The 141432-nt window shown below is 40.5% G+C and overlaps 12 protein-coding genes across 13 annotated transcripts; 4 read left to right on the top strand and 8 right to left on the bottom strand.

Moving 5' to 3' along the window:
* Positions 1-6832: 6832 nt before the first annotated feature.
* On the top strand, positions 6833-34465 carry mtus2a (microtubule associated tumor suppressor candidate 2a). Of its 2 annotated transcripts, none has more exons than XM_085363793.1 (15): positions 6833-8845; positions 9755-10013; positions 13059-13304; positions 24948-25112; positions 27881-27979; positions 30213-30376; positions 30448-30573; positions 32247-32313; positions 32616-32830; positions 32924-33029; positions 33139-33212; positions 33312-33410; positions 33543-33662; positions 33800-33900; positions 34033-34465. In XM_085363793.1, exons 1-15 carry the CDS (start codon positions 6833-6835, stop codon positions 34463-34465), a joined length of 4287 nt encoding a protein of 1428 aa, XP_085219919.1. The 2 variants fall into 2 exon arrangements, with proteins under 2 accessions (XP_085219919.1, XP_085219920.1); XM_085363794.1 differs by having other exon boundaries at positions 30219-30376.
* A 4150-nt stretch (positions 34466-38615) lies between these two features.
* stoml3b (stomatin (EPB72)-like 3b) lies at positions 38616-42758 on the bottom strand. The gene is made up of 7 exons (XM_085363795.1): positions 42664-42758; positions 39978-40081; positions 39803-39875; positions 39640-39722; positions 39341-39544; positions 38978-39112; positions 38616-38857 (listed from the first exon to the last, which is right to left on the bottom strand). The coding sequence occupies exons 1-7, from the start codon at positions 42725-42727 to the stop codon at positions 38669-38671; spliced, it is 852 nt and encodes a 283-aa protein (XP_085219921.1). The 5' UTR covers positions 42728-42758; the 3' UTR covers positions 38616-38668.
* A 2619-nt stretch (positions 42759-45377) lies between these two features.
* Positions 45378-52417, bottom strand: proser1 (proline and serine rich 1). Its single transcript, XM_085363796.1, has 12 exons — positions 52373-52417; positions 52220-52285; positions 51815-51883; positions 51004-51098; positions 50769-50862; positions 50461-50571; positions 49864-49965; positions 49587-49665; positions 49235-49327; positions 46833-48144; positions 45850-45991; positions 45378-45738 (listed from the first exon to the last, which is right to left on the bottom strand). Exons 1-12 carry the CDS (start codon positions 52415-52417, stop codon positions 45613-45615), a joined length of 2334 nt encoding a protein of 777 aa, XP_085219922.1. The 3' UTR covers positions 45378-45612.
* Positions 52418-53190: 773 nt separating this feature from the next.
* Positions 53191-60232, top strand: vps36 (vacuolar protein sorting 36 homolog). The gene is made up of 14 exons (XM_085363797.1): positions 53191-53344; positions 53550-53618; positions 53715-53785; positions 54905-55019; positions 55115-55204; positions 55789-55875; positions 56461-56493; positions 56670-56747; positions 56981-57115; positions 57269-57334; positions 57431-57495; positions 57885-57969; positions 59640-59716; positions 59862-60232. The coding sequence occupies exons 1-14, from the start codon at positions 53249-53251 to the stop codon at positions 59941-59943; spliced, it is 1149 nt and encodes a 382-aa protein (XP_085219923.1). The 5' UTR covers positions 53191-53248; the 3' UTR covers positions 59944-60232.
* Positions 60233-63627: 3395 nt separating this feature from the next.
* Positions 63628-67065, top strand: thsd1 (thrombospondin, type I, domain containing 1). The gene is made up of 7 exons (XM_085363420.1): positions 63628-63631; positions 63696-64090; positions 64178-64778; positions 64908-65069; positions 65176-65596; positions 65701-66241; positions 66359-67065. Exons 1-7 carry the CDS (start codon positions 63628-63630, stop codon positions 66989-66991), a joined length of 2757 nt encoding a protein of 918 aa, XP_085219546.1. The 3' UTR covers positions 66992-67065.
* A 1270-nt stretch (positions 67066-68335) lies between these two features.
* Positions 68336-70523, bottom strand: fgl1b (fibrinogen like 1B). Its single transcript, XM_085363421.1, has 9 exons — positions 70518-70523; positions 70319-70405; positions 69863-70136; positions 69526-69685; positions 69297-69394; positions 69060-69148; positions 68848-68973; positions 68658-68722; positions 68336-68516 (listed from the first exon to the last, which is right to left on the bottom strand). The coding sequence occupies exons 1-9, from the start codon at positions 70521-70523 to the stop codon at positions 68336-68338; spliced, it is 1086 nt and encodes a 361-aa protein (XP_085219547.1).
* Positions 70524-71692: 1169 nt separating this feature from the next.
* tpte (transmembrane phosphatase with tensin homology) lies at positions 71693-77027 on the top strand. Its single transcript, XM_085363798.1, has 19 exons — positions 71693-71707; positions 72130-72220; positions 72312-72392; positions 72472-72519; positions 72621-72782; positions 73310-73429; positions 74010-74109; positions 74201-74264; positions 74370-74434; positions 74575-74635; positions 74721-74802; positions 75006-75094; positions 75192-75253; positions 75349-75429; positions 76191-76296; positions 76395-76492; positions 76574-76669; positions 76755-76825; positions 76922-77027. The coding sequence occupies exons 2-19, from the start codon at positions 72174-72176 to the stop codon at positions 77025-77027; spliced, it is 1539 nt and encodes a 512-aa protein (XP_085219924.1). The 5' UTR covers positions 71693-71707; positions 72130-72173.
* A 1758-nt stretch (positions 77028-78785) lies between these two features.
* smpd1 (sphingomyelin phosphodiesterase 1) lies at positions 78786-84147 on the bottom strand. Its single transcript, XM_085363799.1, has 9 exons — positions 83990-84147; positions 83504-83765; positions 82079-82399; positions 81498-81778; positions 81071-81244; positions 80100-80271; positions 79901-79977; positions 79389-79534; positions 78786-79307 (listed from the first exon to the last, which is right to left on the bottom strand). The coding sequence occupies exons 2-9, from the start codon at positions 83720-83722 to the stop codon at positions 78889-78891; spliced, it is 1809 nt and encodes a 602-aa protein (XP_085219925.1). The 5' UTR covers positions 83723-83765; positions 83990-84147; the 3' UTR covers positions 78786-78888.
* Positions 84148-85602: 1455 nt separating this feature from the next.
* On the bottom strand, positions 85603-92464 carry ilk (integrin-linked kinase). The gene is made up of 13 exons (XM_085363800.1): positions 92396-92464; positions 91874-92008; positions 89867-90032; positions 89488-89583; positions 89226-89322; positions 89042-89125; positions 88868-88953; positions 88676-88785; positions 87052-87179; positions 86626-86747; positions 86439-86538; positions 86083-86213; positions 85603-85988 (listed from the first exon to the last, which is right to left on the bottom strand). The coding sequence occupies exons 2-13, from the start codon at positions 91960-91962 to the stop codon at positions 85839-85841; spliced, it is 1359 nt and encodes a 452-aa protein (XP_085219926.1). The 5' UTR covers positions 91963-92008; positions 92396-92464; the 3' UTR covers positions 85603-85838.
* A 3818-nt stretch (positions 92465-96282) lies between these two features.
* On the bottom strand, positions 96283-98075 carry timm10b (translocase of inner mitochondrial membrane 10 homolog B (yeast)). Its single transcript, XM_085363801.1, has 3 exons — positions 97825-98075; positions 97651-97746; positions 96283-96947 (listed from the first exon to the last, which is right to left on the bottom strand). The coding sequence occupies exons 1-3, from the start codon at positions 97852-97854 to the stop codon at positions 96462-96464; spliced, it is 612 nt and encodes a 203-aa protein (XP_085219927.1). The 5' UTR covers positions 97855-98075; the 3' UTR covers positions 96283-96461.
* A 3890-nt stretch (positions 98076-101965) lies between these two features.
* LOC146624243 (uncharacterized) lies at positions 101966-105680 on the bottom strand. The gene is given in 8 exon segments (XM_085363422.1): positions 101966-102451; positions 103747-103805; positions 104297-104421; positions 104620-104662; positions 104753-104857; positions 105159-105172; positions 105612-105643; positions 105645-105680. Coding segments are annotated over 8 exon segments (900 nt in total).
* A 1365-nt stretch (positions 105681-107045) lies between these two features.
* On the bottom strand, positions 107046-111466 carry LOC146624244 (uncharacterized). Its single transcript, XM_085363802.1, has 7 exons — positions 111385-111466; positions 110810-111157; positions 110253-110362; positions 110014-110158; positions 108122-108571; positions 107449-107551; positions 107046-107175 (listed from the first exon to the last, which is right to left on the bottom strand). Exons 1-7 carry the CDS (start codon positions 111464-111466, stop codon positions 107046-107048), a joined length of 1368 nt encoding a protein of 455 aa, XP_085219928.1.
* Between the last annotated feature and the right edge of the window lie 29966 nt (positions 111467-141432).

Below are 141432 nucleotides of genomic sequence, written 5' to 3' on the forward strand. Positions count from 1 at the left end.
GAGCCCAGTGAAAAATATCACAAATACAAGTGTCATTCTCCAAATTTAAGCACTGCCAAGATATCCCCATATCACAGCCCACGCTCCCATCACTTAAGCTATGCACCTTTCCACCTTTTTGCAGGGATATGATTGCTCCTTCGCTCATTTATGTTTAGTACTGTGTGTATTTTGTACGCGCTGTGCGTGCTTGTGGCTGAGTGCGCCTCTAACAACAGTTGCGTGTAGGTGTGAGTTTACATGTGAAATTGATGCACAGTAGAATGCATAGGAATGTAAAAGCATAAAAGTGACCTTCAGATCTTTATTGTATGACTGACCTTTTTCACTTGTGGTAAATTCGAGCATGAGGAAATGTATTATCTGCATCCGATAACAGCTTTGTTGGGTTATGCCTACATCTATTATTTCCCAGATGAGCTCAGTCTGAATACTTAACTCAACATGTACATGTACAGTTAGGTGAAACAAAGCCTGCCTTTCTTCTTAACACCTAAATCTGAATGATGTGGCACAGATTACAATATTATCCTCAAGCAGCTTATGCTATTTATTCAATTTGGATAAAAGGAAAATAAATGTTAAAAAATACTATAGCATATATTTGTTCCCTAACTCCCTAACAATCTGGAAACTTACTATATAAACCTTTTATGATACCTGGATTGACTATATATATATATATATATATATATATATATATATATATATATATATATATATATATATATATATATACTTATGATATATCCAGGTATCATAAGTTTGTGATTCAATTTGGGTCACTCAAATCATTACAAATGAAATTTATATTATGTGTAGAGCTTATCAATGGCAATCTAACGTGTACGTTACATGTAAGTTGTCGCCTTTACATACGTTACCTGTACAATATTTTTGTAAATACATTTTTCTAAATAACGTTTACTGCAGTGTCGCTTTTACAAATGTAAAAATAGGTGTTCATCAAACACTGACATTAATAGCGCTTGTAATGAATTACTTTGTCTTCTACAATGAGTATGTAGCTTCAAATAGGCAGAATGAATATATGTTTGTATTCATTTGTTTGGTCTTTCTGAACAGCAATTTTTGCCATTTCACTGTATATGAAGATAAAGGGAATAACATTATAAATGAACATGCATGTATGTGTTTTTATATATACGTGTGGCGAGCAAGTGCAGACAGGCTTGGCTTGTATAATGTAAATAAGGGTTTGGCTGTGCCAGGAGTGCTTGTGGCAACTGTGCGTTTATAACTCATAACTACTCTTATATAATGCATAGTACCCTGTCCACTTAGTTTTTCATATTTGCAGTTTTTCCTTTGCTCCGAGCTGGGTGATCAAAGAGATTTTTCATATTTGTTAGATTTTGTAATTGCATAATTCATATTCCTGCCAACCGACACGCCTTCAACCAACACTCCCTCGCATGTGATCTTCTTTACTTAGAGGATCTGAGCGTGTGTGAAATCAAAATAGCCTAATAACGAGGAAAGGCAGCTGAGGGTTTTTTTTCTTTTCATGTTTCAGATTTTTTTCTTTTTGTTTTACTATCATCCACCAGTTTCTACTATTCTTTTTGATTCTATTATTTTTCATGTTATGATTAGAGTTTTGCTGGATTGTTTTCTGTTTTGGATTTTCTCAGTTAGGTGAAATGCAGCTTATTCTGGTTCAGCCACTGTGACCGAGCTCAGCATCCAGCCTCCCGAGAGTGCTGTCATCAGCACAAGCTGCAGCACTACATCAGTGCCAAAATTGATCTGCCACACATGTCTTCTCAGGGAATTCTCTCACCCTGTAGCACAGCTCTCTGCCACTTTCCTTCCCTCCTATCGGTCTCTGTCCCCGCCTCTGTGTGAGCAATTAGCTAATTATTTGATTGTTTGCGCCAATCAAGGGTAAATATGAGCAGGGTACACACAGGCAGAGGGGAGCAGACATTGTGTGGATTATCCTCCATGTTCTGTTTGTCAGGCACAGTGAATTTCCATGTGTTCCCATTGTGTGTGTGTGTGTGTGTGGGGGGGATGTTTACTTTACCACAATCTCAATAAAAGACTTGGGTTTTTAGATTTTATAACTGAAATTCTTTTAAAAAATGACCTCATTTTAGTTTGCTAAAGCCAACTTTTATTGCTTTTATTTATTTATGCTTTAAAAAAAAATAGAATATTAGGTTAACTTTGATGGTATCTCCAAATTACTTCTAAGAAAACCTGTAGGAAATTGAACTTCCATGTGAATCTTTCCCCTGTCCTTTACATTTAGAGAGAATTTAGCTCTCTAGGTTTTGTGGAATATCAAACGTGCCACAGGCAGTGAGAGCTGTCACGGGGCACGTGGAAAAGCCACTCGCTAATGAGAACAGACACCCCTGCTGCACATATAATTAGAAGGTGGGAGAGCTATTCATACTTTGCTACTCAAACATTCAGTGTGATGGTTTAAGACATATTTTACTTCATTCTTTGACTGCACAGACAGATGAATTGATCCAGACAGTTTTGACGGCAATTGATTGAAATCTGACGCTTGTTTTGTATGAATTTTCTCTATGATGCAGGAAACAGGCCTACAGAACAAGTGAGCAAAAGATGCTCTCCCTGAAGGGCAAAGGAGCTGAAACCATTAATATTCAATGGTTTTAATGCTTCTGGTTCAAGGCAGAAAGAGAATTCCTCGTAGAGCTCTCGTATAATTATGGAGAAATTTAAGGAGACAGCCGGAAGTGTTTATTTCGAGAGCGTTTGAGTGTGCGTGTTTTATACCGCATGTTTAACTCATCTCGTAATATGATATGTAGTAATATGTTTCAGCTCTACGGCCTCATTTGTGCATTAAAGGCTAACGCAAGTATTTAAAACACAGTTTTAGAGACTGCAGATTTTAAATGCAGCAGGACATGCCGTTGTTGTGTACAGTCCAATCATGCCATTAACTACATCCACCCGCTACAGAAAACATGCTGAGAGGAGAGTGGAAACCCTCCTGTAGTGATCAGACATACCGCATGGATTTATCCCTTCTGAACTGCTCTTTCTGGTCCTCGCCATTAACGACCCCTGCACCTAATTTTCATCTTTTTCATGTTAGGATGATGCCTGCCTTTGAACATATTGGAGACACTGCTTGCTTGTGTTATATGTTCTATAAAAACTTAATGATCGGAAAAGCTTTTATTACAAGTCTTTTCACCCAGTTCTCATCTTGCTTTCTATTTCACATTGTCTCTTGAGGAAAAAAAAGCTCATTACAAATCACTTCTCACCCTTTCCGCCTTCCTCTTACTTGCCTTCATCAACCATCCCCAGGGTGACTCCTTCACTTACATGCAAACACGCTGTACTTCTCTCTTCACATATCTCTCACGACTAAAGTGAACATCTACAGTAACTGTCCCTGTACTCGTGCTGATCACAGTAAGAACATTGCTATTACCTCAGTGATGCGCTTTATGGATGCTGTTTTGCATAAAATAACTGGTTTTCAAAATAGTGAAACAAAGATTTTGGTGCTCAATTCAGTGAAACAGGCAATGTTTAGCCTCAAAATACACATAAAATGCATAATGTAAAAGACCCATTATACAGAATTATTTAAATTTTATGTAAATTACCGATTCAAAATGCATCTGTCGCTTCAGTGTCGCAGGTGGATATTGATTTTAACTAATTATACATAGCTGGGTAGTGTTATCTGTTAGCTCATTGTTGAGCTGAAATATAATTATTTCAGCATATTAGAAAATAGAGTACAAAATGCAACACTTGCATCCAAAAGATACTGGCGTAGCAGCCCTAGACAAATGAACGTAACACTGTTCTTAGGTGAAGTACTTACTTAGTTTCACCACCTCTGGACATGTCTCTGCTCTCTCTCTCTTGTAGGGCAGCCGCCCCCAACCTTTTTTGGGCCACGGACCGGTTTATGTCCGACAATATTTTCACGGACTGGCCTTTAACGTGACTTAGATCACTTGGCTGTTTGTAGGTTCCAAATTGCTGCAACAGGGGAGTTGCAGGGTGCCCTGTGGAGAACAAACCGTGCAATGTCAGCACAATAACATGGTTGAACGGTGTTTCTCCTGCGTCTTCTTTACTTTTTACATTTTCATTTATTGCCTATTTTAAAAACCGACTCCAATAAACTGGAGCTGCCAGTATGTCGCGCTTTACTTACAAAGAACCTAATTTTGCCAATATCAAGTGCACCAGTTTCCAAGTGATTCGCTTATAAGGAGGAGACATGGCACTCCCAGAAATTCAAGGGTGAATTTGCTGGTAGAAGTTTAGCTACTGGGACAAAATGTCCATTGAAACCATTGAACTTAAAGATAATTTGGATAATGTTTTAAAATAAGTATCTGGAGGCATTTCAAGATGGCTGCCAAGTGGCCAGACTTGTGTCTAGAATGACTTTGATGATGCCTGAAATTAAAATGAACATTATTACTTAGAGAACTAATATCTAATTCTCATAAAAATGATAAGTTAAAACCTCCAAGTTCTTTTTGAACACACAATAAAACTTGCAAACTGCTGTAATTGTGTGCATGTTACAGTGGGGCAAAAAAGTATTTAGTCAGCCACCGATTGTGCAAGTTCCCCCACCTAAAATGATGACAGAGGTCAGTAATTTGCACCAGAGGTACACTTCAACTGTGAGACACAGAATGTGAAAAAAAAATCCATGAATCCACATGGTAGGATTTGTAAAGAATTTATTCGTAAATCAGGGTGGAAAATAAGTATTTGGTCAATAACAAAAATACAACTCCATACTTTGTAACATAACCTTTGTTGGCAATAACAGAGGTCAAACGTTTACTATAGGTCTTTACCAGGTTTGCACACACAGTAGCAGGTATTTTGGCCCATTCCTCCATGCAGATCTTCTCGAGAGCAGTGATGTTTTGGGGCTGTCGCCGAGCAACACGGACTTTCAACTCCCGCCACAGATTTTCTATGGGGTTGAGGTCTGGAGACTGGCTAGGCCACTCCAGGACTTTCAAATGCTTCTTACGGAGCCACTCCTTTGTTGCCCGGGCGGTGTGTTTTGGATCATTGTCATGTTGGAAGACCCAGCCTCGTTTCATCTTCAAAGTTCTCACTGATGGAAGGAGGTTTTGGCTCAAAATCTCACGATACATGGCCCCATTCATTCTGTCCTTAACACGGATCAGTCGTCCTGTCCCCTTGGCAGAAAAACAGCCCCGTAGCATGATGTTTCCACCCCCATGCTTCACAGTAGGTATGGTGTTCTTGGGATGCAACTCAGTATTCTTCTTCCTCCAAACACGACGAGTTGAGTTTATACCAAAAAGTTCTACTTTGGTTTCATCTGACCACATGACATTCTCCCAATCCTCTGCTGTATCATCCATGTGCTCTCTGGCAAACTTCAGACGGGCCTGGACATGCACTGGCTTCAGCAGCGGAACACGTCTGGCACTGCGGGATTTGATTCCCTGCCGTTGTAGTGTGTTACTGATGGTGACCTTTGTTACTTTGGTCCCAGCTCTCTGCAGGTCATTCACCAGGTCCCCCCGTGTGGTTCTGGGATCTTTGCTCACCGTTCTCATGATCATTTTGACCCCACGGGATGAGATCTTGCGTGGAGCCCCAGATCGAGGGAGATTATCAGTGGTCTTGTATGTCTTCCATTTTCTGATGATTGCTCCCACAGTTGATTTTTTCACACCAAGCTGCTTGCCTATTGTAGATTCACTCTTCCCAGTCTGGTGCAGGTCTACAATACTTTTCCTGGTGTCCTTCGAAAGCTCTTTGGTCTTGGCCATGGCGGAGTTTGGAGTCTGACTGTTTGAGGCTGTGGACAGGTGTCTTTTATACAGATGATGAGTTCAAACAGGTGCCATTCATACAGGTAACGAGTGGGGGACAGAAAAGCTTCTTACAGAAGACGTTACAGGTCTGTGAGGGCAAGAGATTTTCCTTGTTTGAGGTGACCAAATACTTATTTTCCACCCTAATTTACGAATAAATTCTTTACAAATCCTACCATGTGGATTCATGGATTTTTTTTTCACATTCTGTCTCTCACAGTTGAAGTGTACCTCTGGTGCAAATTACTGACCTCTGTCATCATTTTAAGTGGGGGAACTTGCACAATCGGTGGCTGACTAAATACTTTTTTGCCCCACTGTACATGGCACCAGCTCCATAGGCCCCATTTATGCTAAACTGCCTTGCAACCACCCACTATAACACAAGAAATCTCTAAGTGGGAGTCAAGAGTTCTCCTCTACTTGTAAAGTCTCTGATGCCTCTGAAATAGAAACAAGGTAGTATTAAAACTGTAATTTTCTTGTTATACTTCCAGTGATTCTTCTCTCATAGGCAACCAGTTTTTTTTTCAAATGGCTATCCACTGATATGAGTCATACATTAAGAGCAGAAAATGGTTCGCCGTACACAGCTGATTTCATAATTGCTGCTACCCAGAGCAGGCTGAATATTAAAAAAAATTAAGTGACTCTGTGGGGGAACTGCAGAATGGCTGCTTATTAAGTTTACTTGATGCTTTTTTTTCTGACAGTTCCCTTTGTTGTCTTTTATTTCAGATTGAAAGACCTTCATCGTGGTGAAAAACCATCAGAGACCACTTTTTAACTCGCCGTAAATGCAAAATAAGAAAGGTGAAGTGAGAAAGGTTTCATGAGATGACATTTTGTCCCTGGCTTATTCAAAAGAGCCGTCATCAGACCCTGAAGAGAAAAGGCAGTGAGGGAAGTAACTTTTGTAGCTCCATAAATGGCCTCAGTACCCTGCAGGTGTCTTTGAGTGTGACAAAAATCAATTCAACATGAGCAATCCAACTAGTATCCAAGGCCTGAGGGTCAGTGTTGACAGAGGAGAAAAGATTGGAAATAAAACCCAGATCCAGTTCACTCAGTCTGGAGATGACAACGCCAATCAGTTATCCTCAATCAGTGATCAAGAAAGAAGAGGTTTGTATGAGGACACGGGATACGGCACAAGCTCTATTCCTCCCTTGGTCTCTCAGAGCGACTCCCCAGAAAAGTTAGAGTTTTGGGGATCAGAGCAGCAATGCGTGGAGTCTGACTATGAACTTTTGGCACGTCAGGAGATACATACTTACCTGGGAAGCAGGAAGCAGGAGGAGAATGAGGAGGAGGACGATTGTGGAAGCATGAAAGATGGAAAAGATGAAGGTGCCATGTCAATATCATCGAGTTCAACAGCCAGCTCTGCTTCTACCGGCGTGAGGAGAAATGACAATGACAGCAACAGAGTGGAGAGTAAAATTCAGAGAGGCAAAGAGGTTCAGAAAAGGATCGCCTGTCATAGCACTGAGGAGCTAGACGCATGTGTGACAGCAGAGAAACAGGACACCAGGTCAGGCAGAGAAAGATGGAAGGGAGGTCTGAAGGAGTCTAAGTCTGAGACGAATGTGTTTGTCTCCAGCCTGTCAGCTGTTTCCCTCAGTGGAAGCCTGTCTAGTGCTCTGGATGGTGATGGAGAAACTTCTCTCGCCTCTCTGTCGAAGACCAACCCTTATCACAATGCCCAAAACACTACCTCAGCCCAGAACAGAAGAAGGGCAGCCCCTGTAGATGCCAATCAGAACTCCCCACCGATGCATCCTCAGGAGACCCTTAACCCAGCATTCTCATACCAGGATCAGAGAAAAGATGAGAGAAGTCATAGAAATGGCTTGTCCTCTGATGGAGGGCTAGGCCAAAGGAGAAAGGCTGGATTTGAGGAGAGGGTGCTGCCACCACGGCGCCAACAGCTTGTGAGGCCCCTCTGTCAGACGGAGATGGGAAGAGCGAGGAGTGCAGACTCCAACACTCGGCAAACTGAGACAGGGCAACCGTCTCCTCTTAACCTCTCTGCAGATCCACACAGTAATGGGTCAAACAGAAAGTTTACAAAAACATCTTTACGTGAACCATCTGATTTCTCCCACCTGTACAACACATCTGTAGTCTCCCAGCTGAGGCAACCCAGCCAGACATCCCAAAGGGAGACTCCACCAGCGGAAAAACAGCCAGCTACAAGTGCACGCCACAGTTCCAATCCCTCAAACCCTTCCACCTTAGAGAAGAGACCCCAGACTCAGCTTACATACAGAAGGAATTGCTCTAGTCCCAACAGAACTGGGGTTGAATCCAGGTCATCAACCCCTCCACACTCCCCTCTCAGGACACCCCAGGGCTCACCATGCAGGCAACCCTCCATGTACCTCGTTTCTAGGAATGTCTCTGGAGTGGTTAGACATATCCCTGCTGTATCAACATCAGCTCAGGGCTATGGCAACAGTTGCTTGAGAGCACCAGTCAAAACTAATATAAGCACAAGTGGAATCCCCAAAGCGCCTCTTAACAACCAGCAAAGCTCCCCCAGCTCTAACAACAACAACTCCCCCAAAGACAGCTCGCCATCACCTAAACTGAAACCTAAAGGAGTTCGCCCCAAAATCATTACCTACGTCCGAAAGAATCCTCAGTTTAAGCCTCAGGCTTCTGATGGACCGTATCAGGTATCCTCGCTACCATCCAGGCTGTCCGCATGCACCCACAGCCAAACACCCACATCTTTTAAAGACACACCTAAAGAGCCCCCAAGGCCTGATCCGGAAACCCGAGGAGCCCCAGTTCTTTGTGCCTCCAATCTGCTTTATGATAAGTACCGCCAGGAGATGCAGACAAACATTTTTCCATCAGGAATACTGAATAGGAGTATAAGGGCTCCTGGACACACAAACACTGTTCCACCCGTACACGCCCATAGCCACACAGCACCTCCAAAACTGGGCAGCAAGGCAGACAACTTCTATGGGACACCATCAGAGGTGAGTCCTGTTTACTGTAGAGATGTGATTTTAAGTCTTTCTTTGATTATGAGTCTTACGCACAGTTTATTGACTAAGCATGTTAATGCTTCCATCATGCTGATAGGCCTAGTAAACCATGTATAATTGATAACAGGCCTTTTGCATTTTATGATCACTCTCAGAGGACCTTCATTATTGCTTCTAAACCTATTTCTTATTGATACTGATTCAATAAATTCATTTTGCATTCATACTTATATACGCAGTCAAACACGAACATGGGGAAATAAATATTTAATGCTTGTTGAAGTGCAAAGTCCGCGGGGGACGAGTTAGTTTTCAGTGCTTCACATGACAATGTATGTGTGTTAGCATTTTGCCTAGAACACAGTAACACTGTTGAGAGTGTCAACATTTCAAATTTATTCCGCAGCTTCCAGTTTCCCTGCAGGACTCTGTTACATTTTCATTTAGAGTTAATAACATCTGATTTGCTGGGTTCCATTTTTCATCAGATTTAATTGCTTCTACTCACAATATAAGAAAAAGAAGCATGCAGCAGAGTTCCAAACTGAGGATAGAAATACTTTTTTTTTCAATAATCAGCATCATGCTGCTATTAGATTACAGGGTGCGTTGCATTTTTGCACAAAATTAAAGCTGCTACAGTATCCAGACATTGTTGCTAACAAACGTGGGTGAAAGTCTGAAGGGGGTTTTAAAGCAAACACACACAAATGTTAAAAAAACAAAAGAAAACGCTGTTATTATCTTAGTCATGAATTTAAGTGTGGCCCATACTTGAAATGCTGCAATGAAAAATGGAAAGCTCTTATGTGATTTAACTGCACAGAAATGGCTTCAGAAAACACAGCATGTCAGTTATTTTGATGGCATTTGACTCCATTTGGTGATTTTGATTTCTAGGTTGGAAGATCCGTCAGCTTGAAAGGCTGCTCCGCTGAGGACGCTCTGCAGAGCAGGACGGCTGCTCAGGCAGGAGGGAGTGGCAGTCTCCTGCGGTCTGGCAGAGGTCTGCGTCTGGGACTGGGAGCTGTCACCAGAACGGCTACGATCGCGGCCAAGGGCAGAGGACCTAGTCAAGGTCAGAGGTCAACACAAGTCTTCAGCCAGCCGGTCCAACCTGTCACCCCAGCAACTAATCAGAAAGACCCGGATAATACAGGTAAATTAAACATTTGACCAGATCTGAATTTTCCACACAGAAAGCAGCAAGGATAGCAACTGTAAATGACCTCTTTTGAGTCATCTGAGCTCATGTCAGATTCTATTTCAGCAACCCAAAATTTATGCTGCGTTACCTTTCTTCTCCTCTGCCGCACCAAGCAGTTTTGAGACCCTTTCCTCCCCTTATCAACTTGGCCCGAGATGAAGGCAGCTCATTAAAATGCGTTCTCTGAGATTAATTTTGATCTGATTGGGAATCTTTTAGAGACACTCTGAGGGGACTCGTTCCACACCAGTACGCTGCCATCACCAAAATCAAATAAATAAATAACTACTTGCTCACATTTTCCTCTTCGCGCACAAAAAATTTCCAATTCTGAGGGTTCAGATAGCATCTCTGGCTGCCGAACTCAGATTTAAGTCACAGCTCAACTGATAATGCAATATTGGAGTCTAAAATTTTCTCATCATCCTGCACACTGCTGGCAGGCTGTGTCATTTATCACTCCCATGCATGTTTGATTTGCTGTGTAGCTGAGGGTGCCAACGCAGACACAAACTGATAACATCCGGAGAGATTTTGTACATCTACATGTGTACTTTAATATATACATATATACACAAAATACATACATACATACCCAAAACTGAACATGCACAGTTGATCAGCATAGTTTCATGATGTGCTGGGCTTCCTTATCATAATCCTTATTAATACATATGCATAGCAACTACATGCCGCTTGGCCCTCTGGGAACTAAAGCCTTTGAAGTACAAAGCAATTAACACTTAAGTGATGTCACTATCTTCCTTCTGGAATCCTCCATGCCCTTTGCATGGTTGGATAAACGGCACCTGAAATGCTGAAATTATTTGAGTTTTTCATTTTTTCTCATCAGTCTCCTGGGAAAACACTAACTAGAACCCCCCACCCTACCCCCCACCCCTTTATTTCATTCATCGCTGTGAATAACAACATGTGAGAGAAGAGGAAATCTCTCTGTGTCACACAGATTATAGTAGTTATGCTATAAAGTTATTGTGTAGCTGTCAAGCTACTCAAACTACTTACTTAATTACTATATAGATACGTCTAAATACTGTATTGTTTTTATAATAAGGACCTTCTTCTCATATGTGTTGTAGCAACCACAGCTTCTTCGTGCTGACACTCTCATCTACTCTAAAAGCAGTGATCCTGATGCTTTGTGCATGTTCTGCTGCAGAGGTTGTAATAAACTCAGGTGTTACATTTACATGGAATTTCAGACTCAGTGGAGGTAATCGGTGCAGGTTTTTGTGTCTCACCTTGACCTGACTCTAAAAGACTGGCGATTGTTGCACCTTTCCCAGCTGCCTATCCCATTGAATTTTTCTGGCCTAAATTACTTAATGTCCTTGCTTTCATTCAAAGGCAGTGGACGGAAATATGGTTTTGCTCACGTCTTTAGCATTGGCAAAACTCTTAGGGTTTTCTAAGGGAAAACAATTATAGCCTAAAGGACCTTTATATATAAGCTTTTTGATGGTGACTTTATCACAGAGAACTTTGAGATGTGTGGAATAAAGACACCGGTTACTGCTTTCTATATTCACAAGCAGTCTGCGGCTGTGGTATTTAGGCTATAGTTGATGATTGCCAAGCTCACTTCTCTCCGTTGTCTCTCAGAGTGAATGAGTACAGAGGAGTGGGGGTTGGGAGGATAGAATAGAAATGAGACCATTTATCTTGAATGATCCTGACCTTCTCACTCTAGAGGAGCAAGCTCCAACCTAATGAACAGACCGCATGGCACACAGACGGGCGCTAAGGATCGAGGGAGGACATGACAAGTGTGAGCAGCAGCATTGATGATGCTGGAAGGGAGCTAGACTGGAAGCTTTTTTAATTTTTCTCCCAGGTTTTCCCCTCTCTGTTCCAACAGAGTTTTATTTCTCCTTCACAAAGTTTTTCTTTCTTTCTCTTGTCCTCACGATGTGGTTGCCCCCATAGCATGCACTGGCACATGCAGCTGTGCCAAATGGAGAGGAAATGAGGGCTGCCTACCTTATCTCTGTAGCCAGCAGGGGATAAAGCTCCTCTTCCACCCAGGATCTAGACCTTGTTCTGCAGGCTAGTGCAGCCAAGATGGAGCTTTTATCCATGGCCTGGGGATTTGCCCACTGCCCATTGTGTGTATATTTGTGTGTAGCCTTTGTTGTTCATGCCTTCACATTTCATCTGTATTGCCATTGGAAACCATAGATTACAGCAAAGAGAGGATTTCTCACAATCGTTCCCTGACAATAGCTTCCTATATGAGGCTGTGATTACCTTTTTAACCTCAATTTCTCTCCTTGATTCCAAACATTTTCCTTTTGTCCTTCAATAACAATAGTTTCTCTTTTTTAAAATTTACCTTCCATACCTTTCAAGTTTGGAAACGACTGCTTTTAGTCTTCGAGATAACTTTGAAGGGTTACTGATAATAAGGCAGTAAGGTTATGGGTTAGATAGATATATTAACAATGACCTAATCTGTGAGTGTCACATTGAATACCATGATAGCGCTGACATTTGAGAAACCGCTGGCCAGTAGCCCAGTCTGCAATCACCAGCAGAGCCAAACACAGCTGTTCACAGGTTGTTGTGTGTATACTTATTATATTTACTTGGCGCAGCAGTCATAGTCATAGAATGATGAACTTCCTGGTGCCCACTGAGAGCTTAGTCAACACAGGATAATGAATGGTTCACAGGGGGATAAACATCACAACTGTTGAGCTTCTTGTATATATTTTGCCTAATGAGTTTAGTCAATAAGTACTAACACACACACATACATGCACACACACAGACATCTGTACACAAAATCACTTTCCCTGTATATCAGGATTCATTTGTTGCAACTTAGATAAAAGGAGCATAAATGCAGTAGAGCCAGATATGATGAAATGCAGTGAAGTAGTTCTTTTTTTCTCAGTTCATTGCGCATGTCTTGATTCGTTTTTTAGAATTCTCAGTAATACACATGAGATAACATGATTTATGCTTGATTCTCAGATGACCAGGCTGCCACCCCACCCGCTACTACGACAGCAGCAGCCCAGCCCCAGGCTGCAGCGGCCTGCAGGTCTCTGCTTCCCAAAGCAAGTCAGTCGGGTCTTCGCCCCCCAGGTTTCAGCTCCAGCCGCCTGCCCGCGGGCCGCCTGGCGGCATTTGGCTTCGTCCGGAGCTCCAGCGTGTCCTCTGTCTCCTCGGCCCATTCTGCTGACAGCACACAGAGTGACCCCTGCAGAACAGCTCACCGTGAGTCAGCTCAAATCTGTTGACACCACCATTACCACGCGTCAGATAGAGGCCCTTCCATGCACGCGTCTGCTTTTCTATGATGCCACGTTCACGTCACGCGAATGCCTGCCTGTTAACTTTAATGCCGACTTTATCACCACATTATGATACATTAAGAGTGATAAGCACTTAAGCGCTTTTGTTGCCTTCCACTGTGTTTTCCCTGATGAATATAGTTTGCATAAACAGCCCCCACCCACATGCATTATGTTAGGGTTTGCTTTCTCTTTGAGTTCCACCCCTCCTGCAATTTATCCTTCACTCTGAATTTTCACACACAATATCAACGTAATTATCGTGTGCAGAGACACAGATTCAAGAAGCACATCTTCCATAACACACGAGGACACCAAAGAAAAATCAGATTATAGTCACTAGCAGTGCAGTGTGTAGCTGTCAATTCGCATTAGTGTTTTATCATCAATAGGTTTGTGCACAGGCCACGTTGGTCTTTCCATTCTTACGCTTAGAGGTTTGTCAAAACGACACAGCACACATCATCGTTACCCAGACTTACCAGTAATTTTACAGGCTCTTACTGTAACTGGGTCTGTGCTGCAGATTCTGTCAGCATTAGCAGAGATAACAGCAATGCTTGTGTGAATAGTTTTCATTTTCACAGTAGCAGGGGCCTGGAAGAATTTACAGTTGTGATCCCAGTGCTGCTTGGCAGACTGGTTAGATAATTGGCTGAATTTTGTGATGGCTGCATGTGTATTTAATGTGACCTACATAGGAAATGCTTGCTCTTCCTCTCCCAGTTACAGTTGACGTAAGCGCCTCGCTCTCACGCACATCAGGCCCCCTGTTATGTCATCGCTCCTTTCCCTCATTTCCCCCCTTGTGCTCATCCTTTTTTTTTATCCTTGTCTTTTCTTTGCCATTGGTTAAAAAGTGAACACAAACTGTGCAGTACTGAGGGAACGGCTCTCTGCAGTGCAACAGGGAAAAGAGGAATCCCTCTGGGTTTCCAAAGCAGAATGTGTTTATCTTTTTCTTCTTTTTTTTTAAACAAAGCTGCATAAATAGGGAGGTTTTACTTTTTGAAAAGCCTATGTGCTTCAGGAGAAAAAAAATGTTTTTATTGTTTTAAACTTTGTACGTATTGATGAAGGAAATAGCACTATTACTGACTAAGAGTGGGGGCACGTGTATGTGTGTCAAGCTGAAATCAGTGATTTTAAGAATCCTTTATTCATGAATATTTATTGTCTTTTGGAGCTATTTCTAAGCAACTATACATCTCAGCATCCTCAATTTAAACAACTGCAAGTACAACTTATGTGGATATGTCACCACTTGGCAAAGGTCTGGGAGAACACCCAAACTGTCACCCGTAGATGGGAGAAAACTGGTTAGGATGTTCAGTAACAACCATGGAAACTGCTGATTCATCAGCATCACTTTCCACAGTGAACAAATAATGGGTTGTTTTCTCGCCGTGGCACTGGTGCATTGCACAAAGTGGATGGAACAGTGAATTAGGACTACCTCCAAATCCTTCACCTCAAATCAACACCTAGATGGTAAAATTTGTTCATAATTAAGTGCTCTAATAGGATAATGACCAAAAGTAATCAATTTACATTCTTCATTTTATATAAAACCTTCATTTCTACAGTTTTTTTCTTAAAATAAAATATTTCAAATAATGTCACACATAAGTGAAATTTGATTTAAGATATTTCTGCTGAGCAAACATTCATTAATTACATCAGGACACACTGCAGCTCTTCACATACTGTAATGACACACTTGTACTACTAAATCAGAGAAGAACAAACACAATGTGACATGATCTTTCTTGCTGGCACATTGTCTATTTAAAAAGCTCTCGGTATTAATGTGCAGTAGCCAATCACCTGTCGGTCAAAACTCCTTAGGCAGTTAAACCTTTATACATCAAATATACTCAGAAAGTGTAGCAGCACCTGCCAGGACAACAGAGAAGACTAGAAATTGTTAAAAGTAGTGCCTGCAGCAGAATATTCCTCTTCCTGCTGTTGAACGGCTGCAGTGTAAGGTGAAGCTAAAATGGAATAGAGGATGATAGACGTGAGAGGAGGAAGATTAAGGTCCTTTGATGTTAAGTTTTATGTGTGTGTCTGTTGGTGTGTTTGTACGTGGCATGCAGTGCGGGAGACAGAAGGGGAGAGCAGAAACATTTATTTCCACTTTTGACTCTGCGTGGTGCTTGTGGCCTTTATCAGTGAAGTATTTGAACTCTGGGCCCTTTTTGAACCCCCGACTGCAGATCCTCCTTTTTCTTTCCTGCTGTGTGAGCACTTGATGAGCTTCAAGCACAAGGTTGTCTGATGTCTTTTTGTCTTACTTTACTTTACTTTCTTGGGGGGATAAGTTTAACAGTCATACTAGCTCTTCTCTTTGCGAGATTAGGGTGAGTTTTTTTTTGTTTTTTTTTTTTGTTTTTTTTCGCCTGTCCCATTTGGTTCTTTAGCCATCAGAATTGTTGTCTGAAGACCAACAAGGATACCCAATGGATTTACTTTGCCAAATGGATCATCGTGGCATTGCCGTATTGGTCCATTTGGTCGATCTTTGTTTTTATTATTTATTATATTTTATTTTCAGATGTTACAGACGGGACAGACATGAGTGAGAGATAGGAAAGGGAGAAAGAAAGAGGAAGGAAAGGAAAAACAGAAGGGGAGAGGGACAGTGAGAAAGGGGGGGAGAAAAAAAAAAAAATCTCCTGGATCACCTGTTGAGAGAAGAATAGAAAACAAGCAAAAAAAGACAAAAAAAACAAAAAACAAAGCAACATACTAAACACAACACCATCGCATTAATCTAGCTAAGTGTAAACAGCAGTAAATACTAAATATTCAATGTTGTTGTGCAGCACGCAGGACAGATGTGCTTCGAAGTAGCAGCCAAGAAAGGTGTAATTTGGGTCTACGAGCAGTGAACACCCGTGTGCATACCTGTGTGGATCAGCGCGCTTGTATTCCAAAGGTTTCTCCATGTAACGATCTGCTAGGGAGTGTGGGGGGGCCACAGCCCCGTCCTCCAGGGTGTGAAGCAGGTATGGAGGAGATCAAAACTCCAGACATCCAGAGGCCCCCAGAACACAAGAAACCATGGAAGACCAACAGAGGGGCAGCCGCGCCACTGTTCCAGTAAGAGCTGAGGAGAGTCCCAGATGAGGGTTCACTCAGCAGCCGCGGAGCAGAAGCCAGGGGGAGTTGCAGTGACGCGCCCGTGAGCTCCGCCGGCCGCCAGCTGTGCCTGAGTGACCGAGCCCCAGGCCGAGAGGCCGGGGGCACCCCACCCCCGAAGGGGCCCGAGCGAGCCCCAGGCTCCAGGCCCCGATAAGCGGCCGCCAAGGAGTGAGCCGGTGTGTACCTGGACGCCCACCCCCAGACACAAAGAACCACCAACGCACCGACACCTGAGGGAGTCCGCCACCGGCAGGGGAAGTGGTGGTAGGTGGAGATAGGCCTCCAAACCTTGGAGGGCCTGAGGTGTCCCCAGAGAGGTGGCGTCTGATACCCAACCTGACATATAGACACAGAAATACAGGCACACACAGACACAAACATCCATTCCCACCCTCATGCTCTCATATGCACTCACTCCACACTCAACCAACGTGGAGACAGACATAAAGAGACGCTGTACACACGATCACACTCCCCAAGCGTACTCTACAAACCGGGTCTAGGTACCCTTGCTCCTGGAGGGGGGAACTGCACCCAGACCCAGGTGGTGTTACCCTTTTCCCTGCGGTGGGGAGAGGCAGACCACCCCGACTCCGTAGCAGCAGGGAGGCCCCACACTCCAGACCGCAGTCGGACGGCCAACTCCACCTAGCCCTCCCGCTCCAGCAGGCCGCAGAGAATGGGGGTGGGAGAAGACTCCAAACCTCCCTCCACCCGCTCATTGTAGTGTTGATGCATGTGTGTTCTAAGGTGCAATTAAAACCCAGGAGGGCATGGAGCTACCTGCCAAGGAGCAGCAGGTAAGTGCATAGTCCCTCCTGATAGCCCTCAATGTCTAAGTGTATTTAAAATTGAGAGGTGGGCAACGACGCCAGGGGTGAGGTGTACACCCTGATGGTAATTTGGACTCCGTGATTGTGCCCACCCCCAAGATCCTATATGTATGTGTAATGAGAGTGTGAATAATGTGAATGTCTAAGTTGTGGGATAAGAAGAAGAAAAAAAAAGAAAAAAAAAAAAGAGATTAGGGTGAGTTGCCATACATTTATATGTATAATGAGTTTAAAACCACAACAATAAATGTATTTAGGAGTTTCTCTAATCCACATGACAGTTCTTAGATTTGAATGCCTCACTTTTGTCCTTCAAACATACCTTCTAGTTCTTGTAAATAAATAGCTTAATCTTTGTCTCCTCTGGCCATAAAACCGTTCTCCAGCATTTGGTTTGTTTATGTGGGCAGCTACAAACTTCAGTTGGGTTCAGTTGTCCATGGCAATGTAAAACTTGCTTTACTGTGTAAAGGAATGTAGGTGTTGCAGCATTTCCCAGTTCATTGCAGACTTCAGCCTTGTCAGTTTCTGGGTTGCTCCCAAACATCCTAAGCACTTCTTCTGTCAAAATACAGGAAGACTGACGTTTCATTTAAACCGAAGCCTTTCCTCAATTTGAATTTTAAATATTGTCAGTTTTACCCCCCAAAAAACGCCTTTAGAAATCTTTATATAGCTCACGGCACTTTCTGAGAGACTGGTCCGTGTTTCTGCACAAACTCATTTGTAGAGAGAGATTTGCAATACCTGATTTTCCTCCTCTGCTCTGGGATCTTTGCCCCATCTCACCACGCTCCAGCTTCGATCAAAGAACAGAAAGACTGACAGATGCATTCTCACATCCTTCTGTCAAGGATGTCAGAGGAGCTCCAGCAACCTAGTACCTACTTGTGCAGAGAGAAGCATTCCCCATTGATCAACGAGCAAAACGGACTCCATTAGTGCTCTGGATGGTACTGATAGAAGAAATCATTAAGGAGTAACGCGTTTGGGAAAAGATTGCAGGGCACTAGTAAAGTGGGTTAGAGGAATGTCCCTGGAGTTTATACTTCCCACTGTTGTAGTTCATCCTCCAGCTCAGTGGGTTGTGTGTGTGTGTGTGTGTGTGTGTGTGTGTGTGTGTGTGTGTGTGTGTGTGTGTGTGTGTACGGTGCAGGACTAGCGTAGATAGTAGCTTCAGTAAAAATAGCTGATGGCTTGTTCAACTATAAGCCATTCAACTTTATTATTACAGTGGGATGAAAAAAAGAGTCATACAGCATCAGGAAACTGGGGAAATTAATGAAAATTATTTGCAATTATTTGATACTATTAGAGCTAATTGGAATTAGGGCATTTTTCTGCATAGGAACACATAACATTCACACACTAAGCTAATACTAGGCTAAACTGCTTTGACCATAATTGATTCTTATCAGCAGTTTGTATATAAGTATACATGGAAATATGTATGAGTTAGTCTAGAGGCTAGAGTAGAGTATCTAGAGGCACATAGCTTACTCTACATGGCATTGATTAGCCATTAATTCAATCCATGCTTTAGCCCAGTGGCTGACATCTCCCAAGATGTTTCATGTGTGTGTGTGTGGATGTCTGCGTGCTTTTGCACTGAAGACACCCCTCTTGCATCCGCACATGAAAGAGGGGTGTGTGCTGTTAATTCCTCTGTGATTGACAGACTCTGTTTCATAGCTGAGAGAAGATTCCAGCAGAAGACAGTTGATTAAGCCTGTGCCTTTGAGCAACACCGACTCCATGACAGAAACTCAATCGCCAAAACAAACTGTGTATTATCAGCTCTATTTGTCTTGTCTTGCGATAATAAAATATTGTAAGAAATCAAACGAAGGGCGGGCTGGAGCGAGCAGGGAGCTGAGGGGAGAAGAAGAGCTGAAGGGAGATGCAGCGGTGAAAGCAAATTCAATGAGTCAAAATGAGCTAAGGGGAGAGAGGAAGGAAGACGGGGGAAAAAGGAGCGGAAAGCGAGGCATGCGGAGAGCTGCATAGAGAGGAGAGTGAATGCCGTACCCCAGATGCCATGGCTCAGATCTAGTCTCTGACTCATGCTCGCTCACTGTGAACAGATGGTTTCTGTGGTGCATGTGCGCACACACTTATAAGCATACACACACACACACGCTGGTGGAGGAGAACATTAGATGGGCCAATTAGATATGGCTGGCATTCTGTGGTAGAGGAGAGAAAAAACTAACATGGCAGAGGCTTATTGAAGCGGCAGTGCTCTAGCGGTGAGGATGGGCTCGACGGGGCTGTTTATTAACTGCTAAACTCCCACTCTATTTCAACCAGCTCTGTGTTAATCGAGCTTTATGAGCTTAAAAGATGCTTTAGACTGACAAAGATGCATGCATATTAGTCAAGAGGCAGCACCCCTGTCCTTCGTTCTCTCCCCGCTGAGGAGCTCTTATTGCTATTTTAGTTTTTCACTGATGCATCTCTTAGAAGAAGCAAATAACTCCAGGAAATATCTTTTTTAATGAGATAATTGCAGGAAGTCAAACATTTTTGAAAAGATTTTGGAATAACAAAATAGCTGCTAACACAAGTTAAGTTTTGTTTGAGTTTTATTAGAAAGTTTCATGTTGTCAGCCAGTATCGTTTCTTTTCCTGTTTTTTATTTACTAGTTTTTGCCTTTTTATTATATTTTTTATTTCACAGCCTCAAAGGCAACCTCTTTTATAGACACATAAATAATGTCGTCACACTTGTTATATGTAATTTCATGGCTGAAAAATGTAAGCTTGTAAAATTAATAAATGAATATTTATTTTTTTGCTTTGTTCTTTCAGAAACCTAAACAGGGAGCTTGATATTATCCCAAAAAGTGTCAATAACTAACAGGCGGGTGTAGCAGCACCATGGTGGTAAATGCATTTTCATTAACTTATTCTGTAAAAGGCTTAGTGCCTGGAGACAGAGTCTGAATACTGCTGAAATAGTGCTGACTGCCTGTGCTCACTTCTCGTGATGTTGCCTCAGTGAGTGAAATGACTGTTTTTGTCCAAGCTTGTGACCAGAAGCTGAAAGAAATGCAGAGCAAATGGCTCGGCTTAAGAACACTTCAGCAGGGATGATTCTGGCTGTCACTTTGGACCCAGACTGTGGTTAACAGATGGTCTCCTTCTACTGCCTCCTCTCTCCATCCTAAATCTTTCGCTTATTCTCTCCTGCTTTGAATGTTCAGAAATCTACTTTCTTCAAGACTGATCAAGAGCCTAACAGCAGTGTTATATTTAACCTTCTAGGACCCTGCGTCCACATATGTGGACATCACATTTTATTTAGACCAAAATACTCACTTATGCTCTACAAGGGCCTGATATCCACTTACGAGGACATTATACTGCCACTGTTCTATCAAAATTCTAACAAATATCTTCATTTGTGGCTCTCATTTTTCTTAGAAACAAAAAGCAGGTAAAAAAAAACAAACATTTGATAATTCTTTGTTTTTACATTCATCGGGCCCCAATATGCCCAAATGTCAAAGAGAAATTAAAAATGCATCCTCTGGAAGAGTTCGGGTCTTAGGAGGTTAATCAAGAGAAAATGCTTTTCCTCCAGTCTAACTCTGAGATCATTTCTTAAGACTGAACTTTAAATTACCATTTGACTGCTTTCAGTCAGTGCTCCTTATCATAGAGGAGCATCTCTCTCTTGTTGACCATGAGAGGAGAAACGCTGTCCTTTTAGCTGGAATGAACTTTTAATCTCTTGGCATCTGTGTCCTAAGAGAGGAAAGGAGGCCCGAGGCTGCTGCCGTCAGCTCCTGTGTTATCATTTAATTCGACTGTCTACAACCCATGCCTTTGCTCTGTGGGGTTATTAATTTGATATTTATATATTCAGATATAACCTTACCATGACTTTCAAGAACATCACACATGATTGTAGCGTTTTATTCCCTGATATAAAACTGAGAATTGTGGGATGTACAATTCCGTGCGTTTGCAAACTGTTTTTTAGTTACCATGAGAAGACATTTGGTGACAATCTTAACTTAAAGTTTTAAGTTAATGTAGCTTGAGATAAATTTCAGTTTGGAGCATATTTAAAGCCACACTTTCTAATTTTGAACCAATCAACCTCCTTTGTCAATTCCAGGTTGCACTTTCAATTAAAACGATTAATGTAACCTGAATATTGAATATCAAATCTGTATCTTATTCTATGTTTTATTCATCTTACTCTGTTAGCATGCTTTGGAAACCCAGTATTCAAGTTAATCTGTTTGTTGACCAGTTTTTAATATTTAATATTATTAATGTGATTTTATTTAGATAGCTTTTCTTCCAAATATTCTTTTACTGGTTCATCTACAAATACTGGATAGAGTCGATGGAGTCAAATTCCCTTCCTTATGTGGCTAGATTTTTTTTTTCTTTTGACAGTTGTTCTGAATTTCATTTATTCCACCTTTAAAACCAGCTGAAGGAAGGAATCAGCAGGAAGCCATTAATAAGCAGAACAAATTATGGCCTCTGATGAATATGAGTTTCAAGCTTCATTACACACGCTGTCTTTCGCACTGAACAGTGTTAAAGGAAACTGACATCTGTCTGTGAGAACATGTGGTCTAATTAAAAAAAAGTTTAAAAAGTTAATATTAGGGTTAGGCTTAAAAGTTGGTGTATAAATGGAAAAAATTTTCAGTAGGTTTACACACTGACTTACATTACTCATCACTTATAGTTTGTTTTAAATCACACTACAAAAGCAGCGTGCAAGCAAACCTGGATCTGTTACTTTTAACTTTGTGAATTAATTTCTTGCTGTTTGTTTTTCTGATTATTTCTTCTAATTATTATTAAAAATAAAATAAAAATATTATTTAATTATTATTTCTTTTAATGACTTAAACTCAGTCATTTTAAGGCGCAAGGTGTAATCTCTGTCTTAAGGTATTTGTACTTTTGTTGTTAAACAAAAAAAAGTGAGATAAAATAAAGGAATGGATTTATTGATTAAAACGCAAAGAAAGCGCATTAATTAACATTAACTTAAAGTTAAACATAATAATATTAACAGGGAAACGATGATATCTGTTCATTGTGTCAACATGAATACTTTTTGTACTTCTTTTGTTCTTCAAGTACAAGTTTGAGTGTAGTGATCAGTAGGTATTAACGAGAAATGCTCACAAACCACAACTTAAAACATCTATACTCTTCCACTTGTTCTTATCAGGGTCGCAGGAGCCTATCCCAGTTAACATGTGATGAACGGCAGAGTACACCCTGGACAGGTCGCCAGTCTGTTGCAGGGCTAACGCAGAGAGACAGACAACAATATGCTCTCACATTCACACCTATGACAATTTAGAATCAGCAGTTAACCTAACCCAACTAGGTTATTTGTCTTTGGGAGAGAGCTGGTGAAGGAAAGGACATGAAGGAAATATGGTGAAATCAAAGTCACGATGTTCTTGGTGTGAGGCAACAGTGCTAACCACCACCGTGCTGCCCTGACTTAAAACAGGACCAATGTAACCCCTTTACCTGCTTCATTAGTTATCTTACAAATATCTCAAAGAATCTGTTACCGCATGGTTCTTCTTTTCATATAATACATAATACATCATTCGCCTTTTTGTTGGGTGGTAGGTGTTTTTCAGGAAAAAAAGGGGGGCTATTGATTTGCCATGTCAGCACTGCAAGCTGCACTGCAAGCTCCTACATCAGCGCCTGCGTATGCATGTTTGCACCTGGATGCATTCCCCCTGGGTTACTTTCAACGTGAATGGGCTTGATCAGTTCCGTGCTATAAATGTGAATGTGAAAAACACCAAAAGAGTTCATGTCGCAGTGAGAACGAAGCATTTGACTATTTCACTTTCAAATTAAAATGTCGTTTTTGCCAGTGAATACCAGTGAAAACCAAAAAGCCAGGTCAGTTCTGCTGGTCTTGGTTTAGCTATGAGGAACAAACCCATCCAATAAAATGGCCTCCCGCTGAGAACAAAAGCCTGCTGTCTTTTGTTCCCAGCTGTTTCCTCTTATTCATGGTCCCTTTTTCATTTCTTTGCTATTTTTCATCCGTCTCTGTAAAATACTAAGCTTGCTGCCGGCTCCATTGCAGCACCAATTATTGCTCCTTGTAGGTCTTTTTATATCCTTTTGTTGCCTTCCTCCTAATTCCATGCATCCAGCCTTTTCCCTCTTTCTTTCTCTGTTATCCATCATCAGCTGGCAATTAGCCAATAAGTGATGCATATCAGCTTGATAATGAAATGCATCCCCCCTTTTCTCCTTCTCTAAGCCCTCAAAATAGTCGCCATCTTCTCTTTCACAGCATTCCCCAGTTTTGTATTCCCCACATCATCGTTTTCTCTTCCTCTCTGTGCTCCGGGAGTTCATTTGTCCATATTTGACCTCTGACGAATGAGCTCATCTCTGTTTATATCAGCCAGCCAACTGATCTATGTCAATTCAGTTTAAATGTTCTAGGCTAGGTTTTCATCTTTTAAACCTCTAATATAAAGGATGCTGACAGGTTGAGCCACAGAGCTCTGTGAACGTAGTCCACTCCTCTCTCCAAGATTAGATTTGAATGAGATAAACTGACCATATCTTCAGCTGGTTAATGAGAAAGAAATGCTGTCAGACTGTCAGCAGCCTTAGTAATGAACTCCCAGAGGAGCTCTGGGATAATATGGAAGCTTGGGGAATGCAACATATGTCAACTGTGTGCTGACAAATCAGTGAACAATAAGACATGCTAGTAAGGTTAACTGGTGACTCTAAATTGGCTGTAGGGGTGGATGTGAGAGTTTGCAGTGATGGACTGGTGACCTGTCCAGGTTGTTTCCTGCTTCTGGAATATTACATATAATATTGCTGTTTTTATATTTGCACAATATTCATGCATCAAAGAGCAAAGTAAGTTTGCAGTCACTATGGGCTTGCGGCTGGTCAAAGGAAAGTATTGATAGATACATTCAAACAGGATTTTTTTCCTGTGTTGTTAAGCAACCAACTTGCGTTACAGTGAGGTACAAGTTGTGCTAAATGGCTTAATGATAATTTCATAGCTTCTTTCGATCAGTTTTAAAACCAATTCTTAATCCCTGTTTGATGGAAAAATTTTGAAGCTTGAGAAATGCCGGTAATCTCTTGTGTCACTATTGATCAGGAACGGGGAGATGAGCAGGATTTATGCCGTGCGAGAGAGAGTGTGTAAACTATCTGTCAGTTTTTCAATAGATTAGAGCTCCATTAAGAGTCAGGAAGAGCAGTAATCACTGCAAGTATACATGTTCCAAGTATTGTATGCCTGTCGATGTTTCCCTGTGTAAACAAATCCCTGTATGTGTGTGTGTTTGAGATTGTGTGGGTATATGAAAGACAAGTGTATGTCCCAGGTTAACGGACAAGAAATTGGGGGCAGCAGCAGTGAGACCCTGAGGTTAGAAACCATTTCCCGGTCCAGTGACCCTAAATTCAGTCAGAATATAACCCTGTCCAGTTATAGGAATAATATGTGATCGCAAGAGATGTGAAATACAGAAAATAGGGCAGAAAACTCTGAAGGTAATGAGTTGGTTTTTGTTTTTTTTGTATTCTAGGTCTGAGTGTGAGTGAGGAGCCTCCTCTTCATAGAGTGACAACTGGCACTGCGTCAACAGATCACCAGAGAGGGGCACAATGTCGCAGCAACAGCCTCCAGCCCCCCTCCACTCCGGCACTGCCCCGACGCTACCTGCCACCCCAGTCAAGAAGCTCCCCTGGAGGTCAGTAGTTTTCCTGGAACAGCGCACAGAGTCTTGGTTTGATAAAACTGAAAGCATTTTTTTGTTTTTTCTGTGATTTGGCACAGCTAACATTTCTGCACTACCACACATCAGTCGAAACCCATAAGCTCTGTGTAGTAAATGTAGGAAATATATATTTTACATGCACATTTGTTCTCTATGGATGTGTGCAAAAGAGAGAGATGCATGTTTCCAGTAACAGATTGTGTCCTATTGTCTCACGCTGTCGTCACATATGTGGTTTACAGGCACGTATTGTGCACATATGTTAAAATAATTAAAAATATCATGAGAAATCCACATTAGAGGAGGCACACTATGCAGCATATCCAATCGAGTGCCACCAGGAATAAGAGGATGGAATTGACAGCAGCAATATTCTTTTTCAAATGCATTTGTATTATCATACATGAAGTAACACCAGGCGCTCCATAGTATCGCACTTCACTCTGCCACATTTATATGATGTTATAAAAATGTCCTGCTTCTGCTTGAATAGATGACACAGAGCTACATGTTCTCTTCTGTGACATAAGCGAAATACATTTGAGACAAAACAATGCAGACATCGCTATTGTTGCCAACAGGTTCTTATCAGGGATGCAGACGGTGTTGTGGGGATGAGAAAATATCCTTCACCCTGTGTGCCCTGAGCTGATACAGAGTGTGTTATGAATTATTGATGTAGAAAGTTCCTGGCAACCTGACTCATACCCTTTTTTTATATTAGCGTTGCATTAAGGCTTTTTTTGGCTCTCTATAGGGTTGTACAGACTCATATGTACAGTCATGGCAATAAAACAGAAGGTACACCATCTTTGAATTCTAAGGTTTTATGCATCAGGTCCCACAATGAGGTAAATAGAACCTCAGATGAGCACCAACACATGCAGTGTTTCATTATTTATTATTTATTTACCAAAAATCAAGCCGAAATTGTCACGGTCTGGCTGGCAGACCGTGGGGATGTAGGGAGTGAGGACCCAAGCGCGGAGCTCTGTGTGTAGACTGTGTGTTTATTTACAGTGCGGTAAATACTGATGCACAATTAATCCCCGTGCTCCCCAAGACTCCCGCGTGTGTCTTCCAGTGGCGTCCGTGTTCGTGCGCCCCGCTGTCGTGACTGTGCACACCCTGTGCGTGCTGTCCTTCCTCTCCATGCTCCTCCTGCAGGGAAAACAATGGAAGCAGCCGTTAGACACTGACCCCCGCGGGCAAACACGATCAGTACTTCCTGGAGTAACACTGACTTGGGAGTCTAACTCAATGATCCCACATCGGTGGGAGCTCCAAGACTCTCCTAAGTAGCTCCCCCGACGAGCCGTGATCAGCAGCAGGTGTGTGGCTTGGGTGTGGCCAGTCCCCTAGCAGGGCCACACCCACCAGGCCTGAAGGCGCCTGTAAACAAGTGTTCAGACACACCTGCACCCATACACACACCCACACACACACTCATATCTACAAACATGGAGAAGAGGGGCAGCAACACCGAAAATACATATAATATCACAAGTCCATGACTGCCCAGGGATCCTGGGTCGCTCAGACCCAGGACCCTGACAGAAATGCAGAAACTGTATGTGGAAAAACTAAATACACCCCCATGATTAAGTAACTTGTAGAAACACTTTTAGCAGCAAAAAAACTGAAGTAACATGTCATGAGCACGTGTATTTCTGCTTCAGCCTGTAAAAAATAACAACAGTTATTTCATGTAAAAAATATCTGTATCGTCATCTGAACATGTTCTACTTGTTTGGAAAAGGTGCTCATACAAGCATGGTGTTCCGTGTAGGCAATGGGAAATGTAGCTGTGCTATCCTAAACAGCTTCACATCACAAGCATCTGCTGACCTTTTATTTTCAAGTAGCCCATCCAGATTTAAATTCAGATTCTACAAAGCCTCACTGTGTGTTCGAGTCAGTACGGTGATGTGATGTGACAGTGTGTGGCAATAAAGATTCCCTCTGAGAGCCACATTTGCATGATTTTACCAAAACATGCACACTGAACACCGCACACACAGTGTTGCTGCAGAGCAAAAGAAACCTCCAGGGTTATATGGGGATTTGTTCAGGATCAGAGGCTTCTTTCCCGTAACAGGTCTAATTAGTTTCTTTTCAAGGTCTCGCTCCCACTCTCCTGCCTTCTTCACACCAGTCTCCCTGCTAACCTCTTGAAACTTCCTTCCTTCCTACTTCTTTATTTGCGTCACCTCTTTTTTCTCCTCCACTTAGAATTTTTCGCCCCAATTTTCTACATTTCGAGCTCCCGTGTACTTGTTTCAAATCCAGCCACTTGTTCTTACATTCACTATTCTGCAAAAGATTCAATGTGAAACGCAGGAGAATGTTTTTGAGGGTTGAAATAATATTAATAAATCATTGGGAGTTCCTAATTGTTTCCTGTCTTGACTACAAAGTGCAATAGTGTCACATAGACGAAGGAGGATTTTTAGCACATCTGCTCAGCTTCTTTTTGACCCGCAATCCTGTGGGACATAGTTATACTACACAGCAGGGGGGATGTAGCTGGAGATGAAAGCAGAAGGGGTAACTGGAAAGATTGGAAAAAAGTTAGGAGAGGAGGAAAATCAGCCAAGAAATGGAAAAAAGTACAATAAAAAAAGATTGAGGCAGGCAGGCAAAGTCGATTTGACACTCATGTGTGTATATCTGACATGCTGTACTAGCCAAATGTCACTGTGTGATATTCGGAGCCTAATCAACACCTTGTGTTGTGACAGTGAGCAGGAAGGAGTTTCAGCGGAGTTCAGAAGTCACACGTTCTCTCCCGTCCTCTCCAAAAAGGCTGGCTGTGGTTCCTCCCAAACCTCAGTCTCCAGGTAAGTTTTTCCTCTTTGTTATTATGCAAAGTGTAGATATATGGAATAGTGGTTTTCTTTGTCTACAATACAAAACAGAGGTGCTAGAAATCGAACAGTTTGACTCGCACACAGGGGCAGAAAACTATTGATGGTAATATAGACACCTGTGCTTGTCCTACGATGGCAAGTCAAATTGTATGTAATTAAAAAAGCCTGTGCCAGAATCCCGGTGGCTGACTAATTGTACACTATTCATCCTGATCAATAAGACACGTATTGTATAGCTCCACCTCACTCTGCTCTGGGGTGTCCCGCCCCCCAAATATTTCTAATACCCAGATGTGGTTCTAAACAGTTTGAGGTGGAAATTTGTGATATTTAACAATTTCTTCTATGTTGTGGTTTCATCCATGTGGTCTGGAAAGAGCAGAGTAATTTTCTTTTGGGATTGCGGAGAGAATCCAGATGTTTCCTAGCAGAGTCAAACACATCTCCTCAGGCCACTTATTTTCTCACTTTGGTGCTGCTGTTCACCTTTGTCTTTACTGCTACTTTCTCGGACCTCGTCTACTCCTACACGGTCCCAAAATGAAAGCATTTTTCTTCTTTCAAATTCCCAGCATCATTGATTTTGCTCTTGTTTACTGAAATTTGCACACTGTTGTTCCACCTTGAAGTTGCTCTGGACACGATCCCAGCAAGATGCTAGCGAGAGAAAGTGAAACTGATATTCACCTCGTGAATATCTCGGCCTTGATATCTTTAAGAACACCCTAAAAACACACAGACAAACACTTCCATCTAAGCTCTCCGCAAGATTTGCCATTACCTTTTCTCATTGTTTCTTGCATCGTTATTTCTCATCCATCCACCTCTCCGCTCTCATCTGCATGCTGCCTTCACACTCATCCATATAGGCTCATTTAGTATTCAGTATCCTCTCTCTAACCTTTCAACTAGAACCTGCACATGTCTAGGTGTGTGCACATGCATGCTTGTGCACATGTGCCTGAAAAAGAGGCAGAGAGCATTTGCTGAAAATAAGGGAAAGGGATTCCTAATAAGGCTTCAAGGCAAAGAAAGGACATTGAGATAGATGGAGCTCTGGAACAATTGCTGACGCTTGCATTTTTTTAACAGATGACATCAAAACATCTCTGCAGTTTTTTACCTTTTGGTCTTTATTTCTGTCATTTTTTCAGAGAGCTACTCCTACTAATGTGTTACATTTCTACCCAAAGCCCTTTGGTTATATTTGGTTAAACGGGTTATAGACATCAATCACCAAGACAGTTATTCAGTTCATCTGCAGCTATTCCGCTCTATCCGTTCGTTGCTCTTTTTTTCTTTCTTTTTTTTTGTATTTTACCCTCCGCACCCCCACCTCCCTCCAAACAATTTTGCACTCATTACCTGGGACCCTGCTCCCCAAGCCCAGCCTCGTGTTGCCATGGAGACCACTCCCCATGCTCCAGCAGGCCTGAATTATAACGTTGAGGCAGGTGATTTGGTGTTCTGCTGTGATTTTATTTTGTGTGCAAGCACATTTCCACCTACAGGCTGGTTTGTGAGTCTGTTGCTAATATAGAGTAAATTTTATGGTATACACACACTCGCACTGTAACAAGGTGGCGCAAGGGTTAATCGCCTTGCTTGTGTGTCAGCTATGATTTAATGATTGTGCCCCTTCAGACACCGTTACTTTGATGTGCCCAAATGTTTCTTTACATATGCATGTTGTAAATAAAACACCCACGTTAGCATAATCGTGGTGTTAAATCGTTATATGAGAGAAGTTTACACATTTATCATGAGTTTAAATGGTTCATTATGAGAAACTACCTGAAGACTGTATTAAAAAATAGATTTAATTAAATTACTACCATTTATCCTGAAAATGCGATCACTGATTCACCAGTTGAATTTTGATGTTTAAAATTGCCAGATTCCATTAAGGATATTTTTTTGGTTTCATGTATTTACTTCCTGTTTGTTACCTCTTTATGCTGGGAAACTACTGAACTGTTTTAAAAGTGCCTCTCCTTTTTGTCACTGTCATTCAACACTAAAACTGATGTGACAGAACAGATAAACTTCGGTATATATGTTTAATTGGCTGATGTTCAGTTGATACATTTGTGAGTCCCTAATGTCTTGTTAGTTTCCTTAAAACACACACACACACACACACACACATACACACACACACACGCTCATTCTAACCTTATTTGATTGTCTTTGTTGCGTGCAGCAGCAGTCCGGGGCTCAGCTCCCTCTGGTTCCCCTCGCCGCGTGGCCCCCCTGAGGCTACAGCAAGAACAGCAGGAGAACCTGCAGAGAGAGAAAGAGGAGGCTCAACAGAAAGAGAAACAGAGGCAAGCGGAGGAGAGAGAAAAAGAAAAGCAAAGAGAAGAGGTGGGTAACTGAGAAACTCTGCAGCACCGTTTGGGCTGTTCATTCTGGTATTATTCTGTGTCGCTTTTCAGGTTCAGAGGCTGCAGGGACGCTGCGAACAGCAGGAGAGGCAGCTGAAAGCTCTTAGAGATGAACTGAAGAAGACTTCGCTGGGTCTAGAAGCTTTCATAGTCACCACTCAGCATTATTGCCTCAAGGTAGCGAACTGGAATGATACTGTGCACAGTATTACTGTAATCACCATATTAAGGCTTAAAGGTTCACCTGCCATCCCATGCAGATTTACAACATAATACCGCAGTCTTAGTGTTTACACCAAGCCTAATATGTATGACACACGTGCACACAGTGCACACGCGTGAATTTAAGGGCACATGCAGTATTTAACAGCATGAAGTGTTCACAGCATGGTCAATGACATGCTGGATGACAAACAGTTTGAACAGTGTGACTGTGGAAAGGGTCTACCAGAGTTCAGTGTGTCACTGATCTGGTTTCATCCAGTTCTCTGTCTAATGGGATGATTTCACCTCTGAGGTGCTGTGGTAGTAATACCAGTGCCAGACTGTCGGGGGACTGTCTGACTTCTTTATGGTCATTGTCTGAGTGCTGCAATCACAGGTCCACACTGCAGATATTCAAGACAGGGAAAGTACAAGTGTGACTTTTGAGTGGATTTGAGCTCCCTCTGCTGGCATCAGTCAAAAACTACAGCTAGAGCATTGTATATAATACTGTGTAAACAGTTCTGTATAAGCCAGACTTTCTTGTACTTTTTTAAAGTGGTGTTAAGCGGTAGGTAGGGTTTCTGAAGGTCTTTGGCATCATTGGCTGCTTTTTCACTCATTTTCAGTCCTGTACGTGAACCCGACCATTTTCTGATGAATGGCCTTTTGTTTAAGACACTTAACATTAACCTATGAATCATTCACACACAAAAAAACACCTAAACTAGTGTGGTGTCTAAACATAATACACAACTTAGCAAAAAAACTATTTGAAATTGCGTCTTTGGGCACTTTGTTATGTGTCACAAACGCACATATGTTTCCCTTTTCTCAAGCAGAGCCTACCAAAATTACTAAAGACAACATAATCTGACATAAAAGAGTATTTTTGCACCAACAAGAAAATGCAAATTTGAAACTTTTGGTTTGAATCATCGTCATCATGTATGAGAGAAGTAAAGTGAATGTCTACAGCCATCTGTGAACCACAGTCAGGGCTCTGATATGGTTTGAGGCTTTAATCAGTGCAATAACATCTGGAAAGCTTCTGATTAGCAACAGAATTTTTTTTCTGGCAGTAAAAAAAAATCCCTTACTGCTATTTAAGGTAAAGATTAAGAGCTGTTTGTGGCAGTGTGGATTTTTGGGTACATTTCAAATCAAAGCATGCTGTCCACTACGTTGGTTAATGAATGAAAAACGCATCTGTTAATATACCCATCAACCTTACCTGTAGCCTCACAAATAACATCCTAGTAAGTGAATTGTACAAAGCAGTAATACTCAATTTAGGGCATGAGCTAGACTTTTTTCTACTTTACTAAATTCAGATTATTTAACAGGTTCTTACAATGTTTATTTTTCTGTCAAATCTTTTAAATGTCACTAAAGCAGTCAGTACTGCAGCTAAAATGCCAAACAAACCCAGTGTCAACAAGTTTTTTGTAGTTAAAAGGCCAGTAAATCCATAATTAAATCATTTCAAAGATAGACTATTGGCCTTCTGTTCATTATTTAAACTTTTATTATTCTCTTTGGCCAAATTCAAGGCCAGTCTGAGGTCATTTGAGTTTAAGAATTCCAGTTGATTTGTACTTGGGCTGTGCACTGTGTCAACAATGACGTTCATTTTTGTTTTTCAGAATGAAACCGCAGAAGAAAATCAAAGGAAGTTGTCTTTGGAAATGCAAAAGATCAGAGAGGAAATGGGTAAAAATCAAATCACTTAAAGTAATGTACGGCTGTTACATTAACTAAAGCACAGTTAATGTATTCTAGTTAGAATCACTAGACCATTATAACTACCTATTATTCACACCTGGGCTGTTCATACAGTGAATTGTAAAGGTGTAATCAGTGTAAAAGGCAGATATTTTTATTTTTACATTTTATATTTCAACATAAAACGACTTGCATTAATGATTTCCAAATAGAAATGTTGGTTTTAAGCTTTCTATAGCTGCTAGTGTCCTCATCGCATAACTAGATGACTAGATGTACTTCATGCACAGCCTCAAACTCAGTGCGCTGGGAGAGACTCCAGAGAGAGAAGGCAGCGCTGGAGGTGGCGTTTGAGCGAGAGCTGCAGGAGCTGCAGCTGCAACAGGAGGCAGAGCTGGCTGCTGTGGAGGAAGGACTCAGGAAGTGTCACTCAGCAGAGGCGGAGCACCTGAAGGCGGAGCATCGGTCAGAGATGGAGGAGTGTAGGACTCAACAGCAGGAGCAGGTAGGAGAAAGGCATCGGTGGGAGGTGACTGGTTTGTTTCTGTTATTAGCTGGCTTTAACGTGCACGTGTACACGTGTGTGGCTGTGCGTTAGATCGAAGAGATGACAGTCAGCCATCAGGCAGCCATTCAGGAACTCAGAGACATGCACAACATCACCATGGCAACACTCCATGAAGAGCATGCCCGTACTATGAGAGGTATGAATGTGGGGTTTGTTTAATAAAAAAAAAAACACAATATGATGCAAGCACTGCAGGGAGTCACACCAGCTCTCTTCTTTTATCATCCTTCTAAATCTGCACATAGACTTAAGGAAAGCTCACGAGCAACAGAAGATCCTTCTAGAGGAGGACTTTGAGAAGCTTAGACTTTCTCTACAGGTATGATACTGAAAAGAAGATCTTTTTTTTAGGTTTAAACATAGACGTCTGTACTGGTACAGTGTGTAATCTTGTATTTTTGTGTGTGCATTTTCTCAGGATCAAGTGGATACGCTCACCTTTCAAAACCAGAGTCTGAGGGACAAGGCCAAACGCTTTGAGGAGGCTTTGAGGAGGAGCACAGATGAACAGATAGTGGTGAGTAAATACCCTGCATATATATACAAAGAGCACAAACAGAAACTTGGCATACTTCTGAGACGCTGGGTGCCTTTTATTCAAACACTCCCTTTCATTCATTTATTTTTAAATGCGCTTATTTTTTGGCAGGATGCTTTAGCGCCATATCAACACATCGAGCAAGACCTCAAGAGTTTGAAGGAGGTCGTGGAAATGAAGAACCAGCAGATACACCAGCAGGAGAAGAAGATCTCTGACCTGGAGAAAGTGGTAGGCTCAAATAAGCCACCGTAACCAGCATCTTCTACACTGCCTTTTCCACAAATTCGCACTATTTTGAATAGACAGAAAGGTCAGTGTGGTCTGTATAATGATAGATTGCGGTATGGTTGTTTTCTGCTTTTGAGCAGGCCCAAAAGAACGTGTTCCTCGAGGAAAAAGTGCAGGTTCTGCAACAGCAGAATGAAGATCTTAAAGCTCGCATTGAAAAGAACCTAGCCCTGTCCAGGTAAGAGGCATCATCATTAACATTAATGCTCAGCATTCACTACTTCATGCCTACCTCTCCTGTAGGTACATCCAGAGTCAACCTTTGAGGTGAAAGTTAACTTTACCTCCCTTTTTGTCTTTTTCCCTGCAGACAACTGTCTGAGGAGAACGCAAACCTCCACGAGTCCGTTGAGAAGGAGAGCACTGAGAAGAAGCGCCTGAGTCGGAACAACGAGGAGTTGCTGTGGCGTCTCCAGACCAGCCCTCTCGTGTCTCCAGCGTCCTCCCCACTCCACCGCTCCTTCTCTACCTCACCACTTCCCTCATCCCCATTATTTTCCTCTTCACCTGTAGCAGGGTGTGACTCCCCCACTCACTGCCATGGCTGTCCTCAGCAGGCCCAGTACTCCTCTCCCTCCCACAGAGCTGCTGCTACCAATCAGAATCTCTCACCGGGACCAGCCACACCCACACACAGGGCAGTAACTAATCAGAATTACTCACCCACCCATGTCACACCCACGCACAGGGCATCACGCAGTCGCTGTAATTCAAATACTTCTCTCAGCTCTTTGCAGAGATAAGTTCTTTCCCTTCTCAATTTTCTCTTCTGACTCATTTGACCTTTATTTTATTTTCTCTTTCCCAACCTTCAGTTTGTTGTTTTTTGCAAGCCTGTGGTTTCCAGTCATCACAGCATAAACTGGACAGACTGTACACTCAGTGCTAAAGCAATGAGGTTACACAGTCCTGTACTTTTATCAGGCTCTACAGCTGTTGGTGTCCATCATATGAAAGTATCATCATACACAGAAATACAATGTGGATACATACTGTGATAATGACAGCAAGCTCCTTTTTCCCAGCCCACACTTTTACTGAAATAGTCTTGACTTGTAGGTTGTAGATAATGTATGATAGCGGCACAAACGGTGCTGTAAACTTCCCCTGCATGGGTAGTTGTGAGTCCTGCACAGTACATAGTACAACAGTGCACATTTACAGATGGAAAGTAGCACACTGCTGGCACCACAGCACATACTCTGGGGTGGTACGAACACAAATATATCAACTATGTAAAATAAGCTATAATTTCTAATTGGGATTAGTTTCCCATGCTTTCATGAAATCATGAATTAATGTTTCTCCTTTTTTGGATTGTATCTCTAAAAAAATCCCTAACAAAGCGCCTTAAACTGGGTCCTGCAACCTCACCAGCAGAGAACGACCAATGTTTTATTTATAAAGGACTTTGGATAAAGAATTGGTTTGTATATTAAAAAAAACACCTAAAAGTCATGTTTCTTACCTTCCTCAAACTGTATTTAAAATTTTGTAATTACTTAATTTTAGCTGACAGATTTACTTGGAACCCCAGCCATTTTTATCAGCAAAACACAAAGAACTTATGTCTTTTAAAACCTTGCCAGGTCTTCCTACACATGAGCTACTCTTCACTTCTGGGATCCCTCAGGTCAACTTGCAAAAACTATGTCTGCCATTTTGGATTTACCTCAGTGGGAATGTGCCGTCTGTTGTGTCTCTAGCTCAACGGCAACGTCAACAAAAATCACACAGCTACCGCGGAGCTCAAAGCTAAGGGGGGAAAACCTAGCACAGGAATCACTGTTTTAAATGTTGTGGATTTCTTTATAAAGAAACGTTTCTATCTAATTTATTACATGTGTTTTGCTACTTAGCAAGCATGTACTGTGAAAGTCTTCCAGTTTTAACATGGAACTTATTATTGCTGTGATTTGTCTATTTATTAAGCTCGAGGTGTGAAGAAGATAAATGGCGTTAGTTACTTATAAAATATCACCTACAGGTCACAAGTCGAACGTGATGTACCTGAGGAGAAAGCGGATATACTGCATATTATGTGACTGGTTGTCTTCACACATGCAGTTTTTTGCAAAAGTTTTGCACCTCTGAGGAGACTGCAAAGTTTTTGAAGTGAAACCCTTTTGTTCAGACCCTAATGCCCAGATTCTTGTTTCATTAACTTTAAAACTTTGCAGCATGCACAAAATCTATCTTACTATTTAATAGCTAGCTAACTTTTAAAGCATCAAAGCTTTGTTAACTTAACAGACCTTAAAGATTTTTATAAGACAACATGCTGTAAAGAATGTAATTTGCCCACTGATGCACAAACTTCTGCAGAAAACTGTACATTGATGGTGTCGTATGGTAAAATATAGTATCTATAAGCTATGTAAATTTTCAAAAACGAACCCTCCGTTTACCTCTTCGTGGTGTAGTACAGTAACGTAGTCCTTTCTCGGTCTGTTAACTTCTTCAGATATTCTTCTGGTTTGTTTATCTGAACAACACTTTTTATTCTTTGATTATCATGTTGTTGCGAGCTACGCTGGATTTCCGGTGTGCGAGAATATATTGTTCAGGGAGTTGTTTTCTAAAATTAGATTAGAAATCCTTTCTTTTTTATATAAATATAGAGAGAGCTTCTCAACACAGCATTATACATTTCCAAGATATTCCCCAAGATAATTTTTCATTTATATCAAATACAACAGAGAAACCAACAACTGATATATACAAATGAGAAATATTTTATAGCACACAGTATGTTATACCTGCCTCCTGTACTGTACTCTTCAGATTAACTTCCCCTCAGGGTCTTAATCTCTCGTCCAGCTTCGAACAAGCCAAGATCAAATTTGTGTACAGTATAATCTCAGATTTACTCACAAATAAACAACAACAACAACAACAACAACAACAAAGCTAAAAAAGTCCAGATATGTTAAAAAGGGGTCACTGTAAATACATCAGGCCCAGGAGAAAAGATGAAGTTGGCAGCGCTAATGGGAGCATGAGTTAGATTTAGAAGCTGATCAAATATTGTTAATAGTTTAATAGATGCATGAAAGGGGGGAATAGGGCTGCGTCGGGGGGCACCAATTCTTAACATTTCTAAAACCGCCCCTGGTTACATCTTCTGTTCACTTACAGATGAAAATGTTACCAGCATGTAAAATATATGGCGTTTCTGAGTTACCAGTTTTTCATTACCTTTAACTAAAGTTGTATTTGCTATACCAGCACTTTTGACAGTCCTGAAAAGAAAGAAAGAAATAGAAGCGGGATTCTTTTCATGGATCTTTTTTTTTGTATGAGACGTACACAGGGTTAACTGTTCTTAAACGAGCAAATGTTGGCGTTGAAAAGGGGGGGGGAAAAAAGTATCTCAATTGTGACTGATTTTGTACCTATACTAACAGTTTTTGAGAATGTCAAAAAGAACATGCCAGTCAGAAAGTCACTGTGTTTTCAGTTTTTTTAGGACCACAATTCACCGACACTGAAAGATTCTTTAGGTTTCTCCTAAAAAGTTATTTAAGCTGCAAAAAACTACAGTCAACATGGATGCAACAAAACTACTGTTTACAAGTGACAGCGCAAAGTTACCAGTGTCGTATTTAATGAATATTTCACCACTGAATGGACTTTCATTTCTAAACAATAAACTGGTATTGTAGTGACCCTGCAATGTGTCCTGTGGACATCTTACTATGTGCTGAATGTCAAAAACCTAACTACTGCGTTTTAGGGGTTTTTTTTTCCTTTTTTACAATTTGTTCATGTGATTTTGTTTAATATACAAGGACCTTTTGTCTGACGACTATGTAGCAGCCATTTAACATGTAGCACTTGGCTGAGCCTCCCCGTAATACACGAGTAATTTATTCCATTTATTAGGGGGCAAAATGCCCATTTTAATATTTAAATGCTGTCGTAGCAAATGTTTGTCGACTTTCAGCTCTTAAATTTGAATTTGTGTGTGTAAACTATACAAAGACTCATTTTGGAACTGGTAGAGGAACAAGGTTTACAGAATATTGTTTGTTCTGGCACTGATTGTACGTTTGAATGTAAATACATTTACAACATGAGCTGTGTCTTAGTGCACCAACAGAGTAATAGAAGCATGTTTTTTGTTTTGTTTTTCTTTTCTGTCTTTGCTGTTTTATCGCTCTCCCTTTCTCTTATTTAACCTCTCAGCATTTGTGATTGTCAAAAATGTAACTGTAGCGTAGGAGACCTAGAAAATGAAGAATGAAATAGTTCATCAATGTAATGTGATGCACAGTATGTTGATGCCTTTGATTTGTTCTTTTTGGGGGAGATCAGAGTATTAAAATGTTTAAGAAAAGTGAGGGAAATCCTTGTGTTCATTTTAGTAGTACTAACGTGTGTTTAGCTGCTGTATATTCAGAGCTAGTTTAATAGTTCAAAGCCCTGACTTACTTTTTGTCATCACTTGTCTTTTCTTCAAACAACAATCTTCTCATCTTTTAAGACGCCACGAAATAATTCTCTACACAAGATGTTACTTCTTTTTATATTACTTTTATTTTTGGAAATGAAAGAATCTTTTGGTAGTTAACAAATAAATTCAAAAGAGAAATAACATAATCTGTTAAGCGATGAGAATATAAACTATAAAGAATGTTACAAACACAATAATTACAAAGCAGCAAAAGCTTTGTTCATTTACGGAAATATAAGAAAACATTCAGTCATTCATGCACTGTATAATGAATTGCAGACAACTTACTGGAAAAGTTTATCAGAATATTGTTCTAGACAAATAACAACAGGTTTCAAGTCACACCTTGAAGTAAACATGAAGATTTTCTGTGATTACTGTTTGGCATTCGCAACAGCTTTTTGTTTTTTTATGCACATATATGCAAATCAGTCGTTTGATTCAAGCTTCACGATGAGCAACAAGCTGAGGCGTCATCAAGCCGGCGACCTCACTTCCTCATGAAGTGGGAAATGACATCCATGGGCAGGGGGAAGATAATGGTGGAGTTCTTCTCTGCTGCGATGGTGTTGAGAGTCTGGAGGTAGCGAAGCTGAAGGGCTGAGGGAGACTCGGCAATCACAAGGGAAGCCTCTTTCAGGGCCCGGGATGCATTCATCTCACCCTCTGCTGCGATCACCTGTGCGTGGATCAAAACAGAGTGAGTAATCAGGAAATGCAAAATAAGTCATTTAAAAGTCAAAAGCGTGAAATGAATAATGCACTTCTAGGAAGTATTTCATGTGCGACATTTCCAGACCTTAGCCCTGGCCTCTCGCGCAGCCTCGGCCTCAGCGGCCATGGCCCTCTGCAGCTGAACCGGCAGCTTCACGTCTTTTATCTCCACACGCTCCACCTTGATCCCCCAGTTGTCTGTGGCTTCATCCAAGTTAGACTGGAAAAGTCAAGAAGAAGAGATGATCACAGCTACAGCTTACAGTGTAAATACAGAGTATGTTTGGGAAACAGAGCAGATACTACGCACATCCGAGTCTTTTTTTAGGTATTAGAAATATGATGCCAAAAATAAAATGGAACTGGGTTTTTCATATTCAGATTCATCTAAAGGGGATTTTCTGGCTTCTGAAAAACCTCTAAAAACCACATCACACACGTTTTATACCTGCATGCTGTGAGCGATGCCCTCGCGGTCAGACAAGACTTCAGCCAGGTTCTTGGTTCCCAGGACATTTCTAAGGGTGGTTTGTGCCAGCAGACGGGTGGAAAAGTCAGCATTGCTAACATTGGCCACAGATGCGATGGGGTCACTGACGCGGAAGTAGACCACGCCATCTACGCTAACTGTAACTGAATCTTTGGTCAGGATCTATAAAAGAAATACATATACCAGCATGATGAGTCATTTTATAATGCTGCAAGGGGGCAATTTTACATCATTTTGTTGTTCGTCTACAATCCTACCTCTTGTGGTGGGATGTCAAATGAAATGGTTCGCAGATCCACTTTCACAAAGGAGTCAGTGCATGGCAAAACAAAGAAAATTCCTGTGGACAAAATAAATAAAGTAAATACAAATTCTTTTGTCTAAGAACCCAACAAATGTGCAAACCCTGAGCGTTTCTACCTGGTCCTTTAGGCTTCCTGTCTGTGATGCGGCCCAGTCGGAAGATGACAGCTCGCTCATACTCCTGAACGATCTGCAAGACCAAAAACACAAGCTGAGTTCATGTTCACAGCAGCAAAGGAAACTGTGGTTTCAGCTCCTCAGCCCACTGTGCTTATTTAGTTATCTCGCTCACCTTCAGACAAAACCAGATCGTTATGGGGAAGAGCAGAACTGTGAACAGGCCAGCGAGTATAACTATGATCCAGCCGCACGCTCCCAAAGACCCTGTGCGTTCGGCTAAAGAGAGAGAAAAACAGAGACGGCGTGTGTTTAAATGTGTTTGGCACACTTTGACACCCATACGTGGATGGAGAGGAAAGTTACCTTGTCATAAGTATTAGCTTTAATCACGCTTACATAGAAAATTGGTTCTGATTCGGTGAGGTACACAAAGATCTTCTTCAAGCTCTCAAGCTTCAGCTGCTAAAAGATCAACAAACTATTCAAAAGTGGATTACGTGCCGACAATTGTAATTAATATTTTCCCACAGTTCATAATGGTCTTATTGTTGGACTGCTCCTCACATTTCCAGCTTATCTTAAATGTTGGGTATAAACAAAAGGTCCGTGTCAACCATTAAAATAAATATTTTCTTTGTTATTGTGATACCTATCTGTGTATATTTCCTCAGATTTCCATCCTAGAGCAAACACAGATACACAGAGAGCTAAACTGTTAGCGTACACATGAAAACACTCTCCCATGCTCTGTGCACACACTGAAATATTTACTCACGCAATACAATCTTGGGATTTCTGCTTTGTTTGTGAAAAGAAGCCATTAAAAACAGAGAAGGGTCAGTGTATTCCAGACTCATGGTGTACAGTCTTTCTCTGCGGTTTTGTGACGTGGCCATTAAACAATGATGTTTAACTTTATGTTGGATTATTAAGCAGCATTAGGGAAATGTTGTAATGTTGAAGCGTAAGTCTCAGCTTCACGGCTAATTTATCTGCTTAATTTATACGTGAGCTGGTTTTCATTGGGAATAATAAAAATAAAATGAGCGCCTGGAATTGTAACAAGGCAAAAAAAAAACTTATCTGAGACATATAAGTACAGAATGTCCCAGATGACTAACCTGCTTAAATTTATTGTGGATCCCTTTGGAACTGGAGGTGAGATCTTTTGGCTTTCTGTATCTACCACACAGGACACCTGAGGGACGGCTTTTAACCCTCATCTGCCAAGTAGGCCGCCACACAATGCAAAAGTGCGTGGGTGGAAACCAGAGCGCAGGCACGGGTAAATAAGAAGGCCTGTTTACACAGTTGTAATTCATATTTTCCTTCAGACAATTACACTCACACTCAGTTTTCCATCCTACAGTTTACACAAATGTTTAGTCATGCAATATCATCTCCTTTAAAAAAAATTAATTTGGGAGAGGTGCTATGTGTAATAGGTTTCACCTCTAATAACAGCATTTGAGCCTCTTTATATGGTTTACAATAAAAGCATTACAAAATGACTCCAATGTGAATCACTAAACAGGGCTACTATAGGATGATCTTAAGTATACTTTAATATAAAGTTGAGAGATGACCTTTATTTTGCTATTATGCTCTGTGGTATCTTTTCTGTGGTAAAAAAAAAGAAGAAGAAGAAGAAGTAGAAAGAAAGGTGTTGTTTATGCCTTCAAACAAGAGGACATCGATCAGCAACAGGAAACAGCTTCCTGTGGTTTGAATGTGTTGCTGTGAGACTGAGACCACTGTACTGAAGTCTGCAGGCGTTTCAATCCACCTTGCAAACCCACCTCAGATGTTTCATATGTTCTATGGCTATTATTGGGCGACCGTGGCTCAGGGGGTTGGGAATCGCATCTGTAACCGGAAGGTCGCCGGTTCGATCCCAGGGCTCTCTGTCCTACGGGTCTTGGCCAGAGGGGCGATGGCGCGATATGGCAGCCTCGCTTCTGTCAGTCTGCCCCAGGGCAGCTGTGGCTACAACTGTAGCTTGCCTCCACCAGTGTGTGAATGTGAGAGTGAATGAATAGTGGCATTGTAAAGCGCTTTGGGTGCCTTGAAAAGCGCTATATAAATCCAATCCATTATTATTTAGAAGTTATATATTTTAAAAATAATACAAGATGATCATGTTATTTCAATCACAGCTTTCATTGTGCCTGTTTTTAATATCTGTATATTTCATTTTAGAGAAAAAATAATAAGCATACTTGCATACTTTTAGTTGAGTTGTAGAAACTTAGCTAAGACATTTAAGGAAATCTTAGCTGTCTCAGTACACTAACCGATCTCTGCACCCAGGTAATATTTTACCTACGTCAAAAATAGAAATGCTGCCCGCACAGCTATCCGTTTGGCATTATCTTGTCCGACAGGCTGGTGATAATAAAAACAATGGGGTAAAAAGTGATATGGAAACAACCCCTTATCAACGCCCACATAAAGGACATTTCCATACATGCGAACATGACAGCGCTTCCTTTTCACCAGTGCACACACACATAAAAAAAGTCACATGCTTTGGGACTGTTTGTCTTGGTGGCATGTGATTTCTGTCACTATGACGATAGAGTCAAACTATAACCCTAGTCTGTTTAGCTGCTTTCCATCTCCACACCGACTATACAGATATAAAACTGATACTAAAATGACTCACAGAACAAGGATGATATTTTACATGTAATTGTTGGCCAACAATAACACTGTGCCTTGTTGGAGAAGGATATAACTCTGTTCTCGAATGAAGTAGTAGTAGTAATAGTAATAGCTTACTTAGCACAGCCAGTAACAGGATATCGAACCCTAAAAACACGAAGTAATAATAATAATGATATTGAAAGTCAGCTTACATATCAAGTCCTCTTTGCTCATTCCTCTCCTCTTCTGGCTTTCCATCTGGTCTTCCATTTCCATATGCTGGTAAAACTGAGAGTGGTTAGTAGGAAGTGCGTTTAGAGAGAGTTTGTTGAAGTGTGCCTGAACTGGAGCAAGTGCGCCTTTTAAAGAAGCCCTGCTGCAATACAATGTGGCTCAAGGTGTAGGCGTGGCTCTGATTCAGGGTCAATCATCGCCACAGTAACAGAGTACTATCGTCATGATTCTTCCAGGCAAATGGATAATCTTAGAGGCTGTAAAATTCTAGATAGCACTTGCAAAAAAAGAAAAGAAGAAGAAAATCAAAAACCACGTGACATGTATGAACCACATGGGAAACAGTACAGTATATCGATATATTTATTACTATAAACTTTTATTTCTGCTGTGATGTTTACATAAAAAAACCGTATTATAATTTTGTATTTTCATTATTTTTTATTTCTTAATGCTTTAAGTTTAACACTAAAGATCTTCGGGTTTTATTTCATTTTAAGATAGACGGATAGATAGCAAAGAAACAAATCATTTAAATCAAATAAGATACAATTTGTGTTCACGATTAAAATGTAATTTATAGTAAGATGTAAGCTGGAAATAATATAATTAAGCTATAATTACATTTTAATAATTTCCCCACCATGCTTCTGTCAAATAGAAATGCATTCCTTTGTTTCCCTTACTACTAGAATGAGGAACCAGTTAAAGCCTGATGTTGAAAACAGATTTTGTGAAATGTTGCAAAGTACACTTCACGTTACACACAAAAATGTCACTCCATAACATTGCCCACGACCTGAACAGTACAGTGTACGTACGATGTAAAATGTAATTCAATTTACTTATGCTGTACTTTTACTATGTAGGGGAAAATCAGCCAGCCAGCTTTACTGCTGAGGATCCATTGGAGCAATAACCCTTTTTACTTCTGTAATTCCCTAGAAAATTAAATACATGTATACAGGTTTAGATGGATAATCCTAATTGCACTGACTGAAAAAGTGTTTAATAGTTTTACAAAAAAGCTAAACTGTACAAAACAAAAATCACAAAAAGTTTTTTTATATATAATTAGCAAACATATTCTGATCAAAGAACTCAAATGGAAAAATTTTTTCCATGACTAATTGACACATGACTTTGTGTGTTGAGCAATAGCGACGCTTGTGATAAGCTTTGCATATGGTGGGGTAAGTGGAACGTACGCAGGTTGTAAAACCATTCAAATCAAGGTTAGGAACCAAAGTGGATATTAAATAGATGCAGTCATTTAGGATTTGTAGTTAAGTGAATCTTCAAAATTGAGTTGATGTATACGTGTAGCTTTATGGTTAAAATAAACTTTGTTTCCATTATTTTGTCCAGCTCCAGTATTTTTATTCAAGAGATGTCGACAGTAATGGCATCACATAGACTACAGATACAGTAACCAGCAGTTCACTGGAAACATTTTTTTAAAAAGGGCAAAAAATAAAATAAAAACTGTGTAGCATACAAAACATCTATTACTCAAGACAAAGGTCATTGTCATTGAGATAATCCCAGTAGAATAGAAAACTACTAAGGAGCAAAGAGGGGCAAAAGTACAGCTTTCAATCTGTTAAACTACAGAATATAATAAAAAAAAAGTGACAATGTCAAAAAGAAAATGCCTGCATACCCTTATTCTGGATAAATGTTGTAGTAGCAGTCACAGCAGTGTCACATATGAGAAATAAACTTTGTAAACATGAGAATCACAGAAAATTGCAGTCACAAATATGTTCACTGAAAAGAAAAGAATGAAAAAAAAAACCAAACAAAAAACACACTTGTGTAGAGCTGCCAAATGCAAGTTTTTGTATGTACTACAAACTAACCCCTGACACAGCACATTCATTTGTAGTTTGCATACTTTAGTATGTGCCCCTGCTATGCTTTGTGAGGTTTTTCCTATTTATTCTTTACGAAAGCCTTCTCCAAATGAAGTTTAGAAGTGCTGGAAACACTCAATTTGAAACTGAGATGTAGACAGAGTCCTTACAATGATCTGCACTTCAGCTACAAAAGCATCAAGAATCTCCGTGCACTCCCAGCAACTGAGGTGGTGGCAATGTCCCAGCATCAGCAGAAAAAAAAGAAGTTGTTTCCATCGCTAAAATTATAGAATCGGATCTGTCTGCCCCTTTTCTACACGCTGTGCTCACAGTAACTTTAATTTAATGCAGCTTAACTGTAAATAAAACTGTTCTCATTTACCTATTTTTGTGTTACATAACTGAACAAACAAGAATTGGTGAAGCACCCCCTCGTTACCAATTTAAAACAGCCCAAAGTGTACTGCTAAAAACCTGATGTTTTTAGAAGAAAAAAAAAACTGAGACAAACTTAACATTTTCACATGTTAAAGAAGACCACTGTGCTGTAAATTTTTAGATTAGAAATTAGCATAACGGGGACATCATCAAAAAAAAAATCATGTTACAATACTATATCTTATGCCTGTCAATCTATTTCATTAGCATTTCATTTGCTCTGTAATTGGAAATGAGATACTACTGTGGCTCAGGACTGAGGTCAATTTATTACATAATGTTATGTGGACTTTTCTAATACTCTATAATTCATTATTCATTTATAAATGTTCTAAGTTTGATTAAAAACAGGCAAGTCAGGCTAATAATGAAATCACTCACAGTCTACCTGTCAAACTAACAACTTTCACAATTAATATTTACAACGCTTCACTATGAATGATATTACAATTATGCCTTTTCCCCCACAGACTATTTGACCCATTTCACTCCTGTTCCAACATACACAGTGATTAACTGTCATGTGCTCATCTGGGGTTCAAGGACAAATAGAAATTGTATCACCTGCTAAGAGGTGTGGCAGGAGTCAATGTTACTTTTTTACTCAATGTTTCACAACTATTGTAGGTTTCACGGCCAGCCCAACGGTTGGTGCAGCCCCGATTGGATAGGGAACGTGTGTCCTGGGCCTGCAGGGTAGTTGGTGAAGCTGTTAGGTTGAGTAGTGAAGTTCTCCAAAGCAGAAGGGGGATGAGGCTGGAACAAGATAAGAAAATCAGTGTTTACAACAACATAATATTCAGTTCTTTTTGTTTTTTTAAAACTTGGTCAGAACATTTGTGTGTGTGTGGTTTTGTGCGCATTTACCTGCAGCAGGGCAGACTGCACAGCTGGGTTGTGGAGGCCACTGAGTGCAGCGGGGGAGGCAGAGGGAGAGAAGCCTGGCACTTGGAACGACAGTAAGCCAGGAAACCCGCTACTGCCTGGAGGCTGGAGTCCACCGCTCAACCTGGAATATGCGCATGCATGGTCTTAAAAATGGCACATAATAAACAATAAAACCACCTGCATGTTATCTGTCCTTTTTTTAATGTGTACACGAGCTGACATTTAAAAACAGCTGACAAAAAGTCCATGTACTGCTGTACAGCTGAGCCGTTGCCATGCAACCAGCGAAGACTCTCCTTTAAGTCTGTGTGCATGGTGTTAGTATCCAGCCAATTCTAAGACTACTTTTCATAAGAATGTAAGAATTATACTAGCAACATAAAGGCAGCTTATGATATGACACTTGTCATGTATGTGCATATTATTATACTTGTTGTTACTAAATAATGTGGTGGCTCATTTAATTCCTCCTACAAGACAGTTTGTCCCTTTCGAGTTCAACAAAAGGAAACCTTCTGCTTGCATTACTTGTTCAAGGAAAACATATCACACTACATATGACGGAGTAAACAGTTGAGCAATGCTGCTGAAGGACTATTTGAGACATCACAAAAAAAAAGTCTAATGCTTGCACTCCATGTGCTCCTTGCACTATCTAAATGAACTGTTCGGTTATCAGACAATAACAAAGTGGAAAGTAGTTATGATTTACGATGCCCTTTTTTCCAGCTATTTTATAAGCTACTGGAAATCTGCGTCACATGGTGTCATCGTGTCCAAATTCTTAATGCAGTCTACTTTTCCCTTTCATTACTACAATACATGAATACTATAACAGGTAAGCGTTTGGCGTTCAAACTCAGTTTAATATCAGGAAGTCAATGCTGTATTGTCACACATAGAGCAGATTATGGCACACACAGCCCAGTTTCTGTATACTGGCTAGTAAAGAGGACACATACCCAGGCTGGAAATTGGAGCTGAAGGCAGACGCAAAGCCTGGTAAAACTGGTGAAGATGATGGAACGCCGACTGCTGCTGCTGCTGCCGCCGCCACCTGCAGTGGTGCCACTGATGCCACTGTAGATGGAGTGGCCCCTGGTAGTCCAATAAATGAAGTTAAAACAGGGCTCCCAGCACCATGCCCCCCTGCCACACCAAGTCCAGGGAAGGCAGTTGGGCTAGCCCCAGGTGGAAGGCCTGGGAATATAGAGGGAGCAGAGGTGAGGCCTAGACCAAAAGGAGAGGCTGCACTCGGAGGAGCATTTGGAGCCAAGCCAGAGTAGATGGTTGTTGGTGGGTGGTTAGAAATCTTGGTAGTTGGGGACATTGTTGGCATGGATGAGGGGACAGTTGAAGGAGGCAGAGATGAAGAAAGGGAGGGAAAAGGTGACAGGCCCGGGTAATGAGAGGGTGCATTGCTGGAAGACAGCGCTTGTAGGCCAGTGAGACCAACAGGACTAGGGAGAGAGACTTGAGGAGAACCTGAAGGGTGTGAGAGGCCGTAGGGACGTGCTAGAGCAGCCTGTGCAGAGCTTGGTGTGCCAGAGCGAGAGGTACCCTTGAAGGCAGAGGGTACAGGGCTATTACTGCCACTGCTACTACCCGCACTGTGTCTGTTCAAGGCTCCAGCCACAACTGCCTGAGCCTGTGCAGAATGAGCAGGGGAAGGTTTAGGACTGGGACCTGGGGTGGAACAGCTCGGAATTACTGGCGTGGAGCGTCCAGGGGGAAGAGACTGCGGTCCAGATGGGGTGTAACTTCGGATCACTGACCCAGAAGAGTTACCTGCTTGTGGGTGTATGCCAGGGAAGGGTGATCCTGACTGGTGTTCTGTGGACTGAGAATAAACCTTCTGCTGACTGGAGTTCGTCTGAGACAGGGACTCTGGGGCACTGCGTGAAGTAGCAGGGGTGCCTGGTCGGGAAATTGCGTGGAAAGGGGAAGGGGAGAAGCCCCCACTGCCAGGGACAGGAGTTCCACAAGGTGTGCCTGATGGGGTGTGCGCTTTAATGACAGATGAGGGTGTAGGTGTAGCATGACCAGTGGGAGTCTGTGGTCCTGCTTTGATTACAGATGGGGATGGAGCAGGTGAGGGAGAGGGGGCGTTGAGGTTGTGAGAGGGCACCATTCCTGGGAAAACTGGCGTGATGGGGGTAGTGGGAGGAGCAGGAGAGGCCTGGTTTGGGACTGGTGTGGACCCATGAGGAATGAGGAGGGGCCCGCTGTTAATTCCAGGTGTGGTGTTCTGTGGATTGCCTGGTTTATTGTAACCTGTAAAGAAGGAGATTATAGTTAGCTAAATGTGCGAACTAATGACTACTATTATCTGACATGCATGGACTTAAATCGAAAAAATGTTGCATTTTATTTATTTTTTAAATGGTTTTTTTTAGTAATACTGTTTACAAACATGTTTTACTCCAGGATGTAGGCAGGAACGCCCAGCAAAGAGCCAATAAACTTGCATATAGAGCATTCATACATGCAGCTCATTAAATTGAAATTTAAAACAATTTTCAAGATCAAAATATGTCTTCTTTTTACCTTTGGGGAAAGGTTTACATAACACACTGGGACATGCTAAAATTGTTTTTATCTGAACATTCTGGCTACAATAAATCTTTGCATTTAAGATCACAAATCTCCCCAAAGGCCTTCAAAAGATGTATTTCAATTGTGAAAAGTGATAAGACGCTGCATTTGGAAAACAAGTCATCCCAAGCGATGCGTGTTAAATGCCAGCACAAAGCATGAATCCAGAAAGAAAACGAGTGACATTAGTTTGAAGTTATTCCCAGGCTAGTCAACCCAAATCCCAACCCCACAAGTGATCAAAAACATACATCTACACTGACTGACCAGAAAACCAAAATATCTACAAGAGAAGAAAAAAAAAAAAAAAAAAACAGTAGAAAAATCACTGATTTGTTTTTACTGAAACTACTTCTCATTTGTCTGGTACATGTGCTGGGTGCTTTGTAGTGTTGTACTGTGCTACTGCATCACTTGCACTGAAAGGTAATTTGGTACTTTTTCAGTTTAGTCCTCCACATTTATTACAAGAAGAATTATCAAGTTAAATGTATCCGAAATACTGTAATACTGGAAGTGGATGGGAAAAACGACAATAAAATGTTCTCCGACTAATCTAAATGGACGGTTTTAATTAAAATCACAGTGGACTTTATTTCTGGTCACTCAGTGTTCCCAAGAGAAGTGGGAAAGACATCTTTACCTGATAAAGCCATTAAACTGGAGAAGCACAGGTAAGCAGCATGCCAGTGTGTTAGGCAGCAAGCTTCAACGAGTGTCTATTTGCTCTCACACTCACACGTACATGGTTGCTGTCATTGGATCATACCTGCTACTTTGTGGGTGGAGTTGTAGGGGGGTGGGGGTACGTTGGCTGTTATAACCCCTCCCATAGAAACAAGGCCTGCGTTGTTGTATGCACCTAAGCAGCAGTTGTAAATATTAAGCGTGTCCACCACACATTCATACACATAAAAGAATCACACACCCCACTACTTACTGCACCCAAACCAATCCCAGATGGCAATAAGAAAACATGGTTAAGTGCACCTCTTTAGGCATCAGTATTAATTGAATTGTCTCGGAGCTTGGTATCCACCTTTTCAATAACTGATAGGTTGTATAGGGAAATGCAAAGGAAACCAGAGGTGGGAGTGTGTTGCTTCTGTGGTGTTTCTTACTTGGTGCAATGGTGGCGTGGGGTCGGCACGGTGGTATTGGGTAAGGAACAGGTCGATGAGGATTGTATGTTGAGGGGAACTTGAAAAAAGGATCACAAAGATATAAAACACTTAGGTGATCAGCAAGTTCTGTATAACTGGAATACATAAAGTCAGAATGTGAGGAAGAATCAAGGAAAATAAGAAAAAACATCCTTTGTATGATCAATGGTTAACAAGTGAAGCAAATTATTTTTTTATACCATCATTATAGTCTGTGTTTGACGTTCATGCTTACAGGTTTGAATGGTCCTATAATTCGGGAAGCAATTCCTTTCCCCTCCATATTGTTAGAGGTGTCTTCTTTCTTCTCGCCTTCCTTTTTTACTGGTGGGTTTCCCTGTTACCATAAAACAAAATTATATTATTTCAAATGACTAGGCCCATTTAAAACAGATAAGGACATCCAGAAATGCACCATTTTGTTGTCTGTGAAGGTTCTCAGTCATCCAGGTCATCGTAGTCAAAGGAGCTTGCAAAGAAAAGCATCTGGACTTCTTTAAGTTGCTAGAAGACGTTTCACCTCTCATCCGAGAAGCTTCTTCAGTTCTAAGGTCAAATGGTGGGGAGTCCCAGATTTAAACCCAGTGGGAGTATCCTCCCAAAGAGGGACAAAAGGACCCCTTGATGATCCTCTAATTGGCTCATGTGATTCTAGCAACTTAAAGAATTCCAGACGCTTTTCTTTGCAAGCTCCTTTGAGCACCATTTTGTTGTTTACAATTTAAATCAAAAAAATCAATTTTTATTTCCAATGTAATGTAATGCAATGTTAGTTGTATGTAAAGTCTGTTAGTTCAGAACTTGGGTATCCTTCAACAAACCTCATACTTACAGGAAATGACCCAGTGACCAAGCTGGGTTTGCCTTTAGGATATGGATTTCCTGGTATTATTCCACAGGAGGAGATCATTGCTATGGGAGCCTTGCAGCCAACCTTACAGACCTAATAAGAGAGAAATATTATTATTTTAAAGGTTGTATGTGTGTGTGTGTACATTAAAATATGCAAACTAATGGAAAATAACACAATAGCACTCTTAGTTTAAAAGTTTATCTTAGTTTTTTATTACATTAATTACTTCTTCCTAAACAACAGACAACAGTTTATCATCTCCTTATTTTTTTAAAAGTTAAACTTGCCTGTTCCAGGATCCTGCGGGCACGCTTCTTCTCAGACAAGTGTATACGAAAGAGATCCTCCACTGGCCGATAATTCTGAGCATCTGAAATGTTTCTGAATGGGAAGAGTAATATTTAAAGGGATAACAGTTAGTCAACAATTGTACAAATCACTAAGATTTAAACGCAACATCTGAGTTACAGTGTTTAAAATGAGTTGTTTAACCTACTGGACACATTTGTAAAATGTACTCACAAGGCTATCAGTTCCAAGACAATCAGTCTGTCTTTTGAGAACGTGAAGCAGTTCAAGATATTTGCGACTTCTGTTGTGGGGATTGCAACCATTTTCTAAAGGCAACAGATTAGAAAGCATATTTGAGGAACAAAGAGGTTTCAACTTCACTTAAACAAACACATTTTCTAAGTTCATAGTATTTGCTGCACTTGTTTATATTAATCACAGATACATCTGTGATACAGATTACAAACAATTATGAAAGTGTATAAAAATACCATAGTTTGACTATTGCTACAGTTCAATTCTGTGACCAGCTATTTATGTAAATATTACTTTGACACATACCACCCACGTTGCTGTAGACTAAGCACACCCCCCTATGGCAATGGCTCTCCCCAACGACAGGGGCCTCCCCCAGTAGGACAATGCACCGTTAAACCCCAAAAAACAAATGCTCAGGAACAACTCAAAGAGCATGACAAAGATTTGCTGACATTGACCTGGCCTTCAAACTTCCATGATCCCAAACAAACATCAGGAAGATTTGTAGGAACAACCCTGATCCACAGAGGCCCCACCCCGAAACCATCAGGACCAAACGAATCCGCTGTCCCTGTACACAACAGGAAACCCCCAGAGGTCCCGTGTCCATGTCCCTAAGGTTCAGAGCCATTTTGCTGGTGGAAGGTTGACCTACACAATATTAGGCAGGTAGTCTTAATTTCTTTAACGTTGTAGTTGATTATCTCACACAATATAAATAGAGAAAATAAAACTGGGGCCCCAATCGAACAAATAAATAAAAATAAATCAGTGGTTTACTTACATGCTGCAGAGCTTTAACAGCTTTGATCTGTGGTTCAGCCCATGAAAAATACTTCAATATTTCCATCACCTGTGGATTTTTCAGGACAGTATTAGTGCAGAAGCAGAAGCATTAAAAAAGTGTTTATGTGTGTATATATATGTGTGTGTGTGTGTGTGTGTGTGTTTTTATCCTGAAATATGAGTTCTTTGCAATCATCCTCTTTTTTAATAAATAATCATGCAATTCATCTTGTAACAACTGTAAACAAACGATCATGCAACACGGGTTATACAGTGAGTAATCTATGATTCGAGGTATCGTTTTGCTTTGTGATTGATTAATCTAATCTTAATTAATCTAATCTTTTATCACATGAGGATAGCTGGGGCTATTAAATATGGAGGAAGCTTGTAAAACATTTACCTGTTTACTGGAGAAATAGCCATGCACCTGCTCAATGGCTCTGATGCGCTGATCGGTCAAGACGCACTACAGAAACAGGATGACGAGAGAGCAAGCTGGAAGCTTAAGCGATTCCAAAATAAATAAGATATTTTGACATTAGCCGCTTCTTACCTTTCTTATCTCATCCAATACAATGTCAAATGATTTCTTATCCATGTTTGTTGACTTAAACAAACGCTAGACTCTTTAACAATGAATACTACCAAAAAGCTGAACTTAAATAAACAGACTGATTATGATACAGCAGATTAAGTCAAATGATGTCAAATTCATTCAGATGACTTTTATTTTGATGACCAAAGTTACTCACTTATACTATTAATTCGTCGAAATTTAAAGCAATAAATATTCGTAGCATACTACTTAAAAATTGCATGATCGTTACATACAATACAACAATGACTTCCAAAGAAGAGGAGCAGTCTGCAGAGCAGAACCCGTCTGTACCAGATTTGCCCGCAGCTAACAACAAGCTAGCGGGCTACAGCTAACTCGACTCGGAGGACAGCGCAACTAGAGAAACGACTAGACACCCGGAAACAAATATTTGCAGGTGTTTTCATTCAATCATCGTTACATTTTTTGATGATCTATTAAATAGGAGTGAAAAAATGTCAAAATATATATTTTAAAATCTCAAATTAACCCGGGAAGATAGCAGTCCTGCTAGCTCCTGACAGCTGACGCTGTGAACGTCAACACTGAAAGGACCCCTTAGAGGTAGCTAGTTTAAAAAATACAGCGTGTAGCAAAAGTGTTAGAGAAAAAATATCAAAGCTACAGTTAACTGGGGTAACATCACCAATGAAGAGAGTTAATGTATAAACAATATATTTGTGAGTTCAGTTGACTTTAGCTTATATTATAATATCTATTTTGGTTTTTGTCGCAGGCGAATTTTGAACAGCATACAGGAAGAAAACATAGGATGAGTCTTACCGGAGAAGAAGTGAAGTGCGACCTGAATTGTTCTTGCTTTTCTTAAAAATGGACCGGTTTTCGTGGTCAAATGGGCTCCTAGAAATAAACGAAACTTTAGTGATCCAGCAGCGAGGTGTCAGACTGTATGACGGTGATGATAAGGTATCGTTTTGCTTTGTGATTTAACAGCCTGGTCCAACAACGCGGTGGCTAAAACTTACACCATATTACTGTTACAAAAACCATATATGTCAGATGCTGATGAAGAGTTGTTGCTTTATGTGGTTGCATGTGTACCGTGGGGAGTGTTTGTAGCTCGGAAAGCTGCGCAAGTAAGTAACGTCAAGTCTTTCGTGTCATTGTACAGGCTAAGCTGGATCTCGGAGTTACCTTGCTGAGCACCCATCGTTTAATCTGGAGGGATATCAAAAATCATGTAAGGGAGCATTAAACACACCCTAACTACCCACCTTGTGTGCCAGCTGGTGCCTATTGCTGATATGATGGCTCCTTTTGCCTTTGCTGTCTCCAGGAATGCTGCATCGCCATGCCCCTGTCACAGATCATCTTCTTTGAGGAGCAGGCTGCAGGAATAGGAAAGAGGTAAACACTGCTGAATACATTTTTTTTTCAGCACACTGCAATGGTCAACAAAGACAGTTAAAAATTATCAGGAATGCACTTAAATCATTGTGAATATCAGTCCTAATGTTTACTTATTCAATAGTCTATTGTTTGCATCATGTCAATTTTGTACATAAATAGTGTGATAAAGAGCAAAAGGTCTAAATTATTTAGGATAGACAACTGCCAAATTATTATAAATAGCATCTGTGTTGCCCCTTACTGATTCAGTAAAAGGACTAGATGTTACAATCCCTGATAATGCATTGCTTTAAATGGAGAGAATCTTGAGGGATGGCTGTTATTAGTAAAGGCAGCCCAGAAACTTTACCAGCGGCACACATCTAGTGTGCCTCAACTTTTGGTCTTTTACACCAGCTAATCTGCCATTTTTTTTTCTTCATTGGTTTGGTTTAGAAATTAGAGATCTGATCTATCTTATCATATTAAAATTTGGGACACATCGTCAGTAGTAAACTTTTGGATTCATCAGGCGTTTCGGCTATTATCACTAGACACCCTCATCCAAGGAGGCCATGCCAGGGTTGATCAGGCTACAGAGTGTGTCACTGCTTTATGTTAAAATTGTTATTTCTCTTCTTCTTTCTGCTGTTTAGTTTTCTACAGTTTATTTTTCTGTCTATTCACTGCAACTTAGAAATAATATGTACCTCTTTAATATTTATGGAGCCTCACTTCTTCAAAGGGACAGAGAGAAGTAAGACAAAAGGGACAAGATAGGAGAGCTAACTAGGCTCCATTGCTACTAAATATGTAGTGAAAACAAAGATCAAAACATGATGATCTCACTAGTTGTACTTTGAAAGAGGCAAGCATCACTCTTACATCAATAGATGTGGTAACAGCTACAGAATAAAAAAGTATGGGGAGAGTAAACTAATAAATCCTGTAAGGAGCAATTGATGGGGACTCCCTTCAAGAAACTTAAAGAAGACCAGAAGCTTTTCTTTCCAAGCTCCTTAGACTACAATGACCTGGATGACGGAGAACCTTCACAGAGAACATATAAATACACTAACTTAAATTTAGTACAAGAAAATATGTATCTCCTAACTACTGGTTTTTCTTATTCTTAAGTGCAAAAATAGTGATCCACCTGCATCCAGTACCTGCCAACAAGGAGCCAGGTCCATACCAATACAGCAAGTACTCTTACATCAAGCTATCCTTTAAGGAACATGGGCAGATTGAGGTAGTGATTCAACTTCCTCATTTTCACTTTTTGTACTGCTTTTTTTTTGATGACTTGGAACTGACATGGCTCTGTTTTGTTGTTTTTCCTTGCAGTTTTACAGGAGGCTCACTGAAGAGATGACCAAGAAAAGGTGGGAGAATACACCAGTTTCACAGCCCATTCCCACAGGAACTGGATCTCAGGTTAGAAACAAAAGAGCACACCATGTTTCCTCACTGATAACCATCTGTCCTTTGTGCTCTGTTATGTTTATGGGGATTTGTAGGTGTAGGTGGCACATTGTTTTCACTCACCAGCGTATAAACGCAACTTCCATGTACCGTAACAGTTCAGTATATGATAAAATGAAGCTTGGAATCACTGTCAGTGTAAGATATGTTCCACATGATGGCAGCGTAGGCACTTAATTCTTGTACCTTTCAGTTTTTAACAATTAGTAAGAATTACTGCCTGACATTTAGATTTTTCCAACGTTTTTTTTTAAGTATCAATATGCATCAAATTAGATTTAATGTTTCACAGAAATTAGTGCAAGAAGTCATTCCACTTGCATTAGGTCATGTGTCTCCAAAAAGTACATTACTTCATTTTTTGTTGAACAGGATAATGGTCAGTAAAATTAACGTATGTACTATATCAACTACTGACCACAAAGAGTTCCCTCCTGGATTTCTTTTGTTTGTTTTTGTCCTTCCTTGTCCTTTGAGACAAGTTGCCCGTGTTTAACTTGATTATGTGTGTTTTCTTTTCCTTTGTGGTCATGTAGGCAGGAAAGACACGTGCAGTTGGGATTGTTGGCATTGAGAGGAAGATCGAGGAGAAGAGGAAAGAAACAGACAAAAACATTTCTGAGGTAATGGGAAAAATAAAGAGTGAGAAATGGGCCAGAACTGGAATTATGGTATACTCTCTCTGATGCAGAGTTATGGATAAAATCCATCGCCATCTCCTTGAAACCCTTAGCTGAGGTCTTGTATTTAACCAAAGTCATTTTGACTAAATTAACTGTAAATATATTTTAAAATAAATATGGTTTGGATTTGGACTTTTTTTTTTTTTTTACATTTTTTATTAGTTTTTTCTTCTGTAAAAACTTGTCAACATTGGACGTTATTGCAAAGCAAGATGACCACAGCCACTGTGACACTCTGGAAGGCAACTGGAAAGTTGTTTATATAACTTCTATTGAATACATTATATGATATATCAGTATTTAAAAATACTAATTTAATCCAAATGACAGATACAAATACATGGCAAGTATAGCTTTTACAAAAATGGGGTTTAAAGTTAGGAAGTATGTTTTATATCCAGCTACAGGGGTGGGGGGTTTGCTGTGGAATGACATTTAAATTATATCTGCAGCCAGGAAGTTTTGTGGTTTATTTAATTGTCAACAATTTTGAAAGCCATTACTCATTCAGTCTCTGCTTTTCAGGCCTTTGAGGACCTCAGTAAGCTGATGGTGAAGGTAAGGAAGCTCTCATTTCATGTTTACATGTTTCTATAGTTGCTGAGTTATAACAGAATTAGGGAAGCTTTAAGTTATCCACTGACAAATGTGTAAATTTATATAATCATAAATAGCAGAGCTGTGTAAAACTCATTTCCTTAGTGGGATTTTCTTCATGATTCTCTTCCTAACAGGCCAAAGAGATGGTGGAGCTCTCCAGATCTATAGCCAACAAGATCAAAGACAAGCAGGGAGACATAACAGAAGATGAGGTAAAGAGTTTCCTGATGTGATGAGACAGAAACATGAAGGATAATATCTGTACCTTCAAGTCACTGTACTGTAATCCTCCTCACATCTTATTGAATCACACAAATCGCACAAATTTAACACAACACATGTTTTATTGCATGATACGGTTACCTTAGCGTTTTAGAAAATTGTGACTCTAAAATAACTTTTTTAGCAGCTTGTTTTTTATTTATTCTTGTGTTTTATTCAATAGACAATACGGTTTAAGGCATACCTCTTGAGCATGGGTATCGCTAACCCTGTTACCAGAGAAACACATGGATCCGGTACACATTATCACCTGCAACTGGCTAAGCAACTGGGGGATATGCTGCAGGCCCCTCTGGAGGTGGGTGTGATTTTTATTTTTTGGGGGGTGGGGGGGTGGGGGGTGAAACAGGAAAAAAAGAGATACCTTTTATATTTACTTACTTGCTTTTATTTTATTCTCTTCATGATCCTCTTTCTCTCACGTTCTTTCTCCCACTCCCCACTCTCACAGGAACGTGGAGGTATGATGGCTCTTACAGAGGTGTACTGTCTCGTCAATCGTGCTAGAGGGATGGAGGTAATTCTTCGAAAATGCACACATAACTGTAACACAACATTGTACTTCCACACTACACACAAACATCTTTGGTTATTTTTTTTCCTCTTTCCACAGCTGTTATCTCCAGAAGATTTGGTGAATGCGTGTAAAATGTTTGAGTCATTGAAGCTCCCGTTGAGGTGAGTTTGTGTTGCATTTGTCTTTGTATTCCGTTTTAAATTAGGTGTGCACTAAATTAATTTGAATAGAGACAGGCTATGTTACTATAGTGCTAGGTTGGTGCCCACTTCACAAAGGCCAGGCTCTTCCTGCCAGGCTTCCTGTTGATTGAAGGGCTGTCCAGGCCTCCGCAGCTGTCATTTCCTGTTACTTCTCAGTTTCAGAAAAAAAAACAAAAAACTGGCTTGTTTTACTGTTTGCGTACAAAGTTGATCCCAGCACTACAAGCTAGTTGCCATATTTTAACTGTCTATAATATTTAATAAAACAGCCTAAAACCCTAAAACTGGTCTCTATTCATTCCATGCACACTTAACCCCTTTTTTCTCATATCTCATCTTGTGTGTAGGTTGCGTGTGTTTGATAGCGGAGTGATGGTGGTCCAGCTGCAGTCTCACAGTGAAGAGGAAATGATAGCTTCAGCACTGGACAATGTAAGCTTTAACTGTTACAATCATAATACAGTCTGTGACGTTATCATGCTTTAGGGTGACTAAACATCACATTCCACTACTTATCAAAATGAACTAAATAATTTAAAGGTGCTGTGAATAGGAATGTAAAGCAATTTACATGTAACAACCTTTTATTTGCTCAAAACAGTATGTTGGCTGGCATCTTTTTAAAGGACTCGGGGCATGATTTTGTCATGAAAAGGAAGAGGTTAGCAAAGAAAAAACTGGGATAATCAAGGAAATAAAGAAAGTAGACAGGCGTATTGGGAGCATATGGCAATGAGAGAGGTGGCAAAGGAAAAGACTTATAGTAGGTTCTATGTGAAGCCGGACACAAAGGAAGGGGAAAAGGACTTGTATATATTTGCTAGACAGAGAGGCCAAGCTGGAAAGGATGTGCAGCAGGTTAGGGTAAGTAAGGATAGAGATGGAAAATGTGCTAAAAAGCGAAGAGAGTGTGCTAAGATGGAAGGAGCTGATGAATGTAGAAAATCAGAAGGAGGGGAGAATGGATGAAGGACAGCTGGTGAATCAGAAAGCAAAAATTAGCATGCATGGTGCTTTACATAGTGGGTCTAACCCTTAACTGTTCTGTGTAGTCCTGATGGAGAATTATAGAGAAAATCAGAAGGACTGTGTGTGGCTGTAGAGAAAGCATATGATGGGCTGCCTAGATAAGAACTGTAGTTCTGTATAAGGGCATTAGAGGAGAGGTTGAGATGGAGCCAGATGAGCTGTTGTGGCGATATTGGTGATATTGGCTATTTGCTGATCTATCAGGGTCAGCATTTATAATGGCTGATAATTGATTTATTTATTTATTTTTAACTAAAGACGAGACAAAAGACACACTATTCAAACATGTTATGAGTGTTGAGCTTGCACAGTTCGTTCACCGGAGAGCGTTCTGCGATGTATGTTTGGAACCACAAACACAACAAACAGCTGATCGGCCCAGAATTGGGCAAACAAGTAAATTAATAACTACAGATAACAAATGTTAGGGAAATCTGTTTATGTTTTGAGTGTCTGACAGAATAATTAAAAAAACTGGACAGTATATCAGATTTTTAAATGATCAAATATCGGTATTGGTATTGGTCTAAAAACTCTGATATTGGTTAGACTCTACTCAGTTCCTCCCTTTATTGCCACACTGCAAGCTAGTGTAAAACACTGGCTAGAGTAAGCTTAAAAACTCAGTCCACTAATGTCAGCAAATGATCTTCTCCCAGCACAGCATAGCCTTTAACATGAACTCTTTGTTATAGCACAAAAATGTATAATTCTATATATATCCCTACCAACTTCAGGGAAATTACTGCAAGTTGTCTAACCTTGTTATTGCTAGGAAAATACTAAATGGCTAAGTTGGCTACTCCTTTAAATGACTTCACTAGGTAATCTAATCTATGATACTGATTTATGGGTTGCATTAAACTAAGCTGATTTTGGTCAACAGAGAGTTATTTCAACACAGAAAAAAAGGTGAATAAGTAGCAATTGCTTTCTTCTAACCAAGAACAATCTGTGCAGTACAGACACTGCTCCAACAAGTGTGAACAAGCGTTCAACTACACGTTTTCTGAAGGTTAAGAGAAAACCGATACATTTATAACCAATTCTGTATCTCTTCCTGTCATGGACAGGTGTCAGAGAAAGGCTCCTTGACTGCAGAGGAGTTTGCAAAGCTCTTGGGTCTCTCTGTTCTTCTGTCAAAAGAGCGGTAAGTTAGTCATGTCAGTCAGTTTTACTTTATCGTCATGGTGTAGAAGTGTGAAATACTTGTCTGTGTCTCATATTTTATAGTTCTTTGTTGCTGCAGTTTGTCATGTTGTAATTTATTTGCCTTCTTCACTCCCCATGTCCAGGTTGTTGCTGGCTGAGAAGATGGGCCACCTTTGTAGAGATGACTCTGTTGAGGGTTTAAGATTCTACCCAAACCTATTTTAACCTGTTTACAATTAAAGTGGAATATATTAACAGATGATTTCTTTAAAAAAAAAAACTATATCAGCTGACCTCTACAGGTGCTGTACTTTTCATACATGCTGTATGTATCCAATGTATGTATCCATTTGGTGTTCTGATTATAATAGAGCACTGTGAATCCACCTATAGATATGTTTTTATCTAGAACTACGAGCGATACTGGACTGTTTTCAAAATGTTTCAAGCTTCAGGTCCACTCTCGTTGGTAGAGTGACCATCGGGTGTGTTTGGTAATAAATGCTTTTTGGAAAACGGCACTTTATGTTTTATACTTTGTTTTCATTCACAATGTACTCATTCTGGAAAAGTCGGGTATACCTATTCAATGCAACCAAAGCATTCTGTTATGAAAAATACCATCGCTAATGACATTTTCCAGAGTAAAATATATAATAAGTGGTTAGGGACTGTAGCGTTCCCTGCTGACATAGATGCCCAGGTTTCAATTAATCCAAATGACCTGCTCCACATTGCATCTTTTGTTGGTCATTTAATTTAGTCCATCAACATCAGTTCCTGTCCCTTTCCCAGCAAACGCTCCTGTGAGTGTAATCGCTTTGGGTAAATTCAAGACCAGACAAGACAGACTAAAATGCGTCTCCTGTCAATCCAGTTTACAGAGTGCATGTGAGTAATACTCAGTCCCAGTTCAGAGGAAAGTTGTGCTAGACAAATACCAGAGTGTGTGTTTTGAAGGCAAAACTGAAAGTTAAGCACGTGATCAACTGGCACAACAAATCTTTCAAAACAATACTTTATCATATTCACCCACAGTTACCATATAGCAAGTAACTACATATGAATGAGGAGCCTATGGCAACAAGTAGTGTTAGAATGGTGCTTCTGTTGTCACCATAAAGTATTTTAACAAACAGAATAGAAAAGTTCATTGTTCCCATTGTGAACATGAACGTTTCATCTCCAGAGAGGTTTCCTGTTCTGTGTGGACTCTCGCCAGAGGAAGAATGAAGGTCTGCAGAGTTGATTAGATTACCCTGCCATGTGGCCCGCTTATTGATAGATGAATTCAACTAGTTCAGGAAGTCTCGAGAGCCGAGCCGAGCCGAGCCGAGGCAGATCTGATTCTCATAATTGGGGATGCATGCACAATATTTAGGTTAGGTGAACATTTTACCGCACGACATGAGTCCAGTTGCTCTTACAATGAGATTGACTACGGCTTTCTGCATAATTTATGATTTGGTGTGCTTTTATTTTATTTTATTTTATTTTTAACTCTAATTGGTTAATCATAGAAAAACGACATATATAGTTTACTATACAATACTGATTAAAACGTTAGATTTTTTTTCTCACACTGTCACATAAAGTATTGAACTACAGATCCCTATGTTGAATTTCACATATTTTTCCTGCGGCACTGCCATCTTAAATGTTTTGATGATCCGGGCGCCTGTTAAAACTGATATCGATCTTTGGAATGATAGACTTAATGCAATGCGATCCTTTAACTGCCAGAGCAGGAAATGTATCTTTCATTTGTGCCTTTTTTCATCTAGCATGAAATTTCCCAGAGCTAAAGCACGTTAGAACCAGTTCCACTTCTCACTGCTTCATTTTACCTGCTATTAATCTCAGGCAGGAATAAAAAGGGCGAGAGTCGTTTTGGACGCAAAACGTTCTTTATTTTTTAAATATCTTCTTAAATGGAAGCTTCAAGGCAGATAATATTTAAGACTTAAGTCGTAAACCGTTTAACTGCGTGTCTAATTTCTGAGAGGAAAAGGGAGTTTGTCGCAAACATAATACGCCCTCTTGTTGACCTTACTGAGCGGATCTCTTTCACGCGCTCTGAACCCCAGCGCGCGCCTCTGGAGCGCTCGTGGGGCTGTCATACTTGTCCCCCTGACTGTCAGTGAAATTTATTAGCAGCTTATCTGGCAAAAGAAATTCGCAACGAGCATATGGAGGGACAGTTACTGTGGGTGCTGTGCGGGGGAAAGCGTCGAGGAACCATACTTTTCTGAGTCTTCAAGACACGTGAGTACAATTTGATTTAATCAGACTGCACTACACAAAACAGTAAAGGGTTAGAGTCACTATGTAAAGCACCATGCATGCTAATCTAGACTGAAAATCAAGGTTTAGATTCACTAATCAGAAGGTATTGCGCATACAAAGGGCGCTGTGTTTATTCGCGGATTAAAAACCAGTCATATCCTGAAAATATTCACCCAAATGAGCTACACAGTATGAGCAGGGGGTTAAAAACAAGCAAACACCAGGCTCCACCTTAACTTTGTATTTGCTTGGAAGTTTGGCTGACTTTATGATGGAAATAATAACTAGTAGTAAATTTTCTGATTCTGCTCTGACTTCAAAAGTCTGAAATAGTCGGTTTTTGAAAAAAAAAAAAAAAAAATATATATATATATATATATATATACATTGTTTGTTATATAGATCAATTCAGACAAGTGTTTGGCTTCAGCCTACTACATGTTTGTGATGAACAAAGCCCCCTCCCCTTCTTTTTTTTGAAACCTCTCTTGTGTGATGGTGGCAGCTCCCCATACCCATTGTGAAGATGAAAGGAAGAGGAAGACGCCAGTGTAAATTCAGAAAAGTCATGTTCACTGTTCATACTCTAGCCTTCCTGTTTTCCATACATGCAGAAGAGCGCACAGCTTCTTGTACACACACTTAACTGCTATCTAGTACTTCTCTGTGGATTATCTTCTTGGTTTTTTTGTTTTATTGTTCTATGATTTCCCCATTTAAAGCTTTTTACAGCGTTGTGATGGTGGAATAGGACGATCATGTGGTGTTGGAGAAGAAGGAGGCACAGGTATCGGAATGCCACAGGCTGTCTCACTGCTGTCCTTCCTGCTAGTGCTCATTGGATATGGTGAGTTTCTACAAATCTATCATCTTACTGCATTTTAATTGACTGTTGAACGAGGCTAATGCGTGGCCTCTTCAGACACCCGCTTTCCTTTGTGAGGATGTGAGGTCCCAACAACAGGATTTACACAATACAGAGCACAATAGCTCTTAAAATAACATGCTACTAGTGCGTTTCCCCCCACTAATAGCACCCTGATTCTTGGCTTATATACTCAAACATGTTTAACTCTTTGTCTGTTTGATATCTATACTTTACTGCTTTTGAACCTGTTAATGTGGACTCCACTGAGCTTGTTCTGTCGTTCTGAGCAAAAAACTATACTTTGTGGTTGTTTGGGCAATATATCTGATGTTGGATAAGGGAAATGTATAAGAGGTTTATAAAAGTATTATAATTGGACATAGGACACGTTGTTATAAATTATGGTTACAATGTGTTGTCAAAACTGACGCTTTATAAACTCACAATTGAGGCCAAGTTTTACTAGAAAACCTTCTACAATTTGTAAAATTACCAACAAAAATGAACAGACCCATACACTCCTAGTATTTTTTTAAACAGCCACAAATATTAACTCACACTTGAGCTTATCATTCTGATTAATTTACCTAACAAAATGGAACTAGAAACAACCTTTAGGTACAGTAAAACTTTGCTTGCATGCTTGGAAAATCTGGATTTTTTTTTAAATAAATGCATTAATGGTTAACTACAACCAGACTTAATTTTACCCATTGTGGACATATTAAGAAGGTGTATTCACCACTTGTAGAACAATGTGTAACATTTTCTTTTTCCTTTCTCTGTCTTTCTCACATCTACTTGTGTGTTTTCTTTCCTGCAGCTTTTGCAGGGCTCAATATCTGGCCCTCTTTGCATTCTGCCCTAAGCAACAGCAGTGTATTTGTGGACTTCAGCATAAAATCCAACAGCAGCACCATCCGGAGAAGGAGCCTATCTCTCGTCAACACGGAAAGCAACACCACTGTTCTGACCAAGTCTCTCCACAACAATCAACCGGCTGGCAGGGTGGAGTTCAACTGCTCCTGCTTCCCGTACGCAGGAACTTTCCGGTTCCTGCTGAGACAAACCAGCATCTCCACTGTTTTCCCTACTAATAGCACAGAGGGCAGTAGCATAGAGAGCACTACCTGGTGGTGGAGTTCAGAACTACAAGTCCATTGGCCAACCTTTCATATTGCCGTGGAGAGAGCTGGGAACCACTCTGGATCCTTTCAGGCAATAAAAACAACATTTCAGTATATACTGCTGTAAAACAATGACCATAAATAATTATCATACTTCTCTTCTGTTGTTTCTCTTCAGGTTGGGATATCCACTAATGAACACTTTCAGGCTTGTTCCAGCGGCATTGATTCTGCTCTCTCACTAGAAGTCAGCTACATGGAGTACAACCAAATAGGTCATAAGAGCATCAACAAGGTCCGAGCCCTCACGCGAATCCCAATCAAACCCCTCCGTTCTCAGAGTGTTGAACTGTCCTGTGCCTTCCCATTCACAGACAGAGATTTCATAAGAGTTGCTCTACAGTCTCCTCACACAGCACAGGAGGTGAAGAGCTCTGGACCGCTCTACCTGTCCCGTATCTTCTCCTATAAGCTGCTAGTGGAAAATGCCAATGCTTACAAGAGTGGCTGTGAGGGCACTATGACTGTTAAATTGATCACCCCGCCCTGTGCTCACATCAATGGGAAAGTATTACTGTATAGTGATGCTGCTTCATCTGCAGAGGAGCCCACTTCTCCCCCGTTGGCCTTTAACTGGCTGACTCAGGGAGAGAATGAAACTGAATTCAACTGCTCCGTGTTTTACCCGGGAAGGCATAAGTACTGCTTTCGCTTTGTTTTCAACTACAGCCGCTCGCCCAGTCCAGCACAGACGTGTCTGGTGGCTTACAAAAGTGCAGGTGAGATTGTTTAGCCCGTGTGTTTTTGGTGTATTGGAGTGGAGGGAATTTATGTAGCAATGCAGAGTTAAAGGTTTTAAACTACTAATCTGCTTTATCGTGTTTTAACACTTTCCTTGCATCCTGCAGAGTCATGGGGGCCATGGCAGCCGTGGAGTGTGTGCAGCGTGAGCTGTGGAGAAGGGGTGAGGGAACGAGTGCGTGAGTGTTTACTGCCCTCAGGTGTGCGAGGGATGCAGTGCACTGGCATGATCAAGGAGCAGTCCCTGTGTTCATTAGAGGATTGTGTCGGTGAGTTTGTTTACCCTTAACTTGCTCTTTCTAAACTTCAGTATCTTAGATTAAAGCTTTTTCTCTTCAGTTTTGTGTCCAAACTTTGTTTTTCTTTTTGTCCCAGTGGTACCAGCTCCTTCTCCATCTCTCTCACCTGCACCGGTTGGAGTTGCACCCTTGGGCGGTAACATGATTGTGGTAGTTGGTATCTCCCTTTGTCTGGCTGTGATTATGGCTACTGTTGTGGTGACGGTGTGGAGAAAATTTTGCCAGAGCCCTCAGTGCAGCTCTGTCCGGAGAAGCTCCATGCATTCTCCTGGAGGGCGCAAGCTCTCAGATGAGGCTTCCATCTGTGGGCACAGCCTACAAAGACCCAGCCTGTCTGATGTTCACAGCCCTTCAGGGGGCGTGGGTGTGGCTGCAGCCCAAAAAGATGGGGCTTTCTTGGGAAGTCAACCTCTCTCACAGACCGTGGTGATACCACTCCCACAGGACCCAGAAAGACTATCTCCCACTGGCCAGAAGGTGTTTCCACCAATATTTGGGTATGTTTTAAAATTTATAATATTCTATCCCAGATGTCGCCCTTTTTGTCACAGCTATTAAAAAAAACACACACACAATAAACCGGAAACTATTTTTTGCCTAGGTACAAATTGGCACAACAACAGTTGAAAGAGATGAAGAAGAAGGGCTTAAAGGAGGCTACACAGCTGTACCATGTCTCTTCCAGCCCTGTCCATGACACTGTTGTAGACACATCTGCTTCACCCACCATCTCTCCCATTCCTACACCGATTGGATTTGCTCATTCTGCCTCCCCTTTAGGTCTACAGGGTGATTCTAAACTCAAGAATTTTCACATTGCAGCTCCCTTTTCTGAACCACCACCACAAACTTTTAGGGCCACACCGGACAGACTGAGTCCTAGAGTGGAACTGATCGTAGGTCCTCCTGTTGCTGCTCACGCAAGTAGGAGCAGCTCCAAGTGGCATGACCGCACTGCTGACTGGGTAGAGATGGTAGAGAGGAGTGGGCTAACAGGTTTCAGAGAAGAAGGACATGCAGCAGCGGGAAACTCTTATCATAAGAATCCAAATTTCCGACGGACTTCCAGTTTTAATGATGCCAAACCTCAGCTACCGTCCTTCTCACAGTCCAGACAGTTCAGAGAAAGAAGCCTGACCCAGGTAACTTATATACTCTTTAGTATGATTTTAATTTATTTTTTATTTTGTTTATTTATTATTGCTGTAAAACATTTTAGTGCCACGAATGGTCAAGTTTAACCGTTATGTCCTTTCCAGGTGGGATCTCGGACTCTTCCCGAAGGAAGCTGTTGGAGCAAAGGAGGGTGGGAGAGACAGCCATATCGCTCTTATCCAATTCCAGAGCATGGGGCTTCAGAGTGGGCTAGATCCAGATTACAGAAAAGTGACCAGAGGAACCCCTGGACAGAGAAACCAGTGCTTTCACACATTAATGAAATCAAACATGCTGGAACCAACACAAACACAATTTCAGCATCTGGGACACAGGGTAAATCTGACTTTAATAGCACAGCAGAGAGGAGAAAAAACAGTGACCAAGTTTCAGGGATCGGGGGTCCCGCCGCAGCACTTGTTAGTTCTCAGGAAGTGAACCAGTTGAGTTTGGATCGGGCTGAACAGAACTGGAATCGTCGTGGCCCCTCACCAATTCAGAGGAACATCCTGGCCCGGAAATTAAAGGAGGCTCAGTCCAACTCTGCAGCCAAGGGGCGCAAGCGCAGCTCCAGCTTTACTGCTTCATCTTCAGACCAGAGGAAAGGTCGCTGCCACTCTCTGCCCGTGACTGAGGAGTACACCAGCAGTGATGGCTCTCCCTACAAGCTGAGCGAGGCAGAACAAAAGATGCTGGATCTAGATCTGTCCTCGTCATATGTATGGGAGGAGGAGTAGATCACAAACGACAGCTGAGAAAAGCTGCCACTGAAAATCACATTTATTCTTTACCCTTCACCCTACATCTCTGTACCCACCTATGTATTGTAATGTTAGATTTATCTCTATATGTTTATCTTTTAAAGTTCTTATTTTTGACTTTAGTTTGGAATTTTTTAAGGTTTGTTTTGATATTTTGTAATATTATTACTGACTGAAAGTTTTATTTAATTCACTGTATGCCATTGCTGAGATTTTTAACACACTTTGGAAATACATTTCTCCTCTGTACTTCAACAGCTGGTACAATAAACCTGTCACATTTTCTAAATGCACTCTTAAAATCAATACCTAGGCCCAGATAATGCTCTAGTTTTATTTCCACATAACTGTATGTGTTTCTTTTATAGTGCTGCCAAGTCTTCTGCAATTACAGTACTCTACAATACTGAAACCGCACCAGCTACACTGCTTCTGTCACAATGGCCACGGGCCGATAGCTAAATTGGACTCGATTGCAGATAACCACAAACAGAGACGGCTCAAACGTTTTGCAGTGTTTATTATTTAGTCAACCAGTGAATTCGTGACAAGGAGTTGCTAACGAAGTAGCCGTGGGTCGGGGGTGAACGGGGATTTAGCAGGTTGAGACGGGAACGGAGCGGTTGCGTTGGTGATCGGCGTGAATCTCGCTTTCAGGGAGAGGCGGTGGTAGTCCAGGGGAGTAGTGGAACGGCTGGCAGACCTGAGTTCCGCTGTGTCCAAGGTGGTGAGTGAGGCTGGAGGGCAGGTAAGGCGAGCTGGGGTTGAGGGCGATGACAACGAAGGTCCAGGAAATGCACATGAAACCAAGGTTAACAATGAAAAAGTGGCAAGAGCGTGAAAAGCCGTAGAGTCAATACCAACGTGAGGTCTTTGACGCACTGGCGGTGAAGGAGAGTCTGAGGGGACCTTAAATCCTCAACCTGATTGCCCCGAATCAGTCTCAGGTGTGCAGGACTGCAGCCGGGAGATGGCTCCGCCCAGGGGTGGAGACCAAGGAACTCAGGTGCCTGATAGCACTTTCCAGTCGAGTCTCCAGATCCTGACAGCTTCACTGTTTAATGTGAGATCTAAGCAGTGTCAAATATGTAATGAAAATTACACAGTTGTATCCATTGTAACTATGCTTGAGGACAATCAAATGAACATCAGAGAGGTGTTATGGATGAAATGCTGTTTATTTTAGTGTTTGGTTAATAGACACTTTACAGAAAGAAATGCATACAATACGGTATTACTGATATTTGATAGAAAAATAGCAAAGGGAGAAATTAAAATATGGCAAAGAATGTTTGCTTTTGTTTTTTAGCGTTTAGGTTTTTAAATTTCGCCCGCTCCACTGCCCACGGCGTCTAGGAAAACCAGAGGCCGCACCTTCATGGTGGTGTGTCTAAGTGAATACCAAAGGCCTTTCCAGGTCCCCCAAACAATACCGTCATCATACTCGACTTTGTACTTCCCTCTGCGATAGAATTTTCCATTTAAGTTGGCTGCATGACATCTGTAGATCAGAAGTTAAGGGCACAATGTCAAAGGTAAATTTTCCAAATTACAAAACCCGGTGAAGGGACAGAAACTTCATAATCACATTTGAAGTGATGCAGACTCATCATGAAACAGAAAGGGTGGGTGACAGCCTCACCTGTTGTACCACCAACCTGCTTTATTCTCCTGGGCACAGCTTCCCTGGAGGTACCGGTCGTTATCCTGTCAACCACCGGCATCAGTGTTTTCACATTCATCATTTGCACATGAGTAGTCTATTAGACGTGCTGTGAAACATCAACTTGCCATCTTGGAGTGGTAATGGTTTTGACAGATGTGCGACTAACCTGATCCCTGGTGCTGAAATGCATGCCACTGAGGCAAGAAGACCACTGCTCCACCACACCCCTGCTTCCACTGAGAGCATCTCCCGCTGACCCACTGTACTGCCCATACTGAAGACGATATTTATCCTGGAATGAGCATTAGAACAATGTTTCCTGGGAGGATCGTTATACTTATGATTCTAAGGAAAAGCTACACAAAGTGTTTTTCTCACAGCCTCATCGGTGATCCTGAAGTTGTCATAAAACGCATAGCTTCTCTGTCCATCCCAATCCATAAGATCGATCTTCACAAGGTTCTTACCTTTAGCACAAAAAAGACACAAAGTAAAGTTGGTAAAGGAGAAGCTAATAAGACAGGAAATAGAACTTTTTAAAATGCAACATATGAATGAAAAAACACATACTGGGTGTCTAATGTGAAGCATTAGTGCATAACGTGACCTGCTGACCTTCTGAGAGCAGAGAGTAAATATGTTCATTGCCCAACCAAAACTCGTCATTCCACAGTTTGAAGTCGCCAAAGCCATCTCTGTAGTCCACCCAGTCTCTGAAATGAGAAGTAGGCTGGCAGTTGACTTCAAACAGAAAACCCCACAAGCTTTATCAGCATCATACTAGATAGACAGGCTGTGGGATCTTCCACCCACATGCTGTGGGCTACTTCTTCTGCACAATTACCTGTGAAAGTCAACTCTTCCATGCCGGCGTTTTTGAAACACTGTCCACCCTCCTCCATCATTCATGTCACAGTAAACTAAAAAGGGCTCCTGATGTAATTTGGGTCTTATGCGGTAGAAACCGCTTGATGGTCTCTGTCTGTCGAACAGTTCAGAACAGTCTAGAAGAAAGACTAAATGCTTCAGAGATTGCTGATTATTGTTCTTACATTGACATTTTGACTTTGTGTTGCATGTCAAGTAAAAATAGCTGTGCATGTGCAAAACTCAGTGAACTAGAAATAGAAAAATGCGTCATGCACTGTAGATTTGCACCAAACATAGTGCGCTTTTCTTACCTTTATCATATACAATTAAACTGCCTGTCGGTGGAAGTGGTTTAGTCAGCGTCATATCCAGTCCATCTAGTGCTGCGCTCTTGTTGTGGTTTAAACCAGAATCGGGGTCTGAATCAGCCTGAGGTTTGCTGTTAGACGCAGCAGGCTGAAACGGACGGAAGTATTTGTGCGTCTGCAAGTGCTCAACCTGCCATTTTCTGATCAAAAGACTATTTTCAAGTTTCCTTATGCTGCGCTTGAGAACAGCAAACTCAGGCCCGCACGAGTCTGTTGCCTTAAAATAAGGAAGGAAAAAAATACCTCTGTTTTTATTCTGATAACACACAGAGGAAGCAAGTAATGCATCACAGTTTTTTTCTACACATCTAGAAAAAACACAATTTAAGGCAAACATTTTCAGTTTTCACAGTCAATACAAAAATAAATGAAAATATTTGTTACAGAGTAGATACATACAGACGGCTGTGAAGAGGAGACCAAGACTGGGCACAGCAGAGTCAAGAACAGCAACACTGGCATGACTTTTAGGAAAAACCACGTTTTCTAAAATAAACAAGACAATTTAGATTAAAACTTTAAGAAAAATCAAAAAGTTATCCAAAACTTTAAATGCTTTTTTTAAACACCTGAAGAATCTCGAAGCCACAAGCCTTACCTTCATTTCACAAAGCTTCCCTTGTTTTCTTCAGGTTCAGTGTTCTCTTCCCCTAAAATTTGTCAGCATTATTTATAGGCTGGGCGTCTGCATGTTTCACATTAGAGGATTCGGACTAGAACGGTCTCGTCAAACACTGAACTCAGGTCAGTTTTGTGCTTGCTCCTTCATAAACCATCGCATTGTCTTGAAAGTAGAGCTGATCTCAGAGCTGCAAATAGCTTCACTGACCGAAAATGTTGAAAGAGCTCCATTCTTTACATACCAGAAGCGCTGCTTGTGGGGTTTGCCTTTTAAATATAACACAGTGATCTATTGGGGGGAGACAATTATTCCTAAAAAAAATTACATTCTTTTTATATAAATGTCCTACTTCAAACACTAATTCGAGCAATAAAGTAATGCAATATATGATTTCTTAGTAATTTCATGAACAGCAGAGCATCCGGGTGAACATTACCCAGGACACTAAAGTTATAATATTTACACATATTTAATATGCAATGGTATAAAACACGGGAAAGGTGCAAACTGTAGTGTAGGAAGTCAGCGTGTGGGAAGACGATAAATGACCCTCTGCATGTGAAGTAAACACGCAGAGGGTTGTTGTAATAAAAGATGATGCAAGGAAAATGGGTCAGATGGAGGCAGACATGCGCTGTGGCGACCCCTAAAGGGAGCAGTTGAGGTATTTTGTGTTTTCTATGTATTTATTTCATTTTTTTTTTTTACTTTTTACTTTTCTGAATATCATACCCAAATTTCATGAATTCATGACAAAAAACAAACAAACAAGTGACGCAAAAGGCAGGAATGTACTATTTCGTTATTTTGGCCAGTCTATTAGAACCAGATGTTCCAAATTAGGCAGCCCGTTGGGCTAGTTTAGTAACTATCGGCGGTTTAAATACGTCTGTGCAGAAGGGTTACCGTCAGACTCTGTTTTTGAGTCAAAGTAAGCTGAGGAGGAAATATGAATAAAGAGGGGGGGCATTTTTTCCTCCTGTTTTTTCTTTTTTTTTTCTACTGAGCTCCAGGAAGTTCGAAACCGCTACGTTTGCAAAAACGATGAGGAATAGTGGATGGATAGAAAAAAATCCACCCGGTTAACCTTTGAACCGTCTTCCTTTGTCCCCGGGAGAAGTCACAAGACGAAGTCTCGTATAATTTGACGAATGACAGTCCCGACGGTAAGCAGGCGGTGGGAGTTTAGTTTAGTTGGGCTTTTTGAGGGTCTGATTTGTTGTGAACGCGTCAACGCTGCAAGGAAAGCAACAGGACAGTGAATGGTGATCACACAGACTGTGGACCGGGCGGTGAAATTTTGTTAAAATTTACCCAGAGGTAAACGGAATGAGCGATTCCTTTCTTGAGCAGTTTCTTTGTACGTGCTGCAGCTGAATGTAGTGGTTTAGGGACGCGCTGTGGACTCCTGCATCCTGCAGGTAGCACCGGGAAATGCGTGAGAGACTGGTTTGAAGAAAAGCAGCGTTTTAGGACGATGACACAAAGTTTATGCACTCTTGTCTCATTTGTTTCCACATTGTAACCACGTAGCATCGCGCCGAAATGGGTGCACTCAATCTTATCACGCTTTTGTCTCCAAATGCAGAAACTCCACGTTCAGGACAAAAAGAGAAAGGAAACAGAAGCATCATGTCCTCTGTGTACTTTAGCCCAGGGTTAGACTCAAGTGTAAATGGGTGAGGTTTTTATTTATTTATCTCTCTATATATATCAAACAAATACATATATTTGTGTGTCTTTGTCCGTAATCTCTATCTGTCTTCTCAGAAACATGACAAAGATGGAGAACGCTAAAGTAGAGATTGATGATGGAAAGGAGGAGAGTGCACTACCAGACACGCTGTACTAGTAAGTTTACAGAGATCCAATTTGCACAACCCTTCAGCTCTACATACAGGCACATATAACCCTGTCCCCTGTTTTGCAGCAATCTTCGGAAAAGGATAGCCCCGTTTGTCATGTCCTTTGGCTTTCGGTGAGTGTGTTTTTTGCAAATTGGAAAAGGGTACACCCCTACCTGGTTGTCTTTTTAATTAAGTGGATGTTTTATCATCATTTGCATGTCTTTCTTTCCAGTTTATTTGGAGTAACACTGATCATAGTGGACTTTGTGCTGGTGATTGTGGATCTCTCGCTGCCAGCCAAGAGTAGAGATGCTGGAAATGCGTTAGAGGCTGTGTCCCTCACCATCTCTTTCTTCTTCCTTGCCGATGTCCTCCTGCGTGTCTATGTGGAGGGGTGAGTGAGAAATGCTTGTGGGAGTCTAGTCGTTGTTTTCTGCACCTCTGTAACCATCAACACCCGTTTGTGAGTAAGAAGTCATGCGCATGAGCCAGCCTTCCAGGAAGAATAGCCTCTGTTCTGAGGAAGCCAGTGGATTGCCTAACAAATCAGACAAAACTTACTTTTGCAAAAGTAATTTTTTGCTGACACTGCGCTAGAAGAAGTGCTCACATTGATGCAGTGGATCGCGATCGCAACTGTTTCCGTGCTAATGTGAGAAAGAGAAATGTTTAAAGCAGTGATTCCCACCGGAGTTTTGAATCAGCTGAAACCAAGTCTGATTTGTCATTAAACAGGAAGTTGTGAAAAGGAAGTCAGACAGGAAATGTTTTGGGTTAGGGATTAGGAAATGTAATGGCACAGTCATCAGAGTGTCAGAGAAATCACTGAATATGTCCATTGCATGATCTGTGCGGAGTCTTTCTCCAGCTGTATACTAATTGTCTTGTGTCATGTTTCCACTTATCTTGGCCTCCTTTTAGTTTCAAAGTGTACTTCAGCTCCAAGCTGAACATCATAGACGCCTGCGTGGTGATTGTCACACTGGTGGTCACCATGGTCTACACCTTCTCTGACCTGTCAGGTCCCAGCCTCATCCCCAGGTACATGTTTGCTCATTGCATTCCCATCACAACAGGCATACAGTTGGAAGGAACAATTAAATAATTAAGTATGATCAGTAAATAAACATTTTGTTAGATAAGAAAAATGCAAAAGGGGCCACTTTAATGAGCATATCATAGTATAACACATTTAATATTTGAATTAAAAAAAATCTTGTATTTCTTTTCCATATGGGAATTTACACCAATAGCCCACCTACTTGTTTTCTCTTATGATTCCTGACTGACCTCATAGATCTGTGTACAAACTACTCCAAAAAGAAAGCAATAGAGCAATGTTTTCAGTAAATTTGCAATTAGCCATATTGTACTTTAAAAACAAAAGCAAAAAAATGTTGAAGTTATTTTTGTTTTCTTATTTGGTGGTGAAAATCTGAGAATGAATGACTGACTTGGCTGATTGTCTAATGACTGTTTAGCTTAACCATATGGTTTTAAGCTACATGCAGTAGTTGCATAGAGTATCGTAAACCATATTACAGATTTTATAATCTCCTTTTGAATGCACTGGACTTCGAACACCTGGAATAATGATTCACTTTTGCAATTTTCCTTTCAGGGTTGTGACATTTCTCCGCTTCTTGAGAATAATAATCCTCGTGAGGGTTTTCAGACTGGCTGCTCAGAAGAAAGAGCTGGAGAAAGTCACCAGGAGGATGGTAAGGTCGTCATTCTAGACGCAAACTGGACAGTTACAAGTGTTAGGGTTGGCATCAAGAAAGAACACTGGAAAAATTGCTTATTTTTCAGATTTCTGAAAACAAGCGGCGTTATCAGAAGGATGGATTTGACCTCGATCTTACCTATGTCACAGGCAGGTGTTTGAAGTTAAACAATTATGCATGTCAGGAAAATACATTTTGAGATTTGAAAAAAAGAAAAGAAAAACAATGATTTTGCATCTTTACCCGCTCTGTAGACCGCGTCATCGCCATGTCTTTCCCCTCCTCTGGGAAGCAAGCCTTCTATAGGAATCCAATCAGGGTAAGTGAGTGGCCTTGGATGCGAACCATGCACCACCTGCTTCATTTTACAAACATAATAATAACATAGACAAAGATCAAGATGATCCCAATCACAGTTACCATTGGCTTTTAACTGACTTCTCTTCTCTCTTTGTGCAGGAAGTGGCAAGGTTTCTAGACACTAAACATGAAGGCCATTATAAAGTTTACAATCTTTGCAGTAAGTGTGCACCACCTTTCCTCACATGCACTGTATGCCCTTTTGTTGAGGATTACAAAACAGCGTAGTTTCTTTTTGCTTCCAGGTGAGAAAGGCTACGACCCCCAGTTCTTCCACTACAGGGTTGAACGGGTGTTTATTGATGACCACAATGTCCCCTCCTTGGAGTGAGCACGGTTTCTGTTTCATATGTGGCCTTTTCTTTAATCTGGATCTTTTTCTTGTAGTAAACCTATACCAATGTTGAGACTTCAAGCATTTCTATAAATGACTCGGATCCAGGAAAAAGATGCATCACAACTGCATCAATTCCAGTGCCAATTAGTATTTTCACACCTTATTTCTTTGTTCTTGTACTGGATTGTTTCAGGGACATGCTCAAATACACAGCGAGCGTGAGAGAGTGGATGTCTGCTGATCCCCAAAACATCATTGCGATCCACTGCAAAGGAGGGAAAGGTAACATTAGTGAGCTCTCCTTGACTCATTATCATTGGATCACTTATTTGAAAATATGCGTCTTTTTAAATGTGAATTCTACTGCTCCCTTTCCCAGGACGCACCGGTACTATGGTGTGCACCTGGCTTATCGACAGTGACCAGTTTGAGAGTGCACAGGTACATCTCTCTTACTTACTTGTGAAACTAGGGTAAATAGATAAGTGCTTTAAAACAAAGCTATATCCTTACATCTGTTTCTTTTCGCACTGAAGGACAGTCTGGAGTATTTTGGCGAGCGGAGGACGGACAAAAGTCAGAGCTCCAAGTTTCAGGGGGTGGAGACTCCCTCTCAGGTAACAACAAGTCATCAAAAACTCTTTGTAGTGAAGACCTCTAATCATTATGATGAGCAGCTCCATGTGGCAGAAACACAAAAGCATGGCAGCAATACAACGGCCTTCTTCACATGTGAGGCAACTGTTTTGGTTTTTTTTTTTTTTTACAAAATTTGTAACATCGCCACAGAAAGTTGCCAGGTTTTGGCCAAACCTTTTCTAGGAAAGTATTTGGAAACAGCCAAGGGTTCTGTCTTACAAATCATTTGTGGGAGATTTTGGGCGTACCTGTGAGACATCGCTCTTCACAACCATCATCAAAACAAATAGTAAAGGAATGTCTTTTGGAATAAGTATATTAGAGTTTTAGGCACCGGTGAAATCAATTCCAAGAAGCATAAAAGGGATTCTGGAGTCTCAACATCTTCTTAAGCCTGTTGGAATACACGTACAAAAACTAAATGCTTGCTTTTTTTAATGGTAAATGGACTGATTCTTATTCTTTTCTACTTTCCCAGAGTACTCAAAGCGCTCTATAGAACATGCCAAATTCACATATTCACTATCTTCTATGCTTTCTAACCACCATTCACACACATTCATACTCCGATGGATGCATCACATAGCTACTTGGGGTTAATATCTTGCCCAAGGATATTTGGTATGCAGACTAGGCAGAGCCAGGGATCAAACCACCAACCTTCCAATTAGTAGATGGCTTGCTCTACCTCCTACAGCCACAATATGTTAAAAGGTTTTGTTGTTTTTGTGTCCTGCAGAGCCGGTATGTAGGGTACTATGAAATCATGAAGAATAAGTTCAACAGACAATTGCCTCCACCGAAAAGCCTCAGGATTAAAAGCATCCGTATCCACTCCATAGCAGGTAAACTAGAAAACCTGAATCATGTTCGTTTATAGCTGCACCACCAACAGTGGCACATATGAGCTTTTTTTTTTTTTTCTCCCTCTACTCCTGCTCAGGCGTTGGTAAAGGTAATGGTAGCGATTTCAAGGTCAAGATAATTGTGAGAAAAGAGCTGGTGTTTGAGTGTGTGTGTGCCAAGCAGGAGAACTGCACGGTAAGTCTGTCACACACTCACAAATTCACACAACAGGATTGAAGAGTTTTAGCGTTTTAACCCGTTTATGCGTTTTGTTAGGTATTTCCTGATGTGGGTAATAACGCAGCAGTCATCAGCCTGCAGAATGGACCTGTGGTTGAAGGAGATGTGAAGGTCATGTTTGAATCGAGTGCAGTGAGTGCTTACTTTTTCACCTTTCACCTATATTAAAGGAAAGCTTGTGAATTAGATTCATGTGATCTGTTCTCATCACCCTTAGGGTCTCCCGAAAGGATATGAAGATGTTCCATTCTACTTCTGGTTCAATACATCCTTCATAGAAGATAACAAGTGTGTTTCTTTTTCTATTTCAGCAGATCAGAGACCGTTTTTTTTGTATTCTTTTGACTGTATTATCATGACTTACACTCTTTAAACTGTCCTCAGGTTGTTTTTACCCAGGGAAGAGCTGGACAACCCACACAAACCAAAGACCTGGGACCTGTACAAGGAAGACTTTGGTGTCACTATGTTCTTCTTAGAATCTGAATAAAAGAAAGATCGAAAGATGGGAAAACCTGTTCTAGCTTTAATGATGCATAATGAACAGAAATATGCAAATTGAACACTAATTAAAAAAATGCAGTTTTGGTGTTTAAAATTGACCAGAAGAATACCGCACATTTACATGTTTAAATGTTGTGATCTTAAGTGCTTACAATTCTCCACTTTACAAATAATGTAGACTAAAATTCTACTCTCAGCTTTTGCCACTTAAATTTGTGAGACATGGAGAATTACCAATACACAAAGAATAATGTCCACATTTAAATTAATCTGTATGTGCAGGTACTTTTGTATGTAGTAAAATGATCAACATTTAGCATTCATGAAATTATAAAGCTATATGTGGCTTTTCTTTTCATAGCTCAGTGCTTTATTTGTGAACTATTTCCCAATGCTGTTACCTATTCAGCCCCACTTGAGGATTTATTGAAACCTAAAGTAGCCTAGGTATTGGTTAGGGTTAGAGTTGTCTTTGGTGGAAATGTGGAAAAGGGAGAGAGGAAGCTAAGACATTGCTAACGAGAGCTCAGAAAAGATGTTAGTCTCACAATGATTTAGAATTTGAGCTTTCAAAGCAGCAGCTATTGTAGAAACTGTATTGATTTTGATGAATTAAGGGTCACTTCAATGCAAATAATGATTTGATGGCAGTTTTTGTATCAAATTTCTGAAGAACAAAAAACTGTAATAAAGTGTTGGAGCTGTGCATGTGTTTGATTAATTAAAAATAATCATTTTAATTTAAACTCAATATTTGCCCCACAAATAGGTAACGAGCAAGCAATTTTATTCACACTCTGTACAATCGCTTAAATTACTGCTTATATTACAAGCACTTTCCTGTTACACCATTGGCTCCTCAAATCTGGGGAATTAAACAAGCATGTCAGATTTATTCACTGCTAAAGAAAGTGGCTAAAAACAAAGTGCAGGCAGAAGTAAACATTAGGAATGTAAAATACTGCTCTTTGGTTGGCTAAAAGATGTTTTTGCTGAGGCAAAAAATGTTGCACATAAGGTGGATTACATAAAGCACAGGCCTAAAATCCAAACAATGGTGCTGACGAAGGACTTAAAAAAAAAGATATTAAAGTGCCAGAACATTTGAGTCACACTGTGGGACTGAGATTAGCTTCATCGCGGCACAAGAATAAGGTCTGCCAGCAGGTGTCTTTCTGTGTGGAGTTTGCAAGGTTACTGTATATGTGTCGGTTCTTGTGTCAATGTGGGTGTGAATGGCTGCCTGTCTGTGTTAGCCACAGGCTTGCAACCTATAGAGGGTGTGCTCCACCTCTTGCCCCACGACCGCTGGAAAGGCTCCAGCCACTTTGCAACCCCAAATTTATATAAAAAGAAGAAAATTAATGGATGACTAAAATTTCAGAGGGACAGAGGTTTAAAAGATATATCGCAAGAATCAATAAGTTCATGTTTAACAAAAAAAAAGAAAAAGGCACTGGCTTCAAAAGAACTGCTTAAATCATGAGAACTGAAGAATCCTTGTAATGCCTAACACTGTGTGCGCTTCAGAACAATTTTAACCACCCTTTTCACAACTGACATTAAAGAAAAAAAGTCAACCGTCCCACATTCATCTAAGTGATTTAAAACACATTATTAGTGATGAGGCACAGCAAATACTCAAGTTGGGTTTCTAAGTTCCACATCCATGTGAACATGAATAATAGGTCAAGTGACTTTATGAAACCAAACCTATTAAAAAAAAAACAAAAAAACAATCATTGTCCATCTGCAACAGAGGATGATTTGTTTTTGGCTCAGTATCATATTTAGTCATATTGCTTTTTCCCCCTCACCCTGCCTTTTCCAGGCTAAACTCCATCAGATCAACAGAGAGTTTTTGTGGCAGCTCTGGCTAAGCTTCCTTTAAAACCATTAAGGTAGTCGCACTGCTTCAGGTCATCATAACGCCCACTTCGCAGGTAGCACAGTATACCGGTCTTGCAGACCTCTTTGCAAGGCTTTGAGACGTGTCCTTTATACCTCAAATACCAGAACTTCTGGAAGACAGGATCATCATTGATAAAGGTCCCAATCAGCCGATTAAAATCGGAGGGGAACAGAGTAGACAGACCATAAGCTTCAGTGGCACGGTACAGTAGTGTCCATTTAGGATCCTTTTGTGGACTATGTGGTGCCCATGGACTGTGGTTTGCCTCTGTAAGGTTCATGATGTAGGTTTCATGGTCGAGTACCAGCCGAGAGCTTCCTTGGTAGTTCCCATCAACATAGTAGACACGGTATCCTGAAAAGATATATTTTTGCTGCGTGTGAGTGTGCTGCTTATGAAATGCTGGAAGATGATTTAACTCAATTATTAACTCACCTGGATTAAGGCCAACAAAGGTAGTGACACTGGGAGCAATAAACACTACCCCCAATGGGTGGGTCATGGTTTCCTCATCATAAAACATCTGGAACTCATCCAGGTGCGTATGGCCAAAAAACTGTCCAGTGATTGTACTTTCATACCTGAAGAAAGGATGCGAGAGTAGTTTACCAAAGAGAAACCAACCAATTCATCTCTGTTCACATGCTTCAGATGCTGAAAAGTGTTTCTAGTAATAAGCCAGCTCTGTATCTCGCTGCTGTAATTCCAAGAATACTGCTTATTGGGATTTAGTTGCATTGATCAGCATTACACACGCACCTTTTCTAAATTCACATTGGGAAACATTTAATGCTCTGCAATTAAACAATAAACCATTGCTTAATGAATACGAGCCCAAATCATTCTCCAAGTGACAAAGAGGTAGCCAGACTGACTTTAGTACTCCAGTTATCTTCTAACAGTTTCTAACAGCTTTATATTAAATCTTCAGTGGCTACTGCAGCTACCTGTTGACAATGTGATAATAGTTCCAGCTCCAGCTGCTAAGACAAAGGCCAGGTGGGATGTGACCAATGATATGTACCTACAATAAAGGAGGAGATATTTTTAAAGAAAAATAAATGTTTTCCTTTGCTTAATAAATGAGATCAGAGGTAATTAAAATAAGAGAATCCCAATGTCACAGTGTTAAATGATCAAACTCACTTTTTCTCCCTTGTCCTCGCTGGCCTGGAGAATGTGTATGAGCCACTGCAGCTGATCCCCGGGATCGGTGGAGTTCACCATCAGCCAAAAGTTTTCTCGTGCACAAAAGTTCATATTGAGAGAAACCAGCCTCAGACCAGGCTGAATCTGCACTGTGTAGAATCCTCCATATCTGTAATTACAACAACAGGACCTCTGAATGACTCAAATTTAAATGAAACTCTAGACATTATCAGGCTCTGGGTCACTTATTGAAGCTCAAAGTGTTGTATACACTCACTGGCCAGCAGAGGCCAGTGAGTGTATACAACAACAGGACTGGGACCGAAGTGGTCTTTTGTAGCCCATTTGTATACCATGGTTGTAACAAATGGTTCTTTAGGTTCTTCTCCGACCTCTGGCATCAACAAGGAATTTTCACCCAAAGAACTGCTGTTCACTGGGCATTTTCTCTTTTTCAGCCCATTCTCTGCAAATCCTAGAAATGGTTGAGTGGGAAAATCCCAACAGATCAGCAGTTTCGGACATAATCACACCAGTCCATCTGACACCACCAACCATACCACATTCAAATTAAATTAAATAACCATGTTCCACATTCTGATGTTCGGTTTGAACTTCAGCAGACTGTCTTCATCATGTCTGCGTGATTAAACACACTGAGTGGCTGTCATGTGATTGCCTAATGAGATAGTTGCATTAATGAGCAGTTAATCAGGTTAGTTGCTGCTATGTGATTGGCTGTTTAGATATCTGCATTAATGAGCAGTTTAACAGCTACACCTAAAAAAAGTGGCCAGTAAGTTTATAAGAAACACTTTCCATCACTGGTAACCAGTCAAAGTGAAACTGCATCATAAACACAGTTTCCTCGTGTTCCAGTGTAAATGCTTTGTTACCTACGGGTAGCTTTAACTGCAGTACTGTGGCAAAGGACATTCACATATAATAAAATCATAAAATTCAGTAACCTTAAAGTCTTCAATGCCTGATCTGGCAACCACGGGGCCCATTCCTCTGCCATTTGGTCATATAGCCAGGAAGAGGATCTGTTGCCATGAATATAGGGTGGAGGGAAGCTGTTTACTGGTGTGCTCTCGTGGTTTCCTACAGCAGGGTAAACCATCACATTAGGTCCCAGGTGTCTGAGGACAAAAGTTAAGAGTCAACATGAGATTGGACCAGTTCAAGATAGCACATGACAAACTTATGACTGGACAACCCTATGAATGTTAACATGGTCTGAGTCAGACTACAGTGTGTTTGTAATGAATGTAGCCATAAACCAGCACAACATATATTGTTAGTTTTATAATATTAAAACTACTCTGATCTGCTGTTTTATGAGCTAAAGTAGCACGTATCAAAAAAAGTCAGTTAAACTTAAAGCTAACTTACTTGTGGATGAGTCTGGAGATGACAGTAAGCTCTGACAACTGCTGCTCCCTGGTCTGTGACCACACATTGTGTGCTGGTATGTCTCCAGTCCAGTAAACCCAGTCCCATGGCCCAGCTTTGGCAGCATTTTCCAGAAGGTTCTCCACTGTCCAAAGAGGCAGGTCACACTTTCCATAAGTTCCCCAGTGCCCAGCCTTCCTCCTGCTCAAGTTTGGAGAGCCTGAATTGTTACGACAACACAGAGGTTCCTTGCAGTCTGCAGCACTGCCGACGTCATATTCCTGTCAGGAGGAACAAAGAGTAATATTTTTTTTAAGGCACGAGTTAAACCAAAACAAGTCAGGTGATCAAAGCCATAACACTTTATGCTGAGTCAAGCCGAAAATATACAGACGCTGTAAATCACTAACTTTAACCTTGTTTTTAACAAACGTATGACCTTAATATAAAAAGGTTTCATATACACACCTACTGACAGACACACTTTGAGGGACTACATATATACACAAAATTAGGACAAGAATAGCCAAGTTTGCCAGGATTTCACTTCAATTTTGGCTCTTTTCGTTTCACACACTCACCCTGTCCCAGTGGACGTCTGTGAGAAACAGTACTCTGCTCTGTGGAGAACCCGGTTTGGGAGGAGAGGGTGGTTTAATGGGGGGCTTAGGAACATTTGGCAAAGTGATGTTCCAAGGTGCATACACATCAAATTTGCCACAGGAAGGGCCCACCAGTATAGCACACGCTTCAGTGGGCCACAGAAATGACTCCTGCAGGGCCCTTATGAAGTCATCCCTGAACAGCTCAATTATATCCCGACAGACTTGCTCATCAGCCAGATGGAGACGGATACACGCCTCACCTACTGCTTGTGCCACTCGCTCTTCATTTGCATCACTCTGGGGGAAGGGGTTAACAGAGAAAAAACAAGCTCTGAGAGGAGGAAATTAAGAAAACGAACCACTGCATTTGAACTTCCTGCAAAGCAGGCCAAGCTAAAATTTGTTTAGAACAATCTGAATTTAAACATGCTCAAAGAAACATTTCACAGTACGAACATAAGTCACAGAATTTAAGTGCAGCATTTGCACTTAAAAAAACAGGAGAATATGCAAACACATGTGGTTGAGGTCAGCAGTTACAGCTAACGATAAACATGTTATTTGTGGTCAATAGAGACCACATGACATAGTCTAAGGACTTTTATGCTAAACACAGAAGAAGCAGAGTGTCATACGACTTGTATCATACACCACGAACATTTTTAAACTTTTTATGCTCTGCAAGTGCAGTAATATTCTCTAACATAATTGGTGATTCACATTTGGAAACATAATGCGAACTGCTCAGATTTATTGTCTTTTTAACCCAATTTGGCTGTACCAGAATTGAATAAACAAATAAATAAAAGCGTAACTGCCACAGCTTAAGAGAAGTCCCTTGTTCAGTTTAGGAAGTTGGACAATGTGCAATAAACGGAACAAACCACAAATCACAAAGAAGAAATAAAAAACAAAAAAACAAAAAAACAAAAAACAGTTAAACCAGAAGCATATGTTGATATCAAATCTAGTCTTCAGCCATCCAGTTTAAATGTTTCTACTTCTCAACATTAGAAAACACACTGATGTAAATGGTAAAGGGAATATTGAATATACTAGAAGCACCTCTCACTATTTCATGATGCAGGTTAATATGGAAAACATAATCTTCCTGCACAGCATTTTATGAGGCAGCTGCAGTCTTCCAACATTTGTTGGACTTTGATCAAGATTTTCTACGGACTGTAAAAACGTAAGCTCTAATTATACATGTAGTCAAAATGCAGTCCACAACAACAAGTAATGTATAACTACACTTAAATGCAGTTTTAATACTCCAGTAAACGTCTCCTAAATGTTTTTCACTTTTAAAACAAATGACTTCCTGAGCTGCTCTAAGGACCGGATGGTCTGTTGCACTTGTGCAACTTGTGGTTTAATAGGACATTTTTAACACATTACCAGAAGGGCAACATCAACAATGGTGAAGACAGCTTTGCAGACGTAGCAGGTGACATTTCTCCAGTTGAATCTGACACTTGAGTGGCTCAGCTGCTCCATGAACACCAGGCTGGGGTTTCCGGAAAGCTGCGCTGGATGACAGGAGCCAAACAGCGGCAATATCAAGACCAAAGAGCAGGTTATCAGCCCAAAGGAGGGCGGCTGAGAGGAGAGCCTCATGGTCCAGACAGCAGGTGTCCTCAGAGAGCGTTTGCCTCAGCCTCTGTACAGGACAGCAACACAACAGGCACAACAAGAACAAAACAAGGATGGGTGTCAAGGAAGTAACACTTACTGTCGCGGTGCTTAACTTAACACTTCAGCTTCAGCTTCAGAATAAGTGACTCACAAACAACCGCAAGCAATATTCCTCTGTATGTCAGCTACTAACACAGCAGCAGCGAGAACACACACTTAACAAAGCTAGCTACTCTTCTGATACCATACCTCTGAATATAACAAAGTGCCGCAGTTTTCCCTGAGTGAGAAGCGGGAAGGTCAAGAGCGGCCCAGCCCCCACGTCCACAAAGTGCAACGAAATGAGCACGGCAGCCTTCTTTCTTTGTGGAAGTCCGACTGTCACCTCAGCCGCTGCTGCTGCTTCCTCTGACTTCTGAAAAAGTCAGCTGACACGTCACGTGAGGCCGGGTTCACTCGTGCGCTCCCCCCCCCCTCCTGTTTTCTGATTGGCCCACAGTCTGCAGCTGTCAAATGACGTCAATTAAAGATTATCAAAGCTGAGGTCACGCGCTGACCGTTTATATTTTTACCTCCCCTTTGACCAAATTCTTCCTTAATTACACAGTGACTGAAGTCCAGAAATAGCTGCCTAAGCAAACTTTTATAAATTTGGGACTATAAATTCAATGTGCTGATCGTCAGTATATTCTGCTTTATGTCCGCTATCTTAAAATAAAACCAATAAAGTCTTAATTTTGGTCAAAACAGTTGTAAGTTGCTTATTTCCTTTGTGTGTGCATGCGTTACTGATTCATAATTTATTATTTTATAAGTGTAACGCGGGTCTATTATGACACATGTAAATATGGATACTACTGCAAAGAATCAACAAAATATTCAAATTTCTATATAGTTATTAACTTGAATGTGCAAGCAACCAAGATGACTGATTCCCAATCCAACCAAACATGGAATAAGGTCAAACATTTTTGAAGTACACCGTGATATCTCTGACAGTTATTGCATTTTTTTTTCTAATATCGTTATCATATTAGTATGATATGACTCTACTGATTTTTTTAAATTCGGTTTAGTTTCACGTAATTTCCAGATTGGGTTTTGATCATTTTAGTTTCGTTTTTATTGTTTAAAAGTATTAGTGTTAGTTTGTCTTCTTAATTATTACGGTATGAAGGGCAGATATGGCAGAGGTTAGATTTAGCATTACAGTAAAAACATGGAACTTTTGAAAGCAGTTGACTCATATCCGAAGTTTCACCAAACACATTCAAATAAACTGCCAAATACTAAAACTAAAAAGATTTCCTTTTTATTTTCTACTTTATTCTAGTTAGTTTTCCAAATTGGAAAAATGCTTTCGTCACATCTAGTCTTAGTTAAAATATTGCAATCTTGGTTTTTGAGAAGCTGATCTTTAATATCATAGTGTTTAGACATCAGTCAGTGTCAGAATCAGAGTGTGAATTCTTAAGACCAAAAAATGGCTGTAAAGTCACTTACCTTGACCTTTAACCACCAAAATCTGTTTTTTTCTCCACGAGTTTAAGTGAAGAATTGTGTAATATTTGAAGAATTTTCCACCGGAGACAAAAGAGCGGAAGCAATCATTGACAGAAAATCCCAATGACATAAACAAAACCCCATCCAGGTAGCGAAAACGATTTTTAAGAAGTGAAAATGTGACAATGTTTAGTCTGTGATGAAAGTAAAATGATGTCTCAAATGAAACGAACAAGCATTTGTCATAAATATAAAACATTTATTGCATTGGCAGTCAGTGGTGTGCATAAAAGAATCGATTCTATACATATTTCACTGAATGAAATCCACACTGGATCAAAAAAAGAGCTTGCCAGCATTTCAGTGACCAAGTCTCAGTCATTACAAAAGAGCTGCTTAGCCAAAAAGAACATTTAACTACAAATTTAACTTATACAAGAAAAGCAATACAATATTAGTGTCTGAACTGTGGGTCGCTGAAGTGGTTCCTGGAATTATTTACAGTGGCTTGGCAGATACATAAAGGAAGTGATGCTATAGAGTGGTTTGGTGATTAAACATGAAAAAGGAAGTGCGTGAACTGATGCACAAGCATTCACTTGTCTTGCATTTTCTCCAAGATGGGAACAATCATATCAAACTTGGGTCTCTTGGCTGGGTCTTCATTCATGCAGAGCCTCATCAGCTTACAGATGTGAGGGGAAATCCCCGGGGGAAAAGTCGGCCGAAGACCCTCGAGAGACACCTGTTTATATTGGGGCGGTGTTAAGTAGAAAAGCTGCACGTGTTTGTAATGTAATGTTGAAGCCTATGGGCAGATAAATACTGTGTCAACTTACTTTCATGCCTATCTCCATGTGTGAGAGATCAGCAAAGGGGACTTCTCTGGTAACGAGCTCCCACAATAACACAGCGAAACTCCACATGTCTGCAGATCTTCTGTTAATGTCCTCGGGCTTCTTCTGCAAAGCTGAAGAAAGAAAAAAACCCCCATAAACATAAGCACTATAACTTAGATCTTCATTATGTAACTTTACCAGGTAAAACAGCACGACTGCTTCTTAATTGGTACTAAATTATACAGCGCAGTTTCCTCCTGGCTGAAAGACTCATAAAGTCGAAGGAGGCATTTAGTGAGCAGGAAGCAGGAGGGAACAGTGAGTGAGCGAGGAGAAAAACAAAAGGGAATAAATACCTTCAGGAGCCATCCACGCTGGAGAGTACATACGACCAGGACACTGGAAGGACAACTTGGCATCCGCCATACTTATCCTGGCGGTCATGTCCTCATCAATCTGTAGACGAATTACATCTTGTGATCACATCTGATAATAAACATGCGGATATCTAATGAAATAAAAGACAGCAGAAAGGCCTCTCACCATGATGTGCTTACTGTTGAGGTAAAGCCGCGAAACCATTGGTTCTAAGGTGTGGAGGAAAGCCATGCCACTGGCAATGTCCAGTGCAAACTTCACTGCCTGGCTCTGGTCGACCACGAGAGCTGAGGGAACAGAAGGCAGAAGTAGGATATGGGGTTTAATTAAGTGCCATGATACCAACATCTAAATGTCACTTAACTGACTAGCTGACATGAATGAGTGAGATGGGGGGGAGTGAGAGAAATAAGAGAAATAAGTGAGAGAAAGACGCATGCACAAATACGTTTCTTTATCCATAATGTATGAAGCCACACAGCGTCATCCACAGTGGCAAACCTGCCGCAGTCTTAGCTCTTTCAGGCTGAGACAAAAGACAAATTTGAGCCTTTTCATTTTAACGCATGCACACATTGTCAAATGACTTACTGGTGCCCTGGTGTAATATGTTGTAGAGGGATCCGTAGGGCATGTAGTGGGTAATGATTATAGGGTGAGGGGATGGCGGTGACTGACAGGCCCCAAGAACAGGTAGGATGTTTGGGTGAGAAAAAATCCTATCAAGCCACAACAGAAAAAAAAGAGAGATTGTGAAGTGTTTCTAAATATTATTTAATAAATAGCTATTTATTCTAAGCTCAAGATGGTCTGTCTGGGATAAGAAGAGACTAACAGAGAAGAAATGGCCTCAAAGCTTGGTCTGAATCACGAGAATGCTTTGCAAATCCACGAGAAACCACCCCACCATTTGTGTCACCTTTAAAGTTAAGCCCAGCAGCAGTGTTTTTGCATTTCACTGTCACCTATTTTTGCAGTACATGAAAGAGCTTATGTTGCCTCTAATCTTCGGCGCACGCATAACCAGCGCTTTGATGATTGCATCAAGCACAGCCAGGACGTTCCTACTGCGCACTCAGCCTTCCTGGTGAGGTTTCTTTGATTTGGCCTGCTCAAAGGATTCTCTCACCTTCTGTTCTGGTCATTTTATCCCGAGGATGACAGAATTTATTAAAAGTAGATGAGATGGGAATGCAGTTTTGCTCAGGTGATTTAATACTATTCAGAGGACGCTTCAGAATGCTGAAGTCATTCTGTGGGCCCGCCTGGGCCCGTCTTAACACGTTCTGCAGGGTTCGACGGTTATTGCACGATAAGTTCATAACAGAAAACAGGATTAGAAAGTAATGCTTGAGTCACATTGTGAAGGGTCTGGTTTCATCTTATAAAAGAGGTTCATGTTTGCTGTAGAACCCAACTTAGCAAAAATAAAGGGTCCTCTCCTCCATTGCATAAGAATCCTGCACAACATCCTAGCTAATCTTTGACCACAGACTTCACCGGCGGTTCATCGCGGTCATCTGTACTCTACACGAGGACTGTGTTTACCAGTGCATGGCCACCAGGCCAAATGTCGACTGATTCTATGTAACTCAAACAGACGCTAAGCCGACTCAAGATAAGAAACTGCAGCACCAAATGTATTTGCCTCAGTTTACATAAACACGCAGGCTGACAGCATGTGACCCTGTGATGTTTGCCCATGATCCATGACACGAAAAGCAGAGGTGAAACAAGCTTAATTCAAGAATTAAATTATAAAGATAAATTCCCAGGATATGTTTTTTTTTTATTTAAACTATCTCATTTAAAGCTTAAAGCTTAAAATTATGCATTATTAGGGCCAAGATACAGTGTGAATTTAACACCACCAAACTAAGTCACTGAACTGTATGATACATGCAGTGTTAGTGCCTCCTGGAATATTTAGCTTTATGATAAATATGATGACTCCTTGTGCCGTTTACCCACCCAAATTCATAATACAATTGTCCAAATATGGTGAGTTCTGGCTCAAGAATTATGGCAAAGGTCATAAGAGTCGAAATGTAACTCCACAAACCAGTGCGTGCTGTAACAATGGCTAGATCCATCTTTCATATACAGTCAATACAATGGAATACCGATTCATTGTTCGGATACCACAAGAAACACTGCTGCCCCAGACCCACCACTATAACCTTTCTCATTCCTACAGTACGGTTATTTGAATCACCTCAGTTTAGGATGTTCCTCGTTGAAGTCTCTGCTCTTCCTGGTGGTCCAGTCTCTCACTTGTAGCACTTTTACTACAATTTCGTCCCCTTGCCACCGACCCTGCCATAACTACAAACAGAGCGCATGGTGTTAAACAGCCGGGGAGCTGAAAAAGACTGGCACGCAGCAATAAAAACAGAGTGCAGCTAACCTCTCCAGACTGGTTTTCATTGATCTTTGCCAGCAGCGAGAGTTGCTTATAATCGATACCAGCCTGCTTGTTGAGGGTGCCATTACCTACAAGGTCAAAAACATCGCTATTATTGCAAACATTCTGCTTTGATATGATGATTGGCCCCTAGAGTGTGGAATAAATGCTACTCACGGGGTCGTGTCCGCATGGTGCCCTTCCAGAAAGTTTCCTTGTATGGAACTTTGATCAGACTCTGGCCCATTTTCTCTGCCTTTTCTAAAAAGAAAACAACAAAAATTAAGAATGCATAATTATTTCCTTTTCAAAAAACCCCTGTTTGTCTGTTAAAATATCCAAAAATAGTCCCCTGTAGCACCTTGTAGCAGCTGTCTTAGGTGAGGCTTGCCTTTGTCCAAAGGTGTTTGTCCATACCTATTGCATATACACACCTGGGCACCACTGGCCACCAGGTCCTAAAAGAAAAAGTGGTCAAACAATGTAATGTGCACAGATTAGATACTGAAGAGCTTCACAGAAAAAGACTGCAGTGACCATCTCTGACCAGAAGAGGGAGCAAAGAGATAATGGTAAAGTAAAGAGAGAGCATCTGTGTATGGGTATATAGTAAAGTACTGCACCTCGGCCACTTCATCCTGGCCCCAGAAGCAGGCGTAGTGGAGCGGGGTGTTCCCGTGCTCATTGACTGTGTTGGGGTCGGCTTTGCACTGGATCAGCTGCCATTAAAAAACAAAAGGGCATAATGATAAATAAGATTTGACCCACCTAAAAAAAAATAAAACACATACACAGACCCACTGATTAACAACACTGTATCTGTATCTGGGTTGCTTTGGTTCAGGAGAGCAGGTCATCTGCTAACTGGAAGGTTGGCAGTTCAGTCGTTCTGAGTTGATCGGTATGTAAATGTGTGTGAATGTCAGATAGCAAGCACTCAGCTCTAGAAAAAAAGTGCCTACGTGAATATATAAAGTGTATTGTATAAAGCGCTGTGTTTACCTTGGCCACGATGTCTCTGTGTCCATGACTTGCGGCGAGATGCAGCGGCGTATCGTCGCCACGGTTCATCACATTTATGCGGGCACCTCGCATGATGAGCATGTCGACAACGCCGTTCTTCCCTTCCCTGCACGCCCAGTGGAGAGGGCTGAAGCCGTGGTCATCACTAAGCCACAGGGCAAGCACAGTACGGGAAGCAAAGAAGACATACTTTTACTGGAAACTTACTTTATAAAGTCTGACAAGTATATTTTCAGTTGATGAAGTGTGTGTCACTGTGAGGTGATGACATTCTTGTTTCGCTGAACTGCATGTAGGAGGATGCTGGCGGCCTCTGACAAAATTGTACATGTGTGGCTTCCTCTATGACATGGAGACACCCAGGTTCTCACACACAGACACACACACACACCAACTGCTAATCTTTATTTAGACTTAAGCATATGCTACTGCACTTTTCCTGCAGCCTATACTCCTCTGGTGACTCCTCTGATGACTGGCATGTGATAAAAATGCCAGTGCAAGCTGGAATAGCTACTAACATATGTAAAGGCGCAAACACTTGCAGCACTGCACTCTAGCAGCCTGCGAGGAGCCCAGGATATCACCTCCATGTGACTTGGCCCTCTTTCACCCGTTTTGCTTTACCTGACCCCAAGGCAGCTGCTGGGGATTCTCGCAGCTCGTTGCAAAGCCACAACCTCTTCACTCTATTTAACAATAAACCCTAAGAGAGCTTGTACAGCCCGTAGGAAGTAGCTCCAGAACTAGGTTAACACTTAAGTGAAATGCCAGTTAGGCACATTCTGTCTGTTCTGATCCAGCACTGTGTGGACAGACAGTGCAGTCTAACCAGCCCTTTGGGCTATAAAAAGTAACAGAAGAGAGAGAAAAAAACTCAGGAATGACAGGGTGGAAAAAACACAGTGGAATCCTGAGCTACACATTCTCTCTCTCTTTCTCCTCATGTCTCTTTATGTCACACGTTTCCAGGGGGCTGATCTGAAACAGCTTTTTTGTTTGTTTGGTAAAATGTTTGTTTCTAAGTTCCCTTTCCTTTTGTACCAGATGTAGAGGTAAAGGAATTCCACTAACATGTAGCACATTTCCCCTGCCGACACATGACGCTTTAATTGCACATTATTAGATATTCTAAAGGTAAAAACAGGCCTGACCGCATAGCTGAGCTTCCTCAGAGTAAGAGCCAAAAAGGAGGCCTCCAGCATAATGAGTGGCCTCTCAAATGTTTATGCGGGACTGCAGAGAGCTGTCTGGGTAGCTCTGTCGGCGAGGGCTTGGCCCTGTATGGAGCTGAAACAGAGGAAATGGTCTTGGCTGTTGCGTGGTTGGCTAGAAGCTCTGCAGCCCTCAGAGGCAACGTCAACAAACTGCACATATATGGCCTGACCAAAGAATGAGATAACTGAGATCTTTAGCAGTGAGGTCTTCTTGCTCCTTTCGAGGAAAGAGATTTTTGGAAAGGGCAGATGTTGACGGGGCTGCACCCTTTGATTAATATAAAATCATCTGGCAGTAATAGTTTGGATTTCACTTTTAATCCCAAAGTGTGGCTTCTTTAAAAGTAGCTGTTTTTTAAACACAACACACTTCTAGAGGGGCAAATCTTAAGCTCTCTGAGTCACGTAAGTTACTGTGAAACCTCCTCTGAATTACCCATAAGCAGTTTTTGGAAATGACCTCATAAGAAGAAGGGGGGGGGAAAAGTACAGACTGTAGCTTAGTGATGCTCAGCAGTACGTGGAGTTGCAGAGCGAGAACAATATGGAAACTATGTGACCAGCTCCAATGCGCCAAAGATCACCTTTTTCTAATGCACACCAGCACACAAAAACACCAAAGAATCATTTGCTTTTAATACAAATTCTTTAAAAGTCCAGGTCTCGTTGCACAGGCTTCAACATCACAGCTGGATTCAGCAGAAAGTCCAGCAGCAGTCCTCTTCAAAGCCTTGTCTGTTTGAATGAGTGTGCACAGTTATCTGCTTACCCCAGGTTGAGGTCATTCTCCGTGTTGTCCAGCCACAGACGAACAGCCACAGAGTTGCCCTCTCTGCACTGTGTGAAGATGTCATCCATGGGTATGCTGCAGGTTCCGCCTGGTTTAAACTCAGGATCACAGAGCCTGTAAGAGGTTTTATTAATAGGTTTTCACCCCCTCACACTTAAAAGCTTTGCACACCTTCCAGCACATTATCAGACATCACTCACTTTTGAATCTAGATTGCTATCAGCGCTATTCTGATGGCTGACTAGTTTTAAGGTCCGTGGGCGCCTTAAAAATGATCAAAATGTTAAATTCACTATTTTTGCTGCAAAAATATCCAGAAGCCAGCAGAATATAAAGCCCCCACGTTTCCTCTTGGCTTCATCTGCCTCCGTTGGGCTGGCCTATTGGATCACTTTGGAAACTACTGTAAAAAAATGTTCAAGTTCAGTCAACAACGAAGCTTCTCGGGTTTGTTGTATGTTTAGGAAAAGTATGAACTGTATAGAAAAAAAGTTTTCAAACCTTTTACCAGCTGGTGAGCGATCGATTTCTTGTTGGTTTCTTTTTCCCCCGCGAAAGTCTGCCGTCTCCTCAAATTTAAGAGCAGGGAATGGTCGCTCCGAGTCCACGCCCCGCTCCTCAGAGCTGATGTGGGCTACAGCTGGAGAGAAGTTCGAGGAGGTGTCCGCTACTGGCAACCATATCCCGGGACACCGAAGCACCAGCGCTCCCTGCTGGAGGCAACGCAACCATGCAAAAGCAAGCAGGGTATTTATGGCGTTATTTTTGTGCCACTATTCTGAGCGCACGTAAAAAAAATTTGCAGGTGCAAGTGTTGCATTTTGAGGAGAAATTTATTTTGAGCGAAGAAAAGCTGAATTTGAGTGAACAAAATTCATTGCTGCGTGCAAAAAATGTATTTCAGTGTTTGCTATTATCCACACACACAATAGCAGCCCCTCTCGCTCAGTTTTTGCACTTGCGCTCGCTCGCAATGTGTCGCTCGCGCTCTCAACATTTCAGCCCGTGCGCGCTCAACTCGTTCTGTACACCGTTATATTTGTGCCACAAAACCAGCCAATCACAGACTTGGATGCAAAAAAAATCTGATTGGCTGTTTTCGTCTCCAACCAGCTCGAAATGACGAAATGCAATATCCCAGAATCCATTTCGTCCAAAACTCAAACGAGGCAGTGGCGGAGGAACACAGAGTGGCGGAGTTTGAAATATTACTCTTTGTGGGTCACAAAATAAACTTTTAAGATATTTTCATGCGAGAATGGTGCTGTGTAAACTTCTAATATCTGCTCGATTTATCAAGACATCACATATTTGCATAAGTGCTCTAACGTTTTTGGAGATGCCTGTTACCCACCAGCTGACCGAATACCTGGACTGGCCATTGGGCATTTACCCGGCATTTGCCCGGTGGGCCAATGGTGATTTTTCATTTTTATGTTAGTTTGTTTGTTTTTGTAATGGTATAAACAATGAAAGGTGGTGGATTAGCCAGCTGGTAATAATCAACTCTGGGCTGGACCAATTACAATACATCCGTATTGAGGGGAAAAGACTTCAGCGAGAATAAAAAAGACACAAAGCTGGAGTTATTCTGTGTCTTAGCTGCCTCTTCTCTCCTCATTCTCCCTCCCTCTCCTGTTGCTACTTCAATCATGAAACTGATCAATGATCAGCTGATCGTCTCTCTTGTTTGTTTATCTCCCACTTTGCGCCAGAAACAGGAAACCAGCGGATGTTGCGCTAAACAACAACAGCAGCACGTTCAAAATTGATCAGCTGTTGTTAGAATTTATTTAAAATTAATTTCTAGTATCAGCTGATGTTTGCTGGAGCCACAGCTGTAAAGCTGGAAACATGAAGGTGATACAAATCATACATATATACCAACAAAACAGTGTACATCACTGTCACAACAGCGTTTGTTTTCGTTCAAAGGCTTTATGGTTTTTCCAATAATACCTGGTGGTGTAGTCGGTGATTTTTTTGTCAGTTCAGCCTTATATATTATGTTTAACCCGAGTTCCCACCCGGTCAGCTGGTGGGTAACAGGCATCTCCGAAAACGTTGGAGCACTTATGCAAATATGTGATGTCTTGATAAATCGAGCAGATATTTGAAGTTCACACAGCTACATTCTAACATGAAAATATCTTAAAAGTTTATTTTGTGTCCCAGAAAGAGTAATATTTCAAACTCCGCCACTCTGTGTTCCTCCGCCACTGTCTCGTTTGAGCTTTGGACGAAATGGATTCTGGGATATTGCATTTCGTCCTTTCGAGCTGATTGGAGACAAAAACAGCCAATCAGATTTTTTTGCATCCAAGTCTGTGATTGGCTGGTTTTGTGGCACAAATATAACGGTGTACAGAAAGAGTTGAGCGTGCACGGGCAGAAATGTTGAGAGCGTGAGCGACACATTGCGAGCGCAAATACAAAAACTGAGCGAGAGGGGCTGCTATTGTGCGTGTGTATATGGATAATAGCAAACACGGATATACATTTTTTGCATGCAGCAATGAATTTTGTTCACTCAAATTCAGCTTTTCTTCGCTCAAAATAAATTTCTCCTCAAAATGCAACACTTGCACCTGCAAACCTTTTTTACGTGCGCTCAGAATAGTGGCACAAAAATAACGCCATAGGTATTTAGATGTTCTGAGGTCTGCTGAAGCTCATCTTGTAACCAGCAGGTTGCCGGTTCGATCCCCAGCTCTGTCTGTTTTGGTCGTTGTGTCCTTGGGCAAGACACTTTACCCTACTGGTGTTGGCCAGAGGGGCCGATGGCGCGATATGGCAGCCTCGCTTCTGTCAGTCTGCCCCAGGGCAGCTGTGGCTACAACCGTAGTTTGCCTCCACCAGTGTGTGAATGTGAGAGTGAATGAATAGTGGTATTGTAAAGCGCTTTGGGTGCCTTGAAAAGCGCTATATAAATCCAATCCATTATTATTAAAGAATAACCCAGTAATTAATGTTGGCTAATTATGAATTTTCATAGCATTTTAATGCATCACAACAGGATTATATATGTATACAAATTAAAACTATTAAGTGTCATAGTTTCATAAACTTGGTTGTTCTTACATAGATTTTTTTTTTTTTTTTTTGCCAATTTATAACTTGAAAAATAACAAAACAGCAAGATTTATGTTCTTCAGTTACTTAGTGTTTTTAGGACAAATAACTCCCTATGGCAACGTGAAATCCCCTCATCTGTTTTAACTAGCTTGTTATTGACAAGGAATGTAAATCTCATTGGCTCCCTCTCTGCAGCAGCAGGGCGGTGAAATATTGTGGCAAAAAACATTTTCTCCAAACAACATCAATAACTGGAACCAAACGTCTTCATTCACAGCCATAAGAACGCACAGTTGCTGGCTGTTTATTGCGGCTCTCCTTCTGGATTTAGAGGGTGTGCAACACAGATTGTGCAAACACAGGAAATGATGGGGAGGAGGGGAAGATGATGATATGTGACAAAGGTCGTGAACTGCCTTCAGAGCTACACAAGCCAGAGCACGTGGCGTTCCCCCGACTGTGTTCAGACACCTGAACAGGATGAAGGCGGGATGGCCTTTAATGTTTTCAAACCATAAAAGTAACGTTCCGTCACTGTTATATTTTAAAAGCTGTCATTTTTCAGAGAGGGTCATCCTACCATTTTATAACTTACACTATATACTACACGCTGTACTGTTAAACTGTGCAATTCCAAAAAACATCTGTCTTGGCTAAGCACATCTGGGTAAACACCAGATTGGTCTTTATACCAGGTGTACGATTGTGCTTTGATTTAGAATCATGCATTTATTGTTGAAATCCCCGGCTTTTTTTTTTTTTTTTACTCAGTCCTTTTCACTCCCTGTGTGTATATACACACACAACTGCATTTAATCATGAGTAACAACCAAACTCTGACTCTTTCTCCTGTAGTGTGTCCTTTGTCCCATCTCTCTTTGTTCTCTTCTCTTTCCCCTCATCCCAAATTGGTCGTGGCAGATAGCTGCTACTCCCTGAGCATAATCCTGCTGGAGGTTTCTTCCTTTTAAAAGAGTGTTTTCCCTTCCAACTGTCACCCAGCGCTTGTTTTTAGGAGATCACGTGATAGTTGGTGGTTCTTTCTAATAGTTTCGGGTACTTACCTTACAATATAAAGAGCTTTGAGGAGACTCTTGTTATGAATTGGCACTATATAAATAAAATTGAATTGTAGGTACAGATGCACACAAACACACACATGCTGTCAAACAACTCTCATTAGCAAACAACATCACCTTTTATGGGTAGCCTTTTAATGTTAACCTTTTACAATTTTTTCCCTACTGTGTAAGAAGTCACCATAAAATTACTGCACAATTGAAATTCCTATCATGAATGACATTCCTCCTCCTCATGCCTTTTGATCAAAATGATTCATATAACGCTCTTGATCGATAACTGTGTCAAACCTGTAACATGTAATGCCTTTCATGGTCATTAATTGACTTTAGATTCATCTATTGCTGACTAAGGAAAAGGAAAAAAAATGCTGACATTTGGTTTCATTTGGTCACAAGATATCAACTATACCCTATTTATTAGACTCTTTTTGTCCTGATAGGCTCTCTGATTTAGATGCATCTTCTGATAAGTATGAAGAGTTAGATGACGTAAACAGTGCCGGAGAGCTGGCAGAATCAATCTGGCCACCAGCTACTGAAGGCTGAGAAAATCCTCCTGTATATGAAGGTCCAATGCCAGCTTTATCAAGCACTGGAGCATTTAGCGTTTCATTTGTGGGAGTGAGCGGTGTGGCAGCTGATAATTTGAGTTCTGAGGACACAGACGCATCCAGCTCAGCTGGAAGTGGAGATGAGGTGTTGGGAGCATGATGTGTTGCTGAAATTTCAGTCCCAGCAGCTCCAGATGCTGCCTCTTCCTTGGCATTCTCTGCAGCTTTGCTCTCCAGCTCCTCCATCCGCCGCTGGACCATCCGAGGCATCAGCTGCACATAGGTGCCCATTAAACGATGGTTAGATCGAATGAGCTTCCCTGCACAGTTGTCCACACAGCGCTCCTGGAAGGCAAACAGCAGTCAGAGGTAGAAAGCAGAAAACTACAGTATATTGTGATCACACAGTATATATGCATTAGTAGGCAAATGTGTTATCCACATCTTGGCTGGGACTATTTTTAGTGGTTTGACTGGACTGAAAATATTCAAGCTGCAACATAAAACTGGCTTCTTTATTGCAGGTTAAATTCAGTAAGGGCCTATGAATGCTACAAAGTTTCTCTTTCACAGAGTAGGGTCACAGGCAAAGTCCTCTCTGTCAAAGATGTTACACAACATCAAATGTGTTTGTAAATACAATAAAGCAGCATGACCAGGATGGACAGATTTAGAGATGAGTATATTAAAGAGCTTAGATTTGGCAATTTGGAGACGAAGTTAGAGAGGTAAGGTAGAGAAGGTTTGGACGTGCATAGGAGAGATAGGTGATATATTGGACAAAGTTTGTTGACGGTTGAGACAGTAGGCAGGAAGAAAAGAGGAAAATCCATTGACCACAGAGAAAATTCATGGATATAGTGGAGGAGGGGAAAGGTTGATGTGACAGAGGACGATGCTAGGGGTAAAGTGAGATGAAGGCAGACCCCTAAATGGAACAGCCGACAGAAAAAACACTTGAAAGAAATCGTGTTGAGACGCAGAACACGGCAATCAAACAATACCACCACGTAGCCGACACAGTAACTGTGATCTTCGCTTTTCCTACCTCGTCCATTGTGAGGTTTCTGTAGTTGAAGTTGCTGCTGCATCGCTGGAAGCAGATTTCAGTCATTCGGTTGTAAACCAGAAGAAAATCCCGCAGCTGAAAAACATACACTCACACTCATCATCCAGCCGTGTTGCTGATTGGGTTATAAAGCAGTGACTTAAAGTGACTTACGTTTCTCAGCTGTTGGTCAGGATCCATCATGGAAATTTGTCTACTTCTAAGCTAATATGTTAGCATGAGCGGTGATCAGCTGCGGTACTGAACAAATGATCCCACTTTTAGATTGTCTGGGTTGGGTGACGGTACAAATCGACAAGATATAAGTCACATATAGGCTTTAACAACGGAATATTCGCATTTGAAATAAGCGCACCTGAATAATTCGCAACAACTGCATGACATTCACATGCACGCTGCCATGTTGGTTACGAAGATCGTCTCCGCCCATCAGAGGCTTCACTACGTAGTCTGTGAAAAAAAAAGTTTCCATTTCCGGCTGGTTAGAAAAAAAGTGAAAGATAACATGATGTTTTTATTTTATTTTTTTACATTTTTGTTATACATTCTTATATTTCGTGTAAATTATCTACCATCATCTCTCTGCCTGTTTGCTACTGTATTTTACTAGCATAGTAGCATTGGGTTGCCATCTGAAAGGTGGAAGACCTAAATTTATGGTTTATTCAGGTTCGTGCAGGTAACCAAGGTCGTAACCAAACCATGCTATTTAAACTTAATAACAGAAATGAGTTGTTGTACCGTAGCGAGCTTCCTATCATAGTTTGAGAAAAACAGCCGAGAAGCTAGCCAGTCTCTACAGGTAGGCCGCAAGTGGATAATATGACCCTTCACTGCCTCAGAACAAACCACTTTGCTACAATTTAGTTTTTCTCTCTAAAGAACTATGGTTGGCACTCATTACTTAAATTAGTACTTGTGAGTAATCACTACTTAAAAAATACTTAAAAATACAGTATAACTTAACATCCTTTAAAAAGAACAAATCAAAATAAATCTCCAGCGGCACTTATTACATAAAAATACTGACCCTTCAATTTGTTTCTTTCTTTTAAGGTCTCTGGTTGCTACTCCTTTGTGCAACTGTATCTGCTGGTAAGTACTTTATGTACTGAAAATAATATCCTAGATTGTTATGGCAGTAGTTACAAATGTTAGAATTTTAGCATCATTTGTGTATTATGAGGTTGAAATACTACAATCTGAGTTCTGTTGTTTATAATACAAAATAAGGTTATGTTCTTTGAAAACAGTATACTTGGCCTCAACCTGTAACTGTCTGAGTAGCAAAATTATTATTAAAGATTAAAAAAAAATAACGCGTTCATAATAATATTGATTATCCTTGATTGCAACCTTTGTCCGTTGTAACCATTGCCAAATAAATTTAGATGACTAATAGCAGTTTTACAAGGAGGTGGAACAGATTAGAAAACCCACTTACAGTTAAGTCCATAGGTTTTTGAACAAAGTACTTTTTTTTTGCTAATATTGCCTCTGTCCATCACCACAGTGGGTTTTAAATCAAACAATCAAGATGTGATTACATTGAGGTGCGAACTTTTAGCTTTAATGTAAGTGCTTTAACAAAAGTATTGTGTTAGTTGTTTTAAAATTGCATGCATTTTTATACATAATCCCCCATTTTCAGAGGCTCAAAAGTATTTTGTAATTGAACAAGCTAACATAATTTAAAAAATTATGACTAGTTTTTAATACTTGGATGGATGTCAACATTTACCTGACGTCCAGAACCCATGGACATCACCAAATGCTGCCTTTTCTGTATTAAGATGTCCAGCATTAACCTTTCCCGCAGTCACCTTCAGTGGTGTGCTTTGGATCGTGAGCTGTTTGTCTCTACTGAACTATTCTATTGAATGTCACACTTACTTTAACAGTTGTTCGAAACGCACTATAGAAATTTAATGCACAATTCACAAGCTGCAGTGTAACCCACTTTATATTTCATATCTGTCATGTAATCTTTGTTTCATCTCATCCCCCCTCCTCTCGCTCTCTTCGCACACATACATGAAACAAATAAGCAACTTAAAAATAACACCTGTTCCAATTACTGCAGGTCACATGTGGCATCATAAGCAAACTGTACAATGATAGCAATCTTACAAAGAAACCACATGCCCGACTACAAGCTGAAAGAGAATTGTTGCATTGCTTTTTCATGGCTGAAATTAACCCTTTAAAGCCTGAGCTGTGAAACAATCGGCAGAAAATTCAAATTCTTGAAAACAGAGAGTTTATTGAGCCATCTGACAAATTTGTTTATAAATTATTATACGTTTTAATTTCCATATATGGTGTTTAATTTGTATTGTATTTGCTACATCTGGCATTTCAGTTTAAAAAGTCACAAAAAAACTGTATGTATCAAATACGATACACTAGGCGTTAAGGGGTTGTGATTATGCAACCACAAATTTGTACTGTGAGTTTGAAAGCCAATGTCATATCTTAATTACTACTAATTTTTTTTTTTTTTTACTTTACTTTTTTTTTCATTTTATTTTTTTAACTAAAAAATTAATCTTCTTTTGTATTTTCTGTCTCCTCACAGCCACATCATGCAATTTGCAGATTTTTGCTGAGCCTTGCTGAAAGGCAGATAAATACCTTTGAAAATGTACCTCATTTTCTTACCGCTTGATCAAAGTTAAGTCAGCAGTGAAGCACGATTCTCTGCAGGGTCCCCAAAATGGGCGTCAGCTTGGCTGAGCCATTCTTGTGGACTGCATAATCATTTAATTACTCAAATCATTATTATGAAGACGTTACGTAGTTGAATGATTTCCTGCATTGTCAATGTCCCTTTAATACTTTACTGTAACCCAGTCATAAACTTTGGTACTTGGTTGTATGTTTACTCTAAGAGCATAGTATAAAACAGTACATTTTCCTTTGTCTATGTAAAGATAAGTGTGTTGCCTTTTGCTTCTCATCATGTCATATTAGATTACAGAACACATTAAAAGCGTTATCTCTTTTTTCAATTACACGATTAAGATAGATCTAAAAGCTAAGTTGTCAATTCATACTTATTTAAAGAGTAACTTAGGAAATGCCCACTGCAAATCAACTTAATAGGCTACAGTATAAGATTAATACCCATATTTAAATGATAAACTGCTCCTAATTACAACTGATTCTTTATAGAAGCGTGACTTTATAATTTTGAAAACATCCTGTATAAATGACTGCCTTTATGTCCTCATACATGACAGTTACTAACGGTGCCTGTTATCCGTGAAAAGTTTCTTTTGTGACATTCCCATATGTCTGCAAGAGTTGCATCCAAAATGCCCAAGGGCAAAATTTAATCCATAGAGGGGAAGTAGGCCATGGTCAGCTATTGAAAAACTGTCAACAAAGAGTGGGCTGCAGGCTTCTGACTGCTGAGTTCACTCCATAGCTCAATTCCCTCGGCAGATAGCCGGGCAGTAAATTATCCTGCCAAGGGATTACAGTGAGGGAAATAATCATTTAAGCAGATGGCAAATTAGCTCATATGTGCAATAGATTACTAAAGTAACAACCATTGTCATAACCATGACGTGTGAAATCCTACATGACATTTACAACAAAGTAAGGTGCCCACAGGGAAAACAAAATGTCATCACTTATGTCCCACTTAAAGCTTCCCCCCCTTTTTTGTTTTTACTTCTCTGTTTTTTAAACGTTATCGTCACGTTAATGTTATCTTCACCCTTAGCATTACCGAGAGGCGGTTTCACATATGCTGAGCATGTCGAGTTTTTCAGTGAAACATTCCCTCTCAGCACATAGCCAGCGCCCACATCGTGGAAAACAAATGTAAGAAATAATTTCTTCACACCTTTCTATGAGACATCTGGTAATATATGATGATGAGACATCAAAACAGTGAGAGTTCTTCCATGGCCTGTGATGATTTGGTGTTTTCCTCATCTTTTGCAATAAACTGAAAAATTTCCACACGGGCCTTGACATCTAAATGTCACGCAAAGAGTTTCCTTTTAGCTTTATTTACATTTATTACACCCTCTGCATGAAAGGTACACTTTTCTTCCTCTGTTGCTCAATGAGGAGACCTCATCTTGTCTATCTCGGAGAGGAAATTGCTCAACCCTGCAAGCAGTTTGAATATTTTAGGTGACGTAGTTTCATTTTACAGCTGTAGTAATAGACAGTAGTTTGTTTTTTGCACATAAAATAAAATAAAAACCAAAAAGTCTTTTTCAGGTGATATAGATTTCAGTTCAAAACAGTTTGAAACAGTAAAACTTGATATGTTTGTTTAACCGTGCTGGTGACCATCCTGGCTAAAGCTACCAATGAAAGGATCTGTGCAGCTCTGAAAGGTTTCTACTTCTGAAAGCTGTTCACATAAACTCCCATTGTTACACTCTTGTTCATCTTTCATTTCTTCACTCTCTTGATTTCCTCCATCCTCGCGCCTTCGCATACTATTCCAACCAACATTCCTCTCCAGCGTCAGATTCTTTTCTCTTTCCATTTCCTCTGTCTGTTGAGCTATTTGTTGACTGTTGAGGTAGATGCTGCTGTGTGAAACCATGGTGCTGGTGTCTCTGGACGGAAGATGAGCATCCATGTCTGCATCCACCTCCAAGAATGTATTCGGAGGAGGTGTGTGGTGGACTGACAGCTGTTCGGGGAAATGATTTCGTCCCTGTGACTGGCTATGCTGATGGCGATGCTTCTTCTTTCGTTTCTTTGCAGTCTTCAGGTCCAGTGAGGCATAATTCAGGTCATTCTGGAAAGGCTGGTTTCAGACAACACAGACAAAAATAGATTGATTGTAAAATTGATTTCAGGTTTTGCTTTACTCTGCACCGGTTTCTGCATCCTATTTAGTGGCTCCTGTGTATGTTCTCATGTATTTGAGTTTGTCGAGTTTATTTTTAGAAGGCTTCAGGCTTAATTGTGTTCATTGGTTCACAGCTTTATTGACCACAAAGAGTCTCTGGTGTCAGTTGCCTTCCGTTTTGAAAGCACTTCTGTAAGCATCAGTTCAACTGATTTGACTGTTGTATTTTTGCACAAAATGTAAGTATTTAGTTTTAGATTGAGCTGACTTCTTGAGTATAGTCAGATAGTCAGTGCAGAACATTATTATACTGTGTGAAATACTGACAGTTGAAGTCCATTTTATGTCATAATATCTATCTTAGTCTCCTTAATGGTTATAAAATGGTTGTAAAAGAAACGATGTAACTGAACTTAGTGTCGAGTTTGGTCAAAATCATAACTGCAAACCGTGTGCAGTAGGACAAAGTGAAAAACAAGTAAAATGAATTCCTACCATCACAAAAAATAGAAAGTAGAAGGAGGGCACGGCAACTAATCAGTTATTTTTGGTTACAATTGTATCTTCAGTTATGGAAATAAGGTAAAATGTTTATTGCGCTGCATTCCATTTCGCAATTTTGTTCTTGTCTTTTGTAATAATTTTGGCGCGTCTCTTTACTCCAGAGCAGTACACTCTTAAAAGCATCAGGCAGTAACAGATTTAGCCAAGATGATGAATAGTCTTTGTTCAAATTCAACAATCACAAGCGCTCAACAAATGAGCGTTTTAAAAGTAAGCGACTAACTGTGTCAAACAGTAATTATTTTGATATTTCTTCTTTAATTGAGTAGCGCCGACACAGAAGCATAATGTGTCATCCTTTCACATTTTTAAACGCTATCAATCGACGCGCTAATTTTACATGACTAACATATATTTCACAAGTCACATCATCAGCAAGTAAAGTAATCAATGAAAGAAGTGTAAGAATGACAGAAGAACTATATACACAAGTTACAAGTGCCATTCACATACATTAGTGTGCAGAATACTGTATGTAACAACTCAAAGGAACTTCAAAGAACCTGTGAGTTATGCAGTTAATAGAAATTCTGTAAATAAAGATGGAGTTAAATGAGCTTTTTATTAATTTATGAGAGTCTTATTAGGGTATTTCAAAGTCTTTACTGGATCATGTAATAGGAATATGTTAATCCACTAAAATACACTTGCAGATAGATTTGAATAAACTTATGAACAGCACTTACCTTCTTACTTTCTCTTGTGCGTTGCATGGTCATCATCTCATAGCAACCCTCTGCAGAACCTGAAGTAAAACACAAATAATGTTTTCTTTTATTAACAACAATGCCCTTTGTATCATATTTGATACATGAGTTTCTGAGACCTCGTCAACATGATCATACACAACATGATATAGCGAAGAAAAATTGTGGATTTTGTTTTAAGGGCTAATAAACATCTCAGTTCCAAAAAAATCAGAATTTTCTGGCTATTTTTTGATGGGTTGGGTCTTACAGGGTTAAACATTCGGACGGAATGCTAATAACAAGACAACTAAATTATAAGTCAACAATTGGGGGGATGTACAATTAAGGCAAATTTGCACATGTTAATCCATTAAGTTTTAGTCCATATTAAAACATGTTTTCCATGTTTGTTTTTGCCAAAAATGTTTTTGTATATATCAGCAAACCATACACAGTTATACATTAAGGTATACAAGTGTTTCTTAATGCTAACGCACTGATTTTGTCTTGTTTTTTTCGAAACGAGTCAGAAAGCAGACACACTCACTTCTTCTCTCTGTGCTGATGTTGCCATAGATTGGATTTTCCTGTTGCTCATGATGATTGTGGGGATTTTCCCTCTGCTCTTGATGATTAAGGTCATGAAAATAATGCCCTTCATTGTGTGACAGGCTTCAAAATATGAAAGAACATTTGGACAGTTTGTTTAAACAATGTGATGCTATTTGCATATTGTAATTTTATCAAAAAATAAAATGAAAATACTCCAGTATCTATTACTGTTACTTACAATCAAGTGTTGTCTATTGGACTAAATAATACATTGCCAACAAAATAAATAAATAAACAAATATATATTAAAAAACATACGTTTCTTCTTCAGAAGTGTGGGGGCAGCAGGATCCATTTTTTTCTGTGTGAATAAAATATGTTGCAAATTTACAGAAAGTAAAGAGTGCGTTAGAAATAACTGTGAATACATTTAGATTACATATCACCTTACCTCTGCACAAAATAGTTCTTCGCTTGATGCAAAAGATCACATTGAGGCATAAAGAGATCGACAGGGCCACAGATAGCAGCGCCACGGCTACAGTTAGAATATCTACTAAGAGACAAAAACAAAATGACCACTAATATTGAAAAATGACACATTTTAGAACTCAGTGTTCATATTTCAAACCTATTTATTTGCTTGCGCTGTCATTAATATTACAACCCCCTTTCTATGCATCACAGTATCAAAGAGAAAAAGAAATGATTCTAGCATGTTTTCTAAAAACAATTAGATGCTTTAACATTGTTGGACAAATCCAATCACTGATGGTGAAGAGGAGAATTTTTAAGAAAACTACGACCTTGCATACTTTAAAGCCTGATATGGCTACTTTAAAGTTATTAACGTATACAGCTTCGAGTGTTTCTACAAGCGAAGCGTCGTAGGTTTGCTTTTCAAAAGTAATCTTTCCCTCTCAGTTTTGTTCACAACTAGAAATTATTGACAAATTTACATAAAATGCTTTTGCCATGTTCCCACAAGCACAACATGCTTAACTACTGTAGACAAAGAACCATACGATTACATACATATATACACAGACATGATTACTAACTCAGTCAGCCTGGAGTTTTGACTTTTATCTTTTGTCCTGCCATAATCATAACATAACTAGAAAAATATTTTTCTAGTATTTTGGAAAATAGCAAATTATACAGAATTATACTTAGCGATATACGACGTATGTGAGATATGAATAATGTTGTGAAATATACATATCATATATATATATATATATAGATATATATATAGATATAACAGATATGTATAACTTTAAAATTTCTAAAAGGTCTTCATATCCTACCCATATTCCAGCCGTCTTGAAGAAAACGTGTTCTCTGTCTGATACGACTGCTCTCAGGTTACAGGGCATCACGTTGTTTAATCAGTGAGATGTGCAACACTGTAGTCTATTTTTACCCTCCCTCTGTTACCTCGCTGGTATCACGGTACTTTGAAAACTGAATGTTCTTCAGTTACAAACAGGAAGCGAGGTAACCTCATTCTGAGGCACGCAGTCTCAACACTACAGTGGGATACAGAATAATTTCATATAGATCGCTGTATTATAATATAAACATGACAACTGTTTAGAAACGATAGCAACTTTAATATTGTTTGTCACAGTTATAAACAAATACAGTAAAAAACTATCTACAATAAGAAAGCAGAGAATTTCACACAGACTGGTCTGCTCTCAACGTTAGAGTTAAAAAAGAAATAAAGAGTCGAAAAATGGTGAAAACCACAATGTGGTCTTGAACGATAAGCTCACATTTATAGTGTTCTGTCAGCTGTATGCAAGGGCCATTGTTACGTATGCTATGTATATATCAAGAATTTAAATCTTGCATAGACGTAGCGCTTTGTGGTTTAGCTGTTGTGGTTGGAAAATAAGAAAAAAAATGCAGTTGTGAAAAGTTTCCCAGAACATCTACATACGTGAGTGTCTGCAGGGCAGATAAACACAAATGTCGATGGCTAAATAAATATAAGCAGTATCCATTTAAATTGCTCATTAAAACTTAGCAATTCATTAACTCAAAGGATTAAAAAATATATTTAAAAAAACATCAGAGAACTTCACTTGTTAATGTTTATGAAACCCATACTGATTCATATTTTCTTTCATCAAGTGGTTGCTATGTTTCTTTTAGCCATTAAGCCCATGTGGTTTGTGGTTTTAGCCCTGCTTTGTGATCATGATTGTCGCTCTGCGGTACCTGTGGACAACAGGGGTCTTTGATATTAAGACATTTGTAACATTGTTGCATCAACTAAACATACTGAGCTAAATTAGAGAAAATCCTTGGGTTTCTGGGCAGGAAATGCCTCGTCAGACTAATGAATGAAGTATTACAGCAGAAGCAGCATTCCTTTGAAAGATAAAGAAACTATAGAAAGTACACCTTAAAAAGTTCTGTCACTGTGTATGAATTGGTAGTATATGGAGTAAGCAGTACAATATTTGAAACAATGTCACAAGAGAAAAGTAAATAACACAAACACGGTTTAAAAGTCAGTTTAATGAACTTTAATATGCGTTCATTTTCAGCTATTGATATATTTGGGTGCATTTTATACAAAAACAAACAAACAACCCCCCCCAAAAAAACCTCACAAAGTATATACACAGAGCCACATTTGGAAAATTTCCTGTGACTGGTTTGTAATGAGTAAAAATAACTTCATTCTGTAACTCTCAACATGACCAAGAGAGGACAAAAATTTGAGTCATTCATATTTGAGTCTCTGTTAAAGAGTTGCACCTTGAAATGGGAAAAGAGTCTGTCAGAGTCTCGCTGTGTCTTATTGCTGTATACTTCACTGGAGGTGGAGGGGGTTTGAACGAAGGCGGCGAATCCAGCCTACAAAGACAGAGTCAGAGTGCAAATATTGACTTGTGGCATTGTTAGACAGTTAGTTGAAACCAGAAAGCATTGAGGCAACTTTTGTTGTGATTTGGCGCTATATAAATAAAATTGAATTGAATTGAATGTGGAGGTATGTATTGTAGGTCATGTGTGTCTACTGGAAAATTTGACAGATATCAATATTTTTGAGGTCATTGAGGGTCACCCAGTGCACGACCCTGTGCAGGTGTGGAGGACGGTTGAATGCATAGATAGTAAGGGTTTTACCTGGTTTTTATAACTTGTCTTCTAAAAAGAAAGCCAGCCACGGCGATCAATACCAGCACCGGAACAATGATTACCACCAACAACAGATGAATCGGTGCCGTATCTAAGAAGCAGATTGTGAGAAGGGAAAATGTGATTATTTGTACAGCAACAGCTGCAGTTTCTAACATATTGATTGTCTTGCTCTGGTGAAACCGAGCAAAACTTCAACAAATACTGATAATAAATGTAAAGCTACAACGCAGAAACTTTCTGCCTCGAGGCAGAGAAGTGTGTCTTACAATCCTCCCCCTCAGTTTGTCATGCAGCATCCCTAGAAGTAGATGCTCCTCTTAATGAGTTTTCTACCTGGGAAAGGCCTCTAGCCGGAGGCTGAGCAATATATGATGAAGATGCAGATGGTGAAAGCAAAGAATCTCTGGCTTTTGAGCATTTATATCTGCTGTTTGCCTGTTTACAAGCAATTTTTTTCCCCAACACTGTGACCTTGCCTTGATATTCACAAACCGAAGTGCTCACTTTGTTGGTAGTCCCCAAAGAAAATGCACCAAATGGTCTAATAGCATCACTAACGAGCTAGAGGCAGACTGGCAATGTATAAAAAAATTCTCACATCGTACCGATACATGTTTAGATGTAAATAAAGTAAAATACTGCGGTTTTAAAACTTTACCCTTATTTTCATTTTCTCCATATTTATCTCCAGATGAAGGTCTTTCAGGACTTTTAAAAATGTTTCCTGTGGTGCTGTATTCTTCTGGCGTTGCTGAGGAAATGCCCTCTGGTTGCTCTGTATGTACCTCAGTCTCATTCCTCATCTCATCACTGGCCGATTCTTGCGTTGAGGTCAACATTGTGCTAGGATAGCCTGATTCTGTTGTCCTCTGGACAGTCGTATTGAACAAATCTTGGGTGTGAGAGTGTGTGGTAGGGGATGCTGTGACAGAGATGTGTGTAGAATTTGTAAAAGAGGTTATGTGCTCATCAGCTGTGATTGTAACATTTGTGGTGTTTGGAGCATTTGTAGCAATGAAGGTGGTCCGATCTGTGTGGGTTGAAAGCTCGGGGGTTGGTGATGTTGTAAGGCTGATGCCTGCTGATTCAGTCAAACCCTGTGGTGACACTGTCAAGACAGTGAAAGAAGAAATAATCCTGTTATCAGAATGTACTGTGCAGATTGGTTGTGTCTTCATATTGTAGAAATCTGTAGTCTATCCATCACATTAGAATCATGCTAGCTTGCATTACTGTTTACAACATACTTCAATCTATTGGGAAATAAACTTAATTGCTTGCTCGCCAACACTCAAACTTTACGGTCAGAGCCTCGTATTTAATATGAGATATAGAGCTGTGTGTTCAATGTATTTCCCAAATGTAAAGCTATTCATTGAACCTGCATAAAGAGTAGGGATTATAATTATAGTTGACGAAAACTTTAAATTACCCAATGAAGAGTAATACAACATTAAAACACGGCTCATGTTGGCATTCGGGAGAATATGCATAATCAATACAACTAAAATATTTCAAGTATCTAGAGTTTGGAGCCTTGGGCACAGATTTATGAGGTAACGGTGTTGGCATGAATTTGCAATATCAATAGTACAATGTACAGGTGTTTCTTTTTAATTAGGACAGTTTCTCTTCTGAGTGTCAATTTTAATGCTACCGTGCCTACCCTGATATATACACCCAGAGAGGTTTGATGTCCAATGAGACACAACTGAGATGCCATAGTTTGATAATGTACATTTCTATTAAATTTAGATGAGAGCTACGGGAAATTGTGACCTATTTCGATGTTTTCAGTTCTACATTTGCTGTACTACTCCAATCTGACCAACAGACTGTGCTCTTACCCCATATCACGATTCATAGCTGGTGTTGAGCTACTGTTATAGTGTGCAGTGCGTTGTGTTTGTGTGTTTGTGCTTGTGGTTTGAAACATAGAATGAAAGAACGGGAAGTAAGTTGTGACGTCTGTGTGGCTACTGTTTGTATTTTTTTGTCACGTATTCAAATTCTCATGAGAAGCGTCTACAAAGGATGAAAAAGTAGACAACTGGGGATTATTTTCCTAACTGAGCACAGCCGGCTCACAGCACTCCATCAAACTATTTAACCAGTGGCGGCAGGCAGACCACATGCTGCTTGGTTGTATTGAAATTTAAACTTTTGAATTATGTTTTAGCTGGGTGTATTTCAGTATTCCTTCAAATCCCAATGGACAACTGATTTAAAGCAAATAATTGAGTTTCTTTTTCTTTTTAGTTTTAGTAGTTCCCAATTTATTCCTAGTTCCTTCCACATTCTCATAACATGGCTGGCAGCATCACAATCCTTTGAATCTCTCACCTTCCCTTCAGCTAATTAAAAATTAAAATTGAGTGAGCTACAGTATAATAACAAAAGTTCAAGTATCAGCTTTCTGGTCCAGTGCAGTTTATTAAGTCATTCAGTCTCTTGGGCCCTCTACTAGATTGCTAATCCAGCCCTCGGGAAATGATGAAATTGAATATGACACAAAGAGGCAAACAGCAGCAATGAACTGAAGACGCTCACCTGTCTTCAAACTTGTGGTTGTCGTTAGCACTGTGACCACAAACTCTTTGCTTCCTGTGTTGACAGTCAGTGTATAAACCCCTGCATTAGCATCAGTCACCCACCAGAGCTCCAGAGATTCAGTCTCTGACAACACTTCATCATTCTGGGGCAAAGCATGATTATGTAGCACATAAAAACCTTTTATTTTGAAAAGAAGTCAGAGTTAAATTCAGTTTTAAATTCCAAGTTTCCTTTACCTTGGTCCATCTGTACTTTGCGTTTGGAAATGATGTGCAGCGAATTGTCACATTTTCTCCATTTTGGACTTCAACAGTGCCATTCACATCACACGTTATTTTAATGTCATCTATTGAGGAAAGCATGAGATTAATTAGATTTGTTGATCACACAAAAAACGTAAAAAAAAAAAAATCAACCGACTGAGTGATGTGAAAAGCACATTTTGTAATATGTCTTCTGCCAGTGTTGTGATCACAACATCCCTTCAACTGAACAAAAGAGTGTGTTGTGTCGTGTGTTATGAGACAAGTAATATGAAAAAGAAAACTGTCTTTTAGCAAAGCTCCTAGATGTGTTCTTTTCGTTCTTACTTGGATTTGCTGAGCGGTAAATAGCTGCTGAGATTGGCAGAGACTGAGTGCTCTGATGCAACCTCAAGTAATGTGAAATATATGCAATACAGCATTAGATAGAAAGATGTTGTGTATTTCTATTTAAATATTAAATCCAGGGTGGTCTACAAAGTCTGGTTTAGGTACTTAGATATGGCTTTGTGTGTACTAGGTTCTCTTACCTTTGATTATTAGCTGTGTTTTAACCTTTTTGGATCCATCAGGAAAGGTGGCCATGTCACAAACATAGATGCCTTCATCCGATTTCTTCACATCAGAAAGTATTAGATGGGAACCCAGGACATCTCTACCGTTCTTCTCAATCTGGATGGTAATATTTTGCCAGAATAGATGGAATCCATAAAATTGGCTGTGCAAACCCAGCTTTGTAGTTTTATTTGTTTCCTTACTCCATTCAATGCTGACAATCTTGTTATCAGTAGCACTTTTTAAAGTGCAGGGTAAGGAAACATTCTGGCCCACTACAGCTTCCATCTTTTCATAATAGAACAACTCAACACCCTGGATCCCTGTCAGACACATCAGATAGTGTTAGAAGTGACAAAAGTCAGGACACAAAATCACTTATACTTTGAAGGTGATAAAATAGACTGCAGTCTGCTGGGGTGCAGGCTTAGGATTATAGTAACACAGCTTGTCACACCAGAAGCCAAAACATATTTCAAAACTAATGATAAACATTAATCTTTGCCAGTATATCATAACCCCCCAAAAACATGTGGATATCCAGAATTACCTTGAATAGTAGAAGCAAGAAGTAGAAGACAGAAAACTATTCCCACTGCATTTCCAGCCATTTTTGAGGTCCCCAAACTCATTACGACAAATCAGACTGTATCCATCGAGCCTGATTGAGGCACTCAGGAAAGGCAGAAAGAGTAGAATGTCAACTGAGGTTAAAAAATGGGGCAGAAACTGCGAGACAGGATGGCCTATCTTTACAGGAAGTCGCATAGAGACAGTGACTCATTCGTGTATTATTGAAGCTTTGTGGTAAAAAGAACCTGGTGCAAAGCATACATTCGCAGTAGCATGTGCTTCAGTCACTTCTCCTTTTGTCAGGACTAACTAACAAGAGTCAGACTCATATCATTTTAACAAGAATGATACCAAGGGGACACACAAACCCAAACAAGAAAAAAATTAAAAATGATTTAAATTAAAACCAACTTCTTAATGTGTAGTGTTTGGTTGATACATCAGTCCACTCAGACCTCATCTTTAGTATATCCTTAATACACCACAGATGAACAACGACATGTGACATAATATGTTGTGATATTATTTAATATAACAAAAACAAAATCAAAATGAAGTACAGCGGTTCAGTCTTCCACAGGATTTAGGAGGGTAAGTAGCATGCAACGCTACAAACAAAAAAACATAAGAGCAACATTGCAGACAATTAGAAAAGAGCTCAAAAAGTATGAGGGCTGTTAGGAGAAAACCTCTTTTCTCAAAAACAAACATGGCAGCACAAGGTAGCACCTAAACAAACCACAAGACTTTTGGAACAATGTCCTTTTGACACACAAGGACAAATTGGAGATGTCTGGCCATAACGCCAGCAAGAGTCGTGTAGCGAAAACATAACACAACATATTAGTTCAAACACCTCACACCAGCTGTCAACCACTGTGGTGGAGGGGAGATGATTTGGGCTTGTTTTGCAGCCACAGTTCACCTTGCAGTGATTGAGTCAACTGTAAACTCCTCTGTAAACTCAGGTATTCTATAGTCAAATTTGAGTCCGACTGTCCAACACACAATGTCAAGCAACAGGACAGTGATTCAGTGTATTGCAGTGGCCCAGTCAAAGTCCAGACAGGAACCACATTGAAATGCTTCAGTGGGATCTTAAGAGAGCGTGAATAAACAAACGTCTACAAACCATAATGACTTGAAGTAAAGAAGAAATTTGCAAATATTTCTCTATGTTAGGTTCAAGGTTCTTTATTTGTCACATGCATAGTTATACAAGTATAACACACAGTGAAATGTAACCTGACACGCTCCTCGACATGTGCAAAAAGGGGGGGGGGGGGGGGGGGTGGTAGAGGAAGAACATTATATATATATAGTATATAGATGAATAGTGTGAAAAAATAATAGTCACACAGAAAACTCGTTTGTCACACAACACAATAAAGTCGCCTGAAAATAAAACACAGTCACAATGTATAATTAGTATGACCATTGTGAAAAACACAAATAAAACTAGATTGTTAAATGAATAAAAATACATCGCTGCAATCAAAAGAATCTATCTATGCATGCCCGTCACACATCTCAACAGACACGAGCAAATAAAAATATCTTTCCTAATTTAATTTATTTACTTTTCAGTGCGGGCTGTTAGATGTAGGCCTCAGAAGACAAAATGTGCATCGACATATTATAGCAGTTGGCTAAATTGATTGCCTTATATTATCTGTTTGGTTGGCGGTTAACGTCTCCAAGCAGAAGTAATTATAAAGCTCGTCACACTTGCTTTGGGATCAAGAGATAAAAAAACAAAAAGTATTACAGAAATAATGGGCAATTTTCAGCAAATATGATTTTATTACTCCAGTAAATAATTTGTTTATCCCATTCATTAGAGACGAGAAACATTGTTCCTTTTTTTTTTTTTTTTTTTTTTTTAATAAATAGGACAGGGGGAATGAATGAGAGAAAGAGGGGGAGAGAAAGAAAGAAAACCAAAGGGGAGAAGAGACGGTGAGAAGGGGGGGGGAAGAGAGAGCGAAAAAAAAAAAAGAACTCCTGGGTCACCTGTATGGAGAAGAAAAAAAAAAAAAAACAAACAAAAAAAACAAACAGAGGAGACAGCAAACAACAAAGAGCAACATAATAATAGAGAAAACAAAGCACCATCACAATAAACTAGCTAGTCATAGATATCAATATTTACTAAATAATAAACGATATTGTGCAGCACGCAAGATAGACAGCGCACAGTGTGCTTTGAGGTAGCAGCCAAGAAAGCTTTAGTCCGCGTCTGTGAATACCCATGTGTGCATACCTGTGTGGATCAGCATGCTTGCATTCCAAAGGTTTCTCCATGTAATGATCTGCTAGGGAGTGTGGGGGGGCCACAGCCCCGTCCTCCAGGGTGTGAAGCGGGTATGGAGGAGATCAAAACTCCAGACATCCAGAGGCCCCCAGAACACAAGAGACCATGGAAGACCAACAGAGGGGCAGCCGCGCCACTGTTCCAGTAAGAGCTGAGGAGAGTCCCAGATGAGGGCTCGCCCAGCAGCCGCGGAGCAGAAGTCAGGGGGAGTTGCAGTGACGCGCCCGTGAGCTCCGCCGGCCCCCAGCTGTGCCTGAGTGACCGAGCCCCAGGCCGAGAGGCCGGGGGCACCCCACCTCCAAAGGGGCCCGAGCGAGCCCCAGGCCCCAGGCCCCGACAAGCGGCCGCCAAGGAGTGAGCCGGTGTGTACCCGGACGCCCACCCCCAGACACAAAGAACCACCAACACACCGACACCTGAGGGAGTCCGCCACCGGCAGGGGAAGTGGTGGTGGGTGGAGATAGGCCTCCAAACCTTGGAGGGCCTGAGGTGTCCCCAGAGAGGTGGCGTCTGATACCCAACCTGACATATAGACACAGACATACAGGCACACACAGACACAAACATCCATTCCCACCCTCATGCTCTCATATGCACTCACTCCACACTCAACCAACGTGGAGACAGACATAAAGAGACGCTGTACACACAATCACACTCCCCAAGCGTACTCTACAAACCGGGTCTAGGTACCCTTGCCCCTGGAGGGGGGAATTGCACCCAGACCCAGGTGGTGTTACCCTTTTCCCTGCGGTGGGGAGAGGCAGACCACCCCGACTCCGCAGCAGCAGGGAGGCCCCACACCCCAGACCGCAGTCGGACGGCCAACTCCTCCTACTAGCCCTCCCGCTCCAGCAGGCCGCAGAGAATGGGGGTGGGAGAAGACTCCAAACCTCCCTCCACCCGCTCATTGTAGTGTTGATGCATATGTGTTCTAAGGTGCAATTAAAACCCAGGAGGGCATGGAGCTACCTGCCAAGGAGCAGCAGGTAAGCGCATAGTCCCTCCTGCTAGCCCTCAATGACTAAGTGTATTTAAAATTGAGAGGTGGGCAACGACGTCAGGGGTGAGGTATACACCCTGATGGTAATTTGGACTCCGTGATTGTGCCCACCCCCAAGATCCTATATGTATGTGTAATGGGAGTGTGAATAATGTGAATGTCTAAGTTGTGGGATAAAATTGAGGCAGAGGCAGCCAGAAGGGGACGGGGGGGTAGCCTCCTCTGCACCCTGGTGACATACCCCCACTCCAAGGCCCTGCATGTGTGGGTGGTTGTGGAGGAGCGGGAAGAGGGAGGCAGCTGGAGATGGGGAGGGAAGGAAGGGAGGGGCAGGTAACCCCTCCCTGGGGCCAGCTCCCCCGCTGACCCCAGTAGGCACTCCCACCCTCCGCGACCCGCCAGGGAAGGGGGGCCCAGGCCCATCAGACCGGGGCCCAGTGCAGTAGCGCCCTCCGGCTCCACAGAGCCCTGGACAGTCCACCCAACCCCACCACAGAGAAAACTGCACCCACCCCACCATCCACACATCTTCCAGACTACATAAGACGGTAAACGCCCAGGCTGAGATCTTCCTCCACCTCTCCTGTATCTCCCCCTCCTGCAGAGAGTTCCTGAAGAGAAGAAAGCTCCTGCAAGATGTGACCATCCCCCCCACCAGTTGAAGAGCCCCCCAGGCGGCTCGACGCACCGGCGGCACCCTGCTCCAGGGCCGGGCCCCCATGCACCCACCCGCCCACAACCCCGGCAACACACCAACCAGGACCCAAGCCCCCGAGGCCCGGCCCGGGCCCCAGCCCAGAGACGGAGCGCCCCCAGAACCTCACGCCCATCCCGGACCCACCCAGGGGCAGCCAGGTTGCCAGGTCAGTAACCCACGTCCGTCAGCACAGACCCTCCCCTAGCCCCGCTGCACGCAGCCGCGAGGAAACAGTCACCGGAGAGCCAACAGAGCCCCCAACCGGACGTGACCGCTACCCCGGGTTGAGCCCCCCAAGGAAGATGCCTCCGGGGAACCCCCCGACGCCCTAAGCCTGTCCCTACCCCCTCACCAATCACAACAGTGAAGGCGGGACCAAACTATGACCCCCCACCCCCACTAGGTGATGGAGCTGATAAAAGGGGCCCAGAGCAATTGATCTAATGTGGTGGCAGAGGCTGTGTCAAGACTAATGTAATCTAATAGATAATTTCTATATTGGTTAGAATTAAGATTATTTTTATTTTTCCAGTTCATGAGGACTGTTTTCTTGGCTATGCATAGGGCAGTGAAGATCATATGGGCTATATTCTTTTCTGAAGTGACATTATCTAAGCTGCCCAGTAGACACACTAAGGGGGAAGTTGGAATGTTACATTTCAGACACTTTGATAAGTCTTCACATATCTCGCGCCAAAACTTTTGCACTGGTGGACAGAACCAAAGAGCGTGGATGTAATTGTCTGGTGTATTGCCTTGACAGTGTGAGCAGTTGTTGGAAGATGTAAAGCCCATCTTGAACATCCGATGACCTGTATAGTGCACTCTATGAAGTATTTTGTATTGTATTAATTGCAGACTGGGATTTTTAATTAATTTAAAAGTTTTTAAGCAAATCTGAGACCAGAAGTTTTGGTCTAGGTTGACTGATAAATCTGCTTCCCACTTTGCAGTAGGAAGGGATATTGATTCATCTAATTTAGAAAGTGTTCTGTATATTTTAGATAATAATTTGGGGGATTTAAGAGTAAGAAAATGTGCCGCACTTAGTGGTGTTTGTAATTCAACTTGACTGAGGTTAAATTTCTTTTTTACTATGGATTTAATTTGTTGATATTCTAAAAACCTTGTCTTGTTGATCCCATATTGTTCAACTAGTCTGTCAAATGGAATAAATTCTGTTCCCTCTAATATATGTTCTAAGTATTTAATTCCTTTACAACTCCATTCTGGGAAATTAATCATATTATTGTTTTGTAATATGTCAGGGTTATTCCAGATAGGTGTACGTTTGCATGGGATTAATGAAGACTCCGTTATTTTTAGAAACTCCCACCATGCTGTTAGAGAAAAGCTGATGTTGATACTTTTAAAGCATTCATGTCTTTTGATGTTTGAGCTAATAAATGGTAGGTCTGAAATCTCTAGATCCTTGCATAGTGCCTGTTCAACATCTAGCCAGGGCTCAACTAAGAAGGTATGTTTTAACCATTCTGAGATGAACTGAAGCCTGTTGGCTAAGAAGTATTGGTGAAAATTAGGCAGATCTAATCCTCCTCTATCCTTGGTTCTTTGTAGCGTTTTTAAGCTAATACGCGGGGGTTTATCTTTCCAAAGGAATTTGGAAATATATGAATCCAGAGATCTGAACCAATCTTGTGATGGTTTGTTAGGGATCATCAAAAATAAGTAATTTATTTTTGGCAAGATCATCATTTTTATAGTGGCGACCCTTCCCATGAGTGATATGGGTAAAGATTTCCATCTAGTCAGATCGCCTTCTACTTTCTTTAGAAGTGGGATGTGGTTTAGTTTAGTTAAGTCTGAAAGCTTAGGAGAGACATTAATACCTAAATATTTAATATTTCCGGATTGCAGTGGGGCAGAGGAAGAATTATGGAAGGAGCAGTTAATGGGGAGAACTGTAGATTTTGGCCAGTTAATTGAATAATCTGAAACTCTTGAAAACCAGTTTATTAAAGTAGTTACCTCAGAGAGGTTGGTTTGTGTGTTTTGCAGAAAAAGCAACACATCATCCGCATAGAGACTGATTTTATGTTCTATGTTCTTACATTTTATGCCCTTAATTGTTGTAGCCTGTCTAAATGCTGCTGCTAGAGGTTCGATAAAAATTGCAAAAAGTGAAGGGGAGAGTGGGCATCCCTGTCTGGTGCCCCTCAGGAGACAGAAGCTGGAGGATGTCTGGTCATTTGTTCTGATACGAGCCGTTGGGGAATTGTATAATATTCTTATCCAGTTTATGAAAGAGTTTCCAAAACCAAATTTGTGTAAAGTTGCGAATAAAAATTTCCAATTAACTCTGTCAAATGCTTTTTCTGCATCTAGAGATAATATTATGGTTTCGATGTTTTTATCGTATGAGTAGTCTATTAAATTAAGTAATCTACGAGTGTTTGTTGAGGAGTGCCGACCTTTTATGAAACCAGTTTGGTCAGGATGAATTAAGAGGGGGGTCATTTTCTCTAATCTCTTTGAGAGAGCTTTGCAGATTATTTTAAGGTCTACATTTAAAAGAGAAATTGGACGATAGCTTGAGGGAAATAAAGGGTCTTTGCCTGGTTTTAGCAGGAGACTAATGTTGGCAGAATTCATATTTGGTGGTAGTCTGCCCTTTTCCTCGATTTCCTGCAACATGCTGTGGAATACTGGTGCCAAAATTGTCCAGAATTCTTTGTAGAATTCTGCAGGGAAGCCGTCTGGACCTGGAGCCTTATTATTGGGCATACTTATCAGGGCTTCCTGGAGTTCACTTGGCGTCAGTGGCGAATCCAGTTCCATTGCTTGACTGTCTAGTAATTTTGGAAGAGTTACGTTGTCAAGAAACAGATCAATTTCATTTTTAGATGGGTTTATTTGTGGTGAGTATAAAGTTTCATAGAAATCCCTAAAAATGTTGTTTATTCTTCCAGGATCATATATTGTGTTCCCCGATAAATCTTTAGCAGCACATATAGTTATTTTTTCTTTATTTATTTTTAGCTGGTTAGCTAGAAATCGACCTGATTTGTTACTGTGTTCAAAATTCTGCAAGCGAAGTCTTTGTATAAGGAATTGTGTTTTTTTATTAATAGTTTCATTTAATTCTAGTTTTGTTTTGCATATTTTGTTCAATGTTTCCTGATCTTGGTGGGACGCGTAGGCTTCTTCTAGTGATTTGATGTTTTTTTCTAATTCCTGAATATTTTTGTTTTCTTCTTTCTTTTTGTGTGATGAGAAAGAAATTATTTTACCTCTCATCACAGCTTTCCCTGCTTCCCATAGAACAGAAGCAGATATTCCGGGAGTGTCATTAAAGTCTAAATATGAAGTCCATTCCTTTTTAAAGTATTTAATAAAGTCTTCATCTTTAAGTAGTGATATATTAAATCTCCAGTTTTTACTTGGCGTAGTATTATTCTTGTGCATTAGTGTTAAAGATACAGGAGCATGATCGCTGACAGCTATAGGATGAATCTCAGTGTCTGAAATGTCACACAGCAGTGAGCTGCTGACCAAAAAATAATCCAGACGAGAGTAAGAGTGATGAACATGCGAGAAAAAAGTATATTCCTTACTGGTGGGGTGAAGAGAGCGCCATGCATCGCAAAGACCAAAGTCGTTCATATACTGTTTGATTATATTTGTGGACTGCCAATTACGCTGAGTTCCTGTTGTGTTGAGCCTATCCATTTCTTCATTTAGTCCAAGGTTGAGGTCACCGCCAAGAATGAGTGTGCAATCAAGGTGTTCAGAGAGTGCACTAAAAAAACCGTGGAAGAATGAGGGTTCATCAACATTTGGACCATATATACTAACAATACATAGTTTTTTGTTCAATATTGATAGTTTAATAATTAGAAATCTCTATACAAGTATAACACACAGTGAAATGTAACCTGACACGCTCCTCGACATGTGCAAAAAGGGGGGGGGGGGGGGGGGTAGAGGAAGAACATTATATATATATAGTATATAGATGAATAGTGTGAAAAAATAATAGTCACACAGAAAACTCGTTTGTCACACAACACAATAAAGTCGCCTGAAAATAAAACACAGTCACAATGTATAATTAGTATGACCATTGTGAAAAACACAAATAAAACTAGATTGTTAAATGAATAAAAATACATCGCTGCAATCAAAAGAATCTATCTATGCATGCCCGTCACACATCTCAACAGACACGAGCAAATAAAAATATCTTTCCTAATTTAATTTATTTACTTTTCAGTGCGGGCTGTTAGATGTAGGCCTCAGAAGACAAAATGTGCATCGACATATTATAGCAGTTGGCTAAATTGATTGCCTTATATTATCTGTTTGGTTGGCGGTTAACGTCTCCAAGCAGAAGTAATTATAAAGCTCGTCACACTTGCTTTGGGATCAAGAGATAAAAAAACAAAAAGTATTACAGAAATAATGGGCAATTTTCAGCAAATATGATTTTATTACTCCAGTAAATAATTTGTTTATCCCATTCATTAGAGACGAGAAACATTGTTCCTGTAAGACGTTGTGTCACAATACTCAAATCGTAATGCATAAATTAATTCTTCAAAGAAAATTGAATCATTTGCATGCGGCTTTGTGAATGATAGCTTCAAATAGCTATATCCAATTAGCACAGATCATAAGAATAAACTGGAAAATTTGTTTAAATCTTCTAACCAAAGGCTGCAAGGATACATGTGTGTAACTAATGAGGGCTGCAGGCCAAGTGAAAGCCGATAATTCCGAAAAATATTTTCGGAAAATTACTCTTCAGGGATTTAAGATTAAGAAAACTGTTGGTAATCTTATTTGATGAATAAGTTGCAACGTTTTAGAGACTGCAGCTTTTTTCAATGTCAAATCTGTGGAAGCAGAGAGAAAGCACTTGTTATTGATATTAGGCCCCCCTAATGCTGTTTTAGTACCCCACAATACCTACTGCTTTCCCACATATTTACTTCTTCACATAGTGCTGGAAGTCTTTTAATTAATTTTGAATATTTATTTTGAACTAAAACTCTCTAAATTAGAAGAAACTGCTGTGAACCATACCTGTGCATATGCTATACTGTGACTGGCTCATATGTTTCACAGTGTGTCTCTCTTATAATTTAACTGATGCCAGTATGATCCAAGTTGCTTTTTAAAAAAAATCTATTTATTATATTATTAATTTAGTTATTTGATAATAGCAGCATCACTTCCACTGTGACTCACAGAAATCTCAAAAATTTCTGCCAATCACATGATCCCTGTGATTACTTCATTAAGTAGTCCAAGAAAAATGTGACAAAAGAATGATAAGTATTCCACTAATTAGAATCAGCGTAATTTCAAATCACTAACCACTGTTCCTGTCATAAAATAAGAATTAGGTGAAAATGAATCATTCTCTCACTCCTTCTATTAACTTACAATTAAAAGAATGAATGAAGAAAACCTCTGTCACTTGTTTTAGTATGCTGTTTCTGCCTTCTTTGATGTGCTGAGAAGGAATGAAAGTGCTCTAACCTGCTGTTGCACCCTGCCCCTCTTGCACACACTATTACTCATAGTCCCAGTCAGAGGTCATGTCTGCTCAGAAAATCTCTGGGCTTCCTAGATACAGGGGAATTGCACTTTTTGCAGCCTATTGCACCAGAACACTAATTGTAAACCTTGTGTGCGCGTGTGCGTGTATGTGTCCGTGTATGTGGGGTGAATTTTTATGCACTGACCTCAAGGGGATATGTGACACCTATGCTGTTACACATTCACACATGCTGCATTGCTCACTTGGACACATTCAACGCTTGGTTTTTGCTTTGAGCACAGTGTTATCTCCGAGAACAAGTGTGGTTTTTAAAGGCAATGCATTATTAAAATTCGAACATGTAGTGGAGATTGACTACAAGCCAGTCGGAGCCCTGAGAGACATTTTATTTGTACTGTATCTAAATCTAAGTGTAAGTTTTGCTGCTTTCATATTGTGTTCTTCTGGTACAAACTAATTAACACGTTTTTGACCTTTTGTGAAACTTCCTCAGTATTGATTATTGCGCTTTATCTTCAACTGCGATAGAGTGCTGTAAAAAAACAAACCCAAAGCCTTTCTGATTTGTTAGTTTTTTGCATGTTAGTCACACTTTAATCATCAAAGAAACTTTAATATTAGACAATTATAACTTGAGTAAATGCAAAATGCAGTTTTAAAATGATGATTTCATTTATTAGGCAAAAAAAAACAAAACCTTGGCTGTATGTGAAAAAGGAATTTTCCCCTAAATGTAATAACTGGCTGTGCCACCCTTGGCCACAAGAACTGCAATCAAGCATTTATGATAACTGCCAATGAATCTTTTACATCACTGTGGAAGAATTTAGGCCCACTCTTCTTTGCAGAATTGTTTTGATTGAGCCACATTAGTGGGTTTTCCAACATGAGGGCATGCCAAAGAATCTCAATCAGATTGAAGTCCAAACTTTAACTACGCACTCCAAAACTTTCATTTTTTTAACTGGTGGAGTTAGAGAGCTGAAAATCCTACAAATAGTCACGTCCTGAAGCAGCAAAGCAGCCCCAGACCATCACTCTACCAATACCATATTAGGCTATTGGGATGATGTGTTTTAGGAAATGCTGTGTTAGTTTTATACCAGATGTAATGGGACACAAACCTTCCAAAAATGTTGACTTTTGGCTCTTCAAGTTGTTTTGCAAATGTGAGACCAGCCTTTGTGTTCTTTTTGGTAAGCAGGGGGTTTTGCCTTGGAACTCTCCAATTGGTGCCATTTTTGTCCAGCCTCTTTTTTATTGTTGAATCATGAACTCTGACCTTAACTGAGGCAAGTGAGGCATACAGTTCTTTAGATGTTGCTCTGTTTTCTTTTCTGAACTCCTAGATGAGTTGAAGGTTCACCACTGTTTTCCCTATTTTGGGATGATGCCTCTCACTGTGGTTTGCAGGAGTCCTAAAGCCTTAAATGGTTTTGTAACTCTTTCTAGACTGATAGATGTCAATGGATTTGACATTTTAATGTGTCTTTAGTTTCTTGACATGATGTGTTGCTTTTTGAGATCTTATAGTCTACTTTACTTTTTCAGAAAGGTTCTATTTAAGCGATTTCTTGATTCACCAGGTCTGGCACTACTCAGGCCTGGGTGTGAATAGTGATATTCTAAGGAGCTTGGATAGAAAAGTGCCTGGACTTCTTTAAGTTTCCTTGAAGACGTTCCATCTAGAGCTGGGCGATATATCGAGTTTTTAAAAAAAATCGATATATTTTTATACGAGATATAAGATCTGACAATATCCTTTATATCGATATAGTCTATGTTACGTTATAATTATACTTGTGGAGCCGCAAGTTTGCCTCTCTTTCGTCCACTTCCGTCTCTACGCAACGTTACTCGGCCTCGCCTCTCTTTCACTGAACACAACTCCCCCTCCTCCCCCATCGCTTCACCTGCAGGAAGCGACAAGATGGACACGGCAAATCTCCGTTAACGAGTTACTGCGCATCGCCCCGTGCGTGGGGCTGGACGGCGTCAATGTGTTAGCTAGCTAACCACGCTAACGAGCTAACCACGCTAACGCCATGCAGCCCAGAGGTGCTGCACGGACTAAAATCCTTTCATTTTCTCAAAAGTTGACAGCGCGCCTTATGTATGAATTCTGGTTGTGCTTGATGGCCGCGAACCGATTTTATGTGGAACACGGCGCTCAGCAATCTGTCAAAAAATGTTTTAGTACGACTTTGGTAAGCTACGGAGCTGCACCGCTTGATGGATTGTCGGAGCATTACGGCTGAGCCTCGCGGAGTGATACGTACTGTGCTTCAACGTAATATTACCCTACTGTGTATAAGGACCATAAATGGCACCTGTTAAGAGACGTGGTTGCGAAGCGGATTTCAAACTCCAGGCTGTCAGTCACGCAGTACAAGTAGGGAACAGAGCAGCTGTGAAATCTGTCTTTGGCTACGTTCACACTGCAGGCGAAAGCGCATCAAATCCGATTTTTTTGACCCTATGCGACCCATATCCGATCATGCTATGACAGTGTGAACGGCGCAAATCCGATATTTTCAAATCCGATCTGGGTCACTTTCGTATGTGGTACTGAATCCGATACATATCCGATGTTTTAGAAAGCGACTGCTGTTTGAACGGTCAAGTCGCATTAAATCCGCCTTTTACGTCACCGACACAAGACTGAAGCCAATTATCAGCGCCAGAGAAGCGCCCGAGAAGACATCGCGAACGCTTCCTGGCCATCCAGTGTAGATGTTAGTGAAACTGTTGGGAAGACAATGTGAACATTTTATTTGTACTGTAATCTGCAGATTCTGACAGAAATCTGCAGCTATCATTTGAAGCACCGCTCCTCTCTTAAACAGCAATAAGGATCATTATTAGGTTATTTACATTATTATGTAAATAACAAAATAACTTAAAGCAAAAATTGGGAAACGAAGTCCGAAGTCTGCATATTAAGGGCCATCAGTCAAACAATACTGTTGCTCTGGGTCTAAACAGAGCTCGTTGTGTGTGACAGCTTCTTTTGCGCATGCGGGCCGCTTTGAGCGTTCACACTAGAGCGCGTTTGCTGTCGCATTTTATTTGTAGTGTGAACGAGCAGACAAAAAAATCGGATTTGATCAAAAAATCGGAATTGAGCATTAAGACCTGCAGTGTGAACGTAGCCTTTGTTACTATGCTCAGCGTCTTTTAGTTTACATTTTGACTGCACAATTGTGAGCTTTTTGTTATGCACAAAAACAACATTGTTTTCTTTTATTTATGGAGCATTATTATTTAATAAATGCTCATAATTTATTTTTGAGTAAATTTTATGTACATCTGCTCTATGTTAATAAAAGTGCCTGTGTGACATCTGGGACACAGCTTTGACTAAGAACTCTCTTCTTGTTCTTACTTTATGGCTTTAAAAAAATATATCGAGATATATCTTATATCGCCATCCAGCTAAAAAATATCGAGATATGAATTTTGGGTCATATCGCCCAGCCCTAGTTCCATCTCTTATCCGAGAAGCTTCTTTAGTTCTATAAGCAATTGGTGGAGAGTCCCAGATTTTTATCCAGTTTTGAGATCCCTTCCCAGGCGCCTTAACGCCTACTCACACCCTGGGCCATTTGACCTCAGTAAATCACATGATAGGGTGAGGCTAGGTTTCACAATGGGTTCATGGCTGATTGTGAACCACACCCATTTTCACACCTTGGCTTGTGTGATTAGGTGGAGGAGTCCATGACTCTCTTGGGGACATTCCCTTAGGGCTTAAATCTGGGACTCTTCACCAATTTCTCTTAGAATTGAAGAAGCTTCTCAGATGAGAGGTGAAACGTCTTCAAGGAAACTTAAAGAAGTCCAGAAAGTTTTCTTTCCAAGCTTCTTAGACTTTGATGACCTGGATGACTGAGAACTTTCACAGACAGACTAGTGATATTGAACTCAGCTTTCCTGTGATTATACACAGTTAATTAATGGGGTGGCAATTACCTTTTCACACAGGATTACTTAGGTTTTAGATACCTTTTTCCCCCTTGACAAATAAAATCATCATTTAACCCTTTAAAGCCGGTCAGAGCAGGCACGCTCCGTTTTGCGTAACTATTTTTAAATCCCGGTAGCACTGCAACCACATAAGCTAGCGCAATAATTTTTTTTGCATATGAAACCAGAGGAGTTGTACTTACATCTTATGCCATCAGCTTGTCCTAGGTCACAGTTTCCTTCCACATATAGCTTTGCAAAAACTGCATAAAAAGCGCTTGCAGCAACAAAAACATAATATTCCAGAAACACGCTTTGTCGATCCGATCAGCTATTTGTAACACTTCCTACGTCCATCAGCGCGAACTATCGCATGTCCTCCATGTCCTGCCCAAAACCGGAAGTGACGTCATTTTGCGGAAATGTAGTTTTTTACCATCAGGGCCTTATGAGCCTATACTGGTGTTTTTAAAAGTTATGTTTGACTTTATGACTTTCTGTGTCGTTTGCACTGCTGGAAATAGTTTATTTTGATGTATATGCTGTTTTTATTTGCAAATTTCCGTTATAATATTTATTTATTTATTTATAATATTTATTTATTTTTCGTTTTTCCTGCAGTATATAAAAATTGGTATATTTCAAAAATAAAACTATGAAGACACTCAAAATAAATTTCGGGTGGTGGGAAACTATTTTGTTCAACTTTGGCATGTGGTGAAGGGCAGACTGAAATCAGACGGCTGGATTAAGACACAAAATCTGGGATTCTTTTATTACTCCCCTTATTTGTAGGGAGGGCACTGACCCATTCAGAAAATGACGCATTTACAATGATTGCTTTCACCTCTTTGACTGTTGCTCAGGTGTTTCTTTTATGTGTGTCTAATATTTTCAACTCTCTGCCCAATATTTTTGGGAAAAAAAGTTCACTGTTTCTTTTGAAGGATAAATGGAGAGACACAAATAACAAGCACTGCAAACATCAAACTCTGAACAACATTAAACTTTGTGAAAGTATGACATTTTGGAGACCGTCATGAGTGGGAGTTTGAATGAAGAGGAAGGGACAAATTGAGTAAGGCATTGTGCTTGATAAAACGTTGTTTTATAACTTGTCAAGACCGCTGACAATGGGCTGCAGAATGAATGTCTTACAATGCTGAACAGTATATGGGATTGTAATGTGGGATATTTAAAAAAAAATAGAAATGCAACAATTTATTCATTACTCATTCACTCACACACCTCATAAAAATGAGAAGCACCACCAGCAACTGTCATTTTAACAGCTGAACTAATCACAACCACTGACATATTATGAAAATTCCCTCACTAGTGGCTGCATTTCTTCTAATATCCAATCTTGAAAGATATGAATAAATTATTAGGTTAGTTATTCAGTAAGTTCGTTAGCTGTACCAATTTCTTCATTTGTGATCACCTATTCTGGTCAATCACAAATGAACCAGACTAGTTATGTGTGCAGTATACCTGAAAGATAGGACCTTTTGATGCTTTTAATCATTTGAAGCAGTCAAGTGAGGAAGACACTGAAATCAGTGTGGGAGAAAGGAAAAACTGTTTTCAGAAATGATCAGTGGGTTGGTTGTGAGGGTGTTATTTATGCTTTTGTGCCCCCAAAATAAGCAATTACACACTCACCAGCTAGTACACTAGTCCTGAGCTCAGTTCTGCCTTCAGAACTGCCTTAGTTCTTCTGATAAATTCAACAAAGTGCTGGAAAATTGCTCATGGCCGGAAGTGTGCCAAGCCAGTATCCCCACATCATTACTCATCACCATGTTATTTTTTTTTAAATTTTCTGTTGTCTGAATTTGGTGTGCTTCCTGTTCTTAGCTAACAGGAGGGCTACCTGGTGTAGTCTTCTGCTGTCTTACCAGCTTCAAGGTTGAACATGTTGTGCAGTCAGCAATGCTCTTCTGCATACCTTGGTTGTAAAGACTCATTATTTGAGTTACTGTTGCCTTCCTATCAGCTCAAGCAGTCTGACCATTCTCCTCTGACCTATGGCATGAAATCTTCTCCTTGAGTTCACCAGAAAGTTTCTCTGTAAAGAGTTTAAAACTTTCTTCCTCCTTCTGGTGCTTAGTTTGAACTTCAGCAGGCTGTCTTGACCATGTCTAGATGCTTAAATATATGGCTGCAGAATTAATCACATTTTAGTCCTCATCATGATTTTGACCTCCCACAATTCACGGAAAATGATTAACCAATACTGACTGACTAGCATGAGTGATACCAAAATGCATATATGCATATATTAGCAAAAACGTTGCACAAAGTAAGCAGTGTTATGTTTACATGAAAGTGTCACAAAAATCAAAGAACAATCATGAGAAATGATTGCGACCTCACTATTGATTAAACTATGGTCATGAGAATTTGCATATTAATGATCAAGGAACTGACCTGCAGTCAGCTGAGACTGAGGGAGTCACTTGGATGAGTGATGAAATGGTTCTCCCACTGAAAACGCTACGTCCAAATGAACAGAATCAACTTTTGGGGCTTGTTCAAACTAATTACGATAATAATTGTGCAGCTCTATTTCAGTGGCCAGTGAGTGTATGGCTATCATAGGGAGGGTTATGTCAGGTAGATGACTGGTTGTGGCAACTTGACCATCCATCCATCCATCCATTCGCTTCCGCTTATCCTTTTCAGGGTCGCGGGGGGCGCTGGCCCCGCGAGAGGCGGGGTACACCCTGGACAGGTCGCCAGTCTGTCGCAGGGCCAACACACAGGGACAGACAACCATTCGCACTCACATTCACTCGCACATTCACACCATGGCAATTTGGATTTTCCAATTAACCTATCCCCTCAAGCTGCATGTCTTTGGACGGTGGGAGGAAGCTGGAGTACCCGGAGGGAACCCACGCAAACACGGGGAGAACATGCAAACTCCACACAGAAAGTAAGACCCCGGCCTGATGTTGGAATTGAACTCAGGACCTTCTTGCTGTGCGGCAACAGTGCTAACCACCGTGCCACTGTGCTGCCGCAACTTGACCATTTCCCACTAAATTCTAATCAGTTTGTACATAAGCTCAAAGGAAAATCTTTTTTAATTTGAAAAAAAATTACATTCTGAGATGTAATGCAGAGAAGAATAGGAGAGCCTTGCATTTGCAATGTACAGACGACACCCTGAAAACATAATGGTGAAAAAAAAAACATCAGAGAAACTTCAGATCAACAGAAGAAGATTATGTCTTATGGAGAGATGTTCTACATACAGACCAAACCAAGTAGGAGCAGAAGAATTACAATATACATTTTTATTCAGTGCCATCAAGAATGACAAAGAAGCAGAATAGCAAATCTCATTATACAACCAAAAACCGCAAACGGTATCTCCAATCTAATGTGATTATGCGAGCCCACTCAGGACTTTTACAAAATCCAGCAACACTTGCAGCTTCTTTAAACTCAAGACCGCATAAATATTTTACATAACAAAAAGAGATTGATTTAATTGGGTGGACAACTTTGTTTTAGTTTGAGTTCACTTCCTTTCCTTGTGAAACACTTTAATGTTTTCATAGTCGCACCCTCTTTTCCGTATACTGGAAAGCTCATAATAAAGCTAAACTTAGTCACGCACTGTTGGTTCTCTCAAAGCAAATCAGTGTTCTTTAAAAGCCATCAAAATGCCAGCTGAGAGTTGATAATCCCCAATTATCCCCTGGATATGAATAAAATATCTCTATCAAACAAAGCGTAGAGGATGAATAAAAGTGGAAGTGACAGAAAGCTAGAATTTCCAAAGCGTGATATATTTTTTTCCCATTGCTATCCCTGCACAACAAAAGAAATGGCATCTAGCCACTTTCCTCTAGTGGTGTAGAGGAGTTTATTTGTGGTAAATCTGAAACAATTTTCTTAGCTTATCAAGCTACTAAAACAAAGAGCATCAAGTGGGATTTCTTCCATGTGAAATGTATTAAATTCTCTTGTTTATCTTAATTCCCTTTATATGGTTGAGATATGCTTTTCGCTTTAATGCCTCTCGCATTTAAACTCATCACTTTGACAGCACAAAGAGATTTTGTTGAGTTGTAGTTTTGTTTAGTTATTATTATAATTCTTATAGTTCGACAACACTCTGGCACATAATGAGCCATGTTCTCATTGTGATGCTAAAGTGCCTTAAAGTATCCTATTTGACTTTGTTCATTTTTCTCTGTTATACAGAACCCTTCCTCTAATGTCTCAGGGCTTCTTGTCTGAATGCAGGTCTCCTGGGAATCTGATTTAGTGCACTGAAGAGAAAGTAACTCAACATATGAGAGCCTCAGGCAGCAACTGTTAGCGCAATCCCATATTTGGCCTCTTACTCCAACTTGTACTTTACTGTCTTTTCCTTCAGCAGTCTGCTTCTGTCTCTTTCTATAATATTTTCTGTTGATTAAGGTTATATGTGCCTAATGGAAATTTATTAGTCACATAAATTATTTTTCTTACACCTGTATAAGTCCTGATGCTTACTTGGAGCTGCAGCAGAATGCAATTGCTTTTAAACCAGGCAGCTTTTCTTCCAAGTTGTGAAATAGCTACCGTACTGCACAATAAAATGGACACGAAGCTGTTTCAAAGACCTTCTGCAACCCTACCTTTATAGTTGGCTTTAGCTCTGATTGTTTCAGTTTTCTTGACAAATTTGATGTATGGTTTAATTTCACAGCTATCAAGAACCTTATCTCCAACAGCAGCAGGCAGCTGTTTAAAAAAAAAAAAAAAAAAAAACGGAAAGAAATATTACTGTCATAACACATTAGTGGTTTTCACCTCCCTTATGGAGTTTTATCTAAACTGTCTTTTTCAGTCAAGTATATATTTAAAAAAAATTGGAAGTTAGCAACGACTTAAAGGTACTAACTGCCAAGTTTGTAAGTTACTGTTTTACTAACAGTTTTTACTCGTGTACCAGAGTTACACTTGGAAAAAAAGTGGTTGGCAATCATGGCACGACTAAAATTATTCGTTGTGAGCTCTTTTTACCTTGAAATGGTTGCTTTGAAGACGGGGAACAAGTGTGTGATTGCTTGCAATTGGTTGCCGTCTTCACACTGAGTTTGGTCTGTCAAGATAGAAATAAAGTGCCAATAAGATGTAGTCTACTATCAGGTTTTTTAATTTGTTTGTTTGTTTGTTCGTATGTATTTGTCTTGAAATGTGCTGCCTCTTGGCCAGGACTCCCTTGAAAAAGAGGTCTTTGATCTCAACGGGACATTCCTGGTTAAATAAAGGTTAAATAAAATAAAAAAAAATTTAATAGCATCAAATTGTCAAATCCATGTAATCTGTAGTTATATAGCTAAATGAGATAAATTGGTGAAAATTGCAAATCTGTTGCATCTACATAAACAGAAATTCACATTAAAAGGAAATTCTCATTAACTACTTACATTCAGACTCCAGCCACAACCTCAGATGTTACCCAGATGTTGCACGTTCAACCCCTGGGCGAACAGTTGGTCAATGCAACTAATTATATTCAATCACCTAACGTACTACCGTCTCTATTCTCTAATATCTTGAGACTTGGGATCTATGACTAGGAGTACACTAGCTTTTGACTCTCTCAAGCTGGATTTGTGTTGCCCCATGCTCTCAACCAGCTGCACTAAAATAAAATATTCATAGGCACATAAACTTGTTATTATAATTACATATAATAGTTATAACCCGTTTGTGCCATATATCTACAGGTATTATGATTTCTGCAAAGCAACATATAATACATTTCTGATTGACAGTGACTGATGTGGTTTCCTCATAAGTTAAAGTCATAGAAACTAATAACACTAAATCATCCAAAATCTTAATTCATTTGGATATATGCATGGCAACGAACAGAAAATTCTTGCCTGACTGTTATAAGGTCAGATCTTTTGTTTGTAATTATTCATTATGATATTTGAGAATGTTTACAATGTTAACAAACTGTCGAAGGATTTGAGAATGCACATTGTGAATCAAGATTAGTAGAGAAAGGTATGGTAACAAAGGAATTAAATCTTAAATAGCTTAAAAATGCATTTTTCCTTAATTGAAATGAGATCATATTAGCAATTCTTTAACAACAATTTCAGCTCCTGCTCCATTTAGCATACTTTGTCTGTTAATGTTCCTTACTTGGTATTCAGTAGCACGAGCACACGTGTGTGATATACAAAGAACTGTAATAACTGAGAAGCAGAGAGCAATCTTTTTTTCACCCAGAACAAAACAGCAGCAACAAAATATTCTTTACAAACTCTTCTGTAATAATACCTTTGAAAAATGTTTCCATTTCTGAGAAAGCAGTTTCATGATGGTATTTTTCTTTCAAGACATTTCTATGTACCTTCAAATGTACAGATGAGCACACACAAACATTGTGGTGCAAGGACTGTGGAACACAAAAAACAGTGTTGCTTTTTGTGATTACTTTTGATCACATTGATTCCACCAAAGGTCCCCATCCAGTGTGAAAAATGTCATGCTACGAGGAGGAAAACATTCTACTTCTAGAGAAAATGGCTTCAAAAGTCTTCAAAACCCTTATAGACATTCTACCATGTTTATTTTACAGTCATGTGGAAAAGAAAGTATCCACAGGACTCTATGCAGTGTGTACAAAAAACATAGTTAAACTGCTTTCTGAGTAAAAGGGTAAATAGCAGCCAATTTCTGCTAATCAAATGCAATTAATTAATGGATGATGTAATCCATTAATTAAGTGTAATCACCTCAGTTTGCTGGTCTGGAAAATTCAGACATGTATTCGCACAATGCCACAATCTTTCTTGTAGTGGCTGTCCCCTCAGATCATCCCAAAAATAGATCACGCAATGGTCAACAAAACTGCAAAAGCCCAAGAGCTACTTCATCTCACACTCTACAGTTAGCCTCAGTTAGAGTGTTTACGGTTAAAGTTAATGACAGTACAATAAGAAAGAGACTAAACGAGTTTGGCTCGTTTGGAACAGAGAAAGAAAGAAAGATTCGTCTTTTTTTTTTTTAAAGAACATAGGAGCATGGCCTAGGTTTGCAAAGTTACATCTGAACAAAGACTTCTGGAACAACGTCCTTTGGACAGATGAGACCAAAGTGGAGAAGTTTGGCCATAATACACAGAGCCATGTATGGAGAAAGCTAAATGCAGCATATCACCACAAACACCTCATATCAGCTGTAAGCACGATGATAGAAAGTTTATGATTTGGGCTTGTTTTGGAGCTACAGGACTTGGACACCTTGCAGTGATTGAGCTGACCATGAACTACTCTATATAACAAAGTATAAAATATGAGACTGTCTGTCTAACAGCTAAAGCTTTTTAAAAACTGGTGAACCACGACAATGCAGCAGCAAATCTTAAACTGAAAGGCTTGAAAAGAAAAGAATTAAGGTGTTGCAATGGCCTGATTGAGATTCTGTGGTGGGACCTTATCAGCTCTGAAAGACCTGAAGTAATATTGTAAAAAAGAAAATTCCTCCATATCAGTGTAAGAGACCAAAGCGAGAAAGAAAACAACTACTTCATCTTATTTCTGATAAAGGTGGTTGTACAAGCTGTTAAATGATGTGGTGTACTTAGGTTTTCAAAGGACTGCGTAACATGTGAAAGCCTTTTCTTATGACTATATAGACTTGTGTGACAATTTTTAATTCAGATTGTTGTAAAAGCAAGAAGTCAAGTAATGTTTATGCAGTAGAACAGCCTCCTAAAAGTTAATACTTGGATAAATTCAGCCAGAGACCTCTAAATCTTCTCAGATTTTGTGAGTCGAGCGTTCATTTAGCCACATGGCAACGTGTGCTGCACTCATTGTCAGCTGACGAGAGAAGCTGAAATGCGAGTTGAAGTGATGCACCAATTACTGACTGACCGTTTCCCTTTCAAGAATCTGTTTGTGAGTGAAGTAGATCCAGTGTTGTGGGAAAATAGTGTTTGGGAAGTAATTCAAGTAGCACATAGCCACAGGCACTTCTAATTGCATGCCACCATGGATGACTAACTTACTGCAATTCACCATAAAGTGCCGAGAAACGTCTAGATTTTCTTGTACCAACTGTCTAAATTCTGTGTACCAATGTCAACTGTATGGAAAGTAAAGTTTACCAGCTAATGGTAAGAGTTTTAAAAACAAGAAGGCATTTTTACCTTCTGAAAAACAAAAACAACAAAAGAAGCAAGAGAACTAGCATTTGATTTTACAACACTGAACATAGCAAACTGGTCTAACTGGCAAAATTCAAAATTCTCCCTGGTTATTTTAATACATTTTAAATCAAATAGGCATAATAATTGCACAATAAATTGAGAATTAATAAATGGTAAATCATTTTTCCTTGGTTCATGAAAAACTGCAGACAAAGCACTATAAGGTTTCTGCGGTCAATTAACGAGTTTCAGGAGTGAGCAAAGAGTTGCCAGATAGCAGCAGTATTTAGAGTGGCATAAGGTGCTGCAGTGCTGGCATGGTGTGACGGAGTCACATTGAGACATGACTCATTATCCTTGTGGATAATTTCACTTCCACTTCATCAACAACACCCTCCTATTAGTCGTCATGATTGTCTCCACTTCAGCCGCCTCTGACTGAGAGAACTACCATGTACATTACATAATTTATATCGTTCCTTGTAACCAAACTCAATATTAACGGCTTAAATGGCAGCAATTACAGTATTCTTCTGATCAATGATTACATGAGGTTTGATATTAATTATCAAGATGTCTGTTTTAATGCCAAGAATAATTGTCATGGAGAAAGAAAAACAGTAGTAAAGGAGAAGAGTAACTTTTGTTACAGTCTGACTAGAAAAACTAGATTTGAATCACTTCCTATTTATTAAAATCTGGATTTGCTGACCTTTCTCAAAGCTAGTTAAGTAAAGGGGTGAAGAATTGACAGAGCCCTTCCATCTGTAGATAAAGAGCACAATAAAACACCTGACAGAGCACCCTACTTTCATCAGGGCTAAGACGGCTCCAGTGACATTATCAAAGTAATGACATTTATCAAAATATCAGTGAGGTCCTTTTAGGTGGAGTAGAAAATGGTAAGGGTGTGGAAAAATTAGGTATTTGCTGCACGAAACCCCATTTTGTCTTAACTCGGCTTATAGGCCACAATAAATGGAAAGGGACACAGTTGATAGCTGCAAATTAAGATATTTATTTCAGTGCTCCAAATATGGGGTGTGTCAGTCAGTAACATCAGTGATGTAGATGTGAGAGTGTGAAATAATGGGGCACTAATGGGCGTTGTGAAAAGAAGACAAAAATGAAACTAAAGGAGTGGGGCAGAGCGAGGAGGAGGAGAAAGAGAGAGAAAATATCTGGTTGTACTTTTCTCCTCTAAGCTTCGCCCAGGTGTTCAAATCCTGCTCTCTGGATGTAGCGACTATGTTTGCCCGGTACCTTCAAGGGCAAATAGGAAAACACAGTAGTCTAACTGCTATATTTGCATGCCAGCAGGTTATGCAGGGGTCACCACAGTTACAATTTGCTTTATTTCACTGTCCACTGCATTTTGCACCATTAATAACTGAGCCACTTTAATGTCATATGATGTTTGCTGTGGTTATTATAGCTTTACACATTTAGTAAGCCAAATCTCTTCTATTTTTTGTTGTTTTATCACATTTTATTGGGCTGGCACAGCGGTGCAGATCACTGTTACCTCACAACAAGTTCCAGGTGTCAACCTGCCTGCTGTGGGTTCACGTTATATGTGGAGCTTGCATGTTCTCCCTGTGGCTGCGTGGGTCCTCTCTGGGTACCTACAGTTCAAATACTACTTGTTAGGTTAACTGGTGATTCTAAACAATACGATATTACAGGGAGCAGCAATAAACATAAAAACAACAGAAGACATGTCAATTAGTCAATTACATAACCGTCTGGATATAGACCTATAAAATATCACAAAACACCAAGTTAAATAGCAGTGCTCTCGTCATCTTCAAAGGGCTGCCAAAGGGAGCAAATGGGATGTCAAAGACGGTTAAACATTAGACATCTCAGTATTACAAAGCCTAATCTCTGTTTTACTCCTCAATCCACATCAGGCCTGCTTGTGCAACTACCACTGTTCTTGTTCAGGCAAACAGCCAGTTCGTAAAGCCAGCTTGTAAAGCACAGCAGTAACAGCAGTTTCAGTATCCACTCGCTGAGAAAGAGCATGGTCATGGGCCGTGCATTCTGACTACCAGCTGGTTAGATGGCTGCTCTATTTGAACTGAGGACTCTATACCAATGGAACATATGGACAGTGAGCTTAAAGAGGAAAAATAAGTAAAATTCATAAAAAAATACCCATGGTGAGCCATTCCTCGCAACTGTCCCAACCAAGAAAAAGAAGAGCAATGATCACTTTAGTCAAACCTAAAGTGTTTGTACCAGAATACTGTCTCAATATTTTTTTTAATGTGGAGCAAAACATGAAACACTGCTACCTCTAATGATAATGATGCTTTAATCCCCTGAGAGAAGTTACACGTATGAGATGTAAAGGATCTAACTTTGAAATAAAATGCATGTTTGTAGTTTTTGTTTGAGCACTGGAGTGTAGGCTCACGAAATATGAAGCAGTTTGACATGCAGTGGAATATAATGTCAAAATCTCAGTGTTACGGCCCTGGGCCTCGGAGGGAGTGAGACCACCTTTCTCTTAAAGCAAATCCAAGAGTGCCAGGACTCACTGATGATTGGCTAGCTGGAGGCTCATGCCAGCCCTCGTGTATGCTGATTGCATGTGTCAACCCACATAGACTGTTGGCTTCCTGGGAATCCTGTGGCGCTCCATGAAGCAATCAGTGGCTGATCGTGCTCACCTGCAGCTACAAAAGGCTGGAGATCCTTCACTCAGTGGGCTGCTGCTTAGGAGTGAACATGCAGTTTGCCCTTCTTGCCTTCCTCTTTGAACTGTGCTCGCTCAACTCCGTTCATAGTGTTGAACTTTGCATGTTAACCCCAGTATATTGTTGAGCTTAGTTTGTTTAGAGTTTTTTGATGCTAGCTTGCCTTAGTTAAATTTTAGCTTTTAGTCTCACCCATGTTAATGCCTTATGTGTTAATTGGTTGCCGGTTTTCTGTTCAAAGTTTGTAGTAAACCTTTTTTTTAAACTGATTCTCCTGTCCTTGGGCTCATTTATGCTACCTCCCCTGTCACCTAGCAGAGCTGGGGTGTAACACTCAGGCACTCTGTGTTTCTCTCAAATAATTGTTATACTTTGTCATTTAATGTTACCCCTGCTAACCAGTCACAGAAATAGGCATCACTTACCAGTGGTGGCTCATCAATAGAGGGCTGCTGAGGTGCCGCATCCGTAAAAATGTTGCAAGGAAACAAATCCATCACAAACAATTAATGACAAAAATTAAAGGCTGAGTTTCAGTTTTAGCTTGAAATTTGCCCCTCACGGGCATGACCAACTGGCATGAATGACCTACCTTGTTTAAGAATTTGATCAGACAATTCAGCAACATTCACACAGCACAGACACTCCTGTCTTGAACAAGAACAGACACTTGTTGTTAGCTAGCTCTTAACTGAAGATGTCTACTTCATTTTAAGGTAGTTGGTGGACCCGACCCTGCTTTTAGTCAGCAGCAGTCCATCGATTGTGGAAAAGCATATACATGGACCTTCTCCAGTACGCTATACGACAAGCTGAGTTGGCTAACTGGATGTGTGAGCAATGATTTTGTTTTCCATGGCTCCACAGGTGTACGGGACTTGAAGCACTTAACTGAAAAGTGCAAAAGGCTCAAGAGTCGCAGTGACCGCTTGGACAGTATCATGAAGCTACACTTTTTTAGCAAAGTAGAACAACTGAATGAGAGCAATCAAATTGGCAGAAGACAGCACAACGAAGAGGTGATGAAAAATCACCACCTTCTGTCTAGAATCACAGACTGTGTTAAATTTTGTGAAGCCTTTGAGTTGGCCTTGCTTGGCCATGATAAAAATGCAGATTCTGATAATCCAGGGATTTTCTGTGGTTTGGAGAGAAAATTCATGTTCAAGTAGAGGCTACCTGCCCCAGTTGGTCTTGTTATGAAGGGTTCATGTTTATTCAAGATTTATGTAGATACTTTTGTTTTTAAAGGGGTATTTTTTTAATTGCAAAGGTTTAAAAGATAAAGTGTTTGCGTAGATTTTAGATTTGTTTGTTTTTTTCTTGGCCTGCCTGTAAGATGCTTTAGATTGTTTGACCCATCGGACGACCAAAAAAATTAAAATTAAAATTAATAATTTTTTTTTTTTTTTAATATTTTTATTGAGAGACAAGTGTACAGTAGTTTACAATGACAACACAATCTGTTCCCCTCACATATTTTTTAGTTTTTCTTACATGAACAGACACAATAACACACACACAGGCACACCTACACACACGCTTAAGTAAACAAACAAAACAAAACCTAATAAGAAACCCAAAACAAACACAAACCCCAAAAGGGGGGGAAAAAAAAAAAAAAAAAAAAAAGGGGGGGGAAGAGACATGATATTAATCAGCTGGTAGAGCGTTTAATGACTTGCAATAGTCCACGAAGGGGCCCCAGATAGAATAAAATTCTCTGTATTTGCCCTTCGCCACAAGGCCTATCTTTTGCAATTTAAGAGATGACATCACATCTCTAAACCAAAAAGAAACTGAAGGTGGCTTTGAAGATTTCCAAAGGAGTAAGATGCAACGTCTAGCCAAAAGTGATGTAAAGGCTAATATTTTGAAGTGTGTAGGGTCGGTTAGACCAGTGTTGACTGGAAGCCCAAAAACAGCTAGAAAAGGGTCCATGCAGATTTGGGTCCCAAGAGCTTTGGAAAGAATAACTGAATACTGACTCCAGAAGCCATGGAGTCTTGGGCACAGAAAGAACATATGGCCTAGGTCACATGGGGTGGCATGACATCTCTCACACTGATCCATCACTTGTGGGTAAATCTCAGACAGACGAGACTTTGAATAGTAAACCCTGTACAACACCTTGAACTGGATGAGTTGTAACCTGGCACAGGACGTACTATAACGGACATTGGATACTGCTTTCTCCCATTGCTGATCCGAAAAAATTATTCCTAACTCCTGCTCCCAAGCCCCCCTAATTTTAGCAACGGAATGGACATTTAAATCCATAAGTTGTTTATATATTAAAGATATAATTGACTTCTTATTGGGTTTAAGGGATAAGAATTCCTCCCATGGTTGGACATTTGGGAGAAGAGGGTAGGAGGGGAAGAGAGCAGAAGTGCAATGCCGTGCCTGAAAATAACGGAATAGATTGGTAGCCGGAAGATTTGTTTCTGAACACAGGTCTAAAAAAGTTAAGAAAGTGCCATCTTTATAGAGATCCTTAAATGTATTAATACCATGACGCTTCCACTGTACATAGGTACCATCAATGAGGCCAGGAGTAAACAGATGGTTCTGCGTGATGGGCATGTGTACTGACGCAGAGATGTACTTAAAATGACTCCTGAATTGTGACCAGACCCTTAGACTAGACTGTACCACGGGATTTTGGGTGAAATGAGAAGGCTTAAGTGGTAGTGGAGAGAATAATAAAGCTTCTAAGGATGAGGAAGTGCACGACAGGCGTTCCAGTTTGCACCACAGCAGGTCTTGAGATTCAAGCCAATGGGTCAATTTGTGAACATGAGAGGACCAATAGTAAAATAAAAAGTTAGGCAAGGCAAGACCACCATCAAATGTCAGTCTCTGTAATAATGATTTCCTCACCCTGGGGTGTTTCCCTCCCCACAAAAACGATGTAACTAGCTGGTCTAACTTTTTGAAAAAAGCTTTAGGTAAAAATATAGGAATACTCTGAAACAGAAATAACAATCGAGGCAAAATGTTCATCTTTACAGCATTGATCCGACCAATTAGGGACAAAGGTAGCGATTTCCATCTCTGAAAATCTGATTGAATTTGAGTCATTAAAGGGGAGAAATTGGAAGAGTATAGAGAAGACAAAGTACGAGTCATGTTAACTCCCAAATATTTAAAGCCAGCAGGGCTAAGTCTAAAAGGAATGTCAGATTGTTTAAGTGTAAGACTTAAAGAATTTATGGGGAAACATTCACTTTTAAGAAGATTTATTTTGTAACCTGACAGAGAGCCGAACTTGTTTAGTAGAGACACAATCGATGGTATGCTAGATAAGGGATCAGAAACATATAGAAGCAGGTCATCTGCATATAAAGACAATTTTACGTCAAGGCCTGACCGGGAAATACCACGAAAATGAGGAAGGGCCTTCAAAGCTACAGATAGGGGTTCAATTACAATAGCAAAAAGTAGGGGGGACAGGGGGCAACCCTGTCTCGTCCCGCGTGACAATGAGAAGTAGCCAGAGGAAACACCATTTGTATAGACACTGGCTTGGGGTGCCCTGTACAACAGTCGAATCCATGAAATGAATCTGTCCTTGAAACCAAATCTTTGCAAGACCGCAAAGAGAAAGCTCCACTCTACACGATCGAAAGCTTTCTCAGCATCAAGTGAGATAACTACTTCTGGATTAGTGGTTGAGTGTTGGGAAAGAATGACATTCAAAAGCGTGCGGACATTAAAGAACAGCTGGCGGCCTTTAATAAAGCCATTCTGTTCATCTGAAATAATAGTAGGAAGAACCTCTTCAAGGCGAATTGCTAAAATTTTAGCCAAGACTTTAACATCAACATTCAGCAGTGAAATAGGCCTATACGAGGTGCAAGACGTAGGATCCTTACCCTTCTTTAAGAGAACAGTAATTAGTGCTTGAGACAATGTAGGGGGCAATAGACCACGTTCAAAAGATTCATTATACACTGAAAGAAGTAGTGGGGCTAACTTGTCTATAAAAGTTTTTAAAAATTCAACTGAAAACCCGTCAGGTCCTGGTGCCTTACCATTGTGCATGGTCTTGATTGCATGCACAATTTCATCCAGCCTAAGAGGGGCATCTAATTGTTCAGCTATAACAGGATCGACAGTGGGCATTGTAAGACCGTTAAAAAAAGAATCCATCTCTGAGGCGTCAGCAGCAGATTCAGATTCATATAGGGAGGAATAGTACGTCTTAAACACCTCGTTTACTTCCTTTGAATCAGAGACCGAGTTGCCTGCCGCATCTTTAATCTGGGAAATTAATCGAGACGAGGCCTGACGTTTTAACTGATGGGCCAAAAGCCTTCTGGGCTTATCACCATATTCATAATAAGTCGCACGCGCACGAAGTAAAAGACGTTCAGCATCTGCCGTAGAAAGTAAATCAAATTCAGTCTGCAAGTCAAGTCGTCTTTTATGCAAATCGGGAGTGGGACTGTCAACAACCTGTCTATCTATGTCACAAATTTGTGTAGTCAAAGTTTGAAGTTTGGCTTTGTGGCTTTTAGTGGAATGGGCAGAGAAAGAAATTATTTGCCCACGCACATATGCCTTAAGAGATTCCCAAAGCAATGACCTCGTAACAGTATTGCTGTCGTTAAACACCATAAATTCATCAATTGCGGATTTGATAAAGGTAACAAACCCCTCATCCGAAAGCAACAAAGAGTTAAATCTCCAGGGTGAGGAAAAAGAGGACTGGGCTATGAGCTTGATGTCAACGCTAAGTGGTGCGTGATCGGAAAAAATTAATAATTTACCAGCAGCCGCCACTGTCACTTACTGATTTTACTCTGGTTTTCTGATTCCAGACATGAGAGTCATGAGTGTAATGAGTTGGCAGTTCTGTCTGATATCAAAATGGCTTTGTGTCTTTTGTTTGGGGAAGTAACCTGCTTAAATATGTATGTGTCACCTGTTCAGTTCAATGATAAATTATTTTAATTTTAATATCTGGTATGTGATTCATTGAGATTTCAGCTCATGTTCCAAACTTTCTGAACACAGAACGTGTCACAAATGTGTGTCTGTGAAGCAGGTTACTTAGTTTTGACACAGTTTGAGAAAAAAACAAAGAATAAAATAAAATATTCAACTTCTTTTCCTTCTGACTCTTCCACGTTTATCAACCTGCTTGCTTGAGCACAGCACCAGAGGAGAGGCTCTGCTGCTGCTGGTGACTGAGTGTGTTTGTGCATGGTGAGCATAATTATGTTTGCTACAAAAGCTTCAGTGGTTAAATGAACTCATAATTCATATTCATATTCTGGGAGTAGAAAAGACCCATTGCTAAGTAAAATGATCCCCCCCCCCCCCCCCCCCCCCTAAATAATTCCTTTGCTACTTTCATGTTTTTATTTGATGAGATGGGGATAAATGCCCATGTTCTACGTCCTGAGTGGGACATGTCCCCTGTGTCTCCTCTGATATTTACACCACTGTATAAATGATTGGTTTCCTCTGCCAAGGAGGTTGTGATGTCATTGCCTATCATGCCAATTTTCATGAAGGTTGAAGTGAAGCACAGGCAAAGACGAAGCCCATTAAATTTTGTTATGTACTTTTAAACTTGATGAACTTGATTCACAAAGTCTGGGCCTAAATCCAAGTTTCCTATCA

Source organism: Diplotaxodon limnothrissa, linkage group LG10, assembly GCF_057381915.1.
Source record: "Diplotaxodon limnothrissa isolate DT_005_m linkage group LG10, D_limnothrissa_male_GT1.1, whole genome shotgun sequence".
Classification (NCBI taxonomy): Eukaryota; Metazoa; Chordata; class Actinopteri; order Cichliformes; family Cichlidae; genus Diplotaxodon; species Diplotaxodon limnothrissa.

Coding starts and splice junctions, on each gene's coding strand:
- mtus2a (XM_085363793.1), top strand. CDS start 6,833: ATGAGCAATCCAACTAGTATCCAAGGCCTGAGGGTCAGTGTTGACAGA. Junction 10,014..13,058: donor GAAAGACCCGGATAATACAG/GTAAATTAAACA, acceptor CTTGATTCTCAG/ATGACCAGGCTGCCACCCCA. Junction 33,030..33,138: donor GCATGCCCGTACTATGAGAG/GTATGAATGTGG, acceptor ATCTGCACATAG/ACTTAAGGAAAGCTCACGAG.
- stoml3b (XM_085363795.1), bottom strand. CDS start 42,727: ATGGAAATGGAAGACCAGATGGAAAGCCAGAAGAGGAGAGGAATGAGC. Junction 39,723..39,802: donor CAGGAAGCCTAAAGGACCAG/GTAGAAACGCTC, acceptor TTTTGTCCACAG/GAATTTTCTTTGTTTTGCCA. Junction 39,113..39,340: donor GCATCGCTCACAGCATGCAG/GTATAAAACGTG, acceptor TGACTTTTCCAG/TCTAACTTGGATGAAGCCAC.
- timm10b (XM_085363801.1), bottom strand. CDS start 97,854: ATGATGGATCCTGACCAACAGCTGAGAAAC. Junction 97,747..97,824: donor CTGACCAACAGCTGAGAAAC/GTAAGTCACTTT, acceptor TATGTTTTTCAG/CTGCGGGATTTTCTTCTGGT. Junction 96,948..97,650: donor GAAACCTCACAATGGACGAG/GTAGGAAAAGCG, acceptor TTTGCCTTCCAG/GAGCGCTGTGTGGACAACTG.
- vps36 (XM_085363797.1), top strand. CDS start 53,249: ATGGACCGGTTTTCGTGGTCAAATGGGCTCCTAGAAATAAACGAAACT. Junction 56,494..56,669: donor TCAGTAAGCTGATGGTGAAG/GTAAGGAAGCTC, acceptor TCTTCCTAACAG/GCCAAAGAGATGGTGGAGCT. Junction 57,116..57,268: donor TGCTGCAGGCCCCTCTGGAG/GTGGGTGTGATT, acceptor CCACTCTCACAG/GAACGTGGAGGTATGATGGC.
- LOC146624244 (XM_085363802.1), bottom strand. CDS start 111,466: ATGAGTTTGGGGACCTCAAAAATGGCTGGAAATGCAGTGGGAATAGTT. Junction 110,159..110,252: donor CAAAGTACAGATGGACCAAG/GTAAAGGAAACT, acceptor GCTTTGCCCCAG/AATGATGAAGTGTTGTCAGA. Junction 107,176..107,448: donor AGACAAGTTATAAAAACCAG/GTAAAACCCTTA, acceptor CTGTCTTTGTAG/GCTGGATTCGCCGCCTTCGT.
- thsd1 (XM_085363420.1), top strand. Junction 64,779..64,907: donor GGTGGCTTACAAAAGTGCAG/GTGAGATTGTTT, acceptor TGCATCCTGCAG/AGTCATGGGGGCCATGGCAG. Junction 66,242..66,358: donor GAGAAAGAAGCCTGACCCAG/GTAACTTATATA, acceptor TGTCCTTTCCAG/GTGGGATCTCGGACTCTTCC.
- tpte (XM_085363798.1), top strand. CDS start 72,174: ATGTCCTCTGTGTACTTTAGCCCAGGGTTAGACTCAAGTGTAAATGG. Junction 76,297..76,394: donor CCGTATCCACTCCATAGCAG/GTAAACTAGAAA, acceptor ACTCCTGCTCAG/GCGTTGGTAAAGGTAATGGT. Junction 76,493..76,573: donor CCAAGCAGGAGAACTGCACG/GTAAGTCTGTCA, acceptor GCGTTTTGTTAG/GTATTTCCTGATGTGGGTAA.
- fgl1b (XM_085363421.1), bottom strand. Junction 69,686..69,862: donor TTTAATTGTATATGATAAAG/GTAAGAAAAGCG, acceptor TCTTTCTTCTAG/ACTGTTCTGAACTGTTCGAC. Junction 68,723..68,847: donor ATTTCAGCACCAGGGATCAG/GTTAGTCGCACA, acceptor GGTGGTTGACAG/GATAACGACCGGTACCTCCA.
- proser1 (XM_085363796.1), bottom strand. CDS start 52,417: ATGGATAAGAAATCATTTGACATTGTATTGGATGAGATAAGAAAG. Junction 50,863..51,003: donor GTCTTGGAACTGATAGCCTT/GTGAGTACATTT, acceptor CTTCCCATTCAG/AAACATTTCAGATGCTCAGA. Junction 49,328..49,586: donor CCACGCCACCATTGCACCAA/GTAAGAAACACC, acceptor ACTGCTGCTTAG/GTGCATACAACAACGCAGGC.
- ilk (XM_085363800.1), bottom strand. CDS start 91,962: ATGGATGACATCTTCACACAGTGCAGAGAGGGCAACTCTGTGGCTGTT. Junction 87,180..88,675: donor GAGGAACATCCTAAACTGAG/GTGATTCAAATA, acceptor GTGGCTTGATAG/GATTTTTTCTCACCCAAACA. Junction 86,748..87,051: donor CATATTACACCAGGGCACCA/GTAAGTCATTTG, acceptor CTGTTCCCTCAG/CTCTCGTGGTCGACCAGAGC.
- smpd1 (XM_085363799.1), bottom strand. CDS start 83,722: ATGAGGCTCTCCTCTCAGCCGCCCTCCTTTGGGCTGATAACCTGCTCT. Junction 82,400..83,503: donor TTGTTGATGTTGCCCTTCTG/GTAATGTGTTAA, acceptor CCCTTCCCCCAG/AGTGATGCAAATGAAGAGCG. Junction 81,245..81,497: donor ATCTCCAGACTCATCCACAA/GTAAGTTAGCTT, acceptor TTTTGTCCTCAG/ACACCTGGGACCTAATGTGA.